This window comes from Epinephelus fuscoguttatus, linkage group LG20 (genome assembly GCF_011397635.1).
Source record: "Epinephelus fuscoguttatus linkage group LG20, E.fuscoguttatus.final_Chr_v1".
Lineage (NCBI taxonomy): Eukaryota > Metazoa > Chordata > Actinopteri > Perciformes > Serranidae > Epinephelus > Epinephelus fuscoguttatus.
The window spans coordinates 4,705,691-4,849,869 of record NC_064771.1 but is presented as its reverse complement, the minus strand read 5'-3'; the positions used below and the strand labels follow the sequence as shown (position 1 = coordinate 4,849,869).

Genomic DNA, 144,179 nt, shown 5'->3' with positions numbered 1-144,179 from the left:
GCATATGTTAGAAACTGGTGGGCATTTTGTGAACCTAAGTATAGATTTTAAAACATGCATGATTATTATCCACCCACAATTTACATTGAATTCACCCGCTCACAGTACTGGAGGCCTACTTCAAATTAAATGTCAATTTCAAGACAGTGAAATGCGTGGATGCTTACCATGCATCTCTGCAACCACACAAACAACTGTGCACACACACAGAGCGGTGGGTGGGAAAGGAAATCCCCGCTGTGTATTCTTTAGCTCTAGTTATGAGTGTGTGTCTGACATTCAGCTAACCCGTTCAGCAGCATCTGGTCCGAGCTAGGGATTTTCCTCTCCTCATAAACATTACCGGACTTACTTTTAATGCAATGTAGTTTTGTGAAGTGGGTACTGTAATGACAAACCCAAATTAAGACAAGCAGTTGTTTAGCCTGACACACAGGTCAAAAAAGCAGCTTTCAAAATCTCTACAATAAGAAGCCAAAATAAAAAAAAAAAAAAAAAAAGAAGAAGAAGAAGGAGAAGTATGAATCAAAAACATAAAACTAGCCACAGCCAGCCACAAGCAACAACACCACAGGGTGTGTGTGTGTGTGTGTGTGTGTGTGTGTGTGTGTGTGTGTGTGTGTGTGTGTGTGTGTGTGTGTGTGTGTGTGTGTGTGTGTTTAGACTAAAGACCAGTTATTTGGGGGTGTCTTGCGCAATTGGGGACAAAAGCTATGATCTCACTGGGTAAAAAACAGATTTTGTTTTGGGTCAGTGGTTAGTGTTAGGTGAAGGTTGGGGTTAGGTCAGGGTTAGGGCTGTGGGTTAGGGGGTTAGTCTCCCGGAAATGAATTAAAGTCTATGTAATATCCCCAAAAGTGACATAAGTTAACGTGTGTATGTGAATGCAACCTCTAGTCCTTGGCAGCGGTCTGGGTTCAGTTTGATCCCACAGCCCTTATCCCCCTTCACTCTTCCACTTTTCCTGTCTATCTTCAGCTGTCAATGAACATAAAAAATGCATTAAAAAAAACAATCACCCGAAAGTAGTAAATTAAGTGTTTAATGCTCAACATTTTCTGGCCCCCAAACGACTCTTTGGCCCTCCCTATGTTAGTGCCCCAGGAACTTAGTTGAGGTATTCCTCTCATCACCACTCCCCTGCATCCACCTCCCACTGTATAACACTTTGTGTATACTTATGCAAGATATCACCACAGAGGCAGACCTCCCCAGATGTAGCTTGAGCTATGAGCACCCCTTAGGTCCTCGTTAGTATTTTATAAAACACGTGCAAGCTAAATATTCTGTAAAGAGACAAAAACATCACAAGACAGATCAATGAAGAGAGAGTGCAACATCAGTTTCAAATTCTGATTATCCCATCTGGGATCATGAAAACAACATATAGGTCTGTGACACTAGTTAGCTGCTAAACATTTCCCAGATTTTAAAGTACAGCCCATTCTGTTAAGGTGTGTGATGGGATTACAGTAGGTGTGTAGCAGCAGCCTGGGGTGCACAGGCTGCCGGGTTGGAGACATACTGGACAGCACACAGGTTGAAACAAAGCTGCCTCCTCACTGACAGACCTGCACCAGGGAAAACCACACGAATTTTAAAGGCTGGACAAGCCACGTTTGGGAAAAAAAACAGATCTGCATTGATCCTCCATCACTAAAGCCTTGACACATGGGCAACATTTAAAGCAACTAGTGTTCCTTGTAACCCATCATTTTACCTATATTGATTCTGTCTTGACATCAGAATGCTTCTGCTTTTGTCACTGTCTCTGCTGTTACCGGGCAAGGAAACAAGACCTTTGTCTATCTACAGTCTTTATGTATTACCTTGTGTTTCTTCTATATCTTTTATATCTTGTCTTAATACCTTTTTTGTCTTATATACAGCACTTTGAATTGCCTTGTGGTTGAAAGGAGCTATGAAAAATACAATTGCGTTTCTTTGTCATTTTAAGCGACACTTTCCTTTCTGGAAATTTTACACTTTTCTTTGTTTAGGTTAAAACGCTATTAATAAGCTGATGGCACACTAAAATGTAAGTGAAATCCACCAGAGATACATACTCATAATTAGTTTGCCTCAAATGTAACATAGGCTATAACGTTATATATGACAACACAGCATCCAGTTACTAATGGTTAGCCTATTGTAGCCTAATGTAGCCTGAGCCTCTGAATTATCTTCCTTGTTTGTTGCCAGTTACAGGTACTATCTAACATTAGCGTTTATGTTATATAATAAAACTCATCAATCATCACTGACCCCGGATAAGTTTCAGAACTCCGGGGTTGCATTTGACTGTGCAGGACAGGTCACATAATGTTTAGTTTGCTAGTAGCAGTTTACTTCTCTTCACCTCTACTCCTCTCTTGGCATGTCACACGCGCTCTCCTCTTCCATGTATCTAACGTTACCTTTCCAACACCTACGTCTATCATAGACGTAATGAGAATGTAATGGAGAAGGGGGAGTAGGTCTTTGGAGGGAGGTGGAGTTGCAGGAGGAGTGGGGTGGGATTTTGGAGAGAGGCGGAAGTTGTGGATGTTCAAATTTTGCTGTGTGAAATGCAAGAAAGGTAAGAGTTGCTATAATTAATTATTATCAGCTATTTATTGCTCTCTTAGTAGAGTATTTATACATACAAAAATAAACTTTTTTTTTAACACCTTTATATATACACTGAAAGGAGGCCTCTCCTTTGCAGGAACGCTCTGATCACATTTGCGCAGTTACTCACATACACACCTGGAAGCTTTACCTACTTTACTTAAAGCGACATTTACCTTTCTGGAAATTTTACACTTTTCTTTGTTTAGGTTAAAATGCTATTAATATGCTGATGGCACACTAAAATGTAAGTGAATTCCACCCAGCCACCTCCATCAGCTCTTCCGCAGGAACCCCGAGGTGTTCCCAGGCCAGCCGGGTGATGTAGTCCATCCAGCATGTCCTGGGGCGGCCCTGAGGTCTCCTCCCGGATGGACATGCCTGAAATACCTCCCAAGGGAGGCATCCGGAAGGCATCCTTACCAGATGCCCGAACCACCTCAACTGGCTCCTCTCGATGTGGAGGAGCAGCGGCTCTACTCCGATGTCTGAGCTCCTCACCCTATCCCTAAGGCTGAGCCCAGCCACCCTGCGGAGGAAACTCATTTTGGCTGCTTGTACTCTTCGCTTTTTGGCTAAGCTCCCTTTTCACCACAACGGACCAGTTAAGTGCCTGCATCACTGCTGACACCACCCCAATCCGCCTGTCAATCTCCCGCTCCATCCTACCCTCACTCATGAACAAGATCCCAAGATACTTAAACTCCTCTCACCTGAGGAAGGACTTCCCCCCCAACCTGGAGTGGGCAATCCACCCTTTTCCGGCTGAGGACCATGGCCTCAGACTTGGAGGTGCTGATTCTCATCCCAGCCGCTTCACACTTGGCTGCGAACCGTTCGAGCAAGAGCTGGAGGTCACTGTTCGATGGAGCTAGGAGGACCACGTCATCCGCAAAAAGCAGGGACGAGATCCTCCCGTCACCGAACCTGACACCCTCCACCACTCGGCTGCGCCTAGAAATTCTGTCCATGAAAGTTATGAACAGAGGGCAGCCCTGGCGGAGTCCAAACCTCACCGGGAACAGGTCTGACTTACTGCCGGCCACGCAAACCAGACTCATGCTCCTTCGGTACAGGGACTGCATGGCCCTTAGCAAGGGGCCACCAACCCCATACTCCCGGAGCACCCCCCCCATAGGATGCCCCTGGGGACACGGTCGTAAGCCTTCTCCAAATCCACAAAACACATGTGGACTGGTTGGGCGAACCTCCATGCCCCCTCCAGCACCCTGGTGAGGATAAAGAGCTGGTCCACGGTTCTGCGTCCAGGACGAAAACCACATTGCTCCTCCTCAATCTGAGGTTCAACTATCGACCAGACCCTCTTCTCCAGCACCCTGGTGTAGACCTTACCGGGTAGGCTGAGGAGTGTGGTCCCCCTGTAGTTGGAACACACCCTCTGGTCCCCTTTCTTGAAGATGGGGACCACCACCCCGGTCTGCTACTCCAGAGGCACTGCCCCCGATGTCCACGCAATGTTGCAGAGGTGTGTCAGCCAGGACAGCCCTACAAGATCCAGAGCCTTGAGATATCCACAAGTATGTAAAACAAGTATGTTTGTTATATAATGTGACATGACGTAAATATGTCACATGACTGACATCAGCAACAACCCTATGTAAATTATGTTAAAACAACACTGACTTTTGGTTTTGCACGAGACATGAATTGTAGTCTCCTGGATTAAAGTCTGATTTCATTTGGCCCATCCAGCACCCCTGCCTCCCACTTTATGAAGACTTTCTTGCCATTTATACTACACCAGTTGCTCTGAGCATCAAGTATTGCCATGGATGGGTTTACACTAGAGTTAGTTGAAAACTGGGTGTGTCTCATAAAGACCAAAAAGACTCAAAATGATGATGCAGAGGGGCTTGACAAAGTGGTAATAGTTGTGATGCCCTGGGAATGAGAACAGTTGATATCCATTCATCCTTTTTCTGTGACCACTTATCCTATTCAGGGTCATGGGATGGAGGGGGGACCTGATCCAAGCTGACATTGGGCAAAAGGCACCCTGGATTCACCAGACCACTAAAGCCCTGTTACCACCAAACACTTTCGGTGTGGTACCTTTGGAGGCAAAAGTAACCCTTCAGACATGGTACCTAGACCCTTGCGTTTCCACTGCAAACAGTACCCTTAAATGTGGATGGGGTTGTTGTCACTCACTACTCCATCCAGCACTCGCTGTATTTCCTCATTAATGGTGACACAGATGGAATTCTGTACCTCATTTACCGTCCACAGAACGGGGTTGCACACCGGCATTTTCAGAACAAAATAAAAACAGGCTGCAGTGAGAGTCTCACTCCATGGCATATTTAAAAATAGCGGGTTTGTGCATTTAGTCCTTCCAAGGCAAGCTCGGGGATTTAGTGTTACTGTAGCTCAACGCTACGCGATCCTTTCTTTCTCCAAGTGATGATGAGGATATATGCAGTTAACAAAACCCAGCTGAAATTGGTATATATATGTATAAATGCTTGAAGATCCATGCATTTCTAAAAGTGTATGTCATTTAAAAACTTAAGTAATGGGCAAAGTTGTCACAAGGAATATTCAAGGTGTGTTGATTGAGGAATTTATAAGGAATTTATAAAGGCCTGTCCATAACTTAGCACAACAACATACACACTACTGCACACATCAGTAGTAAGGTGCTCAAGTGAAGACTATAATTGTGAGAAGTTCCAGAAGAAGACAGTAGCATTCATTGTACTCAGGCCAGCCATTAAGAAATACAGGCAGGGGGGCATCATTTTCAAAAGTGAGCCCCTCATCTGTACCCAATGAGGATGGGATCCCTGCGAATATAATTGATCAAATAAATAATTAATTGTATTTCCACATGTATTTTCTATATCCTTGTACTTGTATCTACATTTATTTATCATGTAAAAACCAACACGTTCTCACTCTGACCTTGTCACACAGCAACTTTTGGTCATGGACTTTCCACAATGACATATGACGTGCAAGGTACCCTGGGCGTGTTGGTTGTTGATGTTCTGGGATGCCGTGTCAACTTCTACCTGTTACATACATTGTCTGTTTTCAAAATGAACTTCTGTTTTCACAGGAAATGTACAGTTTGCATACAATAGCCATGTTTCCATCAGCCTGTTTAGATGCGCATCTAGAAGTATCGTATCAGAAAATTATGATGGAAATGCCAAAATTTGTATTAAAATCCCCTGATTCGCACAAACTAAAATATGCTCGCTTTAGCTGGGTTTTGGTTGATGAAAAAAATGTTGATTCTCAAAACGGGGGATGGAAACAGTTATGTTTGAATTAAGTCAATCAATCAATCAATTTTATTTATAAAGCCCAATATCACAAATCACAATTTGCCTCACAGGGCTTTACAGCATACGACATCCCTCTGTCGTTAAGTCTGACGTAGCGCACCTCTCTCCATGGTGATATCCACACTCCGGGTCAGGAAGGCGGTAATGCATTTACAAGCTGGTTGCCAACTGCCAGAAAATGTAGAACAAGAAGAATGCGAGACTTGTTTTGTTTTCGGGTTCTGTGGAAAACTCGCGTGAGTTCGTAGTTTTCACCAAAGTCCGTACATTTAATAAAGATACTGGATTACTACCGTCTTTGATTTAATGGAAACACACAGGATTCGTATTTCTTTTAATGCGCATTTCCCAATGATTCGAATCACTTTTGGATGGGAACATATTAAGTGTCTTTCAGAATAAACACACTACATCAGTACAACACTGAAAACCTAACATTTTATTCCTTTAACAACGTTACGTTTTGCCGACACATGCATGTGGTTGGGTTTAGGGAAAAAAGAACAGGATTTGGCTTTACAATCACACAGGAAGTGAACACCATCCTCCCTGGTAAAAGTCAGTGGTTGTTGGACCCATCCACCACCCCTCCCGTCCACCCCACTCAGACTTTCACCACCTTAAATTTTGTTGTTATCCTGCTGTTTTTCCCCCTGATGCCGCCAGATGCTGTTAAACAATAACGGTGACTGACCACATATAATGCCGATGTGAAAGGATGGCTTTTCCATCGGTGTCTAACACCAGAGGTCATTAACCAAGCGCCGGTTTTCAACAACTTCCTCCCTCCCTATCAGCTGGAGGTATCTTAGAACGTGAGTGTGGTCTGCAATAGACTATATTAAACCACCAATGTGAATGTCTAATACCTGAGACAGTTGTATGGATCAATAACTCTGTTAACCCCACGTGTGTACATTATCCTCATACTGACCACAGAGCAGTGAAAACCTGTCTTGATATCCTATTTAATGCAAATAAACAATGATGGGTTAATAGAGGTTATCACTGACGCACAACCACAGGGACAAAAAAGCCAAAGTACAAAATTGCTGCATGAACACGCGGACTGCAAACAGCCCTCTTCAGCACACACACACGCACACACACACACACACACACACACACACACACACACACACACACACACAGAATGTGGAGTATTGTGGAGTATAATGGTGCATTGGTTTTATGTATTATCACCAAATGCGTCACACATAAAGAGGCTCTCCACTTCTCCTCCCGCTTCCCCTCTCTTTTCCTTTCCTCTCCACCCCTCCTTTTCTCCTCTCTGGTGTCATCATTTCTCCTCTCTCCTCCTTTTTTGCCCCTCCTCTCCACTTCTCTCCATTTTTCATCACCTCACCACCTTTTCCTTCTCTCCTTTCCTTGTATCACTTCCTCCATTTTCTTGCCACCTTTTATCTCTTCTCCTCTTCTACTCTTCCCTCCTTCTTTCCTTGTCTTTCCTGCTCACTGCTCTACCTCTGCTTTAATCTGTCGCTCCTTTTTTCCTTCTTTTTATCTGTCCTCTCCTCCCTTTTTCCTTTTCTCTTCACCTTCCCTTCTGCTCTCTTACAATGTGCCGCTTTCTTTTTCTTCTTCCTGTCACCTCCCTCTCTTCTCACCTCAACCCTTGCTCTCCTCTATGCTCTGTGTTTAGTTTTTCTCTCCACCTCTCTCCATTCCTCATCTCCTCTTCCTTTTTTGTCTTTTCCGTTCCTCTTGTCCCCTTTTATTTCCTTTACCTTGATGCCTTTTACCTCTTCTCCTCTCCTTCCCATTTGCTTCCCCTTTTTTCCACTTCTCATATTTTTTCTCTTGCTGTTATCTCTCCTCACCTTCCACCTCTCTTCCTTTGTGTTCTTACTTCTCCTTTCCACATCTCTTATTTCTCATCTCCTCTTGCTTTTTTGTCTTTTCCTTTACTCCTGTTCCTTCATTTCTTTCTCATTGCCACCTTTTATCTCTTCTCCTCTCCTCCCTATTTCCTTCCCCTTTAGTCCCCTTCTCTCCTACTTTTTCTCCTAATTTCATCTCTCCTCTCCTCTATGCTCCTCTGTTTTCTTCCTTTGTGTTATTACTTCTCCTCTCCACAGCTGTCCATTTCTAACCTCCTCTTGCTTTTTTTTATTTTCCTTCCCTTCTTCTCTGGCCAACTTGTATCTCTTCTTCTCTCCTCCCCATTTCCATCTCCTTTTTTTCCACTTTTCTCCTACTGTTTCCCCTTGCTTTTCTTCTCATTTCCTCCCATTCTCCTCCTTCCTTCCACATGCCACCTTTTATCTGTTCTCCTCTCCCCCCCATTCTCTACCCCTTTTTTCACATCTTTCCTACCTTTTCTCCTCCTGTCATTGCTCCTCTTCTCTCCTGCTCTTGCTCTTCCCTTATCTCTTCACATTTTCTCCCCTACTTTTGCATTTACCTCTCTCTTCCTCTTTCTATTTTCCATTCATCTCTCTTCTCTCCTCTTTATGTCCTCCTTTTGCCTCTCCCTCTCCACTTCTCTCTTCTTGCCTTCTCTCCTTCCCTCTCCTCTTCTCTGCTCTGCTTCCGTCCTCTCCTCCTACACTCCTATCTTTTGTGACAGTTTGGCAAAGATAACTCATATCATCCTGTAGCGATCACACATACACACACACACACACACACACACACACACACACATACATGCAAAGACATATATAAATGCACCCACTGCATCCCACCCACTCCGTGTATCTGACATCTAACTGTGATAAATGTGTGACCTCTGACCTCCAATCCTCTCGATGGCCAAAGTTTACCTTCAATTAGCACTGCTGGTGTTAACATGCAAATCACACACAGCCACACGTGCACACGTACGCACAGAGACATACAGAATCACACACAAAAAGTCAAAAAAGTTCACTTTTAATAACCGCTGCTGCTGCTGCTGAATGTAATATAGACCTACCAACCCCCTGCCTAGCACACACACACACGCACTGTTCATGAGTGATTACATTATGTCTGCTCACTAATGATGCTGGTGAGTCTTGTGTTTCCTCCTGGATAAAATTGATAGGAAACTGTACCTGCCCCAACACTTTAATGCTGTTAAAGCAGCATAGGAGAAGCTCATCCACTCCCTGCTTTCATTTAGCTGGGGATGAGTTGTCGGGGGGAGGATGGAGGGGAGAGGTGTAGACATCATAATCAGGCATTATTATCAGATGCCAATGTGTGTAGTTTAGATAACGGAGGAGGAGCGGGTGGGTTGGGGGGTCTTAATGTTGTGACAACAGAGTAGGAGTGAATTAGACGCGGCCCTAACCTCCAGGCTGATAATAGCGCTTATAATTGAATGCCACTCAGTTGTACAGACACTAGTTAAACAACCAGCCCAGTCAGAGGAGAAGAGAAGAGAAGAGAAGAGAAGAGAAGAGAAGAGAAGAGAAGAGAAGAGAAGAGAAGAGAAGAGAAGAGATATAAACATACTATACCCACTGAACTCCATTTTAAAATATGTTGCACATTCTAAAGTTTCAGGGATGCTTTATGTCAGGCTGGACTCAGGGCAAATAATGTATTTTTATGACTGTGTGCAGGCATCCTGTTCTCATGCACTGTTCGTACATACAGTATACCAACTAAAAGTAATGCACCTACATTTATACATAACTTAGATAATCGTGAGCCAGTTATATGTATATAACCATGGTAATCATGAGTCAGTAATTGGAATAGAACCCATGTAATCTGGAAAACTGAGATTACATGACCAATGTGCTGACAGGAGTAAAGAAAGAAGTAGTGCGGAGTAGTGCGAAGAGTGAAGGAGGTAGGTTTGGTGGTGGATGGGGCAACAAACACAGGACTTTCCCCCAGCAGTAAACTCACCATGTGTCTTTTCCTAAACCTAACCTCAGTCCTAACTTTGGCAGCTATTTTAGATTTAGTCTCAGTCTTCAGATAAAAATGCTTATTAGTTTTAGTCACATTTGAGTCATTTTTATCCTTCATTGTTTTAGTTGATGAAAATTCTAAACGTTTTAGTCAAAAATTAATGACATTTTGGTGAACTTTTAGTCATTATTTCTTCTATATACTTTTTATATCTTTAAAATAGTCCAGTTAGGCTAATTAATGTATCAGACAGTTTTTAGACTACAAATAATTTCTACACACTTACAATCTGTCATTTCTCCAGCAGTTTTTGAGTGCATGAGAAATGACTAAGGGGTGGTTTATGAGGACATACTTATGGTACTGATCATCATTTGAAAAGCTTAACATCTCTCTATTTATGGTCTCAAACATTTTGACACCAAAAGTAACTAATCTGAGACAGCTAGGATTTGTACCCCGGTTCATTGTAAACTGTGACTTATCCATCTCACTGTTAAGAGGCAGAGAAATATCGTAATTATAAAGCCTGAATCCTTTCGAAATCTGCAACATGGTAGTCTGGAGGTTTAAACTCGTGTCCTCTCACAGATTTGGTGATTAAAACTTGACTTCCATCTCTGTCAGAGGAAACTGATCTGAGTTCAGACTTTTAACTTACAACACAGCTACATGATGACGTGAAAGGAGGTATTTTTTCGTTGGTGTCTGACCTGGAAGTCACTGACCAAGCGCCTGTTTTCAATGACTTTGGAGTGAGACTGGGTTGGTTTTTGTGCATACACCTAACCACATGTTAACCACAGCATTGTTGAAACAAAAAGAAACATAAAATTTTTAACATATCTGCTTCATTATGTTTTTTGTTCTGACCTGCCGAAGGACTGCATATGCGAATTAGCTCTAAGTCATAATTTGGTACAGTGCATCAAGTGGTAACATTTATATTTTAAACTGTAAATGGTCCATTTTAGATAAATAAATAACATAGTAATGTACAAATGGATCATATCTGTAGTTTACAGAAATATACTTTGCCAACATTTACGCTTGTGATATGGTTGGATGTACATCATACTAAGGGTTAAATGGAGCATTTGTTTGCTGTTTTGACTTCAGATAGATCTAGGCTAGCTGTTTCCTGTCTCTAGCCTTTATGCTGAGATAGGATAAATATATCAGGTCTGGTTTAGTCAATGTCGTTTACCTCTGGCCACTGAGAGTCAGTCTTTTTCTTCTTGTCTCTCAGATGTCTGGAGGTCAGTCCAGTCTGTTGTGGGAGAATGTTGTTCACTTATAGTTTTGTAAAATGTGTAATGGTACCTGCCTTACCCATACACACTGTATGGAGCTACCCTAACCTAACCTGACCTCAAATACTCTCATGTGTCCATACTAACAAATTAAAATTATGGAGCAGTGGCTTTGGTCTAAAAATACTTGGATCTAAGTTCAGAACTCTTTTACTGACAACTTGTGCTTACGATGCGATGTATAAATCTACACTATGGTGTTCTGCTTTTTGTTTTTGCATGTGGTACTGCTAAAGGTCCATGTCATGCATAAACAGAAACCCATAGCTACCACGTGTCTCAGTAGACAATACAGTACTGACTATTGTTCTTGAATTAGCTGCTGCGTCTTGAAACCTCCACACATTAGTATCACATCATTGGCTGTTTCTGTAGCAATTAAGCGACTTCAACTTTTTTGTTTTGTGTAAATCTTATCCTGCACGCCAAATCAAGAAAAACAAATCACCCTGCACCTGCGTCTTGTCATTAAGAAACCACGATTATACCATTTATTGGATTTCAGTGCCACTGGAGAATGGCAGGAAAACCACAACACCGGCATTAAGCAGAACTCGATCCAGCTGTCTTCACGCTCTTTAGCAGGTTTTAATTGGTGAGGAACAGGAGAGAGGAGCGCAGCAAAAACATCATTACAGGCTTAAACTACCACAACAGGGTATTGCTGAGATTTAATTACACCGGGCTATTGTTTAATTTGCCTCTCAATGCTTCAATTAAGCAAAAAAGGGAATGTGAGGGTTCAGGTTTCAGGCTCATCTGGGCAGAAGAGGAGAGAGTTTCCCTAGTGAAGTTCATATAACATCACACAGCGGAGATCAAATGGATTTGTCATCATTTGACTAATGACAGGAAAGAGGAATAAACCCTATTAGAAAATCATCAAGAATCCCTCTGTCTCGGCTGATCGTCTTTGTGTGTGTTGTGTGTCTGCTGTAGAGAGGCCTCGGAGCCGATGCTGATGTATTTACTGTTAGATTGAATGCTGCAGATGATGTGATCTGAGGTTGATGGGCACCAAAAATAGCAAAATCTCTCTCTCTCTCTTCAGAATAAAGGAATGTACAAAAACTCCTGGAACCATTTCCCTTATTAGTTTTGTAGTTATTCAATCTCCATCCCCTTTTTTCTCACAAATAATATTCTTTAATCTGCATCCAAAGAAACATTTAGGCTATAATTTCACTGAGGGAGTAATGGAGAAACTTTTAACTCAGTGATGCGCAGATCATTTGGTACCCTCAGCTCCAGCAGCTGGGTCACACTGACAAGTTTTCATCTCAGAAAGAAAGTTCAAGTCAATATTTTTTAATGCAAAATACGCATATTAAATTTAAGTATAGCCACTATATGTGGGTTTGTGTGTATTGGTATAAATATATGTAGTACACTGCTCGGACAGTCTCTATTAATTAAGAAATCCTGCACATAGAAGGCCCTCATTGTTTGTACTCACAATGCCGTTCAAATGCAACTTCTCGGGTTGTGATTTACATGTAATGGTAGTGTTAAGTGTCAAATGGTACATAGGCAAGTTGCAGACACAAACAGGGTATTTAGGGATAGACCAGAAATGTTCCTTTAGTCTTCAAGTCTCTAAATGAGCATGTTGGCGTTTAGGTTTGATGGACAGCTGATTTGGCAGGAGCATAGTGAAACAATGTAAACAAGGTATGAGAAGAAAATGTTAACATTGTGCATTTCTGAAAACTATGAATATGTTAGATTTGTACGGTTTATATCATATCAGTGTATCTAAAGTGACGTGGTTTATTGGCTGACTTTGTCATACAGAGGAGGAGGGAACAAAGGACAGGGTGACTCATGGGGGAGTTACCTGCCAAGCTCTAGACCACTGTTCAAGATTAACAAACAACAAAAGTGGTTGTGTTGTACGGAGTCATAGCTGTGTTTCCAGCCAACACATTCACTCCAACCTCATCACATATGGACGTTTGGTCTTGGACTTTCCATGTCAAGAAATGCAAGGTACCCTGAGTGTGTTGATTGCTGATGTTCTGGGACACCATGTCAACTTCTCCCTGTTACATGCATTGTCTGTTTTCAAAATACACTTCCCTTTTCACAGGAAATGTACAGTTTGTGTACAGTCTCTTTCAAAATAAACGCACTACATCGGTGCAACTATGGGGTGCCGTTGTAAAGTGGCTCACACTGAAATTAACATACACATTTTGCCACATTTAGTTTCAAACAACGTTTAAAAAAAATGGTGTGAATTTTTTAAAGTCACTTTTTTCCACATTTACAGCAATATTTGAAATATGTTTATGTCACAGTTAAATAAATAAATATTACAAATATTAAATGTTAAACCTAAATGTTAAATCTAAGTCTAAATCTAAATGTTAAATGTTAAATCTAAATGTTAAATATAAATATAAATGTTAAATATAAATGTTTAATGTTAAGTCTAAATGTGCTTGGTAAAACTATATATTTAGCTAATATGCAAATGCACACTGCCGGTCAGCGGAAGTACCAAAATAAAAGCCTGAGTGGTCAGACTGTGTTTATGGCATCAAATAACAAATTAAAACCGAACTAATCGGAGAAAATGAACACTTGAACATACATCAGCGTGATAAGAACTACCTAAAATGACAGAAACCATGTTTGGGAAAATTTTATTTGACGTGTACTTTGAGTTCTTAGTGTCCCATCTGCTAACAGGGAGGGTGCTGCAATTTTATCTGAAAACATTGTGAGGGCCGTTTTGGCCGCAATTCAGAATTTCAGCGGTGCATTGTTGGCAACAGCGACAGCGACAGTATCCACCATAGAGCTACCACAGCACTCAGTAAGTTTGTTTTCGAACTTGCGTAGCATATGTTCCTTATGTTAGCATGTAAGCTATATGAAACTAGCTAACGTTAGCCCAGTAGAGATTTGCTACTAGCATCAAAGTACTTCACCCATAGCGCATTTGTTTTGTTTTTGACCACTGGACATTGCAATGTTAGAAAACACAAAAGAAAATGTCACTTATATTTTATAGCAAATCTCTACTGGGCCAACGTTAGCTAGTTTCATATAGCTTACATGCTAACATAAGGAACATATGCTACGTGTGACATTGGAATAAGACCAGGTTGTTCCAGCGACCCGTTAGCCATCAAATGTGGGTTTTGGTAGTAGTGTTTTTTAACAGCTTTCTAGGCACCACCTCACTGTGTTTCAAGCGGCTTTTAGGCACAATATGCAGTTGCTTTTTACCAAGACATCACTAGCTATGTTTCCATCCAAAAGTGATTCGAATCATTGGGAAATTCCCATTAAAAGAAATATGAATCCTGTAGGTTTCCATTAAATGTACGGACTTTGGTGAAAAGTACGAACTCGCACAAGTTTTCCGCAGAACCGGAAACAAAACAGGTCTCACATTCTTCTTCTTCTACGTTTTCTGGCGGTTGGCAACCAGCTTGTAAATGCATTACCGCCTTCCCGACCCGGAGTGTGGATATCACTATGAAGAGAGGTGCGTTACGTCAGGTTTGGTTTTAATCAACCCAAACCCGGCTAAAACGAGCATATTTTAGTTTGTGCGAATCAGGGGATTTTAATTCGAATTTTGCTGTTTCCATCATAATTTTCCAATGCAGTACTTCTAGATGCGCATCTAAACAGGCTGATGGAAACATGGCTACTGCTTTTTCTTCTCAAACCTAGTATTTAAGCCAAGACATGATCTTTTCCTACCCATAACCTAATCATAAATTGTTTTTTGTGCCTAAACCTAACAACATGTTAACTGCAGAGTTGTTGAAATGTGTCTGTGGTTTGCAGAAAGGTAGGCTGGCAATGCCAATTTTTTCCTGCTGATTGGGTTATTTTTATTAGTAGTTATACTGAGGAACAACTTTATCATCTGAGCGTACCAAACTAAGGCTATTCAATTTACTACAACTGACGAGCTAATTAGGTATCTAGCATACAAACTAACATTTGCAGTGCACTTTTACCCAGTGGATGTAAGGAAAGCTAGAGAGTTGGTTGCATTTCAAAGTCTATAGCTCTGATCTTGAGTAACAGGCTGCTGTCTGACTGTTAGCCAGTGTGACTAACTGCCTATGAAAGAAGTGTGATGTTACTTCTCCATGTACATACATGTTAAAATGAAAAAATGATTTGACCAGCCCAATGTAAAAAACAAACAAAAAATAAATTTACAAGTATGTGTATGGAGAACCAACTGCAGTCCAACTGGTTGATGCACAGACAGGGTGCTTCATCATGATTCCAAAAATATTAAAAGATTTGTTTTTTTCCCATAATTGATGATGTGATTTATAGAGCAGATCTCTAACTAGACTTACAGTACATGATCTAAACCAATTTTGTGAAGCAAAATAACTGGAATGTAAGGTTCTTTTGCTGTAAACATAAATTAGATCTTAAACTTTGACATTCCACACTTACTGTATGTGCATGCAGTATTTTAATGACATGAAAATATAGCATTTAAATTGCCCTTGGAAAAAGAGCACTATGATATCAAGGTGGTATACAATTGACAAGGGAAATATCCAGACCTTCATAACATTGTCTTTTCAGTGTATGTTAACATGCCTTAACAATTAGCTACTTATAATGTCATGAGCAAATCTACTGGATAGGGCCGTCAGGTGACTAAAAGATTAATCTGATTAATTACATGCTCTGTGGTTAATAAATCTAAATTAATAGCATACATCAGTTTTTGCTGTTAAAGTATTTTTAAAAAACAATTTCAAATGAATTTTGGCAGATGTTTCGTAAGTAAAGCTCCTGGATTTTGGACGCAATTGTCCCCCAGTCCTCTACCATTGAAACTGATCTGCAGTCAATTGCAATCAGTTTTGCAAGATGTTAGTTTGTGGGCCATAGGTAGACTTGCTCAGTTTGCGTCTGAACAACTGGTTGAGTGTGGCTTGACAAGGCTGGCTGCTATAATGCTAGTATCAGAGGCTGTGCTAGCTTGGACTTTAGGGTTCGCTGCTAAATGCTTTGCGTTGAAGTAATATTGCAAGTTGGAGTACTTTGATGGAACGATAATTCCTTACTACAGAAACTGCAGCGAAAGGTGCTCCTATCAACAGTTCCATCTGGGCATTTTTTAAATGTAAATGTTCCATTTACAGGGCCAAACAGCACTGTCTCGTCTGCCCCATCATGTGACAAAGCCACTGTGGCCTTCAATGACACAGTAGGTTAAAATTCACCACAGAACGCAATTAATTTTTTTAACATGCTATTTTTCTGTGATTAATTAATCAAAATTAACGTGTTATTTTGACTTGTTTTATTTTTCAGAATCTTTGACTGTGTCTTATGAAGCTGTTCTTATCTCTTAGCAGTCCTGTGACATCTTTATGGATGTAGCTATCATCATAAATGGCTGTGATTCCACTGGATTCTGATTCACTTATTTGTCTCCCTGACACATCAAGCTAGAGTCACAATACATTTTCTCCTCATAATGATTTGGAGGCTGCTGAGAAAATGTATTCAGTCTTTCTGCAATATTGTTGCCTCATCCAATCACTCCACACGTGGAATTGGGTTTACATTAGGTTTTATGTGTTCATTGTATGACTCTTCATAATTTTTTTTTCTTACAGAGACACAGTGTTGTCTGTTGCAGCAGATATCTGCTCTCTTCAATGTTTAACATCCCAGAATACCCGTGCAAAGCAGGATGGACTGCCTCCATTCCCAATGTTTAGATGATGTCTCTGAGTGTAACTCATTAGTCTTTGCTTGTTGGGAATCTTCCATTGTCTCATGCAGATGGATAGTCAGTGTGATGTTCTCTTAATGCTCTGTGGTCACAAAACAGGCCAGATCAATACTTGCTTCCCATAACTTATTGCTACAAAACACTGGTCATGCGTTTCAGAAATTATGGGTTTCTTATGCTTACTAACTTGCATCAACTAAGAAATGTTTTAAAACAAACAAAAACAAACATGAGAAAATTATTTAAATAAGCAGTTTGTGGGGAAATAATTTAAGTCTTTGTGATTGCTTTGTTTTCTTCATAAATATTCATAGTCAGGGCCGAGGTGCATCTCACCGTCTTACTGCTGTGGGCATGTGTCCTGCTAGATCAATACACTCTGGTCATAACTTATCAGCAATCAATATCTCAGGGCTATGCAGCAGTGTTTTTGGTAACCTTTATTTTACCCTGAGTTAGATCAGCCTTTTTTAACTGTGGTCTGATCTTTATTCAGTCATATATTCACATCTGGGTGCTGCTCAGTCACAATCTTAAACCACAAAAAGGCTAAAGTTACAATGTGTAATTTACGTGGTTGTTTATTAGCAAATATCAACTATTGCTTTCATAAATATATATCTACTAAAGTGTAATGCAATTCACATACAAATGGAAGCTTTCTCGTGGGCTTAGATTGATTTCTCTATATATACACAGGCAGGGCGCGGTCTGCTGGAGGCTGCCTTCTTGCGTGGCCATATTTGAACACAGTGGCCGAAAGAGATACACGTGCTTCGCCTTTCGCGTTTATCTAGAACAGACAATGCATGTAACAGGCAGAACTTTGTTTGCCCTAAAGAATCCTACAAGCACTTTTACTTTATTTTTTATTGATATCGGCAAATGTTAACTCCTTTGCTCAGATTGCACAAAAGTAGTAAACTTCTTTTTTGTATCTGGTGATGCGTTTTTTTATATTATGACAGTTTTCCTAATATTACATTTTTTGAATTGCAATATATCACCTTGCTTACAGCATTGGAATATATATTGAATTGTAATCCCTGTATCTTGACACATTGGCCTATTATATCACTTTGTTGCCAGTAATTTATATGACTTTTATGTGTCTTTTCCCTCCGCACTTAGTTTTTTCTCTGCAACTTCCTCCCTCTGTTGAGTTAAAACTACAGACATGGCCATTATGGCTGATGTGTTGTCGCTCCTGTCTTGTCTCGTCCAGAGAACAAAGACACCTAGAGATGGACGACCTCTGTGTGTGTGTGACGAGACAGGAGACCGTTCTCATCACAGAGCAGCAAAGACCCTAATTTTTAAGAAAGCTGCAAAACAAAAAGATGAGGGCCGTTTCAAAAGGTTGTTTTAGGGGTTTAAATCAGATATGGTTTTTACAGGGTTTGACCAATCTGTAGACTCAAGACTGAACTCAACAGCAGTGGCAAAGCCAGTGACACAGCAAGATCTGTTAATAAAAACCTGATTTATCTGCATATTATAACTAAGCACATGCAGAAAGTCTCGATGTTCTCAACTTTTATACATATAAATTCACTGACACTGTAATAATGCCTGGCTCAGTTTAGAACCTGCTTTACTCCAGGGTCATGTGTTTGAAGAATGACTTGTCATTAAATAAAGGATGCTTTCCACTTTTAGTGGTAGTAGTATTCTTGCTTGCTTTAAGATATTATTATATGGTATGAAAATGAGACATAAAAGAGAAACAATGTTCAAACTGATTAAGTCTTTAAAGGAGCTGTTTATTCATCAGTTTATTCAGAGCTACCCAGTCTCACTCCAATATCATCTAAAACTGGCACTTGGTCAGTGACTTCCAGTGTGAGACACCAATGAAAGTCACTGACCAAGTGCCAGTTGGTCAGTGACTTTCATCAGTGACTTCCAGTGTGAGACACCGATGAAAAAAGTCATCATTTTATATGTCGGCGTGATATGTGGCTGGTCGCCATTGTTGTTTAATGGCACCCGGCAGTATCAGGGGGAAATGCTGCAGGACAACAACAGAAGTTAAGGTAGTGAGTCGGAGTTGGGTTGGGTGGGTTAGGTGGTGGATGGGTCTAACAACCACCAACTTTCCCCCAGGAGGCCAGTGTTCACTTCCTGTTTGATTGCAATGCCAACCCCTGTTCTTTTTTCCTAAACCCAACCATCTCAACATTGAGAGTCCACAACCAAATGTCGATATGTGTCACATATCGACATTTGGTCACAGTGAGAATGTGTTGTGAGCATTGATATAGCAGAACTATTTGCTATGTAAAGATATAGTGGAGTAATGATATTCTGAGCAGAGAATGAGGTCACACTCCCTCTGTGTAATCAGAGCTTCTCCGTTCTTTGTTGTGGTAGCTACACATGCATGTTAGTGCTTGTGAGTCCTTTCGTGTCAATCATCTTCACACACTGAAACTTTGATTTGTCATTAAAGTTTATGGAACAGGTTCAGCCACAGGAAGTAACTCCAGTGGAGGGAAGCAGGGGAACAAATGTGTCTTTCCATTTTGTCTCATATTGCAAAATGTCTCAACAAATAGAAGCTTTTTGTGTGTGATGTATTTTTGGCGTATTTTAAAAAACTGCATGTGAAAAATACGGACTTGATGTGCAGGCCCTTAGCTCTGCTTATGGAGTTAGTCTGAGACTCTGAATCACATATATGTTTTGAATGTCACATACAGCTCCTTTGAATGTTCAGTTTGATAGTGTCAAGTCAGATCAAGATTGAATTATGAAAGAAGAAACAGATACAATTTTTGCATATCCCAAGCACTCCAAAAATGCATTTAAAAGGTAACAAAAATATTAAAAATATATTTATAATTCCTTCAATTTCACTGGGACTCTGTGACCACGGTCGGTGCTCAGGCCCTAAAAAAAAAGAACTTCAATAAAATCCGAAGCTGACTGAAAAACATAGTAAGATAGACTGAATTAAATGGGGTAAAGATACACAAACACTGGAATGACCCAGGAAACCATGTGGGCAACACACTGCTTGATGAAAAGTGCTTGAAAGCTCAGCGTAACGCCTCTCGTCCACCTTCCTACTTCCTCTGCCTTCCTCTCTGCCGCCCGCTGACCGAGTTCCTGCTGCAGCAGAAAACTACAGACGAGGTCATTATGGCTGACGTGTCGTCATCCCCGTCTTGTCCCGTCCAGACAGACAAAGCCAGAGGATCCTGTTGAACAGCTCTGTGATGATGAGACACTGGCAGTCTCCTGTCTGTCTCAGCAGGGTCTCAGGATGCTGTAGAGAGCAGGAGCTACATTCACTCCCATTCACAGTGGCAGCATGTGATGGAAAGCCTGTTAATGTTCAACCACGGACAGGAACTGATGCAGTGTTTCTGCCAGGGAACCACACACCCCCTCATTATACCTCCTCAACTGGACTTATTCATCATCTTTTTGTTGGCTGGCTCAAGCAGAGTACAAGATTTGAACAAGTAGCAATATGCACATGAATATGTTTATCAATGTTTAATATGTGTAATACAACACTATTTTGATTTCTGAAAATGTTGGAAAAATATTACACAACATTTAAGTATGTAATACACACATATCTGTTTTATCATCATCATCACCATCATCATATAATGCTATATGATACAAAAGGCCCTGCAATTACTATGTATAAATACTAACATGAGGATATAAAAATGTAATACACATATATACATGCATATACAGACAGACATACTATGAATATGCATGCACATATACACCATACACCCTAAACTGATACAAGTGCAATTTCAGTAGTGTGTATGGGAGTGCTGGTAGAACTCAGAGATCCATCCATCTCCCAGGTGACAGTCAGTACTACTCCACCATGCCTCCTCCCAGCTTGCAACTCCACATGTCCTGTTACCCCCTGCTGCTCTCTCTGGCCTCTGAGAGGCAATGTGTCCATCCATCCTGCTGACCTACACTTTGGCCCACAGCAAGATATCCCCACATCTCCTGTTAAGGTAGGTTATTCATGATCTCCAGAGAGTGAATATTAATGTTATGGTGATCTTAGGGCCTTGTGTCAAGTTTCATCATCAGGTCAAAATTTGCACTGGAAGAGGGTGGGGTGAAAAGGTTCACTTTCAATGCACCAACTTCCTTTGTTAAACATCCAGTGTGTCTCTGGAGATGTTGGTTGATCTGTAAGGGCTTGTGTCCACATAGCATATTTTCTCGATGCTGATGTGTTTTTTTAATAGCTAATAAGAAGAGAGTGAAATGCACACACACATTCATACACTGGTAGCTGTGGCTACCATACAAGGTGCCACATGCTATTCAGTTCTTAACTCACTCACACACTGATGCAAGCATCATTAGGAGCAATTTGGGTTTTAGTATCTTGCTCAAGGGTGCCACTGGAGGAGCGGGGGATCGAGCTGCTGATCTTCAGATAGCTGCTCTGCATCTGAGCCACAGCCACCCCTTGACAGTTCCCCCAAAGGTAGTCTGAGTGGGCGGAAGTTCGCTACATAGATCAGCCTCTCATTGGGCGGAACGAGCCACCCACTGAAGTCCCGCCCTACCACCTCCGGTTGTGTGGCAGTTTTCAACCGTTTTCAACACGTCCTTTACTAACTTTTGCCGTGTTTGATCTTGCAGGGATGTAGCCATTTTTCTGCCATGGTTCGCGTCCTGTAGGCGATATTTTTGTGGGCGTGTTACACCAAAACCTGTTTCCCCCCGGCAATATTTTTGCAAGCGCACCGTTGCTGTGACACTGCACAGAACGACTGTGATTGGTTGAAAGAAATACAAGCAGCCGGGGCGTTTTTTTCTCCAATCTCAAAGTGAGAGTCAGCCCAGAGCGAGACTACCCCAAAAGTGAAGCCAAATCATCTTGATTGCCCCCTGGTGGCAGTATAGATCATATACTCCGCCCCCTCCATGTTAGCGGGTGGGACATGGACCAAACAAGAAGATAGAAGTGCAAGTCAAATAAATTTTCCCAAAGATGGTTTCTGTCATTTTAGGTAGTTCTGTGATGAAGTGTTTGTTATTCAGATACTTTTGGTTAGAAGTGGTTATTTAATGCTACAAAAAGAAAGTGACGTCATTATTGAAAGCTCTGTGTGTGTGTGTGTGTGTGTGTGTGTGTGTGTGTGTGTGTGTGTGTGTGTGTGTGCTCACAATCAATGGCTGTGATTACAATTGGTTGGATATTGAAAATTCAAATTATATTGCACTGACTCTGGCTTCAAATTTAATCACCAGTGCAAGATGGCAGAACGGTATTGTGGCTCCATTTTTGTACAGGAAACACATTGTCTATCTTTTTTTTTTATATATATGTATATATTTTTGGGGGTGTTTTAGCCTTTAATTGATAGGACAGCTTAAGTGTGAAAGGGGGAGAGAAAGGGAGGGACATGCAGCAAAGGGCCACAGGCTGAAGTCGAACCCGGGCCGCTGCGGCAACAGCCTTGTACGTGGGGCGCCTGCTCTACCACTAAGCCACCGACGCCCCCCATTGTCTATCTTTGTCATACACCACCTGTTCACCACATGGGCGTGACATTTGTACTGTAGTGAAAAAACACTGGAATGTTCTGTCTGTTGATGATGTTGGAAAACAGATATTTAACTTTCTTCCCCTTTTCTCTTTTTCCAGAGCCAAGAACATTCGGGACACACTAGTGCATGCAGACACACATAGAAAATCCCCCCACCAGAGACGTCTGGACAATGCCACAGGCTTTTTCCCATGCCGCAACTGTGCTGCTTGTTCTAATGTCAAAAAGATTAACACATTTACCAGTTTCATTACCAAAAAGGAATACAAAATAAACAAACTGATAACTTGCAACTCTACAAATGTTGTCTACCTTCTTGTATGCACCAAATGTGGCATCCAATATATCGGTAAAACTAGGACACAACTGAGACTAAGAATCAATGAGCACAAAAGCTCCATTCGCCGCGCTGATTCTAAATCAGCTGTGGCCAGGCATTTTGCTGATGGAAATCATTCTCTCTGATCGTATATTCTGTGGCATTGACATGATAATTCCCAAATGTCATGGTGGCAATGTGGACCAAATGCTTCTACAATGTGAATGCAAATACATTTACTATTTAAAAACCCTACAACCCAATGGGCTAAATGAAGAATTAGAAATGTCTTGCTTTCTGCGGGTTTGTCTGTGTGCACTAGTCTGACCCGAATTGTCCCCAAGCTAGAGTACAGATGTATATCTGTTGATGTACTTACTTACCTTTGAGCTCCTTGTCCAAGGCTGTTTGTATATATGTATATTGTAATAGTGTGATGTGTGACACAGTGCTGGTACCCCTAATTGATTACCTGCCCTGTCTGAGAGGCTCCAGGTGTGCCCAGTCAAGCTTGATTGAGAAGACTACACTATAAGAACCATGCCACTAGGACCTCTCATCATATGCACTGACGATAGTCCCTTGAGGACTGAAATGTTTGCTGCTTGTTTGCTGCTTGTTTGCTGCTTGCGAAGATCCCCAGTAAAATGATCTTTCATTAAGACTCTTAGTCTACATTTGTTTTCTGTGTGCGAGTTCTTTTCTGCTTTTTATCTTTATCATTGTCATTAATAATTGCCAAACTATGGAACTTTCAAGGTCAGACAACAATTTCTGTCCTTGAGAATGCACACAAAGCAAGGTACAGATGAAAGTGACCTTTGATTCAAGTCCATCAAAATTTTCACAAGAAGTTGCACAGAATCTCTCCAGCACTCTTCACTTTGTAAATGTCTGAGGTATTGTAGGTTGTTTTGTTTGGTTGTAGAAAACCAAAAACATCAGACACCAAAAGGAGGAATGCAAAATGGTCCCAAAAATGGTGAATAAGGCAGTATATTTGTGCTCTATATGCTTGTGTGTGTGTGTGTGTGTGTGTGTGTGTGTGTGTGTGTGTGTGTGTGTGTGTGTGTGTGTCCTTACAGTTACCAGTGTAGTCTGTTAGCCCCCTACCGTTTCTTTTCTCCTTTCCCCCAGGACTGCTATTCACCAGGCCGTATACAGTAAATCAGCTCATCAATCTTTGTTGGTTAGTCCATTGGTCCTAAATTTTTTTTGGTTGTTTTTTTTTATTTATTTTTTTTTTTATTTAATACAAAACATATAATTTAATATTAAAAAATATATATCGTGCACTATATCTCTGCATATCTTTTAAGTTTATCTGACTTGATAGAATAGCACTTTTTTTCATGGTTTGTTAGGTCACAGTTTATCCCAAATTTTGTCCCTTTTAATATTTGTGGAAGTGTAAGACTGACTAAAATCCTGCCAGTGATTTTGTCAGGAGCTGTCCCATGGCATCCTACATCTCTAAATGCAGAAAGATGCTGTCAGTGTGTCATCCCACAGACACAGCATCATATCATCCATCTCAGGGTGTCTTTGTCTCTTTGACAGGACAAGACAGGGATGACGACACATCAGCAATAATTGTCCATGCCTGTAGTTTTCTGCTGCAGCAGGAAGTCAGTGAGTGGCTAGCAAAGGGGAACACAGAGGACGTACAGAGCTGGAGGTCTCTCTCTGTCAGTGAGGTCATGAGAAAAACAAATGTAAAGCTGTTGTGTCGAGAGAATTTTTATCAAATAGCATTTATCTCTAATAATGTCATAGAAGAGCGCTGACTCGTTATTACCTTTAGCTCACAAAGATGTCCTTTCACATTAACACTGAGAGCCGACCAGCTGGGAATTCACTACCATGTTACTGAGCCCACATCCACAGCAATACTGCGTAGCTCAAAGTCTTGGTGTTTCAGATTGTTTTCTAAAAGTTAGCGAGGCACACTCAAGCATGAGCAGAACAGAAAAGCACCTTTTTTATTTTCTCTTTACAAAAAGAAGGTTAAAATATATATAATTGTTGTTTATTGTACTGAAATTTTAAAACTAAAAGATTAAAAGATATATGTCTAGCTTGATATATCTTCTTCCTCTATGCCATAGAGCTCCATTGCTCCATAGCACCTGTAACTACTCACTAGAGCACCAAATATGGATTAATCCGCCACTGAAAATAGTCCCCAACAAATCCACTCTTTCTACCTGTTTGTGTAACATTTGGTAAAAACCACAGTCCCTGGATGTTTAAGGTAATTGCTAAACATTTCAAAAAAAAAAAAATTAAAACACATATTCATGGACCATCTTTAAAGATTTCCATATTTATTGAGAACCACAGCTGTAACTAGGATTCAAGAAATAAAGTCCCACAGTTCTAACCAAAACCAATTCCTACAAGATTTTCCATTTTTGGATGTTCAGTGAGTTATATGTACTGCAAGTTGTTTTGGATTTTATTTTATTTTTTAATCAAGGCAGGATGGAAAAGATGAAAATTATGGATGGTTTTTGAGAAAAAAAAATATAGAATATCATCAACCTGTCAGCTGATGCCAGTGGCAGGCTAAGAGTTGCAGCTTTTCTTAACCTTCATCCTCCTTAGAAAGAAAGACTACTAGTGGAACCTTAATATGATGTATTTAACAAATGAATACATTTGGCAAGGAAGTGGCTTTTGTGGAGAGTGGAATCCCTCCTTGGTGTGTGGGGAAGGTGTGTGGGAGTGTTGTGTGGGCTTTCCCCATACAGAGGGACTCTAAAGGCCAGCCTACACACACAGGATCCCACCTCTATCCCAGCCATGACATCCAGCTGGAGTCTGTCGGCAAAACAGCCAGCAAGGCAGAAACCATAGAGGAAGAGGACAACAAGAAGAGCAGAGGAGAACAAAGACTGTGCGAGGGTGAGCGTGTGAAGAAAGGAAGGCAAGTGTGTGATAGAGAAAGTGTGAGGTGGACAGGGATGCAGAAAGTGTGTGTCGGTGGGACCATCCTGGTGTGCAGAATAGGCCCACTCCTACACTCACATTCCTTGGTATTATATTGAAGTCAACGGGAATGACAGTATGGACGTGCACATCCCTGACAGCTGCACAGTGAGCAGAAGAGCATGAATACCTGCAGCAGCAAGAGAGGATGCTCTTTCTTCCCAAGTCTGAATGCTGTAGCAGAGCTCAGAAAGCTCATGGCTTCAGCAGCAATAGCTACTAATTTCGTTTCAGGTTTCCATATGAAACACATGATCATGTGGTACTACTTTACTTAAACACTCTCTATTTAGCATTTATGGGGAGTATAGAAAGGAGAGATACCCCAGGTGAATAGGGTAAAACTTTTAACTAACAGATATTGCCATAAAACTTTGTTTTTACAGAGGGAATTTTGGATATCTCTTTTTATCACTCCATAAATCAGAAAATACTGTAAACAGCTATTTACAAAAATCTATTTTTGCCATGTTTTTAATAATACAGTGTTGTATAAATCAAGCAGCATGAATGATAGATTGATCAATCCCTCTGTAGAAAGCTCCAGATTATAGGTAGGAATAAAACAGGAAAGTTCGGTGTATGTAAATGGTAATGAATGTTTTGCTTTTTTTTTTTGTGATCAAATTTCTATTTAGTTTCTTTGCAAAGTATTGACAATAAATCACATATACATAGCCACATCTCATCCATATGTGTCCATTTACTTCAAAAATGTTGTGGTTATTGAAACACATTCAGCATAGTGAACCAAAGAATAATGACGAACCTGATTCATATAGATACATTTTGCCTGACCTTCTCTGCCAGAGTTTCAGTGCTATTTACAATGTTATATCCACTGGTACTGAAGTGGAGATTTCTGTCTCAGAGTCTGAGAAAAAAAACAAACTCATTTTGAGAAAATGGCCTAGAAATAGAAATACAAATAGAAATGTGTATTGTAAAATATTACAACATCTTTTATTCAATGGACCAAAAATAAATATATTTTACAAATAGACAATTTTATGTTCAAATATGCAAATGAGGCATTACCTAATCAAATATGTGCCTGTTGCATACATTTCCAGAGCAGAAATCTGAACTAAAATACATCTAAATATGTATTTTGGATGTTTTCCTTCCACTAGTCTGAAAAATGACAGGTTATGGAAGCAAAATAGCCCAAAATCTTGAAACCTGGTTTCCCCTAAATTTCAACAGCTTTATCTACACTAGTTTAGTCTACACCAGTTTTAAGCAGATCCAAGTGTTTATTAATGTATGTGTTACAACTATCACCATAACTGGAGGCTGTTATATAAACAGATAATGAATGACAATAGTAAAACATCATAGTGTCTTTTAAACCCAAATTAAGCCACTGGTAATAAAACTGTTAAATAAATGCAACATTAAAACGTGGCTTATGCAGTATCAATCCATCAATAATCATGATCTGCAATCTAATAATATAACTTTAACAGTGACCATCCTGCATAATGAGTACTTTTATTTTGATTCTTAAAATGCATGTTGTTGCCATCACTTCTGTTGTTTCGATAAAGTAATATTTTGAATGCAGTGTTGTTACTCAGAAGAGGGGTATTTTCCTACTGCTACTTTTACTTAAGGAAATAAACTGAATATGTCTTGCACCACTGCTTTTAATTTGTAACACCCGTCCCTATATAAATCTTTATACAGTATTGTAAACACTCACAGAGCTTAACAATAAAGGAAAAACAACATGAAATGGATATCAAACAGCACAATATATCACGCAAACATAACCAATTCCACAAGTAAATACATATGTCATCTTTTTGTATATGTAAAAGACTGGAGCAGTGGTGTGCAGAGGCCTCAGAGTAACAGTTTGTCAAGTGACGCCCCCTGTTGGTCAGATCATTATAATCAATGACAGTATCAGCACACAAATTAAAGATGAAGGACTTGTCAGGCCTATACACTAATACTTACTACTCCAACATGACACAATAATGTAGTATCTTCAGACAAAAGTAAATTATCAGGCAAGGATAACACCAAACATCTTAAAGGAATACTTCACCCCACAGATGACCATTCATATATCATTTACTCTCCTCATGTTATGTCACATTTGCATCAAAGACTTTGTTTTGGGGCATGCCTCCAGTGCAGGCAGAATCCAAAAACAGAAAAAAAAATATTGATGAATTAATGTCATAGGGGTCCACATTTGATAACAGAAAAACTATATCAAAGCATCTGTTTACAAACTCAAACACACACTCAAACTGGTACATTATAATCCAAGTCTCATTTATCCAGTTGTATGCTCAGTACTTCCCAAACGGACAGCGCTTTCTGACAGGGAACTGAACAGAAAGTGAAACTTATCTATGCTCTCTTCAAAGTCAGACTCCACTGGGAGAAACAGTGATTTTACCTCGTTGAACACAGGAGCTGCTGGTCTATCACTGCCACGATCGGTTGGTTTGTCTGTGTTATTGTGTGATTTAAGTGTTTTAAGGGTTAATTCCAGGTGTGTTGCAGAGGGTATGTGCAGGTATACGGGGTATACCCACCACTTTTTCAGGCCTATTAACCAAAAAGCTATTGGAATATATGGGAGAGTATACCCACTTCCTCCTTGGTTACCTACCCATCTATCAAGTGTACACCCACCTCATCAAGTACCACTACACCACTGGTTAGTTTAAATTTAGTGCACTACACCTGCTGTGTGGCTTACCTCCACAGTTTCCCAGACACAAAAGTGTTTAATTTATTAGTGAATATACTGAGAATGTTTTATCTAGAGTATCATAACTGTATTATTATTTACTATTATATATATATTTTTTTAATCTCATGGAGAGACCAGCTGAGAAAAGCAGGTGAACGTGTTGACTTCCACACTGTGTCACTATGTCTGATGAGCGTGAAACATTTATGAAAGAGACTTCAGAAACTATTAATCAATAATATCATCAGTGATTCACAGGCATATTTCACCAAAACAAAAAAAAAAGAGAAGAAGCCCAAAAACAAGTTGGGATAAAATCACTTAACATAAAGTTAGACCGTATTTAAGTTTTATTTCTTACATTTTTCTGCTGTACTGTATTTGTTTGTAGTATAAATAGTGAAACAGCATTAAAAAATGTTTGTGTCATTTTTCTATTTTGGTTCCTGGCAGCTCAATCTTCTGTTAAACTGACAAAACAATACATCAGACTTACATTTGAGTTCATGCTAAAATAAAAAGGATGTCATGCATGTGTGGTGAGGACAGTTTGAGCATGCTTAAGAAAGACAAAAATGAATGCAGAGAAAGCCTAACCGTAACATTAACCTGGATTCCTTATTTCTCACCCCATGCTTCCTTCACCAGAGATAGAATCCTGACTGTGGGACTTCCTGGAGACATTTTATGATCATGTTATGGATAAGTGTGTCCACAGCTCTGCTGAGCTGTCACATCTCCCCATGCTCTCTTCACTGCTGCTCTCTTATTTCAATGGTGTTCCTGTGCTGAGAGGCCACTACAGTCCTGTGACAATGACACCACTGTGTTATTAAGCTTTGTGTTGTACTACATTCATCTGCCCCCCTTCATCTCCCTCTTCATCTGACCCCGTTCCCTCTCACTCACAGCCTTCTGCTGCTCGGGCAGCTTCTTGCTATAGATCCCCTCTTTCTTCCCCCCCAAGCCCCCCTCCCCTCTGCCTCTCTACACTTCTATCTTTTATTCAATGAGCCATGACTCAATTCACATTTGTCTGTTGTTTGCGTGGACGCCTACAGAGTTCCTCTCAGACAGCGGTGAGGGAAGAGCAGCGCAGGGGAGCTGGAAACTCTGCTCTGTGTGAATGTAGGCTGGGCTGGTGTTCTTGTAGTTAACCTCAAAATGTACGCAAAGAATAAATGTGAATTAAGATTACAGATAACACAAGAATAAAAGGCATGATTGGAATTTTCATGGAGTTATTTTTAGAACCTTACACAAATAAATCAAGAATCACAAAGGTGTTTCTTTCTATTATATATATAAAAAAAAACAAAATTAGAAATAGCAATAAATTAATTAGTGGAGGTCATGTCCTGCTATTTATTTAAAGTTTATGAGACACATAAACAAAAAAAACAACAACATTTTTTAGGATGGTATTAGTAATTGAAGTCATTGTGAATCCTTTTCATCTATACTTAAACTGTAAGCTAGCAACACCTTTTAAGTTTACACCTTTTTTAGAATTGCAAATACTTAGATTTGTAGCACTGCTAGTGATTTATAATTATATAAGAACATTTGAACTGATTTGTGCTGTTGCAAAATACATTACCTGAAATTATTTGGAAGCGTGTGCTCATCTGTACACGTTTATGTGCTTATGTAATTTTGTAATTAAAATTTTGGTTTTTTAATTTTTTTTTTTTGTTTTTGTTTTGTTTTTTTGTTGTCAAGAAGGACATAGCCTAAGCAAACTGGGCAGTTCACATTCTAACTATTTACCAATATAATCCAGAATGTTCCTCCACAAGGGAGGGACACTAGGACATTCTCATAACACATGCCTATATGTGCCACGTCCTTTTCTGAATTTCCAACATAGATTGTCTTTAAGCAGGTCCATTCTATTGAGTCTCTTTAGAGTGTGATAATCCCTGTGTATTGTTTTATATTGAATACATTTACTTGTGTATTTAAAGTTTACAGTATGAGTAAATGAAACTGAATATTTTTAATATGTGCAACTGAGATCCTGCTGCAGTCAACAAAAAATCAGGAAAAAATATATCACGGAAATTGTCCAGAATTCTCATTTATCTCTTCATGGAAGCAGTCAGATATGAGCAGGGAACTGTTTGAACTGAGCTCCATCTAGTGGTAAGATAGAGCTGATCTAGTTTGTTCATTTTATCCACTAAAATAAAAGGACTCTTAAAAACCATCTCCAACTCAAGGAATACTTTTTTCAAATGTCCACCAAACTTTAACTCATATAGATCAAGCTAATACAATGCAATAGTTATTATGAACATACATTTTGAAAGATCTGATATGAATCATGCCCTATAGCACTTTAGTTTACTTTTAAATGAAGACTTTGTGGAATTTATTCCAAAGCAAGTAGATTTTTTCTTATTGTAAACAAGATGACACGATTTCTTACAGTGGTTATGAGAGGAAGATTGAGAGAAAAACTTGTTGAATCAACAAAATGTATTGCACAGCTGTACATACAATACATTTGTACACAGTAATGAGCAAGATAAATGTCTGTCTTACTTATTTATGAGATGTCTAAATATCTATACTATATACACCTAGCAGCTGCTACACATTCACTTTCTACAATTATAATTTATTTATAACAGGTAACAACAATGAAAACAATGTGCAAACTTTAGCAGTCTAAAGTAAATAACCATCACAAACAACAAATCTTTCCACAAAATTGAAAAACACTGTCCTCTGAATTAATAAAATAATAAACCAATTAATCCATCCTCCAAACTACAAAGTAGGCCTATGTACAGTTACAATCAAGCCAAGTGGGTTCTCCTCTCCTCTCCTCTCCTCTCCCTGTTTTGTTAATCCTTTTTATTGCTCTCCTCTTCTCAATTTGTTTTTCTCCTCTCCTCTCCTCTCCTCTTCTTCTCATCTCTTCTTTTTGAAACAGTCACACACAAATTATGATTGATTCCCTAAATAATCTTTAAATATTGTTTAAGAAACCCAGAGAACAGCAACATGCAGCTCTGCAGTCCTCCTGTTCTCCTCTGCACTCTATACATAGCGCAGCCCCAAACTGCATGTCATTTTTATTTAAATTAATTATCAGACACACAACATGGGAGACATAAACTTCATTTCAGGTTGAGTTTTGGTTTAAAAAGATGCGTGGAAGTTAGAAAGCAACTCGGCATCTGTCTCTGCTCACACTGGGAAGTTGGTGAACCCAAACCTGGCAGAGAGCTGGAGGGAGACTGTATGATTTTATGCCAGACTAGCTTACTTGTTGTTAATGGTGGGTTACTGCTTCTTTAATTAGTCTAGCTCTTTCAAGATGTTTTAATAGTGGTTTAATTTCACAGCAGTGACAAACAATGATAAGGCTTAATGCAAACACTATTGTTACCTAGCTGTCCATGACGGCAGATGAGAGAAATGTGATAACACTCTGCAGGGCACACAATTTGCATGCGGCTGCCACATGGGAAGTTGAAGAGGAAGGGGCAGGGGCTCGGCTTAAGTGCAGCTGTCAGGCAACCAGCACACTTTTAACTAAGAATTGATGCCATGGGCTAAATTTAAAAACCAAAATATAAAATTACTACAAGAGCTGAGGGCAGTAAAAACATAGTTTGGGCCTTTAAAGATACAGTCAGGTCCATAATTATTTGGACAATGATACAGTTGTCATCATTTTGGCTCTGTACACCACCACAATGGGTTTTAAATGAAACAATGAATACCTGCTTAAAGTGCAGACTCTCAGCTTTCATTTAAGGCTTTTTTCAAAAATGTAGTATGAACCGTGTAGGAATGACAACCATTTCTTCACACAGTCCCCCAGCTTTAAGGGCTCATAAGTATTTGGACAAACTAACATAAATAATCAATTAAACAGTCAGTTTTAATACTTGGTTGCAAATCCTTTACAGTCAATGACTGCCTGAAGTGTTGGACACATAGACATCACCAGATGCTGGGTTTCTTCCCTGGTGATGCTCTGCCAGCCCTTTACTGTAGCCGTCTGCACTTCCTGCTTGTGTTTTGGGTGTTTTGCCCTCAGTTTTGGCTTCAGCAAGAGAAACGCATGCTCAATTGGATTCAGGTCAGATGATATGACTTGGTCATTGCAGAACATTCCACTTCTTTGCCTTAAAAATGTCTTTGGTTGCATTTGCAGTATGCTTCAGGTCATTGTCCAACTGCACTGTGAAGCATCGTCCAATGAGTTTTGAAGCATTTGGTTGAATCTGAGCAGATAATGTAGCCCCAAACACTTCAGCTGTCATCCTGCTGCTCTTGTAAGCAAGACAAGACTTCACTATAATAAATATAGAGGGTTTATCACAAGATGCAAACCATTGGTTAGCCTTAAAAATGGAAGGCCAGATTAGAGTTTGTCAAAAACCATCTAAAAAGCCTGTACAGTTGTGGAACAGCATACTACGGACAGATAAAACAAAGATCAACTACCAGAATGATGGGAAGACAAGAGAAGGAAGAAGGGAAGGAACTGCTCATGATCCAAAGCACACCACCTCATCAGTGAAGCATGGTGGAGGTACTGTTATGTCATGGCCATGTATGGCTGCCAGTGGAACTGGTTCTCTTGTATTTATTGATGATGTGACTGCTGACAAGAGCAGCAGGATGAAAGCTGAAGTGTTTGGGGCTACATTATCTGCTCAGATTCAACCAAATGCTTCAAAACTCATTGGACGATGCTTCACAATGCAGTTGGACAATGACCTGAAGCATAATGCAAAAGCAACCAAAGACATTTTTAAGGCAAAGAAGTGGAATGTTCTGCAATGGCCAAGTCATATCATCTGACCTGAATCCAATTGAGCATGCGTTTCTCTTGCTGAAGCCAAAACTGAGGGCAAAACACCCAAAACACAAGCAGGAAGTGCAGACGGCTGCAGTAAAGGGCTGGCAGGGCATCACCAGGGAAGAAACCCAGCATCTGGTGATGCCTATGTGTCCAACACTTCAGGCAGTCATTGACTGTAAAGGATTTGCAACCAAGTATTAAAACTGACTGTTTAATTGATGATTATGTTAGTTTGTCCAAATACTTATGAGCCCTTAAAGTTGGGGGACTGTGTGAAGAAATGGTTGTCATTCCTACACGGTTCATACTACATTTTTGAAAAAAGCCTTAAATGAAAGCTGAGAGTCTGCACTTTAAGCAGGTATTCATTGTTTCATTTAAAACCCATTGTGGTGGTGTACAGAGCCAAAATGATGACAACTATATCATTGTCCAAATAATTATGGACCTGACTGTAAAATGTTATTTTTCTGCTATTACTGTTACATATCAGGCCTTTATCATTATCCATTATAGTACTGGATACTGACAGTAGATCTTCACAGTGAAAATGAAACACGCCGCTATGATTAATGTTTTTATTTGAAGTATCATTCACCCTTGGGTTCCTTGCCAGCAATAATTTAAAAGAAGACAAAATAACATTTCAAAAGTGACTTCAAATGAAAAATAAAACTTCATGTACAACAATTTTCACTTTTTAGACAAATTATACAAATATGGACAACAAAAGACACACATACTCAACACTCTGTAAACCCATATGTGCAAGTACCTACTGCATATACAGGCCAACTCACCATGTTGTTTTTATTGGGATTAAGTTTAAATGCATTTTCCAACACTATACTATTATTATGCAGAGTTCTATATATCAATAAATGCATGCATCCCAGTTTACTGTACACATGGAAAACGATAAAAATAAAACCAAATAAACTATACGTCCTTCACTGAAACTCACTGGTCACTTTGCCTGTTTTACATACAATAACCTTCAACATAGAACGCTGTCTCAAAGTATATCAGGACAAAAGAGCAGCATTGGCACATTTCACATTGCTGCTGTTGATTTAAAAAAATATTTTCAAGGCTCCAGTAATGCTGTATTGCAGCCCAGTCTCCAGAAGAAATTATTGGCATTGTAAGTTTCTGCAAACCATGTTTACATTACATTTGCATGTTTCATATGTATCTATCAATGCTTCTGAAGTATGAGTTGACTTTGTCATCAGGAGATGGAGGGGATGGCGGATGGTGTGTCAACTAGATGAGGTGCCTGCCAAGCTGCAGACAACTGAAGATGAGACCTACAAACAACAAAACTGGCTCTGAAGTCAAGTCATTGCTGTTTCCAGCATCTTTGTAGGCACCAAAAGTGAGTTTTTTTAGTGACCTATTGCTGCTGGGGGTAGCTGTACAAAAAAACGTTGTTTTTTACAGAGACATTGTTGCCCAGGATTATGCCCCAAAACAAGGTATTCTAAGCCAAAACATAATATTTTCCTAACTATAACCAATGTACCTGCTACATAATAACGAACAAATGTAACATATCCGTGGTTTGCAGAAATGTACAATGCTAACATTTCATTTTTACTAGTGATTAGTATTATTATTATTATTGCAGTATTACACTTCCATACAGTTGGGGAGATGTCCTGACTCTAGTCAAAATTTCAAAAAGGCTGAATTCTACATTTCCCATAATGCAATAGCATCTTCTGCAGACCAAGCCTACCTTGCAAATGCCCACATCTTTTCATAATCCACACCGTCAGTAACGCAGGCTACTTATTTAAGATTTGACGTCTCCAAGCCCAAACTGAGATCTATTTTCTTAGACAAAGCTCCTGCAGAGCTGTGCGAGACGTAAGACAACTAGGGATGCACAATATTGGATTTTTTGCCAATGTCCGATATACTGATATATAAGAACTTATTTGACTGATGACCAATACTAGTATCGATATATCCACTTTTTTCCCTTCCTAATTTTAGTGATCATCAAGTCTCTTCTGTAGTGGAATTTAAGCCAGGGCTTGAAAACACAAGTTGTATGATTCACATTTAGCTCAGTTATTGGACAGAGGCTTGTACTGAATAGAGGATGCAATGAGCATAAGTGCAACAATCCCACAGCTCTATACAGTGTGGGAGTAGCTTGTCTTCTGTCACTGTCTGAAGGACTTTTGAACCGACAGCAGCAAGTGGCCACAAGTATCACTTCCTACTTCACTGAATCTCCAGGGAAATCACAAATAATTCATTTTCCCACACAGCCTGCACAGTGACTCATAGTGGCAACACTGAAAAAGCAATTAAGCAAGCACAATGTTTTCCTAACAATGATAATATCAAAATACAGGTGATTCTGTAGTACAGCAAATACACTGCAAGACAGTAATATGATATATCAAGATTAACTATAGACCTACAATAGCAAATCATTTTTCAGAAAGAATTAAACATCAGACACTTTATTTATTCACTGCATTATTAAGTGCTGCTTTGATAATTATAGACATCTCAGGTCAAACAGCCCGCTAGGCAGTTCAGCTCTGGCCTTTTACACATGTTTACATGTGTAATCATACAAATGTCTTTAGAAACAGCCATATACTGGCAAAAGTCTGAACCGGCAAAAAGCACAATAGAGTTTCAAGAGTCTGCAGTGAGGAAAGGAAACTGCTGCAAAGTCATGAAAATTACAGATGGCACTTCACTTCACACACAGCAAAAAACAATGATAAATGCATTAGCCATATGTTCACCTTAGAATAGCAATCATTGATAACAGTGCATTGATAATAAATAACCAGCAAAATTACCTTTATCTACTGTAAAGAAACCTGGTTTTCATTAAGTGCATAATATAGTGTAATAGTAGAATTGGCTTGGTTTCACACTTTACACAAGTACTTTAACGAATTATTTAATTGACCCGTGCCCAGTCCTTACATTGTTTTATAAGTACAGTGTTACCAAATATTTTCCACATTGAATTCCATTGTAGTACTGAACACTGAATATTAATAACTTTTTAAACCAGCACATGCTTCGTCAGAGGAAACCCTGTCTCAAAAAAATGACATTTATATACTACATTTTTTTGCCAAATACTGTGAATGCATTGGTGAACAGGACAACCTGGCACATGGGACCCCTTAAAATAAGCCTCTGTTTGAAGGGATTGTTTCTGCATTTCTCATTCACATGTCAAATGGCTCAATTGAAAGTAGGGATGCACTGATTATGTTGGTCCTGATTCTGGTCCTTTAATATTAAAGGGATAATTCAGACCTTTTGAAGTAGGGTTGTATCAGGTACATATTTATAGTCAGTGTATTACCTACAGTAGATGTCAGTCGACACACCTCCTGTTTGGAGAAGCAGGCTGGAATTCGACACGGAGGCGAGGCGATGTACTGCTGTGGAGGGGCCAGCAACAAAACATAGCCTATTTTAGCTTAGCTTTCGTGCTGGACTCCAGCCTGCTTCTCCAAGCTGGGCTGTGCCGACTGATTCCTGCTGTATGTAATAAACTGACTATGGATAAATATCCCTTACAACCCCAGTTCAAAAAATTTGAACTATCCCTTTAAGAATCTGTTGATTCACTCTCAGGTCTTATAATTTATTTCTCTTATTTTCTCTTTATATAGATGTACAGTGCATACTTTGTCATCAACTGTCAACTTTGTTCAAGTCCCTGAGGTGCTGCTTTTTTGTAATGCAGGACTTTGACACCAGAGATTAAGGTTTGCTGCGTCCCACATAAGGTTGAGATTGGGTTTCTACAACACTTTTTGAAGTTTTGGTCGATTAATCAAAAAGAAAACACGTAACAAAACAAGATTCCTCTAACCTTTGACTAAGTGCTGTGTGTTGCCTAAACAAAAGCATAGAACACTAACCAGGCCATCTATGAGCGGATATTGTAAGAAAATAAAAGACACACGTTGTCAGATTTTGTGGATGTTTTGAAACTGTGTTCAGTATGAACATTTTGCAACTTTGCAGAAACAAACACCTTTTCTTATTTTGTTGATTAAAAAAAAGGTGTTTATACAGCATTATGTTTCTTTTGAAACATGAATACTGTTGCAAACCTGTATTATAATACAAAGGTAATTTCTATGAGACAGGGTTGTCAGGTGATACCTTAGACATCTAAATCTTTTTATTTTTATTATTTATTATTTTATTAGGCTTCATCAAAGAATCATTTTGTGATTCTTTTTCCTGATCACATGACTGCAAATTACAATAACAGACGTGGACATTTTCAGTCCAGTTTCAGATAACTGGTAATGCTTATGACTGACGCAGTTTGTGTCTGATCGATCACTCCATTTCCAATTGTGGCACTACTAGATGCTTCCACCCAGACTGAAGGGGGTGAACTTCTGGGCCTGCTGAGCTGCAATCTCAGCCACATATAGGGCCCCTGTCTTCAGGTCCAGGTCCACCAGGTGGGGCTTCACTTCATCAGCCAGCTGGATCACACTGACCACTCTGCACTGGCCAATCAAACCCACCGGTGGGGCATCCAGCATTGAGATCTGGTGGGTGTTAAGCTGGACAACAACAAAGTACTTCTTGTCCGGGGTCAAGCGAACTGAGTAGGGTGCATCCTCTGTGAAGCAGCTCCCCCATGTCCCCAACCAGTCTCCGGTGATGGAGTTAAAAACCTGGATCCTCTTATTCCCCCTGTCGGCCACCCAGACCCTCTGGGCGCTGTCTACGGTCACGCTGTGGGGGATGTAGAACTGAGCCGGGCGTTGTCCTTTTTCTCCATGCATCCACACTACCTCCTGATCTTTGGACAGCTTAATGAGGCGGTTATTCATCCCGCCATCACCATCCACAATGTACATCTCTCCTGAGTCGTGGACAAAGATCTCAGCCGGCTGGTCAAACTGCAGAGGGTTCAACCCAGTACCTGCCTTCCCTGGCGTACCAAGCACCTGACAAATAAAAGAAAATATTCATTTGCATTTGCAACTTTTGGCTTTTCCAATTCTACAGTTCACACTAAATAGTCTGATGGAAAACACCCTAGTGAAACCTAAAACAAGTGTACCAAAACAAATCCTGGATAAAACAGTCACCTGCAGGAGCTTCCCAGATGATGAGTACTGTTTGATGCAGTGGCCGTATGGGCCGCTCCCCACATCTGTGATCCACACTGTAGGGTTTGACGAGGCAGCGTCTGCCAAAAACATGCCATGAGGCATCTCCAGGGTGGTTGTATTCCAGGACATGAGGAAATCTCCATCTGTGGTGAACACCAGCACCTTGGGCACATTGTTACCTAACAGCAAAGCGGAGGCAAACACCATGTGACATGTTAACAGGGTGCACATTTTATACTGATTAGATTTTCACTAGTTCAAAGCAAAGTATAGTAAGGGGAATCAAACAAATAAGATATAAGTAATAATACTATTCAGTAAATTAAGGGTTGTAAAGTAACAGTACCAAGAGGCAACTGTTTGACAACCATTTAATACTTTATAGTGGGCAAATCTCTGCTTCAAATTCAGGCTGACTTTATTTTTATAATATAAGTCAACATTAAAGCTCAAACAAACCAAACATTTGGGCTGGGTACCTTCAAGGTATTGACTGAAATAACACAGTACCAAGTAGTATCCAAGCTTCCCCAGTCAGACATATTTGACGCAGTTGGCAGTTCAACATACTAAGATGCCGCCAATATGTTTGAAAGTATGGCTAAACTACATGCTTGTGGCCTCTGGGTATTCGACACCTGAATGCCTCCATTCACATGATGGCTATCGAATAAAGCAGGATAAAGGTACTGAGCCAGTTACTCTATTATTACCAGTATAACTTTAAGGGTGCTGGTATTGGCACTGGTATCGTAATTTTTTAAACGATATCCAACCCTACCAAACATGCACCAAAGCAATGTTGGAACAACTGTCTTACGATGCATCCTTTATCTGTCTTTATTGTATATGTTTTTTGTATACAATTTACAAACGCTTTATAGATCAACTACAAGCCATTCATGAAAATAAATTTGTGTTTCCTTTATGGAATTCTAATTTTCGAATGAAACAGGCTGGCAACCTTTACTCTCAAAATCTTGGTGGGAAATGTGTGCGTATCCCTAATGAGATGGACCACAAATATTATCCCTGCACAATCTAATCTGTGGCATGTTATTTGCTCACTGTCATCCAGCCTTGGGAGAATATTTCTCTGACCTCTTTGTGTTACTGCCATTTTCTCCTCCGCTTAAGAAACTCTTAAGCCTCTTAAAATATCTCCTCTCTATTCCTCTAACAGTTTTTCACCTTAGGAGGTTTAAGATGCTCTGTGAATAACTTTTATCTTTACAAGGACCTACTGTTAACTTTAAGGGGAAATTCTAAGAAAACAACAGTGTAACAATATACTACAAAGTGCGACTGAACTAACAAAAGTAATGCTGACACTGCATTTTCATAGCATGCTGCACTATTACCAGTACCACAACTGAATGAATTTTATATATTTCTGTCCTGCCATGTTGTATTATCTATAGCTTGTCTATAACTTTCTGTTACCAAATTAGCTAGGAGAAAAGTATTGCTTATTTTTAAGTCAAAGGGCTTTTGACCAAGTGAAGTCACAAGTCATTTGTGTTAAATGTAGAGGATAAGCCAACTCTTTAAGCCACTGAGATGCTGCACCTGGGATGACTTAATTGATGCACTGATCATTGCCATGTCTGATGAATGAAAGTCTGAGTCAAACCTACCAGTTAAACACTTGTCCATTTATTTTCCATCACAAACTTGTCAGTGTCCATTACACTAGAAAATGTTTCCAAAAATACTCAAAAACAAACGCACATGTATCTCCTGCAGCAACAAGCTGCTTCAGTGGTCAAAACAGTTTTTCCTTCCGGGTGGATCACCTGACCACACAGAGAAAGGTTCCTACCATATATATTGATGACTGCTAATTACCCCATGAGACCTGATACTCAATACAACATACTCACCATACAAAAAAAGAAAAAATTCATGCATATTCTGCTCCTACATCAAAGTTGAGTTGCAATTCTTTTTGATTTTGTCGAGTCGCGTCGACTCATCAGATTTGTGACTCCAGTCTGACTTGAGTCGATGTCATGTTGCTCAAGTCCACACCTTCAGATTCAGATTAAGAATACTTTATTAATCCCCGGGGGGAAATTGTTTTTGTTTGTTGTTTGCACCTCTGGCATAGGCTACAAATTATCACAATCAGAGAATGTAAGAATCACTTCAGGCCTTCAAACAATTACAAATGAAGGTTAAAATAAAATAACCATTAATTATTTCATCTATTTTTTTGCCATAGCCACAGGAAGCCGCTAGAGAGGCTAACGAGGGAGCCTCCAGTTGCCTAACCCTATAATGAGGCATCGAGTCTGCAGTTAAAAATGGTAAGTTTGGGGATATTACATATTTACATACAGTGTTCTGCTGCTTCTCCAAACTGGGGGCATGCCGACTGACATCTCTTGTAGGTAATACACTGACTACTGACAAGGATCTCATACGACCCCACTTCAGAAGATTCAAACTATCCCTTTAAAGTTTTTTAAGGAGTTTTTCTTTTTCTAATTCGAGGGTCTAAAGACCAGGATCCATTTAAATATGCCAACCAAACCTACCTGTCTGATGAGGATACAGTCAACACAGCAACCAACCACACCCTGCAACACCTGGAATCCTCTTATCTCCAGCCTTATCCTGTTTACAGACTTTAGTTCCGCCTTTAATTCCATCCTACTCCAGCACTTCGCCACACTGGTAAATATGAACATTGATGCCACTAGCATATGGCTGGCATATTCCTGTGGAACAGACATTAGAGGGGGAATGCTGATAACTTAACCTCACGCCCTCTTGCCCTCAGCACAGGAGCTCCTAAATTCCTGAATCCCCAGACTGCACAACAGAAAATATTTAAAAATAAAACTGGACAGCAGAGCGTGGTTGCCTATCATAGCACTGCAATTATACATGAATTTAATACTGGGGGGGCTGTGCCCCCCTCAATATATGCTTTAAAAAATAACGTAATGATTATCATCAACGCTCTAAGGTAATGCATAGAGTAAGGGGGTAATGCATGTATTTACCTCTCTGTGCCACATACACCACAGCAGAATACTGGTTAACAGCCACTGCAAACACGTCCCCGGTGAACACCTCTGGGTTCTTGGGCCAGCCCAGGTCCAGTCTGTACAGAGGTCTGCCCAGCAGCTGGTAGTCATGTTTGAGGCTGGAGGTGACGGGAGGCTGGGTGCCAATGGTGCCGTACAGCACCATCATGAGCACGGCTAATAAAGCCATGCTGGACACTATCAAACACGTATGGTTTCTCTTTTTCATCAGCATCAGTTCTTCATCTGCTGCCTTGTGTTGCGTTTTATTTCCTGGTCCAGTGACGTTAGGTCGAAATCGCACTAAATGTTTTTAACAGCGCTTGAAAGAGCACTGGGCTAACTGAGGTCATCTACCGTAAAGCACGCAGTCTGCTCCGAAACATGCACAGTTTTAATGTGATACCTGCCGCGATGCTACAAAGTTAGAAACCCGGTGATCTATCATTTCAAGTCCGCATTTGATGTAAAATTCACTTCCTCAATTCATCAACGAAAACAAACGAAAGGAAAGTAAATAAAGCAGCATTTCCGTTCAAGGTGTCACAATAAAAGCATGACTAAGGGACTGTTCTTTACTTGTCAGAGGAGAATGGCCTGTAGTGTGACTTCGCTTTGTTGTTGTTGTTGTTTTTAATCTTGACCCTCCCCGAAGCTACAGTTTTTTTCCTTAGCCTCCCTGGGTGGCTGGGGAAAAATGCATGTTTTTTTTTTTTTTTTATTATATACACCTTATGGGGTTCTTGGAGCTAATGCAATGAGCAAAGAGCATGGATGGAATGAGAGTTATCACAAAAAACAGCTAATTTCTTAAGCAAAATTCAAATCCTCCATACAAATCGCATTATCATCACACAAGTTGTGTGTGCACATCAGCACAATATGGGTGCAATTTTCTTAAATAAACTGTACCAACCAGTGGAAGCAGCGGCTGGGGAGACGCTGGGGAGGAAACACTATTTCCTCCCCAGTGTCTAAAAAAATATTCCACATGCCATCCTCGTTTGGCACCATCTCTCCCCCTCGTAAGTAAGGAACAGTCCCTAAAATGCCAAGATATAAATGCTGGCTAATGCTCTACCGTTCTCGTTAGTTATGGGGCCAGTTAGAAGACTCAACGTATATGGAAGTATGGAATTAACGTCGTTAAGTTCGGGGAAATCCAGTGCGTGCGTGTTCGTATTTCAGACCGTGGCCACAATTTCAACGCTATTATTTCAAGGCTTTTATTTTCATGGCAAACCATCTCAATGCACGGGAACTTGACGCAGCACAACTGCGAGCAAAACATCTGAACCAACACGTACTGCAGAACGGTGTGACGTCACGACGTGTTGACGCAGCTTTGGCTGTGCTTCCCTGACAGTAGCTAATATTCTTGTAATTATTTTTTCAAGACTTTATTTTATCGCAGTGCGAATGACAGTCCGTGAGGGACAGAGACACCTTTCATGTAGTGTAAACCGTCGAGGAATCGATTCCATGGAAGTCGTGGACAGCCCGCTCAATCTCGTAAGTGTCGGTCTTGGTGTTGCAATAACAAGCTAACGTTACTGTAGCTAAGAGATTGCATAGGTAAGCTACAACAGCTAACGTTAGCTCCCATAGTAAGTTAGCGGCTAACCGCTGTGTTTGCCTTGTTCCTGTTGTTGTCCGGTAGCTTGGACATGCTACACATGATACATTTTGGTTTTCTCCTCGACAAAACGAGCAAGACGTCTGGCGTTGGAACATGGTAGCTGCTGTCTGATTTATTATGCTGTCATGACCCTATAATGTAAAGAATTACTGTTCACAGCGAGGGACGAATGTATTAGTAACGTTAGTTCACTTGTTGGTAAGGCCATTTGACAGCAACCTGCAGCTGATTACACATTTACACAGGGTAAATGCTGCCGCAGTGTTATTTCATCTTTATAATGTATCGCTGTTTCCATTAAGGTTAATGACTGTGGTATTCCCCCAAAGACAAGTTACCTGATTTGATGGAGCATACAGCATTATAATCAGCATTATTATTAAGGAGGACGACATTAGGGGGTCAGTGGCCTATAGGAGTCAGTAACAACCTATACATACATACATATATATATATATATAGAGAGAGAGAGAGAGAGAGAGAGAGAGAGAGAGACGGATGACAAATGTAAGGAAATGTGTATCAGGTAAGTATTATTTCATGAACAGTTAATTTGCATTATGATACTCTTACATATTTATTCATAATACATTTTAACATATACATGTGCATATCCTTTATACTTATAATGTGTAACATTCCTGTGCAATTTTTGATGGTGCAGTATTTGAACTACTTATTGTGCAATAATATTTATAGATTTCTATATTTTTACAACAAAAATACTACACATCATGTGTGTAACACAGTGATATCTTGTGCAACTGTCAATTATGGACATACAGTATCTGACAGTATCTGTATAAGTGAAAGGTATATGTAGTTTTGTGAATTTCAAAACAATTAAGGAGACTTGCCTTCTCTGTCCACAGACTTTGGAAATTGAGTCACAGCTTGGAAAAATCTTTAGCAGGGCAGCAGGACTTCCCAAAAATACATATTTTTTATCTAGATGACCAGCAGTCTTTGAGGAAATGACTGTAAAACTACATCCAAAACACTAACTGGTATAGGCTCCAATCCCATGTAGCCCCTACAAAAGAATAAGGGCCAGGGTGTAGGTAATGGATTGATGGACAGAGGAATGTTTAGATCTCTGACTTTAATCTACTGTTAATACTTGAGAGACACAAGCTGTAACTGTGTGGTGGAGAGAAAGTAAAATAAGTAGATTTTATTTATACAGCACTTCTCACAGAGAGGACTCACAAAGTGCTTCACATGGTTACGATACAAAAAATACAATCAAATATTTGCATATAGTATAATCAAAAAACAACAAAATCATAGCAAATGCATGAAACAAATTACAAAAAATAAAATGCAGAGAAATACAGAGACAATACAATAGAATATTGCTGGAATGCACGCCTTAACAGATGTGTTTTTAACTGCCTTTAAAAATAGAGAGCACTGTCTAACATGTCGCTCCAAAACCTCACAGTCTTGTTCATTTGGGTTGAGATCACCTCATGCCCTCTGGATGTGCTTTGAATCCTCCTTCAAAGTCGTCTAGATCTTTTCTTCCTGCCATCTTGAACCAAAATCAAGGTCAACTGAACCTGCTCAGAATTCCTGTTTATGTCATTAGGCATTTTGGGATGTTGATTGCTTAATTGTGTCATACAGTACACCAGTAAGGAAGCATAAGCAATTGTTGTGTTTCTCTTCTCATTTACTCATGTTTTTCCTTTAAAGGAGCTGTATGCAACATTCCAGACAGGCTGGTGCAGAATTGTTTGCACATGCTTCTCAACATGGAGGTGGCAGAGCGGGTGGCTAGCGATGCTAACTCCATTAACAGTGCTGACAACAGTAACAGTGCTGACAGAGCTAGTAGCTTTATCATGAGGTGGGGATTGAGGGTGGGTGCCACGCTTCTGTGACAATATCATCCCGATATAGGTGGTATGAGCACAGTGCAGAGCGGCGGCAATAACCTAGCCAGTGGGATATACACACAGGGAGTCAAATGCACCAACATGCATGTGCGGCCAGCATGGCTACCACAACAACAACAGAGAAACTCAGATTACAACATGCACAGAGGTAGCGTGCATGAATGTTGCAGACAGCTCCTTTAGTTTGTCAACTTCATATCCATAGAACAATCTATCCTTTAAAATATCTTAAAGTAATCAATAATTCCCATGATCAATATTGTAAAATACACTTTACACAAATCTTACAAACTAGTTGTGGCTAACAAGAATACTTTGATGTAACAGAAGCAGTGTGGTAACATGTTTGATCTGCGGTTGTAGGGCTGGTTGGATGTGCTGCCAAATACCAGCACTAATAATAACAATAACAACACTGGAGACAGCTTACAGTAGTTAAATGAACATTAAGTTCACAGGCAACAGCTCTGGTGGACATTGCTGCAGTCAGCATGCCAATGACACACTCCCTCAAAACTTGCAACATCTGTATCATTGTGTTGGGTCATTAAACTGCACATTTTAGAGTGTTATTTTATTTTGACCATCCCAAGGCACACCTGTGTAGTAATGATGCTGCTTAATCGCTGTCTTGATATGCTGAGCAGATCATCACATCAGAGAAGCAGGGACCAATAAATGACTGACAGTATTGCTGAAATAATGACTGACATTATAAATGGAATATCAAAATTTAGATATCTTTTGATTGAATGTATTAATTGACTAATCGTTTCAGCTCAAGCTGCATCTGTTTAAACCATGAACAACGAAAGATTACGTTGATTTCTGTAATATTTAATATACTGTGTAAGAACAGCTCCCTCCTTGTACATCTCATCTCATTGAGATGTCTTTCCCACCCACTACCTCTTCATCTTCCTCTTCTGTGTCTTCTCTGTTTTTGACCCGCCTGTGTCTAATTCTTCTCCCACCCTTCTCTCTTCCCTTCATGTGCCTGCGTTTCTTCAGGCTCATCAGCAGTGCAGGAAGGCAGACCGTTTGCTAGTGGCTGGAAAGTATGAAGAAGCCATTTCCTGCCATGGAAAAGCAGCAGGTAAGTCCAGTGTCACTGACACTGTGACTGCAACACCTTGTGCCACCTCTAAGGATAGCTGGCCTTGAATGAGCATATGATATGGTGGACTACATTTCACACAGCTTTTGTGTTTCCTATCTATGACATATACTCATATCAAGGTTTTCAGTGTTTTGTTTTGGAGTGAAAAAAATTAAAGGCTTAAAGTCCTTTATCCAACTAAGCATGCATTTGACTTGCTATGGCTTGTAACTTTGCAACCAAATAAGAAACTTTATTGAAGTCATCAAAGAACTGCAGTTCTTCCACAATTGATCTGACGTGATATATATATACATATATATATATATATATATATATATATATATATATATATATATATATATATATATATACATATATGTAACAAAACTTTTCTAAGGTATTGAGAAAAAGATGCAACCAGACAGGGAATGTCATCTGCGTGAGCACATCTCCCTTCCTCCTTGAGATTCAAACTTGTGCTAAACACACATGCAATGGAGAAAATGTCAGAGAGAAGCGAGGCTGAGATCACTAATCCCCAAAGTAAATTGATATCAACATTATGGGGTGACTTTGGTCATGCCCAATACTCATAAAACCCTACCCCCCCATGCACAACAAAGTATGTGTTTCATTTATAACTGTAATCCCTAACGAAAAAACGTGAACGTTTAAACATCAATTATAAAATGAGCCATTGACATAAGTGAGTGTGTGTGTGAGTTAACGGTACAGAGAGGAACTGTCTGGCTGCACTGTGACATATCAACAGTATATGTTAATTGTTATTAATCGCAGGACATTATTTTAAATGCTCATAGATGATGTTCATGTTGTTGCCGATGATGATGATGATGATATTGATATAATTTAGTTGTTAATTTAACATGCTATAGTGCTGCTAACATACATTAGTTATATGTTGACTGTAAGAAAAGATGGTGTATTATAGTCCTATGTGTGATGGGCCACAGGCATAACACCGAAATAAATATAGAAGAAATGAATGAATATACACTATAACATGTTGTATTTACATGCAGGTTTTTTTTATCAGGTTCAAAATTCTGCTTTCTAACTGATAATTATAATTGTGTGATACCGTATACCATGAAACCATGATATTTATGATATCTGAGATGCTTATAATGCAGTGAAAATCCCAAACTGTTGCAACCCTTATTGCTTCAGCATTTATTGTGAGAAGCTGTAAATTTTGTAATATAGCCTCTGTTTGCATTGATAATAGTGTTGACATTTTTTTGTGGAGAAAGAGGAGCAGACCAAGTTTTTGCCCCCACCCATGTTGCTCAACTGCCCATCTCTGTCTCTCTCTCTCACAGATCTTTTGACAGATGCAATGAAGACAACAGAGTGTGAGCAGGTAAGACATTCCAGGTTTTTGTGTGTTCAGTTCCATGAACTGGTGTAAAGCCCAGTTCAGACCAAAGGTTCTCGAAGAGATGAAAGTGTTTTCGAACGTTGCAGAGAAAAGTCGCAGCAGTGTGAACTGGCTGGTCTGAGTCCGACTCAAGCAAGCTGATCGTGTCACCTGCAAGGCAGCTTGTTTTAGAATGTATAGCACGTCACCTGTCTAAACAGCCAGTTGGCTTGTAGTGAAGTCCACTGGTCAAGTCCAGGTGACCACAGATGGCGTGTTTGCTTGCTGCAGCAGGTGCTCCGTCCCTGATGAGCCCTCTGTTTCCGTCCTCACGGTGTGCCAGTGTCAGATGGTAGGTCGCTGCTACTGCTCACTGTATGTGCTAATGCCTCCCTCACACACACACACACACACACACACACACACACACACACACACACACATTCTCACTGACTAATTAATTGGCGCTAGTTATTTATATTGTTGTGGCACATTCATCATGATTACATTACATTTTGTTTATGTTTTTTGCCGTCGCATCACTACTACAAATGCAACTGTAGCCAGTATCTCACTATCACTATCCTCATTCATATTTTAAGAAGATACAAATTATATTTAGTCACAAATAAGCCTGAAAAGCTGGAAAACAGAATGGAAGTCCAGAGAGTTGTTGCATAGAGATAATACACCATCTAACCTAGTTGCATTGGTGTGAACCAGCAGGTTTTTAGAACAATGTCTCATTGTGAATCTTTGGTTGGAACTGGGCTTAACCCTTCTGTTCTCCATTTATCTAGACTTTATCTTGACTAAGACTAAAGCATTGTTTCACACGGCCTTCAGTCAGGCCATTTGCTTATGCATTGATATATCAGTAACAATATTTAACATCATACAACACTGCTATTGTGCCCAGCAAGTACTTTTACTTTTGATACTTTAAGTACATTTAACAATACTACTACTCTTATCAATGCTCCTTATTGGTTTGATACTTCATTGATACCCTTATCTGTGTATTTCTATGACAAAAAAATAATAAATTCAAAACAGGATTAGATATTATTTATATTGTTATTGAAAACTATTGTTTTAAAGAAGCAACAGCAATGTTTACAACAGCAGGGCAAACACTGAAACAGACTGAAGTTTAAAAAGAATGTGCCATAGACATCGGTTACCGTCACTCATTCATCCTTTCCTGTGTCATCCTCCCTCTTACTGCTGGTGTGGATTTACTGCTGGAAATGTAAGGCAGGTAGAGGGAGGAGGGGCTGATGAGGGATGTCATCTCAGCCTCTAAGTAACCACATTTTAAGATACATGGCCGACATGGAAGGTAACATCGCCCTGGATTAGGGCTGGGGGATACAGACAAAAATACATATCTCGGTATTTACAGGGTGACAAAGTTTGTCGGACAACAAAACATGAAAGTCTCTTCAGCTTTTGCTAACCACAAACTAGGGATGCAGTGATATACCAGTTTCGTGGTATACGTGATATAAAAGTTGACGGTTATTACCATGTACATTTGCTTATCTATGATATTGACAAAAAATATCAACTAGACTGAGAATCTTCCCTTTATTTTCCTTATTTTCAAAGACAGAACACATTCACCTGTCCTCTCATCTTGTTGGATTATTACTTGTGCAGGTTTTATTGCTCACATTAAGGAGTGTAGTCATTATCAACTTGAGTAAAAGGTTATCTTTCATTTCTCACCCCTGCATCTCTGCTCAGCTGCCCATTCAGTGTGTGTGGGGGAGGAGCTAAGCTAAAAAACTGAGGCTAATATGTTTTCATTTTAAAACTCATAACTATTGCTACGTTTCCGCCTAGTGTTCACACTGTTCTAGTATTTTGAACCCCTAAAACTTCAGAGGCTACATGTGTGACTTTAAGATACACCAAAACCATATTTCCCACTCTGCTAATCTCTTTCCCTGGTTTCTTCAAGTACCGATAACCTAAAAAAGACAGCTGGAGACAAGTTTAGAGCTGGTTCCAATTCATAAGTGGGTTTCAGGGGGGCATTCATATCTGTTAACTAATGCTTAAAAGACAAGGCTGCATACCAACTCTCAGTTTTTGCCCTGTATCAGTCTGATTTAGTGTAACTGTTAATATTGTGAGTGCTGCGGCTGGTGTTGACACTTTGTGTCTGCAGGCTCGCCTGTCCATGGAGCTGCAGAGGGACAGTCATATCAAACAGCAGCGACTGATCCAGGAGCGCTGGAAAAGAGAGGCTCGTCGTGAGGCAACAAAGGCCCGACCTGGCCAGGTGCAGCCCTCCAGTGGTACAGGCCTCCTCACCCAGACCCAGTCCACAGGCCAGCTTCAGCCCCATGGTTCACCAGGCCTCTCAGCTGCAGAGGGTATAGGAACCAGGGAGAGAGAGTACGACACCTTGCTCTACCAGCTTCAGACTCGGCAGACTGGAGGCTGCCAGCCTTTGACGCCACCGTGCCCTGGATCTAAGACCACCAAAGACGACAAAACTCGCCTGGAAGAACAACAGACCACCATCGATGACCTGCGGCGCCTGGTCGACCACCTGATGGATGAAAACCAGCGGCTAACGGCTGAGAACGAACGGCTACAATCAGAAAATGCCCGGCTGCGCTCTGAGGCGGCTGAGGCGGCAGACTTCGTGGAACGTTCGGAGCTCTGGGTGCTCCCACAAGCAGGTGGCGCAATGGGAACAGGGGGTGGGCAGGAGAGGAAAAGCACAGGAAAGGGGAAGGAGATCGCAATCCCTCAGCTGCCGCCGCTGGAGATGCCAGCTCAGGAGGATCTGTGTCTGGATGACCTGCCTCCTCTGGAGTTGCCAGAGGACATCCAGAATGAACTACAGGAGCTACTGGACAGGGATAAACTGTGATAAGAGACATGTCTCACACATGCGTGTGCACACACACACACACACACACACACACACACACACACACACACACACACAAGCACAAGGGTTCAACCAATATGGCTTTTGGATGCCAAAATGTTTGACATCTTAAACCCACAGGCTCTGTGTGATCAGACCTCTGCTCAAGTTAAAGGTGGACAGAGATATCATTGAAATTCCAGGAGCCCCACAAACTCTCTGCACTCAACAGATGATAAATGATAATCAGGCAGATGAAGTGATACCCTTACCACTAATACAATGCAATCAAAGTCAGAAATAAAGGAATAGTTCACCCACAATGTCAGTTGGAACATTGGTGAGATTGTGTGTCACACTGAAGTATGAGAAGATGGATGTTAAGTTGTTATTTCTGTTCTGTTTTGTTTGATGAGACACAACATATTTTATTGTGTCTAGATATAGCCATTAAATAACTCTGAACAACTTAACCTGGGCTCAGACTGCAGGAGTTTGTGCGCAATGCACCCTGATTTCAAAATCGTTTAGGATTTTAAAACTCATGTAGTTTGACAGTGGTTTTAGGCCCCGATCACACTGAAATCATTTTAGCAGCTGGAGGTGGTTTTATGTAAGTGTTTTTAATGAGAAAGAAGCTTTTTGCTAGCTGTATTTTGCATTGCTACACAGCTCGCATTTCTGCGCTCTAGGCGCCTGGTGTTTTTGCCTGAGCACTCTGACCTCCTGGAGTTGAAAAAATTTCAACTTAGAGCAAAAAAGCGCCCCATTTCAATCTTTGCATTGTCCAGTAGGATGACTGGAGAGGCGGGCCTTCTGTGGTGGTCATGACAACAAGTTTACAGTTGGTTAACAGTGGAGGAGAAACTGGTGGTAGTGGTTGCTGGATACCGAGAGCTATACGACTTTACAAACCAGTTACCACCATCTCAATAGGAAACAGCAGGCGTGGAAGCATATAAAAGTGCAGTACTGAAATAGCCATCATGGAGGTGAAACTCCTTGACCAACTGGTGGTGCTCAGTCATTCTGCAGGATCACCGAACTCCCTGTAGTTAGTATTCATTTTTGTTATGCTAGGCCTGACGATAGCAGGTTGTCAACCCACCCCCAAGTCATCCTAAGACATGCCTGGAAATAGCCATCATCAAGGTGTAACTCTTGGACCAACTAGTTGTACTCCCCATGATCCACCGTCTTTTTTAGGGTCTCATGTATCCACACAGACCTCTGTTTACCTGTGCCTAACAAACTATTTGCTGACAGTCTCTTACCCTCAACCAGAGCCAGAGCAAGTACCCTCTGCCTGTCCATTTTGGGAACTTGATACTAATTCCTGTGAAATAAATAAAAATAATAATAAAAATAAATGGCAAATTGATTACACAGGAAGGTTATGGTAAGGTGGTGATGGGGTGGTTGCCTGGCAACAATAAAGAGGCGCAGCAGGGTTTTTTCTACTAGTGGCATTCAATTTACACAAAAAAGGCAACCTGTAAAACACTTTGTGTGTGACTGGGGCCCTAGGCAGCATCATTTCAGTGATCTGAAGCTAAATTAGAGGGCTTTTTTATTTATATTATATATTGGTAAGTCGTATTTTTTCTGTCTGCAAATCTCAGCACAGTAGCCAACATCCCTTTAAAAGCTGCTGGGAATATTGTATTAAGCATAAAGTGTGTGTGTGCGTGTGTGCTTGGGTGCGTGCGTGTGTGTGTGTGTGCGTGCGTGTCTGTGTGTATGATAGATCTGAGTGGTAAAAACAGTGGAGGAAGACAAGCACATGTAGGCCAATGACTGATTAATGTATTATGATAATAAGTTGACTATTTAATTCAGTAAACATTAAATAAACAACAATATTACATTGTTTTATGAGTTCATTGGTTATAATTTGTAATTTGGTGTGATTTTATACTACCTTTTTTTAACTTCTGGAACCTGAAAATTCTGTTGAGGGATGAACAAAATACTGTCAGTGTGACGTCTTAAAGCAAATCGTTGCCTGAAACCTTATGAATGAGTACAACTGAACTTTCCTTTTTTTGTCTTAAATTTTCCTTTGTTTAATATAGTGTTTTGTTTTAGATAATCATGTAATCATAGACTTTTGGTCCCCCTTCCGGTCTTACAACACATCTATGCTACACATGCTGTTTGGAATACATTTTGCGGTTATTTTGTGTTCCCAGCAGCCTCAGTCAGAGAAGTTGGAGAATGTAGCTACCAGCACACTCACCTGATGTTACACTGACTGGATATCAACTGTGTGGATGAACTGCTCTTGTTAAGGGCATCACTGGAAATGCTTATTCTGATCACCTTTTAACAGTGTCAGAGTTATTGGTCTAACCCTACACCACACACACACACATACACATCAGGATCATGTGCCGTGAGAATCACAGAAAAGCATATTGCTGTTGTTGAGGAAAAACTACATGGCTGCATTTTTATCTTTTTTATTTTCTCTTAGCATACTTGAATTAAAGGCTTCAATGATCATTTGTCTGTGTGTGTGTGTGTAGTGATTTTTTTATGAGCAGGTCTTTGTCATGACGTGGCTGCCAATGAGACAATAAGCACGTTTCTGATTTTCATGCAGATTGGTGTTTTTGTGCAACAACAGCAATATACACATACATCACATACACACACTGATGACATTTAAACGAGAAGGCTGAGGCACACACAGGTGATAGAGCCTTGCTGACACATCCAGTCACTGCGTGTTCACACTGCGAGCAACTGAGTTAATGAGTTGCTGTATAAAGCTTTGTGTGTTTCATCATGTTCGCTAATGAAAAGCGCATACCAGTGTTTTGTATGTTTTAGCCTTTATACCACAAATCAAATGCACACTGTTTCCAACTTTGCAGTTTCATAGACTTTGAAAATGTTTTTTATATTCCAGTTAGACATGTCCACATCTGCTCTTTTAGAGCTGAAAGTTGATTGACAAAAAAAAGAGTTGTTTTAAAGGGACAGTTCACCCCAAATCAAAAATACATTTTTCCTCTTACCTGTATGGTTAATTATCACTCTAGATTGTGTGAGTTGCAGAGTACTGGAGACATTCGGCCTTAGAGATGTCTGCCTTATCTCCAATATAATAAAACTAGATGGCACTCAGCTTGTGGTGCTCAAAGCACCAAAAAAATGAATTTAAAAAACTCAGCAGCAATGTCTCTCTCTAGAAATGATGACCAGGTTATCCAAGATAATCTACAGACCTTGTTGTGAGCAGTTTTATGTAGGAACTATTTTCTTTCTGCCAAACTACACCCGCAGAAGGAAGCATGCATCTACTGTTAGCTCACCTAGAACCACTGAGTTAGTCAACATTACAGCTCAGCTGAGGAGGATGCCGTTAATATTTACACGTCATGCTGTCGAGCACAAGCCCCACATCCATGAGTAGATGCACACTTCCTTCTGCGCAGTGACACAACTGGCGGCCATAGCATGGTAGAGGAATAGTAATTTTAACTGCATTACCATGCAGTGGTGGCATATCAAGCATTTTGTGCATAGTTCATTTTCATACCATATGGTAATAAATGTAAAGAAATGGCTGTCTGGAAGCCAAGACACACAGTAAAACAAACAAAAAAATAAGCCAAGTTAGGTTTAGTTTCATACACATTAAAAAGTACAATGTAATCAAATGCAATGAAGTGCATCTGCCCTGGCTCTCTCAGCCCTTCAAAGTATATAGAAATAAGAATAAATAAAAGACAACAATAATAGGTCCTTCAGCACTTTAAAACATTTAAAGTGTTTGCTGTTAAACATTTAAGACATTTGAAAGTACTTGCAGTGTCTCACATTAAAACCTTAGAAGTGCTAAAACATGCAGAAACAATGGTGTGGTTCTTTGAAAGCTGCATTAATCCATATCTAAGGGCTAAAGAACCCCAATTAAGTTGATAGACACAGCACAGATACATTATCATATTGTTTTATGGCTAGCATGTTAGCTAAGAGGTGACTTTTTTTACACATCCAGCAGATATTCATTTGGAGTAGTTCTAGCCTTGTCCATTCACTTTTAGCCCTGCTTCTACCAGCTCCTAAGAGAAATATCTGTCTCTTAAATGCTACTTTGTTTGTTAGCACAGAGAAAAGAGAAGGACTTGAAGCAACTTGTTGACTTTGTTGCTTGCAGTCTGAATATGTCGTTTGCATGCACACACTATCACACACTGTGAGGCATTTGTACAAACTCATTGACTCACTTTTGGAACTGTATATTTCCTTACTGGAACAATAATTGAATGCAGTGATGGTATGTTTTGGGCTGTAAAAATGGCATTCAGAACTTAAATTTAAAAATGAAACATTGGCTTTGAAACCTGTACGCTGGAAAAAGTTATATCGGCACTGAAAAAAAAATTCCACTGACAAACAAAACACAGGCATTAAAAATAATTTTATACATTATTTTGATATTTTTGCATTCTGATGTTTCTTTATGACAGTCTTGGTATCAGGTATTTTTTTAACACTGCCATTTTTCAGTGTCACTGGTTTTAAATCTCAACAGGTACCTTTTTGGCGTAGAGGGGAGGGGTCTGTTGGGAGGGGACAATGCCATTTTTTTCCAATGCCAAAATTTAGTGTCACTGCTCTATCTCCATACAGAACTGGCTTCAAATAGGACTTTATGCTGCGTTCACGACCTATGCAAAACATAATAGATCCACATTTTTAACAATGAAATACTCGAATAGTGTTTGCCTTAGCTTTCAGCTGTTAAATACTAAAATACACGCTTCTTGATAAGAGTTAGCATTAGGATTGACCCTAATGCTGACATATAGGCAACTCCAGAAAATGTTTTCTTTTTTAAAAAGAGGCAATAAGTATGTTTTAATGATAAAGTCTCATCATTTCAGATCATAGCTCTTGAAAGCTATAGCAGAACACAATGTCTTGCTGCATGTTTGTTTTATCTTTGGCATGATAGAACATTTTACATACTTAGTCAAAAGTGTTAAATGTGAAAAGGTACATAAGGAGCTACAGAAATCTACATTTATGGACTGTTGAATTTAAATGTGAATAATTGTTGGTTGTTTTGATTGTCATTCTCATAGGGCGTGAATGCAGCATTACCATAAAGACAGACACTCTTTGTACAGCTAAAGGGAGTCACTTCTCACTTATAATTGATGGCCAGAGTACAAAAAGAATGCTTCAAACTGCCGGCTGGCCGGCTAGGAATAATCAAAGTAGCCGAAGCAGCTTCAATAACCCAACATCCTCTATACCTTCTCAACGAACCCAACCCGTGCCTTGGACAATATCTTGTACTGTGGTGGCAGTCACGTCTTTGGAATCTTCAGATGGACAGATCTTTTGACTTAACGACTGACAGGATGGTTAATAAAACTATCCACCAGACAGATGAACACTGACTGTAAACAGCAGCTCTTAAGTCATCTCAGCTCTTGCCGCTGGCTCCTAACAAAAGCCCACATCTGTATCTGCTATATACTTATTTGACAATATAGGTATCTAATGCTGTTTTACCACATGCCCACTGTAGTCTGCTGTAACCACGCTGTGCCATCCATGACCATGTGTTTCCTATGTGGCCTCACAGCAGGGCATAATGATTACTACTTTGGATGTGTGGTTCTGCTTGACCAGGGAAAACATGTGATGGTCTCCCCCTCAGTCGAACCTTTGTCCTGCTCTACACTGATTAACTCAGCTTGTGGCTATATTGGTGACTCTAGAGAAAGCTCTGCTCCTACATACAACAGCTTTTCGTTTCACGGTTTACTGATTACTCCACTGCTGCATCAGAGCTGTGTAAAGCCTCCACTGATGAAAGCAATACATTTTCCTACTGATGCTGCTTCACATGAAAAGGGACCTATTATACTTATTTTAAGGTTCATGCTTGTATTTTGGGATTCTACCAGAACATGTTTCCATGCTTCAATGCTAAAAAAACACACTGCACTTACCTCATATTGTCTGTGCTGGAACAACTGTACTCACCTTCTGTCTGAGACACTCAGTTTTTAGAACCTGTCCCTCCCGAAAAAGCCCAGTCGTCTCTGATTGGTCAGTGTTTCCAGATCTTTGGCACCCTCTGCTAAAAATCATTATTAAAGGCCTCTAAACACAACCGCACATGTTCCAGCAGGATTGTGATCTGAAATCAGGAAGAAAATCAAACATTGGCAACAAAGATCACGTTTTGCTGATGTTAGCACGTGTCCTTGCAGTGTCCTTGCAGACAGGGAATGACTGTAAAAGAGTACAACCACACTTTGTCCCAGAAAAAAAATCACCAATAAAGGCTTCTAAACACAACTGAACATGCTCCAGCAGGAATATGATCTAAAGTATGGGACAAATCAGCAACCAAAATGACATGTTTCCCTAATGTTAGCATGTAGCTCCACGTAGCAGTGTACTATCAACCGGGAAATGACTGTAAGAGAATACAGCCAGACTTTTCTCAGGTGAAAAATCACCATTAAAACTTGTAAACACAATCGAACATGTTCCAGCAGGAATATGATCTGAAATAGGGGACGAATCAGCAAAAAAGGTTATTTGTTTCACTGATATTAGCATGTAGCTACATGTAGCATTGTACTTGCAGCAGGGGGATGACTGTACAGCAGGGTACAGCAGCACTTTCTCCTGAGAAAAAAAATCACCAATAAAAGCTTCTGAACACAACAGGACATGTTTCAGCAAGAATATGATGCATAATCAGGAAGAAATTACCAACACTGGCAACCAAGATTACATGTTTACCTGACATTACCATGTCATGACATGTAGCATTGTACTTGTAGCCCGGGAATGACTGTAAGAGAATGCAGCAGAATTTCATCCTTTGAAAAATTGCCGTTAAAGGCTTCTTAACACAACCAGACATGTTCCAGCTGGAATATGATATGACATAGGGGACAAATCAGCAACCAAGATTACACATTTCCCAGACATTAGCATGTAGCTACATGTAGCAGTGTACTCATAGCCTGGGAATGACTGTAACCAGTCATTCAGAGTGACAGAGTACAGCAGCACTTTCTCCTGTGAAAAGAAAAATCACCAATAAAAGTTTCTAAACACAACAGGACATGTTCCAGCAGTGATATGGTCTGAAATTGGGGAGAAATTAACAACACTGGCAACAAAGATCACATGTTTCTCTAACAATAGCATGTAAACACTTGCAGTGGCGTGCCTGGAGCCAATGACCACATAAAGAAATCAATCACAATCTGATGTCTGCTTGATTTAAAATGAGAAAAAAGAAGCATTTGAAGCCTGATGTTTTTGCTCACAGAGATTATTTTTACATACCTTTACATACATATGTACCCTACATACATATGTAGCCAGGTTTAATGATGAACACCCAACATTGTAACAGTATACAGTGTATATATATATATATATATATATACATGTGTGTGTATATATATATATATATATATATATATATGTGTGTGTGTGTGTATGTATGTGTGTATATATATATATGTGTGTGTGTGTATATATATATATATATATACACATATGTATTTATATACACACATATGACAGAAAATAAGTAAAAGCATAATAGGTCCCTTTAAAAGTGAGGGGTTTATTGTAAAACAACTACAGGAAATGCAATGTATTTGGCTAGGAGATTAGAGGTGATTTATTAGCAGTGCTGTTACTTAATAAATGGTTGTTACCCCCCCAAAAATAGCACTATTTGCTCAGTGGATCAGTTTTAAACACTGCAGAGAGAAATAGTACAAACAAACATCCACAATAAGCTGTTATCCCTGGTTCACATATACTGACTAAAATGCCAGAGGTGTCAGTAATTGTGAATGGAACCTCCAAATAGCAGCCTTGTCAAGCATGTTTCAGCACTCAAAAAATCTAGCAGCATGGCACTGATGAGTTGATAATGGTTCAACAAATTACTTCTAATGTGTTTTCTGACAACCAACTGAAGTTTGAATTCCCTTGGGAAACAGAGGTACTGCCAAAGAAATGTGTGAAGCCAACTGTCCTATTGAATATATCATTTTAACAAGCCACCAGAAAACAACAGTGCGTGAAAACACATCACTAAGGAAATTAACTACTTCTGTGTGTACCAGTATAATGGTAACAGGAGAGGAATTACATGCTTGAAAGAGTGCTAGAGTACAGTACAGATTCAGCACTGCACTGCAGTTTGAAAAAAGGATCAAAATTGATGCAGCAGAATTGGAGATATTGTCTATTTTATCCCAGGTATTCTTTTTCCTTATCCAAACCTTATTCCTACATTTCCCATTGGGCACAGACTTGGGTGTGTTATGCTAGTAGCAGCCCATGTAGCTTCAAGCTGCTAACCTGCAGCAGAGGTGAGCAGCTCAGGCCTCCAGGAAGTGCGCTGGGCTTTGAAGCCAACTTTCGTAGTAGCCAAGCAGTGGCATTGTAATTTCCAGAGTCCATGATGTGATGCCATTGGGCCCAAAAAGACTTTTCCCCATTGACTAACATTGGGAAAGAGACATCTGTAAATCAGTGGATACATTTTTTGAGTGTCACAACCCTTGCAAAATGACCTGATCTAAGATTTAAAACCATTGGAAAGTCTAAAAGAGCTGCAAGATTAAAATTATTTATCCTCGTTCAAGTTAGCAGAGCGCTAAACCGGAAGTCAGACAGTCGTTCAGGGAACATTGCCTGCTTGGCCCCGCTCTGCGGCCGTACGTATCTATTGCTCCCGCTGTATGGGCCCAATGATCCAGAAGCAGAGGCGTCATCCTGGTAATTTGATAATGTGAAAATGGAGCGATTTTGGCTTAATGCGCCACTGAGCAGCTTTCATGGGAATGGGGCCCCGCCGCCAACACTGTATCCGGGTTTCTCAATACATCCATGGCTGAACTCCTCTCCAACTCCACACTTCCAGATCTTTTTCAAACATTAAGTCTGTGGCCCCAGTCGATATGGACTCATGCACATGAGACGGAGAGGCTGTGAGCTCAGATGACTGCAGTGGATGGCTCTGATGTTAACCTTCCTTACACCTGCTCCTTTTCTCTCTCTCTCTCTTCAGACTATTTTAAGACTTGTTTAATGACTTTAGCGATGTGTGTGTTGTTATGTGAAACTATGTCATTTGAAGACTGATATGATTTGTTCTACCATCTGAAAGACAGAAAACAGTTTGTGAACGTTGTGTTCTTCATGTTTTATTGAGCATGTGTTGTATGAGTGTGAGAGTCCATTAGAGATTGACTGATAGACGGTTTGAAGGCCAGTTCGGGTCCAGTCCTACTGTAACCAACAGTTACCTATGTTTCAGCTCAGTAAATATTTTATGCTGGTACTGTATCTGTTGGTATCGGTTGCTGCCAAAGAGGCCAAAGAAGTATTGAGGTTCAATATTCAGAGTCACAGATAAGACCACGGGAAGCTCTTCGAAATAGTGAAATAAAACTTCCCTGGATAATAAAACACATCCATACAAACTCAAGTCTGATGCATCAGATCCAGATTTCTTAGACATTGTTGCAGAAGTTTCCCCAAACTATCATAGTGTAGTTCTTTAATTACCCAAACTAGATCCCATATTTCATATTAGCAGAATTGTTGGCCCTTTATCTGTCCAGTCCTTTTAGACTCTCACTGTCAATACTGACATCTGGCCTCGTACTGTCTTTCCTTTCCCTTCTTCTCCTTTTTTTGTTTTGCTCCCATCTTCCAACCAGCCTGTGAAGGGAGCAGAATGTTGGGTTTTTTTGCATTTTATTTTGTTAATTTGAATGAAAATACTAATTAAATGTATTTAATGTATTTGCTTTGTTTTACATGAAATGCTTTACATTGCTTATTGTAGTCAGTCAGCAGACAACTAGCTTATTAATGTGGTCATGTTTTGCCTTATAAAGGAAGAAGCTGAGATATATGCCTGGTCTCAGTTTTGCATTGATGTTCAGGTGTTACTTGTTGTCCACAGCCAGAAACAATTCTATACAACATCCATGTTTGTCCATGTTTTTTCCCCATTGAATGTAACATCTTACAGCTTACAGCGTCTTTTGAAACTGTCCTGATTGATTTGCAGGGACTAATTAAGCTGCTGCAGTCACCCTCGGGGATCCATGGTTAGTTTGGCAGAGGGAGTCCACTGCTGAGTGATTTAATGAGGTGAAGAATATGGCGATGTTTGCTTTCAGTAATGACAGAAAAAGACGAGCAAAGGGGTTGAAATTGAACATTTTAATGAGCAATTGCAACTCATTAGCATGTTCATGGTAATCTGTTGATTCATTAATCAGTCTCCTGACACTTGTCTGGGACAGGGTCGTGGCACTAGGGTAAACAAGGTATCCAGGACGTCCTTCTGTCTGACCACATCCTTCAGCTTTTCCTCAGTGTTCTCAAGGTGTTCCAGGCCAGATTATCTATCCCAGTGTATACCAGGCCTGCCAAGGGGGTCTCCTTCCAGTTGACTATACTTGGAAAATCTCTAAATGGAGGCATCCTTATAAAATGCCTGAAGTAACTCAACTGGTTTCTTTTAACACAAAGGAGAAGTGGTTCTTTTCTGAGCTCCCTCTGGATGTCTAAACTCCTTACCCTGTCCCTAAAGGTGAGCACAGACACCCTGCAAAAGAAACTCATGTCAGTTCCTTGTACCTACTGTGTCATTCCTTCAGTTATACACTACTTAAAGGGCGGCAGTGGCTCAGTCCATAGGGACTTGGGTTGGGAACCGGAGGGTCGCCTGTTCGAGTCCCCGTCCGGACCAAAATATGGAGCGTGGACTGGTGGCTGGAGAGGTGCAGCTGGGCACTGCCGAGGTGCCCTTGAGCAAGGCACCGAACCCCCCAACCACTCGGGGCGCCTCACCAAGGGCAGCCCCCTCACTCTGACATCTCTCCACTTTGTGCATGTATAGGTCCTGTTTGTGCATGTGTGTGTAATTGACAAACAAGAGTGAAAACATTGAATTTCCCCTCAGGGGGATTAATAAAATAAAACAAAACAAAAGCTCATAACCAAGGTCCTAGATGGGAAACCCAGATTCACAAAAACTCCCACGAGGTTAGTTTCATGTTTCAAGTGATCGTTTGAACCCAAACCAATGCGTTTTGTGCTTAAACCTAAGTTGACCTTAACCACAGCATTGTCACATGATAAAACAGCAAGACAATATTTTGAAGCGGCTTGCAAGAGTTTTGCAAATTTAGGGTAACTATTCCAGCCATGACCCACACCTGACTGGGTTGGAACATACATAGAACGACTGGTAAATTGAGAGTCTCAGACTTGGAGGTGCTGACTGTTAACCCAGCTGCAGTTTTGTTCTCCATAAAGGCAAAATCCTTTGCTAGAAAATCCCACACAAGGCATCACCCAGAATTTCAAGGCACATTCTGGGGAGAATAGGGGGAAACAACATGTAAGTCCCAACCGAAACCTTTTGTGTATGGATTAAACAAATAAGACGTGTATTAATTAGTGGATCTTAAAGGTGCTGGTAGGTGTTGGAGCCAGGCTGACTGTTTTCCTCCTGCTTCCAGTCTTTATGATAAATTACATTAATTACCTCCTGGCTTTAGCTCTGTACTTAACACACAAACATGAGAGAGGTATAGATCGTCTCATCTTATGCTTGGCAAAATCAAACTCTACTCTGCTCTTTTTCTTTGCTGTGCTTGTTATGGCAGACAGGACAGTGGGACATTAAAACAACATTAGGAGTTTCCCCCTATGGTTAGCATAGTGAACCACTCTGTGACCAGACCCAAATCTAGAAAGATTTAGGGTCTGGCCATGAGTAATGAAAATGGCCCAACTTGAGGGGTGGCACCAAGCATGCATTTGAAAATATAACTGCACGCAACTGGATAACATTACGACCAATCAGAACAATACGTGGGGTGATGTAGACGATAGTTTAAAATATATATATATATATATATATATATATATATAGTTTTTCTAAATTTAACCAGACTGCCTAATTACACCATCATACACTCCCCATATGAATAACTGTTGTTATCTATGTTTGTAGTTTATAGCCAACAGTCACAAATTTCTACCATACTTATATAACTGTCATTTAGCTTACAAAACAGACGTAACATTAGTAAATATTATGTAACACGTCCTTAGCTTAAAGGGCAACTTCTGGATTTTTTTACTTTTCCCATGTTGCTTTGTCTAAGTGACTAATTGAGACATCAATTTGAGTGAGAGCTCTGCAGACAGCAACAGTAAAACAGGCTGCAATGTAACCACTCGGGGCATGTTCACACTGTGGGTGTATGTCTACTAATAGTGTTTGTTTTTGCTACTGACAGGCTTAAACTGTTTTCTATGTGTCTGACAACATAATGAAAAGGATCCCTACAGAGATAGATCTTCTTGTTAAAGAGTAAGATCATTTCTGTTTAACCAGAAACAGCCCTGAAATCACAATTGCCCCAACTCAGACTCCATTTAAATAGAGTAATTTTGTCAACCTAAAACCTACTTCATTCAATGACAAACAAACAAACCAAAAAACTTACAAAAAACATCTTGGTTTGTCTCCCCGCTTTTCCAGCAATGAAAGACTCTGGTTTGACTGCACTAAACCCCTAAGTCATCCAGTCAGGTGTGAAAGTATGCTGCCTCTATACACATTAAAATTACTGTTTATTTAAATAGAGTCCGGTGAAACTGGGGATAGTGATTTGTGGGCTGATTCTTATGAAGCAAAAGGATCTTACTCTAACAAAAGGCCTATCTCTGTAGGAATCCTTTCCATAATGTTGTCAGACACTTAGAATAACAATCTGAGCCTGTCAGCAGCAAAAACAAACACTATTAGTGGACCTACATTGATGGTGTGAACATGCCCTGAGTGGTTACATCACAGCCTGTTTTGCCACTGCTGTCTGCAGCGGTCTCACTCAGTACTGGAACAATTTCAAAATTGTTGTTCCCATTAGTCACTTGTACACAGAAACGTGGGAAAATATGGTCCAGGTTGAAAAATATCAAAGTTACCCTTTAACAAGGCTGCACATGCTACTTATCTAGCTGGCTAACTAGCGAGGAGGGGCTGTGATTTGGTTCATACAGAGCATTGAAATGAAGAAACACTTAACTGCAGTAGCTAATGTCAGCTGGTTTATTCAGTCACCTTGGCTGCATTTTGGTCATAAAGATGTTCCTCAGAGAAAGACAAAACTCTGTGTAGAGCAAAACAGACACTCTCTATGGTCACTCTAGCTAACAGGAGCTAGCTAACTGTCTGTGAGTGCATGTACATCGACATGAATAACCCATTTACAGTATGATCAAGTTTTTGGAGTATCTTGTTTATGTGTTGGTACATGCTAACACCATATTTAGTTCATGTGAACTCCAATATGCCAGCTGGAGTACTGTGAAAGATACCAAGATGTATGTGGGGAATATGAATAACCCAATTTCTCTGTCCCCATGTAAACACCATATCCCAAATATGACCATAACCTTCTAGATGGTTGATTGAGAGTAACTTTGCAGTTGCTCCTTAGCTGACAGGAGCTAATTTGCTAAAGTTTACAGCAGTTGTTGACCCTGCTAGCTTAGGCAAAGCAGAGGGCATGTGATTGGTTGAAAGGGGAGGGGTAAGAGAGTATCATTATGGAGTGATATTATGAAATAAAAGTGTTATCAGCAAATTTATGAAATAAAAACAGACTTTTTAAATAACTAGAATAACCGCCCTGCCGTTGTATACCTCCGTGCACCAGTCAAGTTTCTCTCACAGATTATATCTATGTCTGTTAAAAACATGGATACTTCTTCCCCCCAACAGCACAGGAGATCTAAACAATCAGCACAGTTTCAATGGTGGACACCCAAGATTAGTGTCGCCAATTAAATATCAGACCAAATATTTCTCCTTCTGTTCCTGGGATATGATATTGAGAAGTGTCTTACACAGGACATTATGATGTCACAGTGAAGGTGACCTTTGACCTTTTGGATATAAAATATCATCACATAATTATTTTATCATATTAGACATTTATGTGAAGGTTTGTCATAATTAGTTAATATGTTCTTGAGTTATTGAAAAAAACATTTTGTGAGGTCACACTGACCTTTATCTTTGACCTTCAACCACAAAATTTGAATCAGTTTATTCTTTAGTCCAAGTGGACATTTTTATCAAATTCAAAGAAATTCCCTTAGGGTGTTCTTGAGATGTCGTGTTCAAGAGAATGAGACAGATGCAAACTCACAGTGACCTTGACATTTCATCGCTGAATCCAAGTGGACATTTGTGCCAAATTTGAAGAAATTCCCCTGAGGTGTTCTTGAGATACCTTGTTCACAAGGATGGGACGGACAGACAAACAACCCCAAAACATAATGCCTCAAGCCATGGCTATCGCTGGCACGTGAGGCATAAAAATGTCTTCGTTGGGGAAAAAAAAAAAAAAATCTATCCAATAAAACTACCGATAACATGAATGATAAATAACGTTTCATGAAAATGAACTGAATAATAACTCTAATCTCTTATCTCTTATTATTCAGTACAAACTGTTGGATCATTTATATGTTTTACAAAAATTATTTATTATTACAAATAATGATGAATGATTGAGTGATTAACGATAATGATTATGACTAATGAATAATATGTACTAATGAATAATATGTATGTTCAGTGGCCATATGGGGGGGGATTAGGACAATTCCAAGTGCCCCTGACAGGGGCCTCAAAAAAATTAATACAAAATTATTAAACCATCCTCAATAAGATTTTTTTTTTTAAAAAAATATAGTAATAAAATTAATGATCTCTTTTTTTCACTTGTTTTTGGCAGTAAAAGTTAAATATCCCCATTGACCAAAAGTAAACATCCATATTGACTGACCACCCCCCTGTATCTGCATGAAATGGTTTGGTCCTGCCTTAGGGCACTGACAGTGATGGTGCTTATTAGCAGTTAGCAGTTGCACTAGAAGGCTACAGTCATTATCATGCTACCTAGCACTAAAGAAAATCCGGTTTTCAAAAAAGGAAAGAGAAAAAGGAGAGAGAGGAGAGGCAAAAGAGAGGGTGTCAATATGTGAGCCAGTTTTAAGAAAGGTGGGTAGCCTATAGTCTGTGAGTGGTAGAAATGAACCTGTTAGCTTAATGTCCATAGTGAAATAAGCTAGCTACAGACTAGTGTTAGCCTACACTTCACTCCTTTTTAACCTACATTTAATCGGTGCAGGTAAATGTTTAGCAAGATATTCATATTAAATCAGTTGTCCCTGCCCCTTTTACCAGACTCAACAACAGATGAGTCAGAAGCAGCAGCCTTGTCTCCCCATAACTTTACCTCTCCCCATCCCAATGAAGGTGAGCAACATTGTGTTGAATGACATGCATGTTAGCATCATTGCAGGGAGTCTGTGGCAGTTTCTCTCTCTCTCTTTTGCTCTTTTTTACCATTACAAAAAAGAAAAGGAAATACTTTTTAATAACAGAAATTCAAACAAATTATTTTTCCACATAATGATTATTATGAAACAAAAACAGCTGACAACTGTCTGGATGCTGGACAGTTGTAAACATTAAGTGCCTAACTCAGCCTGTATTATATTAAAATAATCCAGTTAGATGCTTTCATTTAGACTGAATTTCCATGTCAGCTTTATTTTCTTGTTTGCATATATGTGCAGCCAAGTTCAAAAATCTGCTGTTTTCATTATTTTGAGTTGATGATCTTAATTTATTTTGATTGAAAAGTTAATGTATATTTAAGTTTATTTTTTAAGTCTTTAATTAATGTTAAGATAATTTTCCATTTTGGGATTTTACAATAAAAATTACATTTAGACTGTAAAAGATGGCCTTTAGCACATTTTTTATGGCGGCTTGTAATCTTGCATCAAATAGTGAATTGCATACTGTATACAGACTGCTCCATGTACAACTCACTAGCAGTAAATATTGTACTGTCAAGACAGTTGCAAGCCTTCAAAGTTAGAGTTATGTAAAGCTTTTAATGGGTCAGTTAGGTCCTAGAGATGTGGTGACAACAGCTGTGCAGGGGGGGCCCAATGTGATTTTTTTTTTCATGGGGCCCAAAGTTCCTGGCGGCACCCCTGTGTATGTTATGTGTTGTGTCATTTGAACACTTTCATAGGTTCAAGTGAACAATCTAAAATGAAGACATTATGAAATCATAAGAATAAACACAATGTCTATGTTCAATGTAAGTTGAACAGTGTGTAAATCAGAACCCTCTGTGTGCTGCTGAGAAAGTCCACACAAACTCTAACATACAACCTTTCTGCAGTTACATACTTGTTAAAGGCATGGAGAATAAAAATGCATCAGGCTACAGACACACTTGACTTGTTGCCCTTACTGTATTTGGACAGCCTTTATTGTATTGCATTTACAATCCACACACACCAGACATTTCCCCACACAGATAAAAAAACAAAAAAAAAAACAAAAACCACACAGTCACACAGCTCTGGGTCAGTACATGAAGCTTTGGTATCATTATTCAGTTATGAGCATTAAATGGAACTCATGACACAAGAAGGTTTGGCTTGTTATTGATATACTCCAACACAGACAAACGCACAGTTCTGTTAACCCTTTGAAACCTGGATCAACATCAGTTTTCTTGTGTTGCATTCAGACGCCTTTCATAAGCATTTAAAGCTTTGAAACCTGAGCAAATGAGTTAGATTTTTCTCTCAAAAACATGGGGAAAAATGACAATGAGCAAGAAATTAGTAGAACCTGAAATGAAAACTGAACTAAAAATCAATTATTAAAAGTAGAGAAAGACAGAAAATAATTTTTAAAAAGTAGGGAAAATGTCCAGAAAAACAGGCTGAGCAATTTTGGAAAATGAATGAATAAATGTCCAGAAAAACTAAATTTATGATTATACTAATTATATATTCAAACTTATGTTATGAAATACATATACGTATGTATTTTTCAATTTTTAGCCCCTTTTTTGTTGTTCACTTTTTTTTTTTTTTTTACCTTTCTTTTCTTGCTAATTTTCAGGTAATTTTCTTCTAACTTTTAACTATTCCCTCAGTTGATGTTTTGATGACAGTGATGGTGCGTGTGGTCAAAATGGAGGCAATGTGCAGAGTGAAATATTGCAGGAAAGAATAGTGCAAAGAGGAAACCGTAAATGAGCTGTTTAAAGCTCTGCAGATAACAGGCTGGTGCTGTAGTTTGTGTGAACCAACACACCTCCAACACGTCATCAAGGCGATGTCTTGCTGTTCTCTGCTGTGGAAAACCATTCTTACCATGCCAGCATGGCCTGAATGGTCACTGCTGAATCAGAAGCGCTTAAACAGGCTGTTATATCACTGATCTCAACTCTCTATAACAGCAACTGTGGAGGCAACTTCAGCTACAGCTTTTCAGCATTGGACCATCGACTGTGGTACCAGACAAAAACAAGCCAAACTTTAAAATGTCACGAGAGGCCATTAGTATTAGCATCCATCACCCAGAATGGTTAAGCTCACTGTGTGCTGCATCCTCCTACAGCAATGTACATTATAAAATGAGATGACAAGCAACAACAGCATTGATAAAAAGGGTTGGGGAGGAGGCATGTGTGCAAAAACAGGTGGTTACAATACAAAACACTCAAATAAACATTTAAAAAGCTAATCTTCACTGATACTAAGAAATACAGCGAGAAATTTACAACCAGAGGTGTGATCAGGACACAGCCATATAAAAATACGAGTATACGTAAAGCAGAAAAATTACATATCATCATTAATAGTGAGTGGGGAGTTGAGGGCCTTTGTAAAGGCTGACAGTTTAACAGAAAAACGTGAAAGGATCATTTTGTTTCATTTGGTTCTCTCTTCCCTTTCTGTCTCTTTACTGGTGTTCAGTCTCCCCTCTCTGACAGGAATAAGAGATAGTGTTCCATCTGCTGGTGTTCAGGTGAGTTTCACTCAGACAGGCTCAGTTCCACATCCGATTCATTCACCGCCACTCTCTCCTTAAGTTCAAATGTTCATGTCAGAGCTGCTGCGATTCAGGGCTCTCATACTGTCACCACTGTGACAGGGAATGTTGCATGTGTCTACATGTGTCCCTCAGGGTAAAAACAAATAGTCTTCATTAGTACATTGAGCCACACAGAAGTTAATGGACTCCAATACTAGTATCAAAGGATCAACTAGGAACAAGCTCCTCATTGATAAAACACCTGAAAGGCAGCAGAAGCGACGTTTCAAGAAAGTACTCTTTGTAAAGGGTTTTTAAGCTGAAACTAATAGCTTACTAAATGGGAAATAAAATTATTTAAGGTTTAACGGGTCACTTATGAGCCATTAATCTACACAACTTTTGGATTGCTAGCTTGCTAAATATCTTGTTATCTTTGTATCATGTTTACAGTTAAAATTGTTGGTAAATCATTAAAGCTGATAAAGTCCAATATTCACTTTCCACTCCAGTTATTCATAAAGTCTGTCTGCGATTTGGGAGAGGTGTAAAGACAGACACATCGATCTGGACTAATAAATCGATTAAATTATTAATAATCCAGTATCATGGATGCAAAGTGAAAACATCAGTATGTATTGTCACCTTTAAGATATGCCTTTATTTTAAAATTCCTATGACACACTGTGTCACCATTTCCATCCGAGCGCACCTCCTTCCGAAATATTCTAACAGTGCTAGCAGCCTAGCAACAGGCAGATAATGGTAAGCAGCCAAGAAAAAGACAGAGGATATTTACTGACATCGATCACAGGCCCCTGAAGTGCACCAAATCGAATTTGTATCACGGCAGACTTTGTGATATCAGCAAATATCGCGTTGTCCAAAGAATCTAAGGATGCACGTCATCGGTATTGGCTGATATCTGCCTGTAATGACATATCAGAATCAGCCAACATGCTTTTTCTTATTTTGCACAATGACTGAATATTACAAACATTGAAAAGCAGTTTATTTCATGTCTCCATCTGCTGGTGGGTCATCATGATAACAGCATGCATGTATAATATAATGTTGATTCCAAAACAGAAGACACTTGATGATCACTAAAATTACATGGTGGAAATAGTGGATAAATGGGTATCGCTATTGAGTACTGGTCATCGGTTATTGGCCAAATAAGTTATATATAGGCATATCGGATATTGGCAAAAAATCCAATATCGTGCATCCCTAAAAGAATCAATATAATATCTTATTGTGATGAAACATCATCTGTTTGGTGCTGAGCACCTAGTGTACTGGAGGTTTAGAGGTTTTTCCACTGAACCAAGATATTTATGTTGAGGGCCAAAACAATGAGCAAAAAGACACACACACACACACACACACACACACACACACCAAAAAAAAAGCTCTGTAGAGTTTAGGGGGACTGCTGGGCTGGTGGAGGTTCAAACCATTAGCCACCATAAGTCACTGTTGGACCAAGTAAGGCTGCAGCAGCAAAATTCCTGAGTGCACTGAACTAGACAAGTGTGCTGTGATGATGTGTGTAAAGTCAGCTCTTATTTGTAATGGTTTGTTCACGCCTATGTCATGCTAAGTCAATATAAAGTCGTGACCTGCCGCAAATTTGAACCAGGAGACATAAATGACGCAACACAAATGACACAAACACACGCAATATTTCAAGTTGCAGCAGAAATTTGTGTGCCACTGTGTTCCTAATGCCTATCAGCATTAAGATGTAGTTGAGATTCTCACTAATGTGAGGCAAAAATCCACAGGAAGAATGAGATATTTCTAGTTGCATAGTTGTGTACATAAACAATCAATCCATGTGTGAAGTGAGCTATGAGGAGACTGAATATTGGACTTACATTCTGTGTCTGCTGGATACGTAAATAAGCAACTGTTTGCCAACATGTTTGCCACAACAACTTAATAAAAGGCGATAACTCTGGCTTTATAGCTTGTGCTATTCATTTACAATAGCTTGTGCTATTCATTTACATTTTGGCCCCAAGTGCCCAAAATGTAAATGAATGCAGCTTTACTGAGGGCTTAAAGGTCTCACTTTCTAATAATCAACAGTTGTAAATGAATCCTGTTTTGGTGCAGATGTTGGGTGAGCCTCCCTGACAAACTAAAGTGCTAAAAAGACAAATTAAGAGGTGGAGGAGAATAAACACAAGGTGTAAGGAATCACACCCCAGTAATCCAAAGTTGTTCTTATTAATGGCTTATAGCTGTGCTATGAAGCGTTAAATTATTAAGTTAGCCATTATTTGCAGTTTATGAACTCTTTCTAAAGAATGCCTTACTGGGAAGTGGCACCACAAATCTTGTATGACATTAAATGAAAAGACTCAAGTTGAGTGATGGATCTAAAATCTAAAAGACTACACATATATAATATCACACCTAAAAACTACTATTCTAATGAACAACACATGAAAAACACCATGCAAAAAAAACACATTATGTACACAATCATCAACCCAAAGAAACACATTGAAGTCCTCAGAGTGAAGGTTCACCAACAGTTACTGGTTTTGGATGAGTGAAGTAATAAATATGTCAGAAGAAAGCTCATCATCAAAGACATCAAAGAGTTCAGCAGAGTGAAACGTCAGACTGAGAAGAGCTGGAATACCATCCACCAATCAGAACACTGCTCTGCTGCTGAGAGTTTGAGTTTGTGTGTGTGTGTGTGTGTGTGTGTGTGTGTGTGTGTGTGTGTGTGTGTGTGTGTGTGTGTTTGTGAGTGTATGTCTCCTGTATTCTGTTCAAATTCCATAGTTAACAGAGCTCAGTACTGGTCTCTTCTTGCCTTTAATCTTCAGGGATCCATAACGAGCCTGGAGATAAAATTATAGAAATAATAGTTAGAAATGTGTCCATACACCCAGAGTCTCTATGCTATCAGTGGTGATACAGAATAATCTCAAAATTTATGTACTCTGTGTGTACAAACACTTCCGCACCTACTCTCTTCGACCTCTGCTAACACTGTTTTCTTCACACTTACATCTTTGCGGACTCTGGATCGTGCGATCTTGACACTCTGTGATCGTCTCAGTCCTTTCTGAGTAACAGCCTCGTCTTCAGAGAAGGTTGGCTCAGCCTCTTCATCAGTCCTCTCCTCCTGGTCATAATAGTAGTCTGAAAAACACAGACACCCACGTACATAAATCAGGAATCACTGAAACACACACTTGCAGTTGTGTCCTGATAACAAAAATATATTAGACACCATGTTTGGTTGCAAATCTGAGCCTGTCCTTTTAATAACTGAGGTGAGGGTCACCAAGTCTAACAATCACACAGGCTGAAAAAAAATAACATCAAGACCATTGTTGCGGTGTATCTGTAGATTCACTTTGCAATATATTTAATATATATTTATATTTTGAATTGTTCCTCCATTACTACAACGATTCGCGATCACACACCGTAATTCATTTTGAAAAATCAAAATCAACAGTTGCCAGCTATTTTAGGAACTTAGTGAGCCTTTCAAAAAATAAAGTGATAAATGTGTGATAAGTCTTCAGTAGAAACCAATCTGCTTGCTGCTGAGAGACACAGACAGGGTAGGGGAGTCAGAAAGAACTGAGAGGTTGAACTGAAAATAAAGCTGAAGAAAATAATCCTTTCACATATACTGTGTACATGCAGTATGTGGGATTTTCCTAAAAAACAAAAGAAATAAAGATAAATTAAATAGTGACAAACTATATTTGCTGAATGTCCACTTCACTCCTGTTATAGTGAATGAACCCTGAAGATGACTTGTGATGACAGGTTCTGATAACAGGCCTGTGTTGCCTCTGCTGAGGTGGCGGTGTAAAGAGCTAAAGCAAGTCAAACTGTTAACGAGAGAGGCAGCTTATCCAGCAGAGGTCAGCAGACACTCAGCAGACACACTGCTGCCTTCCTGCCTGGCTCTTTGAGTCTCCTCATAAAACCGTAACAGCTAGAGAGGTCATACACAAGCAGCTATCTGTTTCACACTACAGCAAGGAAAATACACTTAGGCAGCACGATGAGTCTAACACTGTGGCCAAAACATCTGTAATGTGGCTCAATCAATTGCAGTGAAACCAAAACCTGAGTAAAGAAAATCTTATAAATCTCCCTTACCATTTATGGCTTTTGGGAGCAGCTACAATTTACATAAGAATACAGAATTATCCCATTTTTCTGTTCCATCATGAAAATGCAGAAAAATTGGTCCACGCTTTTGTTACCTCAAGGCTGGATTATTGTAACTCTCTATTATCTGGTAGCTCTAGTAAGTCCTTAAAAACTCTCCAGCTAATTCAGAGTGCAGCAGCACGTGTACTAACAGGAACTAAGAAACGAGATCATATTTCTCCTGTTTCAGCTTATCTGCACTGGCTCCCTGTAAAATCCAGAATTGAATTTAAAATCCTACTGTTAACTTATAAAGCTTTAAATGGTCAAGCTCCGTCATATCTTAGAGAGCTCATAGTGCCTTATTATCCCACCAGAACACTGCGCTCTGAGAACGCAGGGTTACTCGTGGTCCCTAAAGTCTCCAAAAGTAGATCAGGAGCCAGAGCCTTCAGCTATCAGGCTCCTCTCCTGTGGAATCATCTTCCTGTTACGGTCCGGGAGGCAGACACCGTCTTCACATTTAAGACTAGACTTAAGACTTTCCTCTTTGATAAAGCTTATAGTTAGGGCTGGCTCAGGCTTGCCTTGTACCAGCCCCTAGTTAGGCTGACTTAGGCCTAGTCTGCTGGAGGACCCCCCTATAATACACCGGGCACCTTCTCTTCTTCTCTCTCTCTCTCTCTCTCTCTCTCATCCTATTACTGCATCTTGCTAACTCGGCCATTCTGGATGTCACTAACTCGGCTTCTTCTCCGGAGCCTTTGTGCTCCACTGTCTCTCAGATTAACTCATATCACAGCGGTGCCTGGACAGCGTGACGTGTGTGGTTGTGCTGCTGCCGTGGTCCCGCCAGATGCCTCCTGCTGCTGCTGCTGCCATCATTAGTCATTAGTCATACTTCTACTGTTATTATACACATATGACTATTGTCACACATGTATACTGCCAGATATTAATACATACTTTCAACATATTGTACCGCAGTAGCCAGAACTATAACTATAATATTATTACTTTCATTAATGTTGTTGTAAGCTACTGTCATTACCTGCATCTCTCTCTCTCTCTCTCTCTCTCTCTCTCTCTCTCTCATTGTGTCATGTGGATTACTGTTAATTTATTATGCTGATCTGTTCTGTACGACATCTATTGCACGTCTGTCCGTCCTGGAAGAGGGATCCCTCCTCAGTTGCTCTTCCTGAGGTTTCTACCGTTTTTTTTCCCCGTTAAAGGGGTTTTTTGGGGAGTTTTTCCTTATCCGCTGTGAGGGTCATAAGGACAGAGGGATGTCGTATGCTGTAAAGCCCTGTGAGGCAAATTGTGATTTGTGATATTGGGCTTTATAAATAAAACTGAATTGAATTGAATTGAAAATGAACATGGTTGACATGCATGGCATGGCCCTCGTTTCAATACAAGTTGTTTAAAGAAGTATTTCACTGGTGGATAGATGGTCTTTTCATAAAACTGGGCTGTGCATGCAGTGGAGAGATGCAAGTACTTTTGAAATTGGTGCTACATGACCAGAGAAATCAGATAAAAAGGGCAATACATTAACCTTGGCTCAAGAGATAGAAAACCTGCAACTACTATAATAAACAGCGCCACCACACCAATCCAATAAATGCTCCACCTGGTGGGTGATGTGATGCAAACTTGGCAGTCTCAAATAGGCCAAGAAGTATCAGAATCTTGGTTTATTTTTAATCAGCACTTCCTAGTTTTATCGTTGATCTCAGTTTGAGAAAGAGAGAAAGAGGGAGCGAGGGGAGAAGTCTCCTCCAGGTGCAGAGAACTCCAAACTCTGCATGCAGAGCTGAATTAGGCCAGTATCCTCTACTGTTAAATATTAAAAAACAAGCCCTAAATTTCTGGAACCACATTAAAACAAGTGACCCACTCTCATTTTCCTATAAAGCCCTATGCTGCCAGGAGCTGACCCCACAAAGGAGTCCCCTTTACCTGCTTGTCCAGAGTCTGACCGAACCTTCAACCACTCAGGTCACTACATCACAACCACCTCAGCTTCAGGACACATGCCCCCGAAAATTAGACCCAACCAAATTATGACAAAAGAAAAAGAAAGAGAAAGAGAGAGATTATTGGACAGAACTAATAAAATCCCAGAGCAAAATAGAAACGTATAAAACCTGAGCACAGTGTCTGAAAGGAATATGAGGAAAACATTGACTAAGTACAGACTGAGTGAGCACAACCTGGCAGTAGAAGTCGGCTGACGCAAACAGAGCTGGCTGCCCAGAGAGGAGAGGATGTGTTCTCACTGTGACCAGGGAACAGTAGAGACTGAGCTGCACTTCTTGACTCAATGTGACAAATATAAATGCATTAGAGAAGAGTATTTTGCAAAAATAATAAAGATATTCCCAGAGTTCTTGCACTGGAATAACTTAGAGAAACTTCCGGTCCTGCTGGGAGAGAGGGAGGACTGTTGTGTACTGGCGGCAAAATATGTAACAGCCTGCCATCAACTTCACATCACACATGATAATTGATAATTGTTTATATATTGATAATTAATCTGTTGTATAAATTCATTTCTTTATGACTTTCACCCTGCCATAGCCACTCATGCTCTCCATGTTTTGTTTTTTAAAATTGCAATTATTATTAATGTATTGTTATTGTTTAAGCTTGTTATATTTGTGTTGTATTGTGTTAATATGGTTTGGCAACATTGTTTCGAATGCAGTCATGCCAATAAAGCAGCTTGAACTGAACTGAACTGAACTGAACTGAGAGAGAGAGAGAGAGAGAGAGAGAGAGAGAGAGAGAGAGAGAGAGAGAGAGACATCTCTCTGCCTTTATCTGTTTCTATACTCTTTGTGTCCATGGTAGCCCTAGAGGCAGCTGGTTGAAAATTGTCTGATATCCCTTTAATGCATGATAAACTGAAGTACAACGTGTTATCACTTTTTATGTCGCATAAAACAAACCACCTACTAACCCTAACACAAATGTAAATGATGTAAATAAAGTCCATTATCAAATATGAAGTACATCGTCTTCAAGAGAACTGACCTTATGTTATGTCACTTTAAGTATCATCACCTGGTCGTGTTCTATCGTCCAAACACTGCCTTCAACCATTTTTTTCAAGGCTGAGTTATTAGTATTTGAACAGCAATGTGTTTTCCATTTGTTCTGGTTCTAGCCCCTGCTGCTGCTGTTGTTGTCACATCTGGAGTCTATAACAGAAAACCTCCCACTCTCCAGAGTTGGAAACAACCTTTTCCCTCCCAGAGGAAACAGGGTGGGATGAGACGGAGGCCAGTTTCACATGAGATTTCACATTCCAACACCAGATCAAAAATACCATCTGAATTCTGGATGTGTTGGTTGGATGGTAATCAGCCTCTATCACAAACAGGCAGAAATGGTAAAAAGGTTGGTATTGTTGAAAGAGTTCAGTCCTGCTACCGGTGTAGAGTTTTGGACCCTACAGTTGAAACTGCCCAGCCTGCTTGGCTTCCACTATACTGAGGTAACTCTCTGCAGCTCACAGAACACAGCTTGACCACACAAGACACCACCAAGAAATGAAATGTACTGTAAACTAACTGTGCTGTCTGTGCAGCGCTAAAATCCCCTGATCCTAACGTTACACTTACATTAATAAGTCATTTGCAAAGGAATAACATGTTACAGTAATGTTCCAGGGTGGAATCTAAATTCTCTGTCTGGACTGTGAAGAACAAATCCAAGTCATTCCTGTCATTCCAGCTATCAGCAGTCTATTCTGTGTAGAACTCTCCAATTTCCTGTCATGTAATGAGCTGAGGGCTTTATAAAACAACCCTCCGCCTAGCTCAGCCAACAGCAGAGAACTGGAGCAGCTCGTCCTACCAGGATCTTGGAATCCTTCTATGTTTCTTCAGAAAAAAGCACCACCTAGTGTTTTCTTGTCCTAGATATTTACATTATCTTAAGCCGCTATTGAGCCTTGCTTTCATTCTCAAAACACAATCCATCTTCTCAAAGCACACTCCAAAAACTGCAGTCCAAATTCACCTAGAATCTCTAGTCAAAGTTGTATCTTTAGAACAATGCAAGGGTGCAAAAAAGGGGCATGGTGTTAGATGTCCAAACAGACAACAGCTGGGCTGTAGAGGATCTAAATGGTTCGATTTGTTTTGCACTGATTTTATTGTACTGACACAAGTCAATTAATTAATTATGTTCATTCATCAAGTAGCAGCAGCCTTTCAATTTTGCATTTTTTACGTGGATGATACGTCGTACTATATGACTATTCACTTCTACTGTACTGAATGTCTTGATGATCTTACAACTCAGCCCATCTACCATCACTAAACTCATTTCTGAATATCTTTGCTACTATCCAGTTTGTTTCAAGATAACCAGATCTAAATTTTAAATATTTTCCTAAATCTTGTTTTTACACCCTTTTTATCCAAAAATGGTCTTTTTGCCCTTAAATAAAGATTTATTAGCGTATAAGGTTTATTTATATCTTTGTAAAATAAATAGCTGTGGATTATTTCATGTTAGTCAAACAAAATAAAGCAGTGTGATCACTTTGAGTTTGGTGACCTTTGTTGGTAAGGATATCATTTGTTGTTTTCTGGAGACATTTGTTGCATGTTATCCCCCCTCTCTCCCCTCCACTTCTATTCTACTTCTTCTATCATCTCTCTACTGTACTCTCTAATTAAGTCAAAATATGCCTATGGAAATATTTGTGCAGACCAGGGAAAGCAAAATCATCTGTGACAGTGTTTCATATCAATATTTTACATTATTTATCATTATTGTTAACAAATTATGCTACCATATATATACAGTCAGGTCCATAATTATTTGGACAATGATATAGTTGTCATCATTTTGGCTCTGTACACCACCACAATGGGGTTTAAATGAAACAATGAATACCTGCTTAAAGTGCAGACTCTCAGCTTTCATTTAAGGCTTTTTTCAAAAATGTAGTATGAACCGTGTAGGAATGACAACCATTTCTTCACACAGTCCCCCAACTTTAAGGGCTCATAAGTATTTGGACAAACTAACATAATTATCAATTAAACAGTCAGTTTTAATACTTGGTTGCAAATCCTTTACAGTCAATGACTGCCTGAAGTGTTGGACACATAGGCATCACCAGATGCTGGGTTTCTTCCCTGGTGATGCTCTGCCAGCCCTTTACTGTAGCCGTCTGCACTTCCTGCTTGTGTTTTGGGTGTTTTGCCCTCAGTTTTGGCTTCAGCAAGAGAAACGCATGCTCAATTGGATTCAGGTCAGATGATATGACTTGGCCATTGCAGAACATTCCACTTCTTTGCCTTAAAAATGTCTTTGGTTGCTGGGGGACTGTGTGAAGAAATGGTTGTCATTCCTACACGGTTCATACTACATTTTTTGAAAAAAGCCTTAAATGAAAGCTGAGAGTCTGCACTTTAAGCAGGTATTCATTGTTTCATTTAAAACCCATTGTGGTGGTGTACAGAGCCAAAATGACGACAACTGTATCATTGTCCAAATAATTATGGACCTGACTGTATGTGTGTGTGTGTGTGTGTGTGTGTGTGTGTGTGTGTGTATCAGGGTATATTTTTTGTATTTGGGAGAACATCACCTTTGAGTCATATGTTAAACAAAACAGAAGAGCTGAGAATCTTTAATATGGCCACTAGAGGGTGTATGATGTCATATGAAAACCCTCCACAGCAGAGAGAACCATATGAAAGAGAGCAGTTGGAGGGTAAAAACATCTCTTCCTTTGCCTCTCTTCATCTCTGTGCTGGCAGGCTGAGCTGAATACATAACAGTCTTTCCTCTCTCAGTATGCTAATGTTGTCTACCAGCGTCGCTTCCCTCCATCCATCCACCTCTTCTTCCAATTCACTCCTTCTCCATCCATCCCTTACATCTCCACTCTCCTCCTATACATTCATCTCAGTCCTCTCCTACGCTCCTATTCTCTCCCTCTCCACGCCTCACTGACTGCCTGTGTGTCTACGTGTGTGTGTGTGTGTGCGCGCGTGCGTGCGTGAGTGTGTGTGTGTGAGAGAGAGAGAGAGAGAGAGAGAGAGAGAGAGAGAGAGAGAGAGAGAGAGGAAGAGAGATAGACTGAAGGAACAGAGAGAGAGAGAGAGTGTGTGTGTTTGACATTCCAGCAGCATCCCACTCAACCTCATCTCATCCCCTCTGTCTGCTGGGAAGTCATCTCACACACTCTCTCTCTCTCCCACACACACACACACACACACACACAGAGCTTTCATTGACATGCCAGCCAGCCTGCAGTTCTCATCAAGCAAGGAAGACACGGAGGAAGGAAGCAAACAAAGACAAAACAAAGAAACGTAACACCAAAATATGAAGCTGACGTGGCTATTTGGCACATTGATGGTGCAGTTGTGTTACTGACTACACTATCTATGTGCTTACTGTAAGAACAGTTATTCAAGGTGATTTCACAGTGGCACTTCTGAATCTGGGGGCGCTTCATCTAAAAATTTGGAAATTTGCACTATTTTTCAAAACCCAATTATGGATAAAGCAACCTTTCCTGAGTGCACCCAACAGGTGCACCCATTTTTGAGGCATTTTCCTCCGTTAACTTTTTTCCTGTATACTAAGTACATTATATACAGTATTCTAATTTACAAAAAAAGCCAGATATGTACAGTATGTTTTTCTTATTTCAATTAGGATAAGCAACTGCTACAGAAGCAAAAACAGTTTGTCATGAAGTCAGTGAGCTAGGTGTGTCCTAGCTTCTATATTTGGCCTCTATTTGTTTGAGTAGGATCTAGCTGCAGAGCTCCAGCCTCAGGCCCACCTCCACTGTTGGACCCTTTCTGGTCTCAACAAGCCCCCAGGATCAGCATCGCGCTTTGAAGACAATTTTATATAATGGCAAAAAAGTGGAATTACAATGTCCGAGTCTGTCACAAAATGCCATGGGGGCCAAAAAGACTTTTTCCAATAGAAGCGCATTGGGAAAGAGACATCTGTAAATCAATGGACAAATTTTTTTAAACGTCACGACTCTTACGAAATGGCTCATGTCACTATCGGGATTCTATCCATTCAGTTCAATAACATTTGAATAAGAACCGCACAATCAAACCATTTTATCTCCATTCAAGTTAGCAGAGGGCTAAACCAGAAGTCATCCGACTAGCCTACAGATGTCAGAGACCTGGCCGCTCTCAGCCGTGTTTGGCAAGTGTAAATCTCTAGTACACTTGCTTTATGGGCCCCACACTGGACGATTCGGGTGATTTTGGACTGTGGAAACTGAGCATCTTTGGTTTCACTCACCACTAAGCAACTTTCATAGGAATAACCAGGGCCCCCCTCCAATGCTGTATGCAGGTGTCTTTAAACCTCCATGGGTCCTGATCTTAGAGAAGGAAGTCTAAAACTGTGTTGACCAGCAGAAACGTTCATCACAATGCGAAAGCATGCATTCATTAATTTGAATTAATTTGTCTTCTGATTAAATCGGAACCGTTGAAACAAGTTGTAGGAAGCCTCTGCAAGTAACTGGTTGCTGGCAGACACTCTGAGCTGCAATAAAATGGTTAATCAGCAGTGCCGTGCACTGTAGAGCCGATGCGCTGCTGGTTCTGCCGGCCTGAATGGAATATAATGTCTGTAGCCTTACTGTTGTGTACAGCCTTGTGGGTCGGGCAGCAGTGATCGTCTGTTAAATCCGTCAGTTGGTAGGATACTATATTTTCACATTTTTAACAGTGCAATTTAAAAGTTTTGATTTTATTGATAACCTGCATTTACCAACAACAAAAAGACTACATTTAGCACAAAAAAAAAGTAAAGGTAAAAAAGTAAATAAAAAAAAAACAAGTATCGAATACCAAATTTTCATAACGTTACCTACCCATCGAAATGAATATTTGAATATCGGAATATTTGGGTACAGCCCTATCGAAAACATGTAATTTTCTACCTTGACACACTTTTCAGCTTAACACAAGAAATAACACATCAAATTTTCCAACTTAACACATGATAACTAGTAAGTAACACACCTCTCAAGATGAAGACTACGGGTCTTAACAACTGAACAACAACTGAATGACAACTAACTAAACTCCATCTCCATATTTCATACGTTTGTTGCATAAATACTTGTACACTAGGAAAAAACACTGCATTTTGTGTGTGTGTGTGTGTGTGTGTGTGTGTGTGTGTGTGTGTGTGTGTGTACCAGTTCCATCGCCAGCGTCAGTGCTCTGAGATCTCCTGATGGCGGGGTTGGCTGAGTGGGAGCTGTACTGGTAAAGCTGGTTCCCCCCGTCATCTTGCTGGCTTATCTGTGTGAGGTCGTGCATACTCAGGCTACGCAGCTTCTCTGTGATGGCACCCTGACCCTGTGACACAAACACACACACCAGTCAATATTACATCATCTGCAAACAGCACTTCAGACCTTTCGCTGATCAACAGGACAAAATCCAACACACGGATGAAGTTAATGAGTGTCAATAGCACACAACTAACTACCAAGTCCCCTCAACATTTACAGATGGTGAAACATCTGCTGGGTTGCAACTGAATATCTGGAGGGCTGCAGGCTGTTTTAGGTGAGGTGGGAATTTTCTTAGCGTCAGAAAAAAATCTCAATTTGTGTAGTAGACAAGTATGTGATTGTCAGTGAGTTTGTTTTGTTGTAAATGAGCACAGACATCTTCTATTTTATTGGCTACTATCACACAACTTAAGAACTGACTCTGCTGCTACAAACAGATGCATGTTGCCTCACTAACCCTGACACCTATCATTTGGATGCAGCTTGACAAGTTTAATAGTGGCAGCTTTACACCAGCTGACCAGCTAGACAAGTGAGAGCTGGACTGAGGAACAGGGATGTAGCACCAGGGCCACTGACAGTCCAAACTGCACTATCACTATGGGATTTGCACTTTCCTATGACTTGTATTCAGCTGTGTTCTATGTCTGCAGGTCTGTCACCTCTCACTTAAGTAAGCGATATGACTCTAATAAAGTCATAGAGAGCTTGGTTAGCAAGATACCAGCAGAGCATTCATTTTCACTCAGTGCACAGCTATTGTAACACTTAACTTAGGCTGCTTTTCATTGTGTTTCAAGAGAATCCTGAAGTCCACTCAGCTTTAATCTTTTTTCTTTGAACTTGTGTCTTGGCTCAACAGTTGGAGTTAACCAAGTCCCCACTGCACAGGAAAAACACATCCGGTTAGGGGCTCTCATGTAAATGGTTTCATGTCACTTCACTATCTTTAAATCTCTCATCACCAGGTGCAATAATGTTAAAATCTATAACTTCAAGTCTCAGGTTGGAATGGCCAATATATCAATATTACATCAATAATGTGATATCAGACTAGATATCATGTTAGATCTTGGATACTGCAATACTGTATGTGTTGTCTTTTACTGGTTATAAAGGCTGTAAAGTGATGCAATTTCCATACTTACAAGACTGTTCTCGGTGTTTTATTTACCCAGTTAGTCATTAGTCACTAGAGCTGCAACAATAGTCAATTAAGTGATTAATCAATCAAAAGAGAATTAACTGCTAACTATTTTGATAATACATTATCGTTTTAGTAATTTTCTAAGCAAAAATGTAAAAGATTTTCTGGTTCCACCTTTTCAAACACAAGCTTTTGCTACTTTTCTTTGTCATTTGATAGTTAATGAAGATTTTTAAGGTTATTGACTGTTGGTTTGACAGAAGAAGCATTGTGAAGACGTCACTTTAGGTTCTGGAAAACTGTGACTTTCCAACATTATCAATTTTTGACAATTTTTTTTGCGGCTAAAGAGTAACTGATTAATTTTGAAAATAATAGGCAGATTAATCCATGATGACAATAACCATTAGATGCAGCCCTGATATACACAATACTGATGATTATTTATCAAAAATCTAATTGTATAAATATTTTGTGAAAGCACCAATGTTCAACCCTACAATATTGTTGCAGTATAAATATTGCTGTATTCCATCAAAAATATTGGAATATTTGATATATTCCATATCGCCCAGCCCTAGTCTCAGGACTCATAAACTGACAAACTGCTCTTACCTGTTCGCCATGGAATATGAAAATAAATCTCCCAATATTCCCATTTCATGTAAAAATTACTTTAATTGATTTGTTGACTTTATTCTCATAATATTTCATTCTTGTAAATCTCTGACTTTACTTTTAAAACATTTTCTTTTTATTTTCTTGTAAATTCTGGTTTTTCAAGCAACAAATGCTGAGGTCAGATGTCATGAGCATAAGCATTTGGCCTTCATTACATAAGCACATAATGATTACTGTTTATCATCTCCACTGATTCTGCCCAACAACTAGTTTGACATATTTGCTAGTTTGGCTGAAGCTAAGCAGACTTTGGCCAAAGATACACCAAAGCCAACAGTCTGAGTCATGCACCGCAGTGGGGGGATGATTAGATCGGTATCTGCACATTTACTTTACAAATGACTTAACCAGTGGTCATAAACTTGATGAGGCAAATTAATAAACCTCACTCAAAACTTAGCCTTAGCAGGCGGAGAATTTAGTATTTTTAAAAAGTGAGCTTTCTGACCCGCTGCCACACCCACGGAACACGGTGAACATATTGATTTACTGATTGACTGGCAACCACGTTTAACAGCTGCAAAACTATGTCAAACCATTCGTTTACAAATTCTCACACAACTGCAGTATAATCCAAGTCTCATTTATTGAGTTGAATGCTGACATGCATTTTCACTAAAACCTTTTCTATTTAAAACTGAATGGAAAGTGAAAGTTATCAATGATCTCTTCAAGGCCAGACTCCAGTGCTAAGGTTTATAGTGAAAATGCATGTTTGGGAAGTACTGAGCATCCATTTGGATAAAGAAGACTTGGATTATACAGCCCGAGTTGTTTGAGAGTTCATAAAACAATGTTTTGATATAGTTTTGCTGAGGTTAAGCATGGTTCCCAATCAATCAAGATATCAGTATGTTGACTGTTTTAGTGGAGGCATTCAAGAAAAAACGTTTTCTTCACAAATTCAAGGTAACACGGCATAACTAATGGATTTACAAATACTCATTTTGCGGATGAAGTATTCCTTTAACAACTGACTACAGCGTGATACAAAATGCAACAAGTGTTTGGCACAGTTATTGTGGTTAAGCAGAAGGATTGGTAATGACAACAGCAACTGTAATTTTGTCTCCTGGCTGTGTGTCAAGTGTGTCAGACATAAAAATGTCTATTTTTTTTAATATGTTAAAGCTGCTCTGTCAACACTCAGAGACTTGTGGAGGACACAGAGGTCTGTCCAGAGCTCTAAACGCAAGGACATGGTTGCCAAATGACACCAAATATCAATATGTACAGATTTTTTACAGGTTTAAAGTTTAAGATGTTAAATCAATCATCTGCATCAGATCAACCAATTCATTATTGAATTAGTGATAATACTGCCTGACTGGAGTGTACCCAGTATTATATTTTGTCTAATATACATATGTAAAAAATGTACATAATATAGAAATAGTAATAGTATACACTGATACATATACTTATAGAAACTTATTTGAACACTGAAGCACAGAAAATGCCATAAGCATTAGGGACACTGATGACAAGTAACCAGATTCTACAATGATGAAATTTATCATCATAGACACAGTTCACATAATGAGGACCAGCAACAAGGAAGTAAAAAAATGAAATGATTTTTGATCAAAGATAATGCAAGAAAAAGAGGACACAGGAAGAATGTGTCAGGTGTTACAATGAAATGAACGATTTAAACACAGGAAGATTAATGACAAAAAAAAAAAACTTCAGACATTCTGGGATATAAATGAAGAGAAATGAGTAAACTGTAAATATTGAGTTCAATGTAATTGCAATTGTTGATTCCTGCAATTGTTGATTCTTTATTACAACACTAAGAACAAGACGGAAATAAACACCAGGACTCACGTTCAGCTAGCAGGTCTGGTAAAAGAACAGAAAAGTCTGAAAATCAAAGGGTGGGGAACACGGTGTCATGGCAGAATAATGCTGGTATGAAATGGAAAGGGAATGTTCTGTCCATGCTGCTTACACTGACGGGTTTTACCTCCCAGAGTAGCCTGCTGAAGCACACAAGCCCTGAAGAAAGAAGGATGTCAGTACAGAGAGAGAAAGAGAAACAAAGTCACAAGAGGGTTAGCTAGCAGGCAAGCTGGGGCAGCTCCATATAACATCATCCTGACCAAATAACAATTAAGAGAATGGAAAACACACAGCTTTCAGTCTTTCTAAAATCAGTGTTTGATACTCAAGAGCAGAAGCCTAGCAGTTTTCCCAAGGCCCCCATTATAAACAATTCACACCATTTTGAGCATTAGGTTAAAAATCTTCTATCGTCCAAGCTGTGTAGCACCAGAAGCACGCCTTTTGATAACCTTTTATTTATTCTAAACAAAGATCAGAACTGGGTTGTGTCAGTTTTTCCTTAATTCATTACACAATTTGAACATAAACATTCTGAGTAAATACTGGCTAGTTTCAAATTGATGTTTTACAAAATCAGGCTGCATCATTTAAACTTCAGAAATGTCTTATCTAAGCAAGATGGTTTCCAGGAAACATCTATAGCTTGATCCAATCAAGAGCAATAACTATATAAAGCAGAAGTTTTAGCAGCACAAAAAAAACACTTTATGAATGAATGTATTTGTTTTATTTACGTCTGCATACAGGGAGAAATTCCACATGGTTGGTTGGAATGAACCGGAAATATCCAATTATGCTGAGCTCAAAACATCATTTATGTATTTAGTCAAATATCATTAGTATATAATGTTTTGTACTTTAAGGTATGTTGTATGTATTAACTTATATTTTTACATAATAACTAAATGTTCATGTTTATTCCTGGTATGTGCACACTGCCGTTTTGAAGCTTTGAGTCTGGCATTTTGGCTGACAGTCTGTCAACGTGGACAGTGTTTAATGCGTAACTTGAAGCCTTACTAAAATGTCAACAGGTAAGTTTTACTAAAATTCATCCTCTGTACAATTATCACAAATGTTGATGTTTACTATAGAAGCCATAACTGTTTTTTGTACCAGGCTGCAAACATGTTTATTTCTGCTGTAAAGCTGGGCATTTTAACATGGGGGTCAGTGGGGACTGATTCGCTCTTGGAGCCAGCCTCATGTGGCCATTAGAGGAACTGCCGTTTTTGGCACTTCCATTTTGGCTTCATGTTTCACAGAGGTTGTTGCTTGCTGGAGATGTGTTGTCCATCTTTGTATACAGTCTACAATTTGAATCTGAAGACTCTGATTAAGGTACGGTGCACTGGCTGCAGGTGTGTCAAGTGGGCATGACCAAAAGTGAATCTTGGCACAGTAATCACTCCAGACCAGGGAGCAGAGAAGCAACAGTAACAACTGAAAGAAGCAGTAAGAAAAGAAATGTTCAGCTTCTTCACACCTGTAGAGGCTTTACAGATGCAATTTAAATCAGCCTCAGGCTACATGCACATCAATATGCATGTATGCTGCATGCATAATAAAGGCTGGTGCATATAGCAGGAGGAAATGGGTGGGTCTCAGGAGTTTCTCGCTCAATAAAATCACAAGCTAAAAAGGCTGAGTACCGATGGTCTAAAAGCTGAGATGCATTTGTAAACCAAACCATGGCTCCATCCTCTGCTGAGATCTTTCAGAGTGCTCTCTGTCAGGCAGGTTCACACAGATGGATTTTATGTGCGATGCAGCTGGTTGTTTTGTACAAGCCAAGGTTAATCAAATTCCAGCTCAAAACACGAAAAGCTTTTAAAGGATTTGAAATAGCAATGTGACCTAAAACTGTGGTGATAAATCACAGAGGGAGAGAGAAAGGAAGAAAGAAACAATAAAGACAAGGGGAGGCAATAGAAATAAAGGTAATATAAGAAATAAAGGGGGAGAGAGGAGACAAATAAAAAGAGACACATGCTAAGCATGGCAGAGAGAGAGAAACAGAGCGAGAGCTTGAGACTGGAATGTTGGAGAGTGAGAGAGAGGCACAGCTTTGAAGCAGTGATTAATGTGATGTTTAATGTTAGCAGAGACAGGAGGGCTTTTACAAGTCCCACACTGGTGTCTCTAAAAGGACACATACACTACAGTAAAGTTAAAAGGTACAGCCAACAATTTCTTAGTTCACATCGTCACACCCTTGGCATTGATTCTGATCCACATCTTTGTTTCAATTTATGCAAACCTTGAGTCATTGATTTCTTTTCTTTTCTTGTTTTTATTAGGAGGCACTCACACAACACTCTGGCTAAATTTAAGTCCAACACAAGATAACTGAATTGAACAGTAACAGTGGAGGGAATTCAAGTTTCTTATACCAAAGTAAGACTGACTTAATTACTTTGTTAACTCGTGCTAAAACACACTTCATTCAAACTTGACAGAAACAAAATAAAACTTGCTAAAACCATCTTGGTTAGTCTTGTTAGTTATCTAGTTAGTAAGTCCACTGTTCCAACAATCACATCTCTTGGTTTGGTTCAAATAAACCCTTAATACACAGAGTTAGATGTGAGAAATGCTGTTTCCCCTGAGTCTCTATCTGTAGCAGGCCTGCTGTTTACAGTCCTGTTACATTATCCCTCACCACGTTTGCTGGCGCATGATGTACAATACATACAAAACACCCTCACTACAGCCTCTCTGTATGAATTTAATGGAAAGAGGAGCATCTGTATTTTTGACAGAACTAAAAATCATACCGTTGGGATTTCTGAATACCCTGGTATACCATAATACCGTGATACCGCCCTTGCCTAAGTAACACACTTCCCCTTCACTACATGCAGTTAGTCTTGAATAGCCAGATGTACACATTGTTTGAGTGCTGTGCGTGAAACAACAACAACCACTGAGCTAGCAACCTACACACTAAAAAGTCCCTCAGTGTTTTATGTGAGGTTTCGTTTTGTGCAGACTGAGCCAATTTAATTTCAGGGCTGGCCTCTCCACCAAAACAAGTTCCCTCCCAACACTATTTTGCAAGGGCACCTTCACTGCATACTTGGCTTAACAATGCTCATGACGACTGTGATTGGTTTAAAGATGCAGAGAGGTTATGGACCAGAAACCATATCCACCTAGTTTAAAGCAGCATTGTACTGGTCACCTACTGTTCCATGTTAACATCATATTGCACATATACTCAAAACTTTGACAAGCCGCAAAATAGGGATGCAAATTATCGATTAATTCATTAATCAATAGTTGTTTCATCTTAGTGATCGATGATCGATTAATTTATAAGCGGCGATTTTCCTGAGAAGCTGAATTTCCGTCTGAATCAAAAGGCTCTGTCTACATAAAAAGCTATATCTTCCTTATGATATACAGAAAAAATGCAAATCATATTCCTTAATCAAAGATTTATTTTGGGATATATTTGGGATATACTTGAGGGCAGGCAATAGCATTTTGGTAGCATATCAAAGACATTCTGAACAGTAAATATCAAAATATTATGCAGGCTACTTAACATGAAAATAAATTGGGCATTCTCTCATCTGTGACATGGGAAACATTAAGTAAGGGATAATGTATACTGAGCCAGTGACTGTTGAAAAATAACTCCCAACTCCCTGAAGGGAGTTATTTTTCAACTGTCACAAGCTCACTATACATTATTCCACTTAGAACATGGCTTACTACTAAAACATTCAGTGATGTGACACAAAATAATGATTAAAGCACGTTTTATTGATTCAAAATTCCCAAAAAGAAATGTCTGTACTCTGTATCCATGGCAACGGCAGCTTAATGATAATATTGAATTCACCCTTCGCTAAGGCCCGCCCCCCTTAGTTACTGTTGCCAAGTTCGACAAACTTTCGGTTTCAGAGATAGACTGGCATGGCGCTCCCACTGTCGCTAACTGCACTCCCTGGAGAAATACTCTCAAATTTCTACAACATGCATTTGAAGGATATATTCAGGATATCAGACTGACACAGCAACGAAATCAAGGTAACACAGTGTGTGCAGATGAACAGTGTTTAGCGTCACCCCCGTGCCGCTCCCAGCTCAGACACACAGCTGGTTGAATATCAACAAAGTTTCCCTGCTTCCCTTCACTGGTTCCTGTACAGCTGGGTCTGCCTTTTTTCACTGTTATAATCACTAAAACGAAATTGTGGAGTTGTTGTAGTTTAAAATACTACCACATATTGTGCATTTGGCGTCTTTGTCGTCATTAACCAACTTAAAATGACTCCACACTGCACTCCGTCTTGTCCGCTTCATCATGCCACTTCATGTTTATGTTGTGCTCATCAGAGCCCTGCTTCTTGTGTGTTCTCACGTGTGCATCAAGTACGTCTGGCGTCAAGAGCACCCTCAAGTGGACTGGCGGGGAATTACGGGGTTACAAACGCAACTAATTGCAATTAATTTATTTTAATCGAGTAATTTCTTATTGACAATTAATCGATGAATTGTTTGCATCCCTACCTCAAAACCAGGATATTAGTGTGCATGTAAACATATCAAATATTGCACGCTCTTGCCTTTACAATGTTATCTCTCTTATTTATTTCATTATTTACCATTGCGCTGATAAAAAATAATCCTACTTTTCTTCGTGTTTTTTTTAACTTGTTTTAATTCATTCATTTATTTATTTTTACTTTAAGTTGAAATTCATTTCATTTTGATATTTTATCATCCCAGGTATGACAATGTGGCATTGTACTGAGACACAAAAACCAGAAAGGTGAAAGTACTGAAAGCCTGGAACTGATCCAACTCAAAAAGTACATTATTTGCTTTTACTTGTTTTTCTTAAAAAATTGAAAGAGAAATGTGTTTATATTTGATTGTCTTTCTTCAGACTTTCCTCAATGAATCACGCATCAAGCTAAATCTGTGCTGGATAGCCTCTGCTGTGAACGTGACCTAGTAACTTGACTTTGTGTTTAATAGTAGATTCCCACTGCCTGGGGTTACCTAAGTGCAGTGAAGACAGGAGATCAATAGGGATTATCTGACACGCTTGGGCATTCACGCAATGCTGATGAAACTAGCTTGAAAACACTTCATTTACACTGACTCTGCAGAGAGCGATAGGACAAGGACAACAAGGTCCTTTAGAGACTTACTCACAGTGGATACATTTGCATGAGCACAATGGTTCAGATACTATCTCATCTTTGTGTTCAGATTTTATTCAGGATCGGCTGTGGCATGTAATGTAACTCTCTCGCATTCTTTTACACACACACCAATGGCATTTCTGTCTGTGTTCTCTGACGTGTGGTTTAGAAAGCCAAGTGAGTACATTCTGTACGAACAGGTTGAATTTGTCAAAACTGCTGTTGGACTGCTTTACTGCATATAACAGGCAGAGAACACTGTTACATCTAAGCATAGGAGCTAAAACTCCAACAGTTTCTTACAGAATCAAATAGGAAAGAGAATTTAAAAAAAAAAAAAAAAAAAAAAGATTTTCAACATGTTAATCCTTCTCAGTAAATATGAGGAGGCCATGGGATTTATTGGAAATGTTGTCTTCAGCCCATTTTCATATCTCATTTGTATCCCTACCCCTCTTTTTTGAGTGCCTTTTTGCCGCTCGAAACAGAGTTACAAGGAGTAGAGTTTGAAATCTGCTTTGAAGGACCCTTCAAGACCCTTCAGATATTTCATCAGTTGTCAGTGACGTGGGCAGATAATGAGAAAATGGGCTTCTGGGTAGGGCTGGGCGGTGTGACAAAAGTTTCATATCACGATTTTTTTAAAAATCATATTGGTGTCACGGTATTTGATGGTATTTTGCTAGGGTTCGGCCCACTTGACAGGCTGCTGTGTTGTGCTATGGCCTATTCAAGTGCTGGAATTTGTTATTTACGTGACAACGCCTGAACACAACACAGGCTCTGCTCCATTAGTGCCATGCTGAGTTATAACTGTCTCAGACTCGGGTCGGCTTCAGTCAGGAAAATGCAGCCCGAGCCGTGCTTTAGTGTGCTCACCTGTGTGTGTGTGTGCACACATGTCTGTGTGTTTGTGTATGTGTGTGTGTGTGTGTGTGCATCGGGGAGAAAGTCCGCCATGCGCGTTACAGAGAGCAGAGGAGAACTGTTAACACGCGAGAGTCAGAAGTGAAATGCCGTCATGTAAATAAGACAAATAACATAAGGCTATTTATTTTGTTTAATAAAAGGACAAGGTATAGACCTGTTCTATAGCCCTGGATATGAAGCGTCCATAGCACCAAATAATATGACTGTGGAGCTAAGACAAAAAATAAATAAATAAAAATTAGCAGCGGTGGCATATATATACGCATATAGGGAAAACACTGCTCTTTTTGGTATGAGTTCTTCTGAGTCATTGTGTTCTTCTTCAGCAACGTGTACAGTTGCTTCGCTTTCAGGACTCTCTCCGGCAGCCATTCTCGTCTCTAAACTTTTCTCTATGCTATCACTCTAGCTGGCTCTAGCACGCCTGTGGTGTGCAGCAGTGAAATGGGTCCCCGCTGAAACACTTTCTCGCCATGCACATTCCGGACGTTGTTTGGGCTATTCACCGGTATATGAAAAATTCATATCACAACGAAAATAAAAACCAGTTTCTGTATGAACCGGTATACCACACAGGGGTAAGACACAGACTTTGTAGTTGTTTAGCTTCTTTGTGTTGGTGTTTTGCATCTTTTTGTAGTCGTTATGCATCTCTCTGGGGTTTTGTGTCTGTTTGTAGTTTTAAGTTTGTTATGTTTTTGCAGTGTTTTTGCCCCTATTTGTGGTCCTTTTGAGTCTCTTCGTTGTTGCTTAATACCTCTGTGGTCATTGTGAATCTCTTTGCAGCTGTTTGCATCTTGTTGTAGTTATTTTGTGTCTCTTAGTGGTTGTTTTGCATCTTTTCATAGTAGTTGTGAGTCTCTGTGTCTTTTTGCAGTTGTTTTGCATCTCTTTGTTGTTGTTTTGTGTCTCCTTGTGGTCTTTGCCTCTTTTCATAGTATTTGTGAGTCTTTTTGTTTGTGTGTCTTTGTAGTTATCTTATGTTTCTTTACAGTGATTTTGAGTCTCTTTCTGATTGATACATGTTAATTGGAGCAACATTTTGCATGTGAAAGCCTGGGGGGCCCCTGACACTTTGGGCCCCTGGGCCTGTAACCCATAGGCCCGTTCAGTAACCCAACTATGGTTATCGATGGCTTTTATGTCAACAGATGCAACTATGGCAATAACGTATCCATTATCCATCCATTTATCTAATGATATCAAAAACAATCGACACATCCAATTCCTTCACAACTTAGAGTTTCATGCTATCAATCAATCAAACAAGTCATCAAATAAAACAGAACACTGCTTCACTACCAGGCCACCAGTGGTCTTCTGTAGGCGAACATTAGCAACCTGTGCTCCTACCCTGCCAGTCTACACTGATGGTAGAGGACCAACTATGTGAAAATGTGGGACTGTCATGAACAAATAAGTAACAATTTACTAACCATTTATCGTTGGCTAGCTAAGCAGTTAACTACAGAGACATCAGCATACTACTAGTGATATTTTTTTGTCATGCTTGTTATGAAGAAAATGTATTGGGATTGAGCCTTCATTTAAAAAAAAAAAAAAAAAAACACAAAAATGGATTATCATGTACAAACTGTCTCAGTCATGCTATTGTGATGTTTTGGTAAATACAGAAAAGCATCTTAAGTGAAAGACAGTAACAAAAAAAAGAAGAACCTTTAAACAAATATCAAATAGAATACAGAGTAGCAGCCAGAGACACTTGCCTTGACAGCTGCAGTGACAGCGGCGGTGGCTGCAATGCTCAGTCCCTGCTTGCCAAAGTTGACCATAGTCTCATAGCTCCTCTCTTTGGCCTGCACAATGTATTCATCTATTTCCTAAAGGGAGACAGTCAATAACATTTCCCGTAGACAGTTTAATCAAGTGCTAAGCAGTATGACGATAATATTCTCAACAACAGATACACAGATGGATAGATGAGTGATCTTACCCTCTCTCTAGAAGACAGCAGAGGGTGCAGACACTTCCTGTAAATGAGACTTGCTCCTCTGGTGTAGGGGGACAGCAGCCAGATCACAAATGCTATCTTCAGCTCGTAGTACAGAGGAAACCTGGACACACACACACAAATTCAATGGGGGTATCCCAATATTATTAAAAGGCTGATATAAACTTAAAGGGACAGTTCACTCCAAAATCAATAATACATGTTTTCTCTCTTCAGTCTAGATGATTCTGGTGTAAGTTGCAGAGAGTTGGAGGTAGCATCCATAGAGATTAGTGCTGCATGATTAATCTAATCGCAATCGCGATGTCAGGCTGTGCGATTACATAACCGCATAAAAGGCTGCGATTTGCGATTAAATGTAGGCTAAATAAATGTTAACGTGTGTGCCTGTGAACGTGACTGCCTCTCCTGTAGTGTGTGGAGTTTGATGACATCACGCCCACAAGCTATCCTGGTGCGTGCAGCCAGCGTGCAGCAGTGACCAACACAGACGCTGAAGGAGAGCATGAGCACGACCATGAACAGGTTTTACACAGTACGTCTTTCTGTTCAACGTCGCCGTACCTGAATCCAAAGTATCACCATGTGACAGACGTTTTTTTTCACCGCCAAGTTAAAGTCGCCACATCCCGCGGCAACACGACCAATCTATATCAGCACTTGAGACAGGACGTGGCGACTTTAACTTTTAAACTTTTACACAGCATGTCTTTCAGGTAGAAAGACATGCTGTGTAAAAGTTTAAAAGTTAAAGTCACCACGTCCCGCGGCAACACGACCAATTTATATCAACACTTGAGACAGCACAGAGAAAAGTACGAGGCATGCATGCGAGAGAAAGCCAAGCCGTGTAACGTTAAAGACAAAGAGACAACTGAAAGCTGCCAGAGCTTCATAAACCAATATCCGAGCATAGTTACACAAACATTTGTAAGTGTCACAGGGACATCATGGACTCCATAACAAATGAAAAATTGAGCAACTTTGCTCGGGTTCGGCCCACTTGACATGCTGCTGTGTTGTGCTATGGCGCTGGAATTTGTCATTTACGTGACAACGTCTGAACGCAACACAGGCTCACTCCTCTGTGTGTACAGTTTATGTTTATGTTTATTTTATTTAAGAGGGGACAGTGCACATGAATTGACATGATCACGTAAGTCACGTAAATGTGCCAAATTTAGCTATACAGGCTAATTTTCATCTGCAGATGTGCTGCGCTGCTGTATGAGCAGCGTGTTTGACTGTGCTCAGTCTGTTGATGGTCATTGACACACTGTCTGTCCATAACAATAACTATGTCAGGTCAGTGCCCCCCTCATATAATGTAGGGGAAACACTGAATTGAGCAAAAAGACTCATGATACCATTTATTTATTATATTTTATTGAAATTATATTGTAATCGCAATCGCAATATTGTCCACCATAATCGCAATCGCACATTTTTATCAAATCGTGCAGCACTAATAGAGATGTGTGTCTTTTCTCCAATACAATGGAACTAGGTGGCCCTCAGCTCAGATAATCCACAGACCTTGTTGTGAACAGTTTCATGTAGGAACTATTTTCTTTCAATGGAAATACAACTGCTACCTGTATCACTGTGCAGAAGGATGTGTGCATCTACTCATCGATGAGAGGCTTGTGTTGGTGATATTAATGGCATCCTCCTTGATTGAGCTGTATCGTTAGCTAGCTCAGTGGTGCTAGGTGAGCTAGCTCTAGTGACAAATGTTGCATAAATACAAGTCATATAGTTAGGGCCGGCCCAGGCTTGCCCTGTACCAGCTCCTAGTTAGGCTGACTTAGGCCTAGTCTGCCGGAGGACCCCCCTATAATACACCGGGCACCTTCTCTCCTTCTCTCCTTCTCTCTCTCTCTCTCTCTCTCTCTCTCGTATCCTATTACTGCATCTTGCTAACTTGGCCATTCTGGATGTCACTAACTCGCTTCTTCTCCGGAGCCTTTGTGCTCCACTGTCTCTCAGATTAACTCATATCACAGCGGTGCCTCGACAGCGTGATGTGTGTGGTTGTGCTGCTGCCGTGGTCCCGCCAGATGCCTCCTGCTGCTGCCATCATTAGTCATTAGTCATACTTCTACTGTTATTATACACATATGACTATTGTCACACATGTATACTGCCAGGTATTAATACATACTTTCAACATATTGTACCGCAGTAGCCAGAACTATAACTATAATATTATTACTTTCAATAATGTTGTTGTAAGCTACTGTCATTACCTGCATCTCTCTCTCTCTCCCTCTCTCTCTCATTGTGTCATGTGGATTACTGTTAATTTGTTATGCTGATCTGTTCTGTACGACATCTATTGCACGTCTGTCCGTCCTGGAAGAGGGATCCCTCCTCAGTTGCTCTTCCTGAGGTTTCTACCGTTTTTTTTTTTTTCTGTTAAAGGGTTTTTTTTGGGGAGTTTTTCCTTATCCGCTGTGAGGGTCCAAAGGACAGAGGGATGTCGTATGTTGTAAAGCCCTGTGAGGCAAATTGTGATTTGTGATATTGGGCTTTACAAATAAAATTGATTGATTGATTGATTGATGTAGTCAAGGTCAGACATTTTAGGGGATATAAACAGAATAAAAACTAGACTTGCACCGATTAATCGTCAGTGCTCGGAATCGGGCCGGTTTTCGCGTGATTGGCCACGATCTGTGACCGGCCAGTCAGTCTAAAATATGCCAATTTAAAACGGTGGTCAAATTCCCACGTGCCACATGACTGACATCGCGTAATATCAGCAGCGCACACACACGCACAAGTGCAGCTCATAGCTTGAGCGATGTGAGGAAGGAGACCTCAGGGACACACTGGTGTGGGAAGGATAACTATGGAGTAAAGGATTCCGGCCAGAGAATCAGGTTCGAGAGGATACTTTAATTTTCAATGCAGGAGGTTCACAAGTGTAGTGTGTGTGTGGTTCTGAAATAAGCAAAAGGAAAAATAGCTTTACACTCAATTCTTACAAATATGCATATACAATCTGTAAACATGGGTGGCTTCTCACCGTAATCATTCACGCACACACATCAAAAGAGAGAAGGAGAAAGTTGTTAATTGTCGGTGTTAAACTTAACGGAGCGAAGTGGAGCTCTCGCTGCCGCACGGTGCCGCTTGAAACTGACGAGGCCCGTGCCCACGTCCCGAAGATGCGTCCACGTGCTTACTGACAGGAGCGGTCTCACGGAAGCCCCCCCCCCGTCACAATGATACAGAGCTTTTGTTCCCATATGACTTTCACGCAGTTGACAATTAAATTGTTTATCAGCATATATCGCAAGTTAAAGATGCCACTACAGATAACTTGGTAAACGGCCAATATTGGCAGATAATATCCACGACTAATATATTCAGCATGTATGTTCTCATAAAAAGCAAAAAAAGCCCAACACTGTCAGTGATACTTTTACCACTGTTGTCTGTCAGTGAGGACCTTTTGTAGCATTTTTATTAACTTAATATATCAAAAAACCTCACACCAAAGACTCAGAGTTCTTAAAGATACAAAAGCCCAAGGTTACAGGTTCTTAAGTTCCTATCTGTGCTCCCAAACACTTTTCTACCTATCATTCTCGTGACTACAAGACCTTTCTAATTACATTAGTTAACACTGAAATTACATATACATTATATATCAGCAAGGTAATTTCCACTTTCTCATCACCAAAACACAGTGTACATTAGAGGACAGTTGAGACAATAAGGTTTAGATAATGATTAAATAATAGATTGTCATGTGTAGGTGTTAACTGTAGGTGTGTTAGTCACCATGCCAGCGTGAGGTCAGTGATGGTCTCCACCACAGTGTAGAGGGCAAACACGATCCAGTACATCATCCATCGCACCTACACAGATGCACACAAACAGAAAGAACACTGAACAATAGACTCATACTTCAGAAAAGATTACATGAAATGTAAATAATGGGCAGAAGGGCTGTAAGAGTTCATGTATTTACATTAGACTATAATATTATGAGAAGAGGAGGATTCTAGTTTTCTGGTGATATCAGTATTGTTTTTGTGATCCAAATATTTATCAAAATGACTGTAATCAAGCAATGATTTTGAGAATAAGGCCTTTGAGTTTATACGGTGCTGCGAAGATCAATGACAGAGCCCACTGGTCTTCTAAACGGGAAGTGCATGCTCTATTCTTTAACATTAAAAATTCATATTCTTATGCACAATGCAAAGCTGGGGCGTCCTCAGCGACCCTCTCTGAGTTGAAAGAATCCACCCCCCCCATTAAAAATGAACAAAGCACCTTCTGGTTACACCTTTAACGCTGATTTATAATTGTGTTTAGGCTACACACCGTGCCTTTGCCGTGGCCTATGCAAGTGGCCTACATCGTCGTGAGCATATATACTTGGGCAGTGGTGTGTCCATGTCACTCTGTAGTTACACTTCCAAAACACAGGTTGGCAGTGACGTTTCCTATGCCACTGCATTGAGTTTCTGTGATTCAAAACACACCTAAAACACATAAAACATGGCTTTACAGCAATAATATTAAACACGTGAGTAATTCGGCTCCATTTTAACTTTAACTTAACTAAACAAATGTGTTTAACTAGACATAAATTAGACTACTGGCTAGGCTAGGGGTACCTAGCACTCAAATCTGGCACTAAAAGTTGGAGCTAGAAACACTGCAGTCTGATGACTGGTCAATAGCGGATAATTTAATTCACTTGGCCAACTGTCAGGGACTTTTTAAGTCTAAAAATGTCGGCGTGCAGCCTTGTTCTGTGGACAATAAATGAGGTGCAGACTTCCGTCTGTGTCACCGATAATGAGGAAATACAGCGAGTGATGGACGGAGCAGTGAGTGACAACAACCCCGCCCACATTGAAGAGTACTATTTTCAGTGGAAACACTAAAACCTAGGATCTAGGTTGTGTCTAAAAGGTTACTTTTGCTTCCAAAGGTACTATACTCAAAGTGATATATATATATATATATCTATCTATCTATATATATATAGAGAGAGAGAGAGAGAGAGAGGGGGGGGGGGGGGGGACTGAGCAAATCAATACAATCAAATTGGTGGTTTAGTTGCTGTGATTAGACAAAATTGCAAGATTGCACAGAATTCACAGGGATTGGCTGAATATTGTTGCAATCACAACATTCTAGAGTGTTGTAAATGTTTGTTCCCTTTATTCAAAATGAACAAAAAGCCAATAAGCAGAGTACTGGAAATAAAATCTTTAGTGAGCGTTACAAATTTTGAGGTTTATATATTCATTTATCCCACACCTTTTTCCCTCTCAGGTCAGTTGTGGTGAAACAGAGGTTTAGGATTGCTTTTATACTTTCTGCTGTACTCCCTGCTCTCGCCTGCTCCCTCCATCCCTCTTTAAGGGCTTTCCAGGCTCTTCTGGTTGGATTTCCAAATCAAAGACAGCAGTAGATGGTGGCAAGCGGGCAGACAGTCACATGGCAGGCTGTGGTATTAGCCAGACTCGGCCGCTGCCGCATGACTGAACATACACTGACACTAGCTAATGAAATGTCAGTGTATGTGTGTGTGTGTGTGTGTGCGTGTGTGTGTGTGCGTGTGTGTGGGTGGATGAGTGAGGGAGTTAAGTCTGTGTTTGAGAGAGGGAGAACAAGAGAGGGAGACACAGACACACACATTCACCTGTCTCATGCACAATCTCTCAGAATCACAAACACACACACACACACACACACACACACACACACACACACACACACACACGCCTGCAGTCTGACTCAAATTACTGCTGGACTGGTTAATTGGTGACCTCATAGTGAACTCCCTTCTCACACACACACACACACACACACACACACACACACACACACACACACAGAGGGAGAGAGAGAGGCTTGAGGAATGATAAATGTAAAGGAGAGAGTGAAACAGAGCCAGTGAGATGGAGAGGACGTCTAATTTATATGTTTCAATCCACTTCTGCCTCCACTGCTTCTGTCTCTCTTCTACCTCTCTCTTTCATCTCCCACTTCATACCCTTTTCTCCCGCTCTGTCTCTCACAGCGTTTTTTCTCTCTCCCTTTCCCTCCCTCCTTCATCTCATCAGTAGGGAGGACATTAAGATGTGACCTCAGTGAAATATACAGCAGCCATTTTGCCTTCCTGAGGCAATAGCAGACATTTACTGGCCCCGTCTGTGAATAACTGCCTTCCATTAAAAGAGAAAGGAAAAAAAAAACAAAAAAAAAAAACACCTGACATCAGCTCTTTACAGCCACTGGGCCCACTGGTAGTGCTGAACTTGGTAGACAGAGCATGAAGACAGAGCTAGGCTGCAGTGAGGGCTGACCAACAGGGGGCGTACGTGCTACACCCCACCAGCCAACAAGTTTCATTCAGCTAAATAACGTTAATTCATGAGTAAATATTGTTAGTTTTGGTTCTTTCCTTTACTGTTCCTGAAGTCTGGTAAAAACTTATTGTAACCAGAGTCAATTTGAATGCAAAAAGTGTTGCATTTATTTTCATTATCAATTATTCAGCAGAATATTTTCCTCGTTTAATCAATTGAACATTTGGTCTACAAAATATCACAAAATCCTAAAACTCAAGTTGACATATTCAAAGTGCTTGTTTGGTTGGGCAATTTTTCAACTACTTGTTTCACATGATCAGAAAAGTTCCCTAATTGATGCAAAATAAATGGGAGTAGGAAGAGTGCAGTTGTACAACATATTACATAACAAGGAAATCCATGTGTCTGTATGGATCACAAACATGTAGGCTATTAAATTACCAGTCATCTCTTCCACATTATACCCACTGTCTACCTAAAGGCCCTGACACAGCAAGCCATCAGTCAGCAGTCGGTCAAAGTTAGGCCGTCATCGGCGCTTAATATACCATATCTGTTCAGTTCTTGCTGGTTTCTGTGGTTTAAGCAGCAACACAGGCCATCAGACAAGTCCGCTCCAGTCAGACTGGGATCCAGACTGCTCTACATTTTTAACACAGAGTGGAGTCAAACAGTGTAGCCGAGGGGTTTAAGACTTTAAAGGATAACTTCAGTATTTTACAACCTAGACACTATTTTCCCATGTTTTTCTGTCTAAGTGAATAATGGGAGCAACAATTCATGAAATTTGTCCAGTACTGAGCAAGAGGACTGCAGTGCTGAATAAGGCTGTAATGTAATCACTCAGGGCATGTCATAGCTTGCCCACTTAAAGTGCTTTTTTGTGTCACTGACAAGCTCAGATTGTTAATCTAAGCATGTGACAACATTATGGAAAGGATCTCTAAAGAGATAGACCTTTTGGTTTAACAAGAGACAGCCCTAAAATCACCATCACCAAACCAACCAGACTCTATTTAAATAAACAGCCATTTTATCATTGTAAAACACTTAATTCAAAGTCAATAAAAACTAAAAAAATCTCACAAACACCATCTTGGTTCGTCTTTTCACTAACTCTGGTTGGTCATAGTTGGAATCCCCCTTAAATCCCCCTGTTAGATGTGAAAATATGCTGGCTCTACACAAGCTAAAATTACTGTTAATTTAAATGGAGTCTGGTGGTTTTGGTGATAATGAATTTGGAGCTGTTTCTGGTTCAACAATAAGGTCCTTACTCTTCAACCAAAAAAGTATATCTCTGTAGGGATCCCTTCCATGTTGTTATCAGACACTTGCAACAACAATTTGAGCCTGTCAGTAGCAAAAACAAGTACTTTTAGTGGACATAAACTGACAGTGCGAACACTCAAGTGGTTACATAGCAGCCCCTTTCACTGCTGAAGGCTTTGGTGCTCTTGTTTATTACTGGACAAATGTCACAAAGACACAAAAAGATAATAGCGAAAACAGCATCCTAGTTGAAAAATACCAAACTTATCCTTAAAAGCTGGGGCAGGCAGTTTTCTGGGAAAATACAAAAGCTCTCCCCTCTCTGTCCTAAGCGCCTCCCACCAGATGAACACAGGTATATGCACACACTTCATACAGTAGCCTATACAAGTAGTACTAGTCATTTATTCAATCATCCTGTTTGTGATTGTGATCTCAATGCCGTTATATAGTGGCAATGCTATTTAAATTACCATCCTGTTTTGTTGGAGAACTTGATTGGCTGTCAGTGTCTATGATTCAAGTGTCTAGCTAATGTTAGCTACATAAACATGAACTTAAATTAGCCACAGCCATGGGTCTTTGGATACACTTAGAAGGCTAAACTAGAAGCAACACTGTCTCTCCATCTCTGAAACGCTTGGCTGAATCATTATTATGGAATCTTTGCCTAATGACTAAAAAACACCCTGCCTACCTCAGCTGTAACTGCCCTCATTAAACATTTACCAGCCCTGTGTCAACAGTAGATAGGTAGCAGAGATGTAGTGAGAGTTAGTGGACACAATGTTATTTCTAACTGAATGGTGTCCAGTACAGTTAATGAGGTGGAGTAAAGGAAGAATGGAGTGAATCTATGAAAGGAGTAAGATGAGATTGTTTCAAATACTGGTTTTACTATTAGCAGATGTGAGAGTTTTTAACAAGACAGTGACTGGGAGACATGTCTGTCACCATGCAACCGCGTGTACTGTACGTAAACACAGAAATACACACTGAAGTAATACAAATATGAAAAAGAGGGCTGGGCCTTTGGAATGAACGTTTAGAGCCAACTTTGTCATGAACTGGAGTAACTTCTGGCAGGGTGTGCTGTAGCTCAAGTCACATAAAAGCAGCCACAGGACTGTTTCAGCTGTGAAAGAGCTGCTATCTTCAAGTAATGAGCTCTGTTTCATCGATAGATCCATGAAATCCTTCACATATGTGCTTGGGGGTGTGCTGAATGAAAAATTCAATTCATGAAAGACACTGAGAGATTCAATCCCATGAATTTGTTTTGATCTGATGATCATAAAAGGCCTGAGGCCTATTAACAAACAGCATGGTGCTCGTAGCTCATCCTCTAGTGAGATCCAGCCTTCATTCACTGATTCAGCACTCCTATTGATATTTTCTAAAGGGGGCACCAAGTGTAAAGTGTGCAGCTGAGGTCTTGCTTCCATCCAGGGAAAAGGGGTGGTTCAAGTTAGAAGTCAAACCATACATGCAGAGCAGGAGGAACTCATTCCTCTGAAGATTTTCTCTTCCTGTCATCTTCCTATTGTGTTTATAAGCTTTAGAGGACTCTGCGACTGACAACGTAACTGCACAAAAAATGAAGGATACTTCAATGAATCTGATGGGCCAATTCTATTGGCAAAATGGGAGTATATGCCATTAAAGACTCCACCAAAGCTATGAATAGGGCTTGGTCTCAGTACTTTATACCTTTAAGGTATGGACCTATATAACCCAGTGCCACATTAAGTAAGTAGTATTTAAACTTCTTCAGTCAAATGATACCTGGATCCTGATCCCTTTTGTATCTAGGATTGAGAGAGAAATTACTAAAAGCCTCATAAAGCCTCTCCTAAAGAAGAGCAGTCTTGATGCCACAGTACTGAACAACTACCGGCCCATTTCAAATCTGACGTTTTTAGGCAAAGTCCTTGAGAAAGTTGTTTACCAACAGCTTACTAACTTTCTCCTAAAGAACAACTCCTTTGATGTTTTCCAGTCAGGTTTTAGACCCCATCACAGCACTGAGACCGCTCTTATTAAGGTGACAAATGACATCCGCCTGAACACTGACGCAGGCAAAGTCTCAGTTTTAGTCCTGCTAGATCTGAGTGCTGCTTTTGACACTGTCGATCATGAGATCCTTTCACGGAGACTAGAGGACTGGGTGGGCATCTCTGGCACTGCCCTAAATTGGCTGAAGTCCTATCTTGAAGACAGGAAGTACTTTGTTGAAATTGGTAACTGTGTCTCAGACCTCATGGCCTTGACCTGTGGGGTGCCCCAAGGGTCAATCCTGGGACCCCTTCTGTTCAATCTCTACATGCTGCCTTTAGGCCAGTTAATACAAAGTAATAATGTGTCCTACCACAATTATGCAGATGACACTCAGATCTATGTCTCACTGACAGCAGGTGAATATGGACCAGTGGATTCACTCTGTCACTGCATCCAACGGGTCAGTGTGTGGATGCCAAACAACTTTCTCCAGCTAAATTCAGACAAGACTGAAGTCATCATATTTGGTCCACAGAAACAAAGAGAAAGTGTCAGCAGTCACCTCCAGTCTCTCTCTCTAAAACCTACAAATCAGGCTAGAAATCTCGGGGTAATAATGGACTCAGACTTGAACTTTAACAGCCACATCAAATCAGTAACATCAGCAGCTTTTTACCATCTAAAAAACATTGCCAAAATCAAAGGTATAGTGTCTAAACCTGACTTGGAGAGACTTATCCATGCATTTGTCTCTAGTAGGTTAGACTACTGTAACGGCCTGCTCACTGGCCTCTCCAAGCGGGCCGTAAGACAGCTGCAGTACATCCAAAATGCTGCTGCTCGGGTCCTGACCAGAACCAGGAAGTACAAGCACATTAGTCCTGTGCTCAGGTCTCTACACTGGCTTCCTGTGGCTCAGAGAATAGACTTTAAAGCAGCTCTGCTTGTGTACAAGTCTCTCCACGGCCTAGCACCAAAGTACATCTCTGACATGTTAGTGCCATATGAACCATCTCGGACTCTGAGGACCTCAGGGACCGGCCTCCTGCTGGTGCCCAGAGTCAGGACTAAACATGGGGAATCAGGATTCCAGTTTTATGCAGCTAAAATCTGGAACAGTCTTTCTGAAGATGTGAGACAGGCCTCTACTCTGACAATGTTCAAATCTAGGCTCAAAACAGCTCTATTTTACTGTGCATATGACTGAAAGGATCTTATCTGCACTCTTCTCTTTTAAAGTTCATTTTATAATGATTATGTTTTTATTTTGTATTGTGATTTTAATGCATTTTCTTGTTTCTTGCCTTGCCTTGCCTTGCCTTGCCTATTTATATAGTCATGCTTCCAGGCAATCACTGCAAGTGTTATTAGATTTACTGTGACCTGTGATTGGCCAAAACATTTTAAAGTATGGCAATACACCACATACCTGTGATGTTTGGTGGTATTTTACGAAACTGAATGCTTCCATTCACATGATGGGTATCAAATGAAGTAGAAAAAAAGGTCTCAAATGTAGTACTCTACTGGTATTGGTATCACTTTAAATGGTACTGGCGTTGGTGGTATCATTATTTTTGTAAACAACACCTAGCTAGCACAATACCTTTTGTTGACCATCACGTATGTTTCTTCATCTTCTCTCTGTGTTCCATCTCTCCCTCCATGTATGCAAGCTACCCGCAATTATGTTTCAATCTGATATGTTTGATTAACACCGGACAAGTGGGAGAAAAAACATAATGTTATGATAGTTTGATTTAACATGTTTCCATACCTAGTGTTTGTAAAGCTATTTTCTTCGTCAATTTAAACATAGCCATGTATTAAAGATAAGAAAAGGTTGCTTTTTAATTTTCATTCCATGAGTAGCATCTGAAGCTCAAGCTCAAGGCAGCAGCATTGTGTCACTCAAGGCCATTTAGTTCATGTCATTAGTAGAGCTTTAGTTATTTTTTCATAGTATAGATTTCTTTGTTTCCCTGGCACAAAGTTTTGGCCGGGAATAAATAACAATAAAAACAAAATAAACAACAATATTAAAAACACTGGTATCAACTATCAGCCATTGGATGAGTTGTTATTTTAAACATCTGTATCAGGACATAATTTCCATATCGGTGCATCCCTAGTTTTAATGGTTATAACAGTTGCATAATCAACAGAGTAAAAATGGCCATGTAGTGTTTCAGCAATCTAGAAGCATTCAAATTGGATATCCCGGTTACTTTTTGAGGGATCTACTGATCTCCATTTCCGTCCATTCCTTACTTGCATTGAGAGTTGTTAAGAGAAATTGTTAGGTCATTGACCTCTACCTTAAATGCTTTATCTCTGCTCAGTAAGAGCAGAGATAAAGCAACAGAAGCAGACAGTGAGGAAGACAAAGTAAAGGAAGCTAAAGGCAGGATCACAGCTTACTGCTTCTGAATCTGTGAGCTGCTGTGTTAAAGCTGTGTGTGAATGTGTTACTAACTCAGCAGACTGGGATTTCACTCTCACTGACATTACTTGCATCAGCCAACTCCACCAAGAAAACACCTCCAAGCCCTTAAACCTACATGCATGTATAGGTTCCATCCAAATCTGAGTTAAAATGGAAATGAGTGCAAAGACACAACTCATATTTGGCTGTTCCAATGATTTTTGGATGGAACAACCAAAGACTACAAACACTGACAGCTGGATGCTGCCATCAGGTGACACTTTGACAGAGAACAACTCTGACATATTGAATCAAAATGAGTGACATTCAAACAGAGGGCTTCCAGCTGGGAATTCAACACTAAGGTAATTCCAATAAATGTACATGGAGAAGACACAAGAATGAAGTCTGTCCCTCTGCTGCTCAGTTTTGAGACAGATTGGTTTATATACACCAAAAATTGATCTGATTCCAAATCCCAATTCTCATCTGATTTATATTTAGACTGGCATTTATCTTTTTCTTCGACAAAGTGAATATCATCAACATAAAACTTTATATCAAATATTGACATGAGCACATATTATATTAACGTGGGCCGATTAATAGTGTCACAGTAAAGGATGTCCATATCAAAATTGGCCCAAGTTTCAAGTAATGACGTAAACTCATGCAGAGGTAATCCCTGTGAACAAAAACCTTAGGTTTCAGACCGACATGTAGCTTCATGCTAACGTCAGGGAAAGCTACTGGACACCTCAGATTGGGCATTTTTTTGAACATTAGAGCATGTTTTACTACAAACCAATTATGACACAGGCATGAACCTAAAAATAAGCATTATAGTTCCTCTTGATTTTTTTCCCAATTTAAAATGGTATTTACAGATCGCCTGGGATTTATCACTTGCAGAACTATAAGCAGTAACTCTAAGGTAATATTTTCCCCTCAAAATATTGATATGCACAGCATTCTAATGTAAATCCTACAAAGAGATTTCTTGGAATCAGAGTTTCTTAAGTAGACTGGGGAGAAGATGTGGGTTAGACTAGATCCTGTAACTCTTTAACTAGGAACCCCAATTATTCTGAATCTAAACAACTCCTCATATTCAGGGAATCACTACTATATATACCTGAAGTAAAATGGGGACAAGAAAAACTAGTACTAGCAAATGTGTTGTGGAAAGTACTGAACATTACTGTTGTGGCTCCGCCCACTCACCCCCTCACACTATTGTAACTGGAGCCGGGGAAAGATGACACTCACCTCACACAGAAAAGAAGCAGAAAAAACAAACATAGAGAGCCATGGCAAGCGCAAGCAGAGGAGTTGAGAGACAGAAGTTTGAAGAAGCACCGGCTTCATACAAATTTCCGGTGTGGGATCATTTCGGTTTCGCTGTTGAATAAAACGACGAGGGAGTGAAAACAGATAACAGAAATGTCACTGTCTGCAAACGTTGCTTGAAACATGTCTAGTGTTTCCCCTACCATTATATTAGGGGGGCACCCTGCCTCATACCTTGTCCTTTTATTAAACAAACTAAATAGCCATGTTATTTATCTTATTTACACAACGGCATGTCATTTCTATCTCTACATGGTCGCACGTTTACGATCCTCCTCTGCTCTCTGTGTTGCACATGGCGGAGTACAGCCCAGATGCTCGCGTGCCATTGAAGAACAGCTTCTGTTTGTACACACTGACTGCTGCAACTAGCGACACACACGCACACGCACACACACACACACACACACACACACACACACACAGGTGAGCACACAAGAGCGTGACCCGGGCTGCATTTTCCTCCATTTGCCAACAATTACAACCGAGCCCGGCCAGGACCCGCAGCACGGCACTTAACACACAGTCTGTGGAGCGGAGCCCCCTTGCGTTCAGGCCTTGTCACGTAAATAACAAATTTCAGTACTTGAATAGGCTGTAGCCCAATACAGCAGCATGCCAAGTGCAAAGTCAAGCAAAATAAAGAGATAATTTTGGAGAAAAAAATTGCTCTCTTTACGCACAAAACATGTACCGAAACCGAACTGAAACCGTGGCCCAAAAACCGAGGTACGGACCGTACCGTGGGCTACCTGGACCATTGCACCCCTAACAATAGCCAAAGTTGACTGGAGCCACTCAACATTGTTTTGAATTTACACCTTTAAAGATAATGTAGGGGTTCTACACCAGGTTTTCTAAACAGAAAATAAAGTTTGTACTGGAGGTTTCATATGGCATGCCACAAAATATGGCACAACAAATTGAATCAGATTATTTTTAAGCTGAAGCTGTGTTCGCAGCGATGGTCACATTTGGTCACAGTGTCTTCCTTGCATAATGAGACCAGTGGATTTCTGTTTAAAGCTAATGATGAATTCTATGCAGTTATAATATATGTGTGCTCTGTGAAATAAACATGATTTATACAGTTGTGTTTTTTAGATAAATATGCTTACATCTACATATTTTCACAGTCATGTGAATGATATTACCTATCAATTCCAATAAATAATTTTAGCCATTTTTAGGGATATTACTGATACTAACACCAGTGCAGTTTGCAGTTGCAGAAGGAGTGCAGATCATCCACGTAATTTCATACTGCAGAAACAGAGCTTCTTTTGGCTTCATGTGCCACTGAACATCTTTCATAGCAGTGAACGGGGTGCCATCGCATATGCTGTTTACAGGTCTCTTTGTACATCCATGACAAGGAACTACTCCGCATGTAAATATGAGCTGCTCATTGTGAGATAATGAAAACACGATTCTTAGTTTCAGGTAATTATACACTAATGAAAATATAGTTATGAATATTATATTTGACTTCTGCAAATATCTTCCCCCTAACTCCTACACACTGGACTTTTGAGAAAAATAATTCAGAATATAGAGATTTATTGACACCAGTAAAATTCTACATAAATTTAGAACATTATGGGGCGTCGGTGGATTAGTGGTAGAGCAGGCACCCCATCTACAAGGCTGTTGCTGCAGGGGCCCAGGTTCGAATCCAACTCGTGGCCCTTTGCTGCATGTCATCCCCCCTCTCTCTCTCTCTCTCCCCCTTTCATACTTACCTGTTCTGTGCATTAAAGGCAAAAATGCCCCAAAAAATATCTTTAAAAAAATTAAAAAAAATTTTTACATTATGTATTTTACTAATGAATATGGTGAATGCAACAACTCTGTGTTTTTGTTTTGTTTTTATATGTAGGGTAGTAAAAAAACAAATCAGAATAGCTGGTAACGTGTGTGTGTGTGCGCGTGCGTGCGTGCGTCTTTCTGCAGTGAGCAGTTTTCCATACATGCAGAGTGAGTGATACTCATGTACTTACATATTCCTTAACATTTTTGGTCTTGACAGCTTTGTAAGAGTAGTATGCAGGATACAGAGTCCCAAAGAACAGCCTGCAGGGACAGAGAACACAGAACATGAAGCTTGTCATCTTCATTGCAATCACACGTTCATTAACCCCAATTACTCATTACTAATATTTCTTTCAAACTTGCAAACCTGGAAACACAAACACAAAAATGTTTGGAAACACTAATGCAAACAGCCATACACAGGCCAAATGAATACAGGCCTATATGTGACTATCTCTGTGTTTCCACTTAAAGCTGAATTTGTGTCAGTGGGTATTCACATGGCAAGAGAAACACTGATTTATACAACTGCTCTGTTTACATTAAAGTACAGTTGATAGCCAAGTGTTTGTTTTCAACTTTACTGTCTGGCGTCTACAGTCACAACAGTCCCCACACACTTGCGAAGGGGATTTTACACTCAAACCTACATGGCAGAACAGCATAATCCAGAGTGTGCTGAGGCTTACATACAAAATAGTGTTTTTCCAGTTAAAAGCCCTCATGTGTTCCTGCAGAACAATCTGGGGACTTATTTATATCCTGCTATGATCGGGTGTTGGGTTCTGACCCAGAGTCTGAAAACCACTGGAACACAAGACAATGACTCAATGTTTCCCCTGCAATCTTGTGCAGCAGCAGCGGTTAGGGGTAATGTGGGGTTTGGTTCCATGTCTGTTCCAGTGCAGGTTTCAACACTACCTAAAAGCCCTGCACTCTTCTTTTGTTCTTTCTCACTTAGATACACAGTATCTGCTGTGTACAAATAACAAATCTATTGTTTGAATTCAAGTGTCTTAATGATGTGGTGTTTTGGCACTGCACTGCTTGAGGTCTTGTAGTTTGTGTAGGTGGTGCTGTTGTTTGTCCATGCATTAGGTAACTTACAAAGAGTTGTGCAGTAAGACTCAAACAGCTTATCTCAAAACAATCCATTTCATGATTAAATCTAGATGAGATTTTCTATACTTTCATTTACAGCAGTGACAAATAATCCAGATCAGGAATCTTGCACTGGATGCAAATCAGATACACTCTAATCCAGATGGTGGCACCAATACCCATAAAAATTTATCAAAATCCTAAAAGGAAGCAGCAGCAAAACAGGAGAGTTCTTCTCCCTGGGTAATGTCCAGGCCCCCAGGAGGTGCAGCGGTTTGAAACCAATTTGACAACGGGGCCAAACCATGTAACTACAACTTCCAGGTCAGTCAAGCGATGTCACTGGGCCCAAAGAGACTTTTCCCATAGACTTACATAACGAGAGAGCGTAATTTTTGGTACATTTTATTCAATCGTCACAACCCCCACAGAATGACTAGTTTCACTATCAGGATTTGATCCATTCGGCTCAATAACATTTTTGTGAGTCTACAAGAGCCACATGATTAAATCATTTTATTCCTCATTCAAATTAGCGGAGGGCTAAACCCGAAGTGGCTGGTTCAGTCAGTGGGAGTTAGCTGCTCAGCTGGCAAAAGCCCTTTTTACACTGACAGATTTTCAGCAAATGTGTTTAGACACACAGAGCCGGATTGGCGAGTTGATCCGAGGTGACCAATTTTCCGCCTTGTAGAGCAGTCATATTGGCGGAACCCTTTCAGTTTAAACAGACCGAGGCGCCCTTCCGCCACAGGAGGGGATGTTGATGACTTGTGGGAGGAGCTGTTGATGACGCTGCATGTGCAAGCCACTGGCAGTGGATAAACAGGAAACAGCTGATAGCAGGAATTAGCGAGCAGCTAGTAGCAAGAGGGAAACGCAAACCTGACAGACACTGTAAAGATGAGGAACTGGGGAGAAAAGAATTGTGTGCCCTCCTTGCCCTCACAAACGAAGAGGCCATTAACCATCACATGACAGGGACTGTGAAGAATGGGAAATCTTACGAGAGAATCGCCGAAGGACTGACTAACCACGGCTTCCCTCCCACGTCACTGTTTACGTCACATGCTGAGCTACACGTTTTGTTACTTGCTCACGCCCCCCATTGCCCCGAAAAAGGGGCATTCTGTATAAACATATGTAGGTAAGCAGCATTTTGCCGCACTCCCCGATACTGCCAATGCTGAAAAGACTGATTGGGCTCTCATGCAAATTTGCACAATTCCTATCTAAAAAGGGCTACTGTTTGCAGAGGTATTTCTGTTGTTATAACTGTCTTGATTTCAAAGGTGAGATAAAAACCATTATTATGAATAAAGGATCAACCGCCGAGAGTAAAACTATAGATCTTTGTGGCTACTGTACAGCATCTGTTAGAATTAACAGAGCTCTTTCTATCCCGACACATACACACACACACACACACACACACACACACACACACACACATTGTGAAAGCACCAACAAAAGAAAGAATATCCACACCCTCATTCATAGACACACAGAGTAACAAGGGCAGTTTGTCCAACCTCTCTGCTCTAAGCTACACAATATATATTCTCCCTGACAGAACTCTGTCAGTGTGTGTGTGTGTGTGTGTGTGTGTTGCTCCCTCTCTCTCTCTCTCCCTCTCTCTCTCTCTCTCTCTCTCAGAGGGAGCAAGAAAAACGACCAGATCAATTTAAAGCAAGACACTCCTTCCCTCCATTCCCTGTTTCTTTCTTTCTAACATTCTTCTCCTCCTCCCTCCTCCCCCCACACACTGAGCTTGCCATGTCTGCAGCACAGTGTGTTCTCGGCAGATATGCCTCAGATGTATGCTGGATCTGTTCAACTGGAATATACAGTGACTGCATCCTCAGTCATCACTGCTCATCCTAATTGGTGCATCTCAAGAGCATTTCCCAGGTTTCAAGATTAACAAGGTATAAAGGTGTTCACAAAACAACAGTGCATTTATAAATCTGCTTTACGCACTTTTTTGGGGCACTGACAAATCTTCCATCTGCTATTTTTCAGACCGTCTCTTCAATCTATTCAGTGAATCTCTGGCTCTTGTTATCTCCAACACTGTATTCTTCGTTCTACTTTTCTACTTTATTCATCTCTCCCACATGCATACGTCCTTGCTGTCAGTAAATCCTGCTACTGTATCTCTACTGTAACGGTTACCTTACAGGGACTAATGCCAAAATCAGACTTCTCAACATCATCCCAATAATGTCCTGACCCGACTGAAATGGGGTGTGTAGTGTGTCAAAGTTTAAGACTATGAATGCTGCAACTCAGACGCCTCCTGACATCCAGCCAAAGGGACTAGCATGTCAGAATTCTTTCCCCTTCTTTTACAGAGTTTGACAACTTCTACCACATGTTTGAGGATGCTGACCCATAGCATCACGAGTCACTCAGCAGTTCTATGAACTGAGAGAGAAAGGTTGTTTTATTTAATTTCAGTGAACCTGTAACCTCAGGAACATTATACCAAATTAATCACACCTCTGCACTAGTGCTGCACCATTAATCTCATCGCAATCGCGATGTCAGGCTGTGTGATTACATAACTGCATAAAAGGCTGTGATTTGCGATTGAATGTAAGTAAATGTTAACGTGTGTGTCTGTGAACGTGACTGCCTCTCCTGTAGTGTGTGGAGTTTGTTGACATTACGCCCACAAGCTATCCTGGTGTATGCAGCACATATGGTCAGGTGAACACCCGGCGTGCAGCAGTGACCAACACAGACGCTGAAGAAGAGCACGCCAGTGAACAGGCATAGTTGGTGGCGAAAAAAACGCAACGTCTATTACATGGCAATACTTTGGATTCAGGTACGGCGACGTTGAACAGAAAGACGTGCTGTGTAAAAGTTTAAAAGTTAAAGTCGCCACGTCCCGCGGCAACACGACCAATCTGTATCAACACTTGAGACAGCACAGAGAAAAGTACGAGACATGCATGCAAAAGCCAAGCCGAGTAATGTTAAAGACAAAGAGACAACTGAAAGCCGCCAGAGCCTCATAAAACAATATCCGAGCACAGTTACGCAAACATTTGTAAGTGTCACGGGGAAATCACAGACTCCATAACAAACTATATAATAACAAATTAAAAAATGAGCAATTTTGCTCGGTTTCGGCCCACTTGACACGCTGCTGTGTTGTGCTACGGCTTGCTGGAATTTGTTATTTACGTGACAACACCTGAACGCAACACAGGCTCGCTCCGCTGTGTACAGTGCCGTGCTGCTCTGCTGTGTGAGCAGCGTGTTTGACTGTGCTCAGTCTGTTGATGGTCATTTACACACTGTCCATAACAATAACTATGTCAGGTCAGGTCAGTGCACCCCTAATTTTAATGGTAGGGGAAACACTGAATCAAGCAAGAAGACTAATGATACCATTTATGTATTATATTGTAATCGCAATCCCGATATTGTCCACTCAAATCACAATCACACATTTTTATAAAATCGTGCAGCACCACTCTGCACAAACGATTTCGGTTTAACTGGTTCGGTCCAGTTTAAGAGCTCCACCCAGTTTAATTCACGTCAGCCATAAACGGGGGGGGGGCTTTTCACATCAGCGGCGTGTCAAGGGACTATATTCAACTTATCTTGCATTGTAACATGCATGATGACAACTTAATAAGGTTTATGTATGCTTTTAAATGAAGTGGAGGAGCCTACAAGTGTTTTGTTTAGTTTGTCTCAGAGGCTCGCAGACCGCAGATTCCACAGCTTCGCTCAGCCAAAGATACTGTACCGTCTTGGTTTATCCAAAGACGGTGGATAAACCAAGACGGTCCACTGCGAGTCAGTTTCCTGTATCAGTGTCACGTGGGGTTCGCAACCACCACGCCCCTTTAGGAGACTAACAGCAAAGACGGTGGATAAACATAATATATAAATATATATATAATACAGTATCTTTGAGTAGTGTCCTTCTGCTTCTCCTTCTTGTGTTACTTTGTGTGTATTGGCGGTTAATACAGCATTATCGCCACCTAGTGGATTGGAAGCACATTACACCTATAATGGGCTTTTATTGGGAAAAATAGCACAAATGCGACAACCAGTGGTAAAATTAGGTATATAATTCGATATATCGGTTCGGTTAAATATTTCGCTTTAAATCAAACTGGTTGGAAAATTTTCAAACCGGCACAAGCCTAGTTCCAGCTTCACTTTCATTTATAAACATCATGATCATGGACGTTAGCATTTGTTGTTTGTCTGTCCGTAGCACCTTTGCAATTACCTTTGTCACCCAAGTCAGTCAGCCAGTACAAATTACTGGCTAGTGATGGTAGGTTATATACAAATTAGGGAGCATTACTTTTTGTAGGTATACATACAAACAGAACCTGAAAGTAGCCTAAATGTGTAGTCTGGTTTTATTATTGGCCTCAGCCCTATAATGTTCAATATTTACAAACATTTATACATATTCAATATTCATCCTTGTTTTGTTACATAAGGAATCGCTGCTGATTTATTTTTTTGTTCGTATTTTATGGAAAACTACAGAATTACAGAAGAATGATTCTCACCCATCAATCAATCTCCTAATTGTAGAATTTCAAATTTCAATGAGCTAACATACATTTTATTGCCTTTTTTGTGGCAAAGTATCTGAGTATTTTTGTTATATCACAAGTAAGTATACAATGTTACAATATTTTTTTTTATTTTTGTGTTAGTGTGGGTATACATATTGTAATTTTATGTAATGTGGATTTGACATTACATAAAATTACAGTATGTAATGTCAAACCCACATTACATAAAATTACAATATGTAATGTAATGTGGATTTGACATTTACATAGTTTATTGGTAATTATTTAAGTGATGTGTGGCGTGTCATGAAGGTTGTCTATATACACAAGGTTGTTTACACCCCCATCTTAGCCTGAGGATGACAACTGGAGGTCATACGCTGTCCAGTCCATGCAAAATTAAAGCAATGGGAGTAAGATGTGTAGAGGTACTTTATACATTAATTTGTTGAGTTACCCAACACCTGCAAAAAAAAAGTATAGACGTGCACAAGCCTCTTGATGGTTGTCCAACATGTAGTTTATCATGTAACAGCAAGACTCTATGACTGTGATCACGAAATCTGACACAGTCACCATTTCAAAGACAAAAATACCATGTAGTCTGATCACAGCATAAGAATAGCAGTTTCATTTAAGCCCCACCACCATATGATTTAAATTTCATCTTCCATAACATATGGTGATTTTAGAATCTGAAGGGGCATTGGTATGGTGAACACCTGGTAGGGATGCATTGGTACCCTGTCTCTACTTATTGATTTGCCCGGTTGCCACAACCCTGACATGGTTTCACAGGAGGGACGAATGAATGAGCTACTTTATAGAAGCATAGAATCCTTCAACAATCAAATGACAAAAACATGGAGGATTTCACAATTGCAGCCTACAGACACAGACAGCTATAAAGTCCTCTATACAGACACACTGACCAGAGTCCCTTCAGCAGCAGGCGAGCCGCCAAAAACCACAGCAGTTTATTTTCCCGCTGTTGCTATAGTAACAGCCAGGCTGCCAAAGCTTGCATGCTCTCTCTGCATGTCTACATCTCAGTGTCAACTCACTGTGCTTTATCTGCATAAATGTAGAGAACAATGGTGCTGAACCATCGGCCCAAATAAAAGCAAGTTCAATGAGTCTCTTCCCTCTGATACACTGGTATGTGGGTGTGTTTGTAGTGGAGAAACTGGTTACACAACAACCCAGACCCCCCAATGGCCGAGCGCACAGAACAGAAGCCTGAGGGTCTGTCAGAGATGTACAACTACATACAAGTCTTTCCTCTCCAACACTTTAATTTGAAGGTCATGTGGTTGGCTAGCAGATCTCAGTCATGTTGATGATAGGCGACTGCTGATGCTGTGATAGCAGCAGGTATTTATTTGTCTCTCAGTTACTCCTTATTTGCTCCAACTGCAGTGAAAGTCTAGTCATAGAACTCCTGCACACTCGGCTGGCCCATGGTGTGGAGGGAGTCTAGACAGTAATACACAAGCTCATCATTAACAATATTAACAAGCTTACTGAACAGTTACTGAAAGTAACACGAGCATAAAGGCCAATTCACAGATTCCATGTCATGTCCACATGTCTGCAAGGGTCCACTTTGGTTCGTGTGACTTTAATCTTGTCATCCACCCATGTCCATTAGGGTTCACACAGACCCCTATGCTGACGTCCACGTGCAGCTGTTTTTTTGTGACTGAGCAAACTGTAGGCATAGCAAGTGTGCTGACTGTGCATGCTCCAATCTCTTGTTCCACTCTCCAGTCCAATCCAAGACAATGCTGTCAAACAAGCCGCAGTTGCCTCACCACACTGAAGTTTAGTTTCACTTTCACCCGATGTGTTGAAAATCTACTAATTACTGCTGTCATTTCAGTCCACTCACAAGTGTAGCCTTCCATACACTGAACACTGTGCTGTTTGTAGGATAGTTTGTTATGCAGGAAAATGGGGCTGGGTTCTGGAGGGTTCCTCTGGGACAGCAAGGCAATCAAGGACAGGAAAACCACGCCTCAAGAGTGGATGGGAGTTGAGGGAGTAGACATCAGTAGGAATCATTGGAAATTCATATGCTACTCTCATTTCAATAGACAATAAACAATTTCATTTCAATACACAATTATTTGCTCTCCATAACTTCAGTGGAATTCATCTAATCCATTAATACATGATGAAATGGGTCAAAAAGACAGATTATATTGAAAAATTCTAAGCCTTAATGTTAGTGTAAAATAAAATAAATGATGGAAACCAGAAGTATGAGGGCCCTCACACATGGCCAACTGTTGGCTGTCGGTCACTGTCCAGCTGTCAGTGAGTGTCTGTCACCCTAGTTTTTGCGTTTTGTTCCCCACACCATTGACACCAGTTGACCATTGTCTGCAGCTTTTCGACCATTCAGCACGTTTAATCGACGTCTGTGCCGCCGAAGCCTGTTGTGACAGAAATCCCTCTGATTGTCAGTTCAGCTCAGGGCACAAGAAGAGAAACATAAGTGAGGAACGTAAACAATCAACTAAAGTCAAAAGGGAGTGAGATGGAAACAAACTTGTTATATAAGGCAAGATTTTTTTTTAAGCCATGGAGCTCTTTAAAAGAAACGGTTTGTAAGTGTCTGTGTTACTGTTTGCTAGTACACAATAAATATCACTTATTCTTTCAACATTAAATTGTGTTGTTTATATGCTAACTGGCTAACAACACAAACAACATGAGGCAACAGTTGGTACTTGTCAGCACTAGCTCTTTAGTGTCGGTTTGGTGTGTCTGGGCCTTAAAGCAGGATTTACATGTCTGCGCCGAATCAACACAGAATCTGTGAATGCTCACCAGTTATGGTAGAAACAGAAGGCAACTGACTATCACAGGTTACAGCATTATGATTACAGGAGAAATGGCAGAGCATAAAGGTCCAGGTGGGAAAAAAAACAACTAAGTAATTTAGGATTTTGCTGAAAGAGAAGGAAATCATCTATTGATTTATATATACACATATATATATAGATCCCAGGGTAATTTTTTTTGTATTTGGGAACTATTTAAAGGTGTAATTTGTGGTAATTATATTTTGTTGAACTATTAATATTGTATAAAGATCTGAATCTCTGAGTTACTGTTGTTGTTTACAAACTAAAGAAACGAAAGATCATTTTTGTTCAGTTTTTACTGAATATATGAAGGCAAACTGTTAGGTTAACATGTAAAACTATATCACTTTTTTTGCAATTCTATTTTCTTAACTTAATAATAAAATACATATTTTTCTAATATATTGTATTTGTCATATCTTCAAGAATATCATTATTCCAAAAACACCCTGAAATATTGTGATATTGTTTTTGGGCCATATTGCCCACCTCTACTAATAACAGTAGCATGTTGTATTGTGGGGAAAAAGACAAGTGCTTTGTCTGTGTCTGTGTTATAATGGAGATGATTTATGTACTTGTGCTTGAAAATGTCGCAAATCAGTCATGTTTAATCTGTGTTTTACGTGCATTTTAAATTAATCCAACTCTAGAGCACTCCACAGAAACCCCACTGCCAACTATCATTTTGGAGGTATAACTGCAAAGAGACAAAGACACACCACCACACAAGAATAAATGCTCACAACAGCATAGGTCACATGTCTAGGCTGTGGCGAAGGCTCTGCGTAGAGTCTACGCAGAACTATAGATCTGCCTTAAGAAGAAGAGGTACAGTTTTCCACCAAATGGCATCAGAGTGGCCAGACCCCTAGTTTTTATTTGCAAATTTACGACATACTACTGACACAGACTGTAAGCAATGGTTTCAATTTCACTGGTGGCACAGAATACGACTAGAATATCAGTAACAACTAATCTGACATGGTACTAGCTATGCACCTGATTACCTCTCCATAGCAGAGCAGTTTCTATAATTTATTAAGCAAAAAAATCTCCTGGTCCTACTCACTCGGATTCATCTCGTGCCAAAAAAGTATCACCTTTCACTGTCTTGGCCTTCCAGTCACTGTACCGGTGACATTTCTTTATATCTATATAGCTCTTAAATGTACATTTACGATGTCGAAAGTAACTAATGGACTAACGGACCAGCAGAGACACTAGAATCAAGTGTGTCCAACCAAGCTCACACAAAAGAAGTTGAACATGCACTGAAATGTTCTTGAAACAATTTAGTGAAAAGCAGGGCCCCTTCTTCATACCAAAACTACCATCTCTCTATTTCCCTTTTCCCCCTCCTCATTCTCCCTCTTCCCATTTCAACACCTTCTCCCCCCTCACTCTGCATGCAGCTGAGAAAATAGCCCCGTTGCTTTTAGATAGACCTTGACTCTGGGCTCCAGGTCAATTTCCCTAGTTTCCTGACACCGTACACCACCAACAACCAGATGGAGGGAGGGGGAGGACAGGACGATAAGAGAGAGAGCAAAGGGAAAGAAAGAAAGAGAGAACAAGAGCAATAAAAACAGGAGACATACCAAGAGGGAGAAGGGAGGGGAAGAACAGAGGAGAGAGAGAAAAAAAACAGAGATCTCCAAGATTTGAGCTTCCACCATCTGGTTTGAGCTTCAGGAATAAGAATTTGATTACATGACTTTCCCCCTAAAAACACAGAGGGAGGATTGTTGAGAGAACTGCTGCTACAGCAAATGGGACTGGTTACAGTCCAGGGTTGTACATACCCAGAGGATTTCCTCATGGGGAAATAAATGACATGTATCATTAGACTGGTCTCACAGCTCTCTGAATCTTCCCACATTAAAATGCTAACTTAACACATCATACGCAAGTTCAAACTTGAGCTCAGTTTTGCACATTTCTGGAAGCAGAAAAACACAGACATACACTCAAACAGACCAGCAGTTTAACCAGTTTATTAAAACCACTTTACTTGGAAGTTAAATCAAGAATAAGCAAACTTGGAATGTTGCTGAGAATGCCCCATTGCATAGAAAAACTGGTAACTAGAGTAGGTCAAAGCTGAAGCAGTACAGACTAAGACAGACATAAGACTCTAAGACTAAGACTAGCTGAAACCTGCAAAGACTAGATAAACCACACATGATGATTTTTTTAGCCACTGACATTCAGGAAGGAATATAAATCTTATGACTGAGAAGGGTTGGGTAACAAACTCGGTACTTTTTGTTTTTTAACAAGCGTGAGAGCATGAAGTACTGAATATAGGTACTATTTGGAACTGGTACTGAATTCTAGATATTGGTGCTGGTACTGGTATTGCCAGCACTGGTACCAGTTCAAATGTGAACAGGACCCAACCCTCAGACTCAGTACATACACTAAACAATACACTAAACCACTGAAGTTCTGTTGGCAGACAATGCTGCAAATCCTGCGAGAACATTAACTGCAACTTGTTCTTGTACCAAACAAACACGGACAATGACAAACAGCTTGTATTGTTGATATGCAGAGACGTTTGTGTGGAATGGGCAAAAAGGGTGAGAAAACAGTGTAGAGTTTGGTGAGGTTCTAGATGGAGAGGTGGTTAAAACGGTTGAGCCTACAAAGGGAACTGGAGTGAAATTGTAAAACTAAGCCAACTGCAGGTAAAGCTGTTTGTCTACCAGTATGCCTCCATCAGCTGACACACAAGTGACATACATCGCAAATATAAAACAGGTTTTTAAAAAGTCTTTCTGAGAATGACTGACAGCAATGATATGTGAAGACATCAGATGAGACTCTTGACATGTATTTTCGTGACGAACCACCATGTTAGTCCAATTTGAAATCCAGGAGCAGACAGCCTACAGGTTAAAGCATCATGTCTATCAAGCATCCCATGCTGGAAAGCATTACAACCAACACGTTCTCACTCCCTTGTCAAATACCCACATATGGTCAGTGGCTTTTCATGTCAATGTATGATGCACCAGGCACCATCCTGCATCAGTTTTGGACATTCAAGGACTGTGTGTCAATTTATGCTTGTTACATGCATTGCATCTATTCAAAATAAACACAGGAAATGTACAGTTTCTGCTTATCAAATGCATACAGTCTTTTTCAAAATAGAATGTAGCTAAATCACTTTGTTCTTAGGTTTACTTTCTTAGGTTTAGGCAATAAAAAACTGTGATTAGGTTTAGAAGAAAATCATCATGGCCTTTCTTAAAATAAAATTTGTAACTAAAAGAAATACAACGACACATGACATATGCCACTAGCATAGTATGCTACGCATGCTAGCACACTATGGCTGTGCCTGAAATCATTCACTCATTCACTGTTCCCTCCTCACTATATAGTGAGCTCATCTGCAATCAATGTGAAAAAACACTTACGGACACTACTCAGGTCATTTTCTCTGTGCCATGAATTACATAATTGCTGTCGCACAATTAAAACACGTCATATCAATGTCAGCCGGTGAACGATCCATAACAAATACTGACATGCATATTTGTGATAAAAACATGAAATTATACTGAGCGTGTTTTCCCCAAATTAATAAGTAACATTACAAAGTACTTGTGGCTGTTTGTGTTTTGTTGTGAGATGCCCTGTTCTGCTCACATTAAATATGGGCCTATTAGTAACATTACACTGGCAGACAGACTTAGATGAATTTAATGACATAATGCATTACACCAAGCCAAAACTACAAAATTAAGACTTGTGTTGTAATTAACTGGAAATACTGTATATTAACATTTTACATTTTCATACTCTTAAAATCTTGAATCATGTTTGATTCCCCATTTCTATACACCTTCTAAGATGTAATAGCTGAAAGAAATCAAATGAAGACGTGAACACACTTCTTAAAGCTCCTGTATAATTAGTTTACAGAGGGTTAAGTAAGTATTAAATATTCATGACAAAATCAGCAACAAGCAAAGGAAAAGGTTGAAAAAAAACTTAATAGGTATAACTTATTAAAGAGTTTAACAAGCAAAAATTCAGCTTCAGTTAAAAACTCTGCTTTGTCAGTCAGATTTGAACGCCAGTCGGCTGACAACATAATCAAACAACCGCACAAATCTAACTCCAACCAAGACTTTGGCAGAAGAATGTGTTCTCATGTAGGAGCCCATCAATCAGAGAGCAACTGATTGAGAATGTGTTTTCGGGGCCTGTAAAAAAAAAAAAAAAAAAGCAGCATTTTTTTCCCCACTAAAAGCATATTGTTTGGCTTAGCATATTACTCAACAGTAATGAATATAAATAAGGCATTGCCTATGGCAATAATTCCATGTGCCACAGGCAATGAAAGCACACCATGAATCCTACTGATCCTGAAAGGCCTGTCCTTCACTGTGCTGACTTACAAGCAGAATGCAGCTGGCAGACTGTACACAACATTCAACTGTAGATAACGAAACCTGTGTGGTTCAGGAAGTCAAAACATTTCCACTCATGAGCCAACAGGTTTTTTTCAATTATTGATTATTCAAGTATCATAAAAACCTGCAATCCAATACCGTAGCCCGACAACAAATACACCGTTCCAATAATACTATAGTGAGTGACCATCGTGAGTTAGAGGGCTCCTGCAACAAACTCCACTGTGCATCGTAGAGGAGCTCATGATCATGTGTACCTCCTGTGCTTTTTTTTAATTGGGCTCCTACATTTGTCAAAATATGACCACCCAGTCACAGAAGAAAATGTTGGCACTGTATGTTTCTGCAAACCACAAATGTGTTACATTTGCACGTCTTGTATCATTTCAACAATTCTAAAGTGAAGTACAATATTAGCTGAGTTTGTCATTGGGAGGTGGAGGATGGCGTGAGCCCTAGGCGAGATGCCTGCCAAGCTGCAGACCACTGTTCAAGACCAACAAACAGCAAAACCAATTGTTTATTCGGGACCTGTCACTGTTTTTCCTGCAACTTTTCAGCCCCCAAACGTGAGTGTTTTTTAGCAACCCGTAGCTGTTTATCAAGCGCGAAAAGTGCCATGAAAAGCAGTTGATTTTTACTGAGACATCGCTGAGTGCCCTTTCGGGACAGTGGCACAAAAAGCTGTTCCTTTCTACTGAGACATTGCTGCTTTTCCAGCCAGGATTGTGCCTCCAAAACTAGGTATTTTAAACCAAAACATGATCTTTTCCTAACCATAACTAAGTGCTTTTCTTAGCGGCTGTTCGATCCCCAGCGTTTCCAGTCTGCTATGTTAAGGTATACTTGGGCCAGGCACTGAACCCCAAATTGTTCCTGGTGGCTGTTCCACTGGTGTATGCGTGCTTACAAACTTAGTAGCTGGTGGCACCTTATATGGTAGCCCCGGCCACTAGTGGCGTGAATAGATGAATGTGACATGTAGTGTATATATATTAAAGCACTCTGAGTGGTTGGAAGACTAAAAAGGCGCTATAGAAGTGCAGGTCCATTTACCACGTTAACCACAGTGTTGTTAAAACATAACATCTGAAAGTATTCCCTACAAAATAACATGCAAATGTAACACATCCATGGTTTGCAGAACAATGCCATTTACAATGCCAACATTTTTTCTGGCGATTGGGTTGCCGGATGCTGCTGGGCTATCTGATACTAATCATCATCATAGAGGTCCATGTTGTTGGAAAGAATATCAGTGTTTTTCATGGCTGTTCAACTCCAAATCAAATGTCAACTCTGAATGGAAGGCTGTAACAAAGAGCAGCCCACTGGGTTGCAAAGAGACAGAGCTGGAGAAATAGAGACTTGGAGATATACACACACATTTGCTGGACCCATTCCTTGCAGGCAGCCGACCTAAAATTAGTTGGTCATGGAGTGCTGAGTTGAAATTCAGCGTCTGACTATTTTTTAACTGTTGCATGACCAGGCAATTTAAATGGTTGTTTGAAAGAGATGTGTAGAGGTAGAAAGGGTCTGTTGAGCATGTTTTCTGGTTGCTTTTCATATTTAGACAGTGCACACATTAAGACACAAAAATAAGTTTGGGTTCTCACTCACGAAATAAAAATTGTTTGTTTTAGTCAGCTGCAGAAATGTGTTAACGTAAACAGGAAGGATCAATTTTTAAATGATTAATCCTGAAGAATTTATAGTTGCACAATTCAAGCAAAATGTACGAGGTGCAGGCTTAAAAGCATCCCCCTTTTTCCCGTGCACTGCAGCAGCAGCAGCTACTGCCCAAGAATAGACTAACGAAAATTATCAGCACTCCTGACATGGGCAAAGGACACCCATCAGAGATACAAGACCTAAGTCCAGAGAACAGAATCTAGGTCAGAATACTTTCAGATAAGTTTTAGCTTGCCTAAAGGCTTTTACAGTAGATTCAGCACTGCATACTATTGCTGCCCTTCAGATTTCTTTATTTGATTGACTTAAGTTCAGATAGGGGCATGAACAAAACCACTGAACAATCTCATCATCAGTATGTTACAACTCTTTTTTACAGGTGTCTGTGTGTCATAACATCAACCAGTCATAACTGCAAATGATTTGACAACAAATATGATGACATTAAGTGTATCTCAACTTATACAAATTAATTTTGGTCCCATAAAACTGCGAAACTATGTAAAGAGACGACTACAATACCAGCACTGTTCATCTCAAATCCAGTATGCTCCGCGATTTTGGGCTGTCCCAGACGAAAGATGACCAACTTGAAAGAAACATGGCGATGTCTTTGGTTGTGGCTCTCAAACGGTGGTCCCATGTTGCACAGTGAGAGGTTCAAGGATGGCCGTGCGATCAAAGACAGCCTGGGATAAAATTCTGACAGTGTCAAAAATTGGGGATGACCATCTCACTGTGTGACTGCTGTTATGACGTACGTCTACAAACCAACCAATAAAAAATGCAGCATGAAATAACGCACTGGCTCTAAACCCAAACAAACAGACGGATAGCAGCTTGCCATGTAAGCAAAACAAGGTAAAAAAATTTGTGGGATTCCAGCAAAGAAGAAAACCTCACAGAGTTGTGGCAGCAGAAGCCATGTGTCCTCCAGCTCTTACTATGATCACGTAAAAAAGGAGGAAGCATAGAAGGAAATAGTGGCGGAGTTGCAGCTGCCAGGTGAGCAACCTAGCAGCTAGATAACACACACACACACACACACACTGCAGTACAAAGTGCCCACAAAACTTCAGGTAATGGTAAATGGACCTGCATAGCACCTTTCTAGTCATCCAACCACTCAAAGAGCTTTTTACACTGTGAACACACTACAAGGTTCCACTTTCTTCTCACACACACACACACACACAAAGCACCAAGCACCAAGCAATGTGGTGTTCAGTATCTTGCTCAAGGATACTTCGACATGCAGACTGGAGGAGCTGGGGATCGAACCACTGATCCACTGATTGGTGGACGACCTGATCTACCTCTGAGCCACAGCCGATGGCCAATAATGTGACAGTCTATTTTGCGCTTCATAGGCTACAACGTACAGTGACAGGCTATGACGTACAGTTGGAGAAGTTATAACCTGTGCAGCAACCTTGCACACTCTGTGTAAAACTATTGCATTGTACGTCGTAGCCTGTGATTCTGTAGGTGCTGTCATTGTACAGTATGCATACATCAAACTCGTACCCAGTCGTACCCAGGTTTAATGGTTCCATGTTACACAGTGTAGCATGCTCTAAACTTCTAAGATTGCTAAAATCTCATATAGGAGGCTTAATGCGGATGTTAAAAAGCCTAAAACATAGGGGCTCATGCACACCTTCAAAAACTTGAAGTGAGGTGCATAGGAGGAAAGTGTCCATAGACAAAGAAAAGGGAATTCCTGCACACTGTGGTGTTACTTGCAATAAACTTGATGATGGTCTGACAAGCAAAACATTGTTTATCCAATTAAATTTACTGAAGGTAACAGGACAGTGTGTGGGAATTACCTTTTCTTTGCAGATGTGTAAAAAGCCTCAAGTTAAGGCTGAATGTTGGCTTTTTACATTTGGTAACTTTTATAAAAAAAATTACTTTTTGTCATATTTTTTGAAACAGTCACTTTATCCACAAAGTAGTCCATGAGACAGACAGTTTGGAAAAAATGTGTTCCTCCTCCTAATGGCATTTGCTAAAATCTACCACAGCTGTGCGAAAACAACCAATCAGAGTCGAGGAGTCTCTAGCATAGCTGCCAATTACAGTATGTCCATAACTGCTCAATGACTACTGTCATACTGTCAGTCTAGGCAGCCCTGATCAAATATGAATCAATACTCTGTTACTGCATTGTCTATTTCTCACCTCAGATGTTTTCAGAAACATATGTTAGTGTACTGTTTAGCTGTAAACAGTATCTGTAGTTGACTTTTTGACTCACCAACCAATGGGACTGGTAGATGAAAAAATCCACTGGCTTAGCACATTTTTTACTGGCGAAAATAAAATCAATTTTTTGTATCATATATACAATTGTTTCAGTACATTTGATTGAGATAATAAGGTATTATGTTTATTACAAAATTAACAAAGAGACTGGAGCAAAATCTGAACTAAAATTATTATCTAACAAATGATTACCACAGCTTCATTATGTGACTGAGTTCCTTCTGGTAAGCACTGATGTAGTGTTTATGTCTAGGGCTTTTATTGTGAAAGGTAAGAATGGAATGAGTGGAGCTGTAATGCACTACTTTTGACAGCGTAGGAGGCAATTAAGATTTTTCCGTCTTCATTCAGACTAAGGAGCCTTAGTGTAATTTTTCGATCACTTTCATAAACTGTACCTAGCAGCGGACCCAACAAGTGATCAGCTGATGTCTCATAGGGTACACAGTGCTGCAAAACTCTGGCTCTGGCAAAACTCAGCGTCCTGGCGCCATTTAGATGCACGTAAAATACGTCTGTTGTGTTTGTATTTGTAGGTCTGTGTGTGTTTGTGTCAAACTCTGACACTCACAGCAGAGCAGTGTGCCCGTAAAAGACACCAAAACGCAGTACAAATTCAGCATATTACATGGCTATTCAGGTACAAACATTTTCCCACCAGAGTGGCAGATAGCTTTCAGATATTTTCTTGCCAGACAGAAAATCTGCCCACATTTGGCTCTTGGTGAGTGTTAATTTTGGACCCTGGCTGTGCTTCTGTTTTGGCTCGACTCTTTTCAACATGGCAGCCAGGTCACAAACTTTCTAACAAATTCCATTAGAAGCACTACAAGAAGGAGGATGAACATGACATTTTGTTTTTATAAAAGTTACCAATTATAGCTTGCACCTTATAGTCCCTGTTACACTTTAAACATAATGCTCTAGAGTAATGAGGCATATCAACAAACATATGTTACTGGCCAAATGCTGGACTGTTTATTGGAAACCAGCAATGGAGTGTTAATAGTTAATGGACTCTGGTACATTCTGCTGTTTCACTATGTTATGCAAAATGCAACACAGAGCCAGGGGAGCAGACAAGGTTATGGACATGTTATGACATGTCACACAGGCATGAAAGCTTAAAATCTGCTTCCTATTCTTATACGGTGATGAATCGCATTATGACCTGTGACAACAGTCTGTTACAGAAGAATGTGTTCATTATCCCACAACAGACGGGTTGTGTTTAAAAGCTGTATTAGAAGAAAAAGGAGAGGCTTTTCGGATTTCTCCTCCACTCCCTTTGTCCTTTCCGCTACATTCCTTTCCTCTATTATACCTAGTTATGCAACTACTGCTCCTGGATGTGTACAGGCAGAGAAAGACAGAGAAAGAATGAGAGAGAGAGGAAATGAGAGAAAAGCATGGTGTTCAGTCAAAATAACACACTTTTACCTAAAAGCAAACACATCTGCAGTTGGGGGGGGTCGCTACAGCATAGTATTGTGATATTTTGCATAACAAATATTATACACAGACATAAAGTATTGATTTTGTAATTAAATAAATTACTAATATTGTAAATACTAATTATTTTTTGGTAGCCTAATAGAATACTAAAATAAATTGCTTTTTCAGTTCACTGAATACATGTTGCTGTAAAAAGTGATTGAAGTGAGATGAAAAGACTGAAAACTTCATCATAGATAAAAACAGATGCTGACAAAGTTTTTCCTGAATTTGCAGTAAAGGTAGTAAATCACAATATATCACGATACATGTTAGCACAGTACAATTTAACAACAACATATATAATATAATAACAACACAATAATATTGCATCATAAACTAACAATTGTGATAAGGGACCATTTGTTATTTATGAGACGGGAGGTGGGTGGTGCAAAAAGGGGGAGGCATGTCAAATATTTTTTAAGCACTGAAGGGAACTTGTGTTTTTTATTTTTGGTTCGGGATGGGCATACAAATTTAAATGGTTGTATTTTGTATTTATTTCACCACAGCTTTTTAAAGAGTACATGCCCAAAATTACACCATTTATAGTGGCCAGAAAGTGTAAAAACAGAAATTGTTGTTGGATTTTCAAATTTTCGACAGCCCTTGGACCATCATGTGGGATGAAGGCTTCTGTCAGAAACAATACATAAACAGATCTGGGCTTAGAATAGTTATGTTTAATCTGCTGTATATCACTTTATTCCACGTCTCATTTCAATTTTTAACTAACCAGCATGAATGTTGAGAGTTAAATTCCAAGGCTTATTTCAACTCCAGAATTTTGTCTTCAACGTTTTACTTTCAGACATCAAATGGTAAGTTTTAAAAATGTAATTACTAATTCACTGTGGAAGGCGAATTATGTATTTTCCGCCACTCATTTAGAGAGGCCCAAGGAAAAATATTTGTAGCTTTAGGAGAGTCAAAATCATGAAGAAGAGGAAGAAGAAGTAGTACACTGCAGCCACCCCCTCTACTGATAAGTAAATAACAGCCCCTAATATCGTATCGGGGGGCTCTGATGATTCCCCCTACTAATCTCCAGTGTATTAAATATAAACCTCTGGTCCCTGCTTTTCCCACACAGGTTCCAAATGGCATGACAATAGATAACTAGCTTTCCAGTAGCCAAACAAATCCACGCAAAGCCACAGAAATTTGTTTAATGGGGTTAAGTTCGCCTGTCCTCCTGTGTGCTAACTATGCTATGTTCGCCAGGTTAAACTGGGCAGGGCCGGCTAATAATATCTTAAAGATGACAGCTGTACCGGACACTCCTTAATGGATGAACAAGTTAAACTCGAAAGGTTCCACCGTCACCGATACTTACAAAGTTACATATTGTTACGGGTGACTCACCAGCAGCGTGCACGGCCATGATTCATAAACAACATGATTAGCATTAGCTTTTGTCTCAATAGCAAATCAACAGCCACAGGCTAACGTTAGCTATTTCGCCATTTGTAGTACAAAAACTAAAATACTGTGTGTTGTGTGTAACTACTTGTTAACCAAAATTATGTCATTTATTGCTGACAAAGTTTCCGTACTAATCTGGAAAATTAAAGGAGTAAGGTCACAAGTTAGCCCAAGGACGGTAACAAGTTAGCCAAGCACGCTAACAAAGTTCGATCCAATCAGCAGCCCTAATTTTCTCCACGAGGAAAAATGACCATTTTAGTTCACTTAGAGTACTTCAGTTGTCTTGGTACTTACACAACGGTTCTCGAAATCATCCAGGACACCATGTTTGTTGTAGGGCTGTGTCAGAAGTAGAAGACAGCCCGGTGATAACGTTAAAGGCTAGCCGTACCGCTGTAACACTTCTTCAGCCAAAACTTCGATGGGGGAATCCAGGACCAGCTAGTTATGTCACTGTACATCGGCCAACCAGCATGTCAGAAAAACGTCCACTCTCACTGCTCTGTCTTTGCAGCCATACCTAGGCGATAGAATATCTATCCAATATGATTCTTGATGTTTAGTAGCAATCTCTCATCCTCTCCAGGTTTCCTCCTTTCCTCTCTACTTTACTCCCCAGTTCCTGGCACCAGAACGGTGCTTACAGATAGCCCCTGACGTCAACAGGAAAAGAACAACCTCCCGAATAGGCTATTGGTCAGTTCAGTCTGTTTACAACAAAAAACAACTCTCATTGGTTGGCCGCGTTTGCCCATGTGACTTTTGCGTTTGACAGAAGCGGTGTAATTTCAAACTCAGCGACCCGGGCTGTGATTGGTCAGTCTGAGATTCGTGGCGAATTCCAACCAACCGGTGAGAGAAGCAATGAGGGTGTTCGATGGGTTTTCCAAGCGTTGTTGTTGGGGAGCATTTTCCCAGCGTCGAGATGTACGCTGGCTTTATTTTACGTTTTAGTGCACTTAGTGTATGTGGTCTCAGCCTCAACAGCTTGCTGGTCACAATATTAGAAACGTCAATATAAAGAGAGTTTCAATAAGCCCCTCTAGGATCGACCAAAGGAAGAGCGAGTGTGTGAAACAAGCGCTCTTTTCTCGTTGGAAAATATATCGTGAAGGGCAATGACTGTACATTAGTTATCATTGATCTATAGGTGTCTGTTTACAAAAAATGTATCATTAAATGTAATGAAGCAAAAAAGAGTCAGTGTTCCTTGCTTTGCAGAAGAAAAAAAAACATTTTCTCCTTTATTTTAAGCTGTGTTATAGAATCCTTTCAGGAACAAGAGGTACAATGAAACATACCACAGTTGTAAGATATAGACCAACACATTTGAATCATGAAGAATCCTACAAAGTTTTGTTCATCAATAGACTAAATAAATTGAAATTAGAACAATAACACAGGTTCATGAATATTCTCAAAGTTTTTTCAAATGTACATTGTGCAAGGTATGGCATATAAAAGGGGCAGTTCAACCCCAAATCAAAATACATATGTTTCCTCTCACCTGTAGTGCCATTTATCAATCTAGATTGTTTTGGTGTGAGCTGCCAAGTGTTGGAAATAACTGCCTTCTCTCTAAGGCAGATGGAATTAGATGGCACTTCCTTGCAGTACTCAAAAAAATACATTTGAAAAGGTCAAAAGCAATGTCTTAATTAACACAATGTGTTAATTTTGTTAACAAAAACTATGAGGAAAATTATTTGTCAACCTTTTTTTCGAGATGAAGACAGAATGTTGATGAGCTAAAAATAGATCTTGATGATAAAAACTATGACGAAATCTATGTGTCATTTTCGTTGACAAGACGAGACTGGATGGGAATGTTGGTGGTGGACTATCGGACATTAAAAATGAGACAAGAGGAGAGCTGAATGATAACTTTTATGAAATGTGTTAGAAAATGAAAGCCGAGAACAGCCATGTTTCCAATTATGTTCTAATGCTGTTTGAGCAGCATGAGATTGGACCACCGACTGGCTGAAAACATTCAGCAGTAAATAATCAGCCATGTGTGTCTGACTGTGGATGATGGAGCTGTTCAATGGATTTATCTAGTTTCTTAATTGCAGTTGGCTGTTAGGAGCTAGCTCCACTTGTGAGCCAGAACGGCAGCAGAGCAAGTAGCCACCAGCCACCATCCTGTCTTTATATCTGTTCCCCACAGGAATCCACTCAGTCCAGGCTGTCTTAAGAAGGTTTATGGTTTGATGCTGTTTGACAGGCAGGTAGAAGGCTCAGATATTAGTGAGTATAGCTGTGTGTAAATAAACAGTCTGAACTCAGTGCAGTGTTCTCCAGCCCCTTTTGCACTGCCTGTTCAGAGCGGGAATATAGCGCCATAATGCCTCCTTGCCATGCTTTATATAAGGTACAATAGCAGAGGTTGGGAGCAGAGTGACCTTGCGTCTGAGCCAGGAATGGAGGTATTAACAGAGCCAAAACGACTTATCCTTTTTTCAGGCGGTCTGCGGGACAGGCTGATTGGTGGCATGGGTGTGATGCTCTGACAAAGTGTTACGCACGCAAGCTGCCATCGGAGATTTAACAGTAGCTGTTAGCACATAACTGCTAACACAAAAAGAAGACTAGCAGCTGAAAATGTCCACAAATTTGGGAAAAAAAAAACCCTCCGAGCAGAGGACGAGGTCAGCTGCCATATAACAGAGACAGTAAATGATTGTTTTTGCCATGTTATGCCGTTGTTATTGTTTATAAAGGCAAGCGCAGCCAACGCATATGTTACATGTCACACTAGAGGCTGAAGCTACAGTGTTACATGTCTCGTGCCTCTTTCTTTTCGCAATTGCGGAATGGGGTGTACAACTGCACACTTAAGTGGAATGAAGCAGTCATTGCTGGGTTCTGTGTAGGAATGCAAAGAGGGTATAAAGAAAGGACTTTATTGTGGCCCTATAGCACCATCTCTGTGTAAAAACGGCTTCTGACAGAGCTGGAAGTTCCTACTCATGGACCAGAGGCTCGTGCTTGTGACAGCATAAGATGTAAATATTAATGGCACCCTCCTGAGCTGTAACATTAGCCACCTCAGTGGTGCTAGGTGAGCGAGCAGTAGATGCATGTTGCCTTCAGTGCGGTGATACGGTTGGTAGGTGTACCTCAGGAGAAAGAAAATAGTTCCTACATAGAACTGCTCACATAAGCTCACCACAATAAGGTTTTTGGATTATCTTGAGTAACCGGGTAATGATTTCTGCAAAGAGACATTGCTGTTGAGTTTTTTTAGACATCTCTACAGCAGATATCCTGAATATTTGACATGTCACACCACAACAATCAAGACTGATAAACAGCCCTACTTGTAAGAGGAAAACTATGTATTTTTCATTTTGGGGTGAACTGTCCCTTTAAAGCATATTAACTGTTAACTATTTAGGATGTATTTGTCACACAGACTTACACCAGTACTTAACCTGGGATGCATATTTGTTTTTTTATGCACACTGTATTGTTGGCATTTATCTAGATTCCTCTATTCTGCAAGCAAAACACAATTTTAAGGCCAAAATGTGTCATATTTTAAGACTGTTACATTAGAGAAGCTGTGCTGAAGCAAGAACAAAACACTGCAAGGGAACAAGGTTGAGAAATAACTGATTTTATTTATTTATTCTCATGTTTGCACTTAAGGTAAGTGTCTGGAAAAGACAACCTACTGGATACCTGAAATACAAAAGCGGTGGACCGCCTTTGTCTTGCTCATTACATGAGCCCCACCAGTCTTTAGGTCGTAATCATATTCATTACAGTTTTCCATACATAGCACTTGGCAGACACAATCCCCATCTGTGAGCTTCAGCATGCCTGTCTCTTTGTGTGTGCATGTCCATCTGTGTGTGTAGATACTGATATCTGAGCACACAAATGTATGTGTGAGTCTGCGTGTGTCCAGCTATGAGCTTGCGCCTTTATGTATTTGCAGATGTGCATGTTTGTGATCACATGCAGATTTTTGCGTGTTTTGTGTACATATGTGCAAGTATGTGTGTATGGTGGAGGAGGGGGGTCGGCTTCATAGCTACTTGTTATTCATGAAGGCGGCTGCTGCAGTGTGCAGCAGTGTGAGGGAGATTCCCAGTGGAGCCTCTCTGGTCACACTGCCTGTCTAGGACAGCATCAGCATCAGGATCTCAGCTGAAGAGAAAACACCTCCACACCAAGCACTCAGGGGCTCCTCTGCTAACCTCACAGTACTGTCTGATGTCACAAACGGCTGCAAAATCCAAAAAGATATATATTTGAAAATAAATCACACTGGGCAGAAATATGCTGAAAATCAGCCTTGGGTAAAAAACAAGTTATTAGGTGTCATACAAGTTATGTATGACATTGTTGATGCTTGAGTATGCAAACCTGCGGTGCATCATCTTTTCAGTTATATAGAAAATTTGACACTTACAACACCTCCAACGGGGCGGCACGGTGGTGTGGTGGTTAGCACTCTTGCCTCACAGCAAGAGGGTTGCCGGTTCGATCCTGGGCATGGGAGCCCTTCTGTGCGGAGTTTGCATGTTCTCCCCGTGTCAGCGTGGGTTCTCTCCGGGCACTCCGGCTTCCTCCCACAGTCCAAAGACATGCAGATTGGGGACTAGGTTAATTGGTGACTCTAAATTGCCCATAGGTGTGAATGTGAGCGTGAATGGTTGTTTGTCTCTATGTGTCAGCCCTGTGATAGTCTGGCGAACTGTCCAGGGTGTACCCTGCCTCTCGCCCGATGTCAGCTGGGATAGGCTCCAGTCCCCCCGCGACCCTCAAGAGGATGAAGCGGTTAGAAGATGAATGAATGAATGAACACCTCCAACAATATTATATCCATCGCTATATATATAAGTGATATACAGTACATAGCATCTGCTAACTTACATCTTCCTCCAGTTGTCTATTTTATGTCCTTTTTATGCTGCTCAATAAGGACGTTGCTTTGTAAGTAGATTGTAATGTTTTGTTAAGTGTTTCCCTTCCAGTTTTTCCCCACACAGAGTACATACCTGCAGTGGTGTAGTGGTAGGTGAGGAGGTGGCTGCATTTCTAGGTAGATGGGTAGGTTACCCAGGAGGAAGTCGGCATATTCTGCTGTATATTCCAGTGGCTTTTTGGCTTATAGGTGGGTATACTGTAAACAGCCAGAAAAAGAGATGGGTATACCTGCATAAACCCTTCACCAACCCACTGCATACCTGCACACACACTGTCCTATAACATTCAGATTAGGTACCTTGTGAATAGCGGGAATGCCAATTAAAATCAGGCAAGAACCTCTATTTGACCTTTTGTCCCATCAACTTACTTGAACACAGTTATTTAAATGGTGGTTTCACAATGTCTTGAGCAAACACTTTATCCACTCTGGAGGCTAAACAGCTGCTTCAAAGCCTTCCACAAGAATATACCTAACCCAAGTAGCTCTTCTTTCACACACATATCCATAACATTAAAGACTTGTGTGTAGATTTATTTATTTATTTTGTGGTAAAAGCATCTTTAAAATGATTCTTATGGTATAACTTTGTATTTATAAATATGACAATGCTAATAAAGGTTGCAGTCTGTGTGTTGCCTTGAGCCTATTTGCTGTTATGTTGGGGCCACACTGCCTGTGTGAGCACTGCGTATCTGTTACCTTGCTGGACTGCTGCGGCTCGCATGTTGAGTGGATTTCACACAGAGAGCATTGCTGCTGCGGCGCTGATGCAGAGATGCCTGCTGCTTTAACTACTGTATGAAAGCCAGTACTTCACTCATTTCTGGAGCTGTGCAAGTCACAACATTGTTAACAACACCGTCCTATAAATATTCTACAATAAAAAGCCCTTTCTTAACAAATGAAGGGATTCTTTTGACAGAAACATTGTCAGGGGGCCTTTATTTTGAAATGGAAACAGGAAAAGTAAAAAATAAATATTTATATTTTTTCATGTCTGTGACAGATATAGACATTGAAACTGTACTGAAAGGTGATATGATGCCAATATGATTGTCAAATGACATTTTCACCATTTATCTTTGCTGAAACTGCACGCATCATGTGAAAAAATAGGCAAGACTCCTATTCTGTACATGTTTCGTAGGTGAGCAACAGCCAAGCCGTGCATTAGCAACGCTGCTCACACAGGCAGTATGACTGCTCTACCTGCTCGATCTGTTAACACTGGTGCCAAAATGAAAAACAAGATGTTCTGCAAGGCAAGCACAGTGTGCAGAAATAAAATGTAATATTCATAACTATGTTTTCATTAGTGTATAATCACCTGAAACCCAGAATGGACATGCCAAACTCTGGCTCTAGATAGGGCCATTTGCTTTTTGTGTCATCCACCGTAGTTCTACACACTTGGCACACGGGAGAGGTTTCAGTTGGTTGCAATCCACAGCCTCACCGCTAGATGCCACCAAATCCTACACACTAGACCTTTACGGGGAACTGCTCTACATCTGCTGAGTTTGTACCTTTTTTGTACAGCCTTCCCTATTGTGATAGAAAATGCCTAAATGAAATAGAATTATAAACTGTTGTGTTTTTATTACCATAGAATGAGACGTTGATATCTACATATGACGCAAGTCCTCTTCCCTGGAGTCTGCCTTGTTTTTTCAACAGTAGCCCAGAGAGGACAAACCAAACTTTGGGTCTAGATAGGGCCATTCACATTTTTGCATTTTCCCATTGACTATTGCAGTTGTCATACATGCTTGGCACATGGGACCCAAATGGGTCAAAAATCTCTGTTGGGTTCAGTCGTAACACATCTTCAAGAAGAAAGACCTCTTTTTTTTCTTTTTCTTACTGCTTTCCTCTTTTGTCTCTTGTGCCTCTAGTGTGACTGTGTCTATTCAGCATCTTTCCCTTTTTTGTTCCTGTCCTCATCTTCCCCTGCTTCTCTTCCTCCATCATTCTATCTCTCTCTTTCTTTCCCTTCCCCTCCTGCATCCCATCCTTGAGGTCGCCTCAGGCTGTTTGCTTTCTCCATGCTTCACACACAAACCTCTATACTGTCCTCAAGATCCCTACTCTCTGCACACACAGGCAAAGGCACACGAGCGTGCAATCCTCCATGGAGCCACATGTGAACAGAACACACACACACAAACCTTCTCTCTCTTGTTCTCCTTCTCCCTCTGCCTTATTCTCTCCTTAACCAATTCTCTTTCTGTCTGGAGGAGCAAGACAATGCAAACTAGTAAACAAGTTAGGTCCACACTGAAAGAAGGAGACAAAAATGTCAATTGCATTTGAAATTCTGAATGAAATGTTGCTTGAGTGATATTTAAGAGGTAAAAAATACATATATTATAAGCATAGGTTATTAGCATAGCATTATTATGAATGGAATGATGAATAATAATATAATAATAAACTATTATTTATATAGCACTTTCAACAAGGTTACAAAGTGCTTAACATGAAAAAAAATCAGCTAAAAACAAAAAACGACAACATGGGGATCATAAAACACATGGGGATAAAATAAAGCATAAAATTGCAAGAGTGGGATGATAAAACTCAACAATAAAACCCAACAATATTCATAAATGCTTTCCTATAAAAGAAAGTTTTAAGAAAGGATTTAACAGGTGGTAACAATGTAGCCTGTCTGAAAGACCTGGTTACCTTATAACCAATATACCATAACCTTATAACCAACAGATCTAAGGGAAATGAAAGGGGGTCAATAAATCCTTGATATAATTTGGAGCAAAGCCTTTTAATGCTTTAGGACTTTGAAATTTATACAGAACATAGCAGGCAGTGTAAGTTGGCTAGCACAGGAGTCATCTGTTCATATTTCCTGGTACCTGTTAAAGTTCGGGCAACAGTATTCTGCAGCAGTTGGAGTTAGTGAAGGGATCTCTGACTGATACCAGCATAAAGGGCGTTACAGTTGTCCAGGCAGGAAAAAACATACATGCATGTATGACCATATGTAAATCAGTAGGAGAAAAGAATGACCTGATTCTGGAGATTTTCTCAAGAGCAAAGAAGCAAGACTCGACAACACCGTTCACTTGAAACTTAAAACAGAGATCTGCATCAAACATTACTATAATGATCTGCTGAATATTTTTAGACAGGGAACCAATCCTAGTCAAATTTGATAGACCAAACGATATGACCTCAGATTTCTCATCAATAAATTTTATTTCTCATCAACAGTGTATAAGATTTAGGGGGATTTGGTGCCATCTAGTGGTGAGAATTGCAGATTGCAACTAGCTGAAACTTATCCCAATTGGAATTCTGAGTTTATTGTTTAGGAGGTTTTTACTGGCAGCACAATTTTCCACAGAGGTCTCCTCCTCTCAACTACAAATGGACTAGGTGATTTAACCCGTAATAGCACTAAATAAAGCAGTTTCACATTACAAACAAACATTACAAGTGTTTCTTTGATGCTGTTTAACACATTGCAGACAGGCTGCTTGACCAGAGCCTGTTTAGTGTCTTTGAGGAACCTCACAATTAAAATGAGCAGGAGAGGAATAGACAGAGAACAGTTGAAGGTTCTACTGAAGAGAAATTAATGTAGCGGATGTAGAGTAGTTCCCTTAAGACCAACTTGGGTGGTGCAGGAAAAGAGTGATCAATCTTGTCTAAAGCTGTGCTCAAATCTGGAAGCACCAGGACTGAGCAGTCATCTCTACCGGCTATTAGAAGATAAACATGACTTTCCATCACTTGTGCTCTGATGGTAGCTTGATGGTCTTAGAAATTTGCTGTCATTTGTAAGGGATCATACTATTGAATGCATGATACACATTTTTCAAATTTGGATGTTCTCTGTTTTAATTTTTCTGTTCTAATTGCAGGTACAGGTAGGCCTATGGTCAATACGGGATGTGCTTCATTGTTATTAATGACACTTTATTGTCTGTGGCAACTGCCGCTGGGGAGTGCTGTTGCCATGGGGGTGGGGATGGGGGGTACTTGGTCTGCAATGGTGTTTGGAAGGGTGGAGCATGTGAGGTGGCATCCACATGGATGTAGGACCAAGGGTTTCCTAGCAGAACATTGCATTGTAACAAGATGATCAATGTTATTCACTTTTTCTGACATACACACACACACACACACACACACACACACACATATGTATATATATATATATATATATATATATATATATATATATATATATATATATACATATGTGTGTGTGTGTGTGTGAGTGTGTGTGTTAATCCTATATACTTTATTAATTCCCAAAGTCCCCAAGGGGAAATTCAATTTTTCCACTCTTTTGTCATATACATATATAGGCTATATATATATTCATGTAGGCCCGAAATACACACATGCACAAACAGGACCTGAACATGCATCAAATGGAGAGATGTCTGAGTAAAGGGGCCACCCATGGACAGGCACCTCAAGCAGTCGGGGGTTCGGTGCCTTGCTCAGGGGCACCTGGGCAGTGCGCAGGAGATGAGCTGGCACCTCTCCAGCTTCCAGTCCATGCTCCATATCTGATAGGGGACAGAGAATTGAACTGTCCCCAATGGACTTGGGTTGTATTAAATTATATTTACATATAATCTAAACACACACACACACACACACACACACACACACACACACACACACACAAACAACAATAGCAACAATAACAACAAGTCATATATATGTATGTATGTATGTATATACATATATATGTATATATGTATAAATATGACTTAAGTCTTAAATTTCTTCCTAGCCTTTGATTATGATTGCAGCCTGCATGACTGCTGCTATTGTTGTTGCTGTTAATAAAAGCAGCAGTAATACCAGCTGTAGCACTAGAACGAACAGTAGCAGTAGTCTAATGACAGTGGCCATAGAAGCACAAGCTGTTTACACTTGCTGTTAAGAGTTGTCGTGGCAGTTCTACTAGTATGAGCAGTCAAAGTAGTTTTGCGAAAATAGGACCGACGGGGTTCAATTGAGCGGAGGGACACAACCGTGCTGCGGCCATGAATGCCTTGGGATCCAGCGGAGAAACACAAGTATGGATGGCGGCGGTGATGCGGTTCAGTGTTCCACTGTTTTCTCATGCTGAGAGCAAAGAGACTGACGCTTGAGCGGGTGGAGACTGCTACACATTTAAATCCCCCGGGTCGGTTTTTCAGCGTTTAGCAACAAACTGCTTTTCCTTTTTTATTTTCTTTCTACCGTTGGACTCTTCAGAACTGGTTTAATGTCGTAAATGACAGGTCTGTAAGGGCGTCGTTGTTGGGAAGTTTTTTCGAGGGGGGGTTTTGACCAGCAAAGAGCCATGGCAGTCGAGGCTCGGCCGGAGCTGGTCGGGAAGCGGTTCCTCTGTGTCAGCGGGGACGAACCGCCTGAAATCGGCGACATCGGTCGGTGGCCTTGGAGGTCCGGGGTCATACGAGCCGTTAACCATCGTGACAGCGACAATCCCGATCTGACGGTAAGGGAAACGCTGACTTTGTCCTCCTCTTTGGTCTGTTACATGCAAAGCAAATGGGAAAATCTCTGTGGTTGGTGGCTAGCCAGCGAGGCAATGTTGTAGGCTTGCCAGGCGGAAATTATTTTGTGGCTTTCTCTTAGTTATTATGGCTTTTAGGACCAATGGGTAGGGTATAGCGCTGGTATTTATCACAGTTTCGCCAAAATATTTGTCATTGTTGCGTTTACAACTTTGACTAGTTAGTTATTTGCCCTCTTAACTTGCAAGTTAATGGGAGACAGACTGCCAGTAGGGGGTTATGGAAAGCAAACAGCTAGCGGTGTTCAGACACTGTGCTTATTTAAATTAAAACCTTCTAACTTCTCGCACTCGTAAACCATTTACTGTGGCTCAGACAAGCCTCCATGTTTTCAGATTCAGTAAGCGCTAAGAATGGTAAAATCACAGTGGGTTTCACATAGACATCGTTACACTGTTTCCACTAGCCTTAAGGGACAATGTAAAGCGTTAATTTCAAAATAATCTACCTGTCAACTATAAAAAACACTTGGCAGCATTTGAACTAATATCGTAATGTCCGGCTGTAGCGGCTGCATTTGTAAAAGCATGTGTAGGAATTTGAGTCCCAGGCAGCTAAATGCTTTAATCTGCTGTATACTGCAAATCAGCTGACGGAGGTATGGTTAGCTTTCTAGATTTACCCCTGCGTTGCAGCCTTCACGTTGAGCTAATCCCTATTATCTCGTGGTTATTGGTCACAATCCACAGTATTTGAGTGTGATAGTCGACCATAAAGCTCCGTCTGCCTGTATTTTTCTGGCGGACAACAACCCCTCCGACTTGGACGGGGAGGCAGGAATGCTGGGGACTTGTAAAAACATAAAAGTGTCTTGCTGCAGGCTGAACAATGGGCAGTTTGTCTTTATGTAAAATATTGTCTACGATTTCAAGACAACTCCATGGTGTCACTTGTGGGGTTTTCGTGAGCAGACATATTTCCTGATTGAGGTGTAATTATTGCTCTCTTACTACAGTCAGGAAGGCAGGGGTTGCTGGAAATCTTGGCAATATATTGCTCTGAATTCCCCCCCTTCCTTATAAAAAAAGCTATTTTCATAATGGCAAACATGCCAAAACCAGCAAACAATGAAATATTTGTCCTGACAAGCCCTTGGCTGGCAAATATACAGTACTGTCTCACTGTACTGTGTGCCTGTTCCCCGTTTTCTTTTGTTCACTGAATCCTTCTATCTGCCTATACAGATTACAAGCCAATCCCCAGCACAGTTCTGATTTGATTATTTAGTGTGATTTTTGTGTACATTATGTGCTATTTCTCAAAGACCATATGCCATTAGACATGACATATCTGATAGGGTTATTCACTGTACATGATTTAATGTGGAAGTCATCTACGGTAATACAGTTCTTTTGTGTATATGTGTATTTTAAAGCATACAAGTCACAAATCCTTCTCACATGTCAGTGACTGCTCATTGCGCTTTCTGTGCGATGCAGACAGGAGATAAATGTCAGGTTTCACTGCTTCATAGCTTTCTGTTGTTCTGCCCTTCACTCATGCATTCATGCAAGTTGTCTGTCTATTTTAGACAGGAAAGGTGAGGTGACATAAGTCCACCTCACGATTCCCGTGTCAAAGCTTAACACCTCTCTCATGTGTAATTGCATGCTCCCTCATCTACGTAACATATCGCATGTACTTGTTTTTGTCATGCAACAAACATGCTCCCAGATTCCCTAATTCCCTTGTAGAATTGGTCCTTGTGTGTGATGTGATTTAGGCAGTGAGTAGTGTTCTGGTTTAATTCCATACAATGGGGCACAGTCTCATTAGCAAGGGGCTTAACTAGCTGAGTGAATACAGTGGAGAAGGATTGGAGATTAGATTAGAAGAAGTGTGTCAAGCCAAGCTGTCAGGCCTTTGTCAAGTGGATGTGGTCAGATGGGCCAGTAGTGCAGGAGTGTAGTGGGCTAGCAACGGCTCACTGGGGCTTTTTGGTTCACAGTCGTGGATCTTAATAGAAAAATAATGCAACGTACAGTCAATGAGTGAATGCGTATAATTTGATATAGAGATCAGTCTGAGATTACCAGCAATGAAGCATCAAAAATGTAAAATCTGTTTGGTTAAATCAGCAAGGGTTATCCATCATGCTGGTTTGTAGCTTTTTAAGACAAAAACAATTTATTTCTTGGTTATACAAAATTAACTCACCACACCAACTGTTCTCTAATAGCTAAGTAGATTTTTTTCCCTTGTCTAAAATAACAGTGACCTGATGATTTTGGGCATAGCAAGTAATTTGAAGATATCATTCAGTTTTTAGTGCACAGACTATTTGAGGTCTTATTTTCTGAGTACACGCTACCTATAAACCTGACAGTACTTATTAGTAGCTCGGAACATTGGGCTTTTTGAAATAGTGATAAGTGTTTTTCACCAGTTTTGTTTCATGAACCACACAATGAATAAATTAATTGAAAAAATGATCTTTTCATTCATTAGTTTTCATGAGTTGCGCCGCAGTATAAAATGATTTCTTGATGTCATTTCTTCACAACTTTATAAGTAAAGCAATGATAGCTGTTCTTGGTAGGCTATTATTATTGTCATGTCAGATAACTTTGGATATATATTGCTGTAATTGTGGCTAGCATAGTAGTAAATTAGACCAGATTGAATGGCTTAGAACCGATGTGGACTTAACAATAAAAATGAGGACAAGGAATCAATATCCATATTATTTAGGTAAGAATATGATGAACCAATTTTGGTTGGGAATGTCTGTTATCGAAGGTACATATCCTGTGTTATAGAAACAATAGCGCCAAGCAGGCAGGCTTAGCAAGTCTTTTTGGTTTTTCAAATTTTCATAAAACCTGAAAACCTTTGTAGATCTATTTCTTCTCCACACAGAAAATAGATCAGGAATCAATAAGAGCCTGACAAATAAGCAGAATGGAAAATGGCATTGGTATCAATAAAATCCTGTCAGTTCTCAGCTGTTGAAGTACTGATATATGTTTCTAAATTTCTTTAGGGCCAACTCTGTGTATAGCACATATGATGCGAGTAATAGCAGTCATACAGACTCACGAGTTATACAGACTAGTACTAACTATGGGCTGCATAACTGTTTGTACATGCAAACCATATATTATTTTTGGGATATTCTGTATGATCAGTAGCACGCCATAAATACACAGCTTCATAGTCTAACCCTTAGTCCACATTGCATAATCAATTACTAGATATGATATAATGAATCTTATAGAACAATGGGTTGAGGCTCAGTCCTGGTTTTTGTTTTATGATGCTAGATTGTGTACAGGAACTGAGGTCCACCATTTTTTTTTTATTTTTAGTGTATATTTAAGCCAAAGGTTGTTGGTAGTATTTATAGCAGCCATGCAGTTATTTGGCATCACTACTGAACCTGACAATAAATTAAATTAGCTGAGCTTGAAAGGAAAAAGAAAGCATTTTTCTTTTGGGTCCTGGCATAAGGAAAACCTCAGAAACGCCCCCATGTATTAAGATACAGTACTCCATTAATGGTGGTGTAAATTCCTTTGCAGTGACCGAGTATTGGCACTGCAGGGACAGAGTCTAAGACTCTAAAAAAAACAGAAAAAATATCTGTCAGAGTTCAAATGGCAACAACAGAAACTGACGGATAAACATTAAAACAGAGCTGACAATCTGCTGCAGTTCAATTCAGACAATTTTATGAATCCCACTAGGTGTAATTGGTTTTGAGCACCTTGTACACAGAGACATACAAAAACATACATACAGACAGCACACAGAGGGGCTAAATGTGAAATAAAATCTAGACATAATGTTGATAACTAACCTTTATAATACAATAAAAGTTCTTATTAAAAAAATATTCCCAGCAAAATATCAGTGACATACAGCATGAAAAAAAGAACATCCAAGCAGCATTGTAATCCCCTTGCAGATACTTGATTTTTGGTGGGACTTGAGGGACACTGACACAGGCTGAAAGAAAAAGAAAAAGCTCAGCAGCAGAACCCTACGCTGGCACATTAGGCATAAAACTGCCACACTCATCTGGATTCACAATGAATGGAAAGAGCAGGGCAGCCAGGTCATTGCCTATAGGAGCCTTTGTTTTCCATTACAGTCTGCCGTATGTGTATGCGTGTGTGCGAGTGTGTGTACAGTAGCACTGCTGCTAGTTTGTTTTCAGGGCTGTGGCCTGAGGTTCATCTCTGTGTGGCTAATCAGCAGAAAATGACAGGCTGTGACTGGGGAAGAACCTTCCACATACAGAATCCATGCGTGGTTGTTGCAGTGCTGCAGTTAAGCCAGTTTAGGAACTTTTCTAAGCTGTTTGTGAGTGTGTGTTTTGGGTGGTGAATAGCAGCATTGTTTAGAGTACAAACACTAACCAGAGACAGAGAATAAACATGGCATGGGAGAGGCTTTCACCTTCTAATGGAGATGCTGCAGAAGAGCCAGTACAGATATGTGCCATAATATGAAATAGGCTTTACTGTTTGTTCCAGCATAGAATGGACATTACTTTGAACTATTTTGAATTTAGCCTAACGGAGTAGTTGAGATGGTCACTTGTCTTTGCAGGACCATCAAACTCTGCTGTCATGTCTGATGTTGAAATACGCAGAGCAGAGGACTGATATTTATCCATCAGCCGTGATCTGTAGCGCAACTTGGATTTCACCACGGAAGAAATTTGTTCGCACACATACATGACGCCAAGCAAAATGAGCATCCTCTGTGTGTGCCTTTGCAGGTTCGGAATTGTATTCCCTTCAGTGAGCCATAGAAGTTATCTAGTGTGGATGCAGTGAACTTTAGCTTGAGAGCATGGTCACACTCAATGTTGGTCATTTCTATTCATGCACCCAGGGCTGTTTTCTTGCTGTCAAATGAAAGGGGAGACGACACCAGCGTTAAAGTAACGTATTGTTAGCCGGGCAGCAGTTGGTATAGCAACAGTGCTGTCACTTTGACCAGTCAAGATTGCGTTGTATTTCCACTGTCGCGCATATGCTGAGAAAAGCCAGGACTTCACTGTTGATCCATTTGTCCATGTTTTCTTCCATTCTTTACAATACGGCTGTTGATTATCTTTTGTGTTGTCTGCTGTTTACCTGGCTAATGGGTTTTTAAAAATGGCAGCTGCCAGTACTGCATTGCCTGTGTTCCACCAAACATCGTACACATTAGGGCTGTACCCAAATATTCGGATATTCGAATATTTGTTTCTATGGGTAGGTATTCGTTATGAAAATTTGGTATTTGATATACGTTTTTTATTTCCCTTTTTTTTTTCAAATTTTTTAGTGCTAAATGTAGTCTTTTTGTTGGTGGTAAATATAGGTTATCAATAAAAATCAAAACTTTTAAATTACATTGTTAAAAATGTGAAAATATAGTATAGCCTACCAGCTGAGCTTGTGCGCACGGCAGGCTTGAGCGCATCCGTCTGAGGCTGTGGATCAATGCCAAGTTTTACCATTTTATCACTGTTCCCTCTAACTTGTAGCTGTTTTTTTGTTTTCTTTTGAATTTAATATGAATTATGGAACTGTTTTTGTCAGTGTTTGTTTCCTCCGTGCGTGATACAAGTGTGTTTTGAAAACGACCGTGGACTGTCACCTGTTCAACGCATCAGTACCTTCGGATGCCTTGACAGTAATAGCCTAATGATTATAAGAATAATGTCAAAATATCATTTACAGACGGATTTAACAGACGATCACTGCTACCCGACCCGCAGGTCTATTTGCGGGTCCCACGAGTTACGGGTCGACCCGCGCATCACTACTCGGCTTAGTCTATAAAGGCTGTACACAACAGTAAGGCTATAGACATTATATTCTATTCAGGCCGGCAGAAACAGCAGCGCATCGGCTCTACAGTGCACGGCACTGCTGATTAACCATTTTATTGCAGCACAGAGTGTCTGCCAGCAACCAATTACTTGCAGAGGCTTCCTACAACTTGTTTCAACGGTTCCGATTTAATCAGAAGACAAATTAAACAGGATGACTAGTCACTGTGAAAATCAAAAGAAAGCATAGAATAGTACTAAAGGAGACTGTTGTGCCAACACATTTTTCTGTGGTTTGAGAGCCAAGATCCGGT

General features: G+C 40.1%; 4 protein-coding genes across 5 annotated transcripts in view; 2 read left to right on the top strand and 2 right to left on the bottom strand.

Moving 5' to 3' along the window:
* Window positions 1–34,748: 34,748 nt before the first annotated feature.
* Window positions 34,749–41,934, bottom strand: LOC125881014 (NHL repeat-containing protein 3-like). Its single transcript, XM_049563928.1, has 3 exons — window positions 41,403–41,934; window positions 38,368–38,570; window positions 34,749–38,223 (listed from the first exon to the last, which is right to left on the bottom strand). The coding sequence occupies exons 1-3, from the start codon at window positions 41,659–41,661 to the stop codon at window positions 37,627–37,629; spliced, it is 1,059 nt and encodes a 352-aa protein (XP_049419885.1). The 5' UTR covers window positions 41,662–41,934; the 3' UTR covers window positions 34,749–37,626.
* An 818-nt stretch (window positions 41,935–42,752) lies between these two features.
* On the top strand, window positions 42,753–52,844 carry nrbf2b (nuclear receptor binding factor 2b). Its single transcript, XM_049563931.1, has 4 exons — window positions 42,753–42,938; window positions 45,978–46,062; window positions 47,412–47,452; window positions 49,626–52,844. The coding sequence occupies exons 1-4, from the start codon at window positions 42,846–42,848 to the stop codon at window positions 50,337–50,339; spliced, it is 933 nt and encodes a 310-aa protein (XP_049419888.1). The 5' UTR covers window positions 42,753–42,845; the 3' UTR covers window positions 50,340–52,844.
* A 13,871-nt stretch (window positions 52,845–66,715) lies between these two features.
* Window positions 66,716–128,224, bottom strand: reep3b (receptor accessory protein 3b). The gene is made up of 8 exons (XM_049563936.1): window positions 127,881–128,224; window positions 107,912–107,984; window positions 96,312–96,388; window positions 92,502–92,622; window positions 92,275–92,388; window positions 80,678–80,840; window positions 71,348–71,481; window positions 66,716–71,177 (listed from the first exon to the last, which is right to left on the bottom strand). The coding sequence occupies exons 1-8, from the start codon at window positions 127,910–127,912 to the stop codon at window positions 71,106–71,108; spliced, it is 786 nt and encodes a 261-aa protein (XP_049419893.1). The 5' UTR covers window positions 127,913–128,224; the 3' UTR covers window positions 66,716–71,105.
* A 9,409-nt stretch (window positions 128,225–137,633) lies between these two features.
* The window catches only part of jmjd1cb (jumonji domain containing 1Cb), a 180,410-nt gene continuing 173,864 nt past the window's right edge, over window positions 137,634–144,179 (top strand). For both annotated transcript variants that reach the window (XM_049563853.1, XM_049563852.1), the window contains exon 1: window positions 137,634–138,016. In XM_049563853.1, coding sequence (XP_049419810.1) covers window positions 137,861–138,016 — 156 coding nt within the window. In that variant the 5' untranslated portion in view covers window positions 137,634–137,860. The remainder of the gene's footprint in view (window positions 138,017–144,179) is intronic.

Bases quoted from the DNA above. Each gene is read 5' to 3' on its own strand.
- nrbf2b (XM_049563931.1), top strand. From the start codon at position 42,846: ATGACAGTCCGTGAGGGACAGAGACACCTTTCATGTAGTGTAAACCGT. The intron at 42,939-45,977 runs GTAAGTGTCGGT...GCGTTTCTTCAG, and splicing joins TGGACAGCCCGCTCAATCTC to GCTCATCAGCAGTGCAGGAA. The intron at 47,453-49,625 runs GTAAGACATTCC...TTGTGTCTGCAG, and splicing joins AGACAACAGAGTGTGAGCAG to GCTCGCCTGTCCATGGAGCT.
- reep3b (XM_049563936.1), bottom strand. From the start codon at position 127,912: ATGGTGTCCTGGATGATTTCGAGAACCGTTGT. The intron at 71,482-80,677 runs GTACACACACAC...TGTGTTTTTCAG, and splicing joins TGACGCTGGCGATGGAACTG to ACTACTATTATGACCAGGAG. The intron at 71,178-71,347 runs GTAAGTGTGAAG...TTTTATCTCCAG, and splicing joins GATCCAGAGTCCGCAAAGAT to GCTCGTTATGGATCCCTGAA.
- LOC125881014 (XM_049563928.1), bottom strand. From the start codon at position 41,661: ATGCTGATGAAAAAGAGAAACCATACGTGTTTGATAGTGTCCAGCATG. The intron at 38,571-41,402 runs GTAAATACATGC...CTTTGCTGTTAG, and splicing joins GGTGTATGTGGCACAGAGAG to GTAACAATGTGCCCAAGGTG. The intron at 38,224-38,367 runs GTGACTGTTTTA...TTTATTTGTCAG, and splicing joins CATCTGGGAAGCTCCTGCAG to GTGCTTGGTACGCCAGGGAA.